This window comes from Schistosoma haematobium, chromosome 2, assembly GCF_000699445.3.
Source record: "Schistosoma haematobium chromosome 2, whole genome shotgun sequence".
Lineage (NCBI taxonomy): Eukaryota > Metazoa > Platyhelminthes > Trematoda > Strigeidida > Schistosomatidae > Schistosoma > Schistosoma haematobium.
In genome coordinates, this window is record NC_067197.1 from 29,047,539 (window position 1) to 29,191,717 (window position 144,179).

At 34.4% G+C, this 144,179-nt stretch overlaps 6 protein-coding genes across 12 annotated transcripts in view; 3 read left to right on the plus strand and 3 right to left on the minus strand.

Annotated features, from left to right (window-relative positions):
• Positions 1-359: 359 nt before the first annotated feature.
• Positions 360-29,992, plus strand: ACTN2 (actinin alpha 2; the record flags this gene model as incomplete). Of its 2 annotated transcripts, XM_035731984.2 has the most annotated exons (19): positions 444-542; positions 583-817; positions 850-936; positions 974-1,061; positions 1,097-1,175; positions 1,211-1,292; positions 1,328-1,413; positions 1,589-1,720; positions 2,371-2,613; positions 3,293-3,540; positions 6,107-6,215; positions 6,568-6,630; positions 7,283-7,360; positions 7,608-7,766; positions 8,914-9,198; positions 11,322-11,606; positions 12,834-12,875; positions 26,132-26,290; positions 27,342-29,992. In XM_035731984.2, the coding sequence occupies 19 exons, from the start codon at positions 444-446 to the stop codon at positions 27,501-27,503; spliced, it is 2,721 nt and encodes a 906-aa protein (XP_035589455.1). In that variant the 3' UTR covers positions 27,504-29,992. The 2 variants fall into 2 exon arrangements, with proteins under 2 accessions (XP_051068042.1, XP_035589455.1); XM_051214858.1 differs by having other exon boundaries at positions 360-542; positions 3,293-7,766; positions 8,914-29,992.
• Positions 29,993-30,552: 560 nt separating this feature from the next.
• On the plus strand, positions 30,553-78,405 carry MS3_00006658 (uncharacterized protein). Of its 4 annotated transcripts, none has more exons than XM_051214859.1 (9): positions 30,553-30,858; positions 31,246-31,419; positions 38,701-40,603; positions 41,386-41,653; positions 43,781-44,007; positions 53,980-60,538; positions 73,080-73,219; positions 76,285-76,462; positions 77,745-78,405. In XM_051214859.1, the coding sequence occupies exons 3-6, from the start codon at positions 38,705-38,707 to the stop codon at positions 54,037-54,039; spliced, it is 2,454 nt and encodes an 817-aa protein (XP_051068043.1). In that variant the 5' UTR covers positions 30,553-30,858; positions 31,246-31,419; positions 38,701-38,704; the 3' UTR covers positions 54,040-60,538; positions 73,080-73,219; positions 76,285-76,462; positions 77,745-78,405. The 4 variants fall into 4 exon arrangements, with proteins under 4 accessions (XP_051068043.1, XP_051068044.1, XP_035589456.1 ...); XM_051214860.1 differs by having other exon boundaries at positions 57,276-57,345; XM_035731985.2 differs by having other exon boundaries at positions 57,276-57,345; positions 76,292-76,462.
• A 1,504-nt stretch (positions 78,406-79,909) lies between these two features.
• ACTR2 (Actin- protein 2) lies at positions 79,910-95,089 on the minus strand. Its single transcript, XM_051219204.1, has 6 exons — positions 95,016-95,089; positions 94,578-94,977; positions 92,456-92,592; positions 91,379-91,528; positions 83,825-84,103; positions 79,910-80,629 (listed from the first exon to the last, which is right to left on the minus strand). Exons 1-6 carry the CDS (start codon positions 95,067-95,069, stop codon positions 80,459-80,461), a joined length of 1,191 nt encoding a protein of 396 aa, XP_051068046.1. The 5' UTR covers positions 95,070-95,089; the 3' UTR covers positions 79,910-80,458.
• A 7,877-nt stretch (positions 95,090-102,966) lies between these two features.
• On the plus strand, positions 102,967-106,402 carry ARL6IP5_1 (PRA1 protein 3). Of its 2 annotated transcripts, XM_012936547.3 has the most exons (4): positions 102,974-103,097; positions 105,578-105,767; positions 105,805-106,010; positions 106,051-106,402. In XM_012936547.3, exons 2-4 carry the CDS (start codon positions 105,607-105,609, stop codon positions 106,203-106,205), a joined length of 522 nt encoding a protein of 173 aa, XP_012792001.2. In that variant the 5' UTR covers positions 102,974-103,097; positions 105,578-105,606; the 3' UTR covers positions 106,206-106,402. The 2 variants fall into 2 exon arrangements, with proteins under 2 accessions (XP_051068047.1, XP_012792001.2); XM_051214866.1 differs by having other exon boundaries at positions 102,967-103,097; positions 105,578-106,010.
• A 3,126-nt stretch (positions 106,403-109,528) lies between these two features.
• MS3_00006662 (uncharacterized protein) lies at positions 109,529-111,553 on the minus strand (the record flags this gene model as incomplete). The annotated part of the gene is made up of 1 exon (XM_012936555.3): positions 109,529-111,553. The coding sequence occupies exon 1, from the start codon at positions 111,470-111,472 to the stop codon at positions 109,529-109,531; it is 1,944 nt and encodes a 647-aa protein (XP_012792009.2). The 5' UTR covers positions 111,473-111,553.
• An 11,755-nt stretch (positions 111,554-123,308) lies between these two features.
• MS3_00006663 (uncharacterized protein) overlaps positions 123,309-144,179 on the minus strand; it is a 57,608-nt gene continuing 36,737 nt past the window's right edge. The window contains exons 5-6 of one of the 2 annotated variants that reach the window (XM_051214868.1): positions 126,187-126,239; positions 123,309-124,344 (exon numbers count right to left, since the gene is read on the minus strand). In XM_051214868.1, coding sequence (XP_051068048.1) covers positions 124,282-124,344; positions 126,187-126,239 — 116 coding nt within the window. In that variant the 3' untranslated portion in view covers positions 123,309-124,281. The remainder of the gene's footprint in view (positions 124,345-126,186; positions 126,240-144,179) is intronic. The other variant, XM_051214867.1, reaches the window with a different exon arrangement.

Sequence of the window (144,179 nt, forward strand, 5' to 3'; positions counted from 1 at the left end):
GTTAGATATATGGTTCAAAAAAAGCTTTTGAAGTTCCGAGAAACAGCCACTGCTCATGTATCTGGGTCAAAGTCAGTTGATGGAGGTGCTAGCTATATCTGGTGTCATTTGATTGGAATATTGTACTTGATGTAGATTTGTTAACAATGACATTATGCTGAATGAACCGAAAGGACTTCCACTACATTATTCTGTGCAACGAGTCTTGCCATTACACGTTTTGCTTAAACTTACACTTCTCGAATTAATAGTAACTAATAAAATTGCTTTATGGAGTGATATACTTCCGGTTATGTGAAGGACGAAGTTCTCTTAACTGCTTTAACATAAAAGACTCACGTTGACTTTTTAAATGAGGTAAAATAACATTTTCAATATTCACACTACTCGGTTCTCTGGGTCACGCACGTTTTTGATTTGTGTCTCAGGACTCTCTGTTTAACATGGCTATATATGATTACGAGGGGCACGTAGATGATGATGATGTTGAATCGAATAAGGATGTCCCCATAGACACAGCATGGGAATTACAACAAAAGAAGGTACAGTAGCATTTTTATTTTGTGAAATATTTGACTGTAGACTTTTACCGCGTGGTGCAATGCTCACTTAAGAAATGTTAATAAACAAATTAACGTCATAGAAAATGATTTTCGCGATGGAGTAATGTTAATCAAATTACTTGAAGTTATCTCTGGTGAATCATTACCGGGTCCTGAGAGGGGAATGCTGAGGTTTCATAAAATTGCTAATGTAAACAAAGCTCTCGATTTTATCCAGAGCAAAGGCGTCAAGCTGGTGTCTATCGGCGCTGAGGGTAATATTTTAAAGCTGTCTATCACTTTCTAGAAATTGTCGACGGGAATCCAAAAATGACTCTTGGGATGATATGGACAATCATTCTTCGCTTTGCTATCCAGGATATCCAGATAGAAGGTATAACGTCCTAATCCCTCACCTTGTTCTGATTCAGATTCATCTGCTAAGGAGGGTTTGCTGCTTTGGTGTCAAAGACAGACTGCACCGTACAAAAATGTGTGCGTCGAGAATTTCCACACTAGGTTTGTTAATGTACATGAAACTAAAGATTTTCTAGTTTTAAGGATGGACTAGCGTTTTGTGCCATAATACATAGAAATCGGCCTCACCTAATCGATTACTCTCAACTCAAAAAGGTGTGCAATATTATTATCTCATACCACTCTTCTAGGGTGATCACATCAAAAATCTAAATCTTGCTTTTGAAATAGCGGAAAAACACCTTGACATTCCAAAAATGCTCGATCCAGAAGGTAAAGTAAATATGTCTAATGTTTATGACTCTTAGATATGGCAAGCCGCAAGAACTGTGATGAGCAATCTGTGATGGCTTACTTGTCTTCATATTATCATGTGTTCTCAGGATCTCACAAGGTAGCTTTCTTGGATTTATAAATGTAAATTTGATTTTCTCTTTGTTTGCAACTAGTCAGTTTTTGGGTTTCGGTTTTTTAGTTTATCATAATCATGTGCCTCTGCCTTTGATATTCTGTATTTCTCGTCTAGTTTATGCTACTTAGTTTGCCTGTTGCATTAATCATTTTTTCAGACTGATATCGCAGCTACTCGTATCGCTAATAATCTTCGGATGATTAGGGAAAATCAAAATCTGGAAGAATGCTACGAAACAATTTCGAGTAACCTTTCGGACTGGATAAAAATAAAGCTACGAGAATTCGGAGTAAGTTACGTTAAATTATTTTCTGACCCTGACTTTTGTTGTTCAGGCTACCATAGTTTTTCGTATTTGACAATATAGTCAAATATTTGCCATAAGGCTCTTCAATCACTAAGCAAACTGGGTTTCAACAGGTACTTTAACTGTTGGTGTTGAAGCAGTTTTGATAACTAGTACTCACCTATCCACGTAGATTGGTTCATGTAATTATTTTAAAATCATTCCACGGTCTTACCATCATTCCTCCTTTCCAACGAGTTGGATTTGGGTTGTATATAGTTTCAGTGTTCTTATTTTAGTGCATTCATTCCTTCCAACTGTCCAGTCGATATTTCTTTGCTTAACACATATTTCGCATTGTTATTTTACAGGGAAGTGCAAAATAATTTGCGTCCAATGGTGGTCTGTTAGTGTATGTGTGTAAGAAACCCCACTGACTAGCTATCTAAACGTTTGGAGGTCGTATTTTTCCAAAGTTTTTAAACAGTTTTGGATTTGTTTGTGTTATTCTAATCTGCACCGATCAGTCGTCATTTTATCTCCACAAGTTACAGTATTTATGATTCGTAGAGAACCCCCAGTTCGTAATTCGGTTGACTATACTTATTACAGTTTATGCTCTACTGTTCCTTCACTTGTTTATCCTATTTCAGCAACGTGATCCTCAAACATCTGTTTCCGCTGTTGAAGGACTACAGCAGAAGTTTAGATTGTATTACCGCCAAGAAAAGCCATCTAAGTTACAGGAAAAAGCTCGCTTGGAGACAACCTACAATACACTCCAGACTCGTCTGCGATTAAACAATAAGTCTCCTTATGTACCAGCCAACGGACGCTTGATAACGGATGTTGCTAAGAATTGGAGTTCTTTAGAACAGGCTGATAAAATCTATGAGGTTAGTGTTTGGGATTTCTGTGAAGTTTTTTATGTAGTCATTTGTCATTGGATAACATAACTCAATATACATCACAATATATTGATCACTGCCAATTCATGACTTATGAAATTGTTTTAGGCGTCTGGTGAATCGTTACACGTAGTGGTAATTAAGTAAGCGAACTGGGGTGTTGTTGCAAGACTTGGCCTAATATAATTAAAAAAAGTACGTTTCTTTGTATCTGTCCATAGTTATGATCACTAACGTATCTAGTTCTCTATCGCTGTTTAAATGGCACTGTGCTACGGGTATTCATGTATTCATAATGAGTCACTTGATAAATATAGTGCCTCATTTTCTTAAATTTTATTCCGAATGTTTTGGATGCCAGTCTTGGATATTTATCACCAAAACGACTTCGAGAATCAAGTCGTTCATATCCTAAAAAGAAATTTAAATGACAATTCTGTCTTATTTTTTCACCTACTCCAGCTTTTAAGTGGAGTAATATGCCCTACTGTTCATCTGGTCTTTTTAAATGATATTCTCCATGTCTAGTGTCCCAATGCTACTAATATATCCTTCAATCCCTTAAATTTCATCTCGTTAACTTCCTCTTTATATGTGCAAGCCGCATTTTTCATTCAATGTTGTTTGTTTCTCCTGTTCAAAACAACCTATATATTCTTACTTCTAGGAATGGCTATTAGAAGAACTACAAAGGCTAGAGCGTCTTGAATATCTGGCTAAGAAATTCGAGGTGAAATGCTCCACTCATGAGGCATGGACTAATGGGAAACCAGAAGCGTTGGCTTCAAATGACTTCCGCTCAGCTATGCTATCGGAAATGAGGGCATTTCAAAAGAAACATGAGGCTTTTCAGTCGGACATGACTGCTCATCATGCTCGCATAGAGCACATTCAGGCGCTTACCGAAGAACTTAAGTAAGCCTTTTCTTGCTCTTACTTGGACGAAAATACTGAATTCCTCATTCGAATTTATTTATGGCGTTTTAAAATTTCGCTTCCAGAAATGTATCGCACAAATAAAGTGGTATTGTGAGAAAGGAGTGTCATGCAAGCAATAAACAAGTGAACAAGAATAGCAGTTAGTAAAAAATAAAGTTCGTTAAAAAATATGGTCAGGATAGAGTTCTTCCAGTTAAGGGAGTTCGACCTGTCTTAAGCTTAACGTTCGGTAGATTTCTTTTTGAGTTCTACCCTAGTTAATAGTGAACCGTGGTTTTGTCTCACCTTACAATTCAGTTTTTATAATTCTCCACTTCGAGGCTGGTTTTAGGATATCCTAAATTTTTAGACCACTGGTTTTATCCGCTCTACCCGTTTTCAGTGTATTGTTTTTTCTTTTACGGTCGCAAACTTTTGCCAGGATCTATCTAACTCACATTTCTCCATGGTCATCAAGAATCCATGTAAGCGATCTGTATGTCGTTTTTCTGTCATCCAAGTTATGAATACAGTGATATTGATTATTGTTAGAGGTATGACGACAGTTATCACTCCCCGGCTGCCCACACCGTCGGAAGGTTCTTCTGGAGCTACCTGAGGTGGAAATTGTGTTATAGGTGGTTTTGTTGGCCTGAGAGTGTGACCGCAGTACTCAAGAGACAACTGCTTGAGGCCGGTCACACATGACTTCTCGTAAGTAATTTTCTTGTTAGCTCAGTACTTGTCGAAACCTTAGCGCCGGAGTCAGATATCCGTGGGATAAGACAACGTGGGTATTTTTAGGGTCGAGCTTTTCTAGCCCTACACTTCCTTGTGGGAAGGCAGCGTCGCTCTTATGCTGGTTGTTTAAAGGTAACACCTTACTGTTGTCCCACCTCTCTACAGTCAGCAGTACGACTTCACATCAGTCGTTGAAGTCACTAACTTCTGTTCTGAGCCATGTCGGTAGATGCAGACTACTTGGTTGCGGTCCGCGTGACTATCGTAACCAATGGTTGGAGACTATGGGTGACATGGAACATGATCGATCACAATGGCGTTTTTGTATTCACTCTCTGTCTGCACTTAAACCGTGAGATTAAAATTGCATTATACCTTTATTTCTACAAACTAATTCTTTCTTCCTGTACTATATGCTTATACACAATCTTTCTTTTATATATTACTGCTATTGAAGTGACTAGTTCTATGAATTTGGTGTCCATTTTGTTGTGCTAATGAGGTGTGTCGACTTGGACCGATGCACATATGTGCCTGGTCCTACATTGTAGCTGACTAACATCCTTGTTATGCAGTGTGACAAATGTTTAGGTTGGTTCCACGAAGTATGCACAGATCTTATAGTAATTGCTAACAACAAACTTATTAAGTCAGATCGCAGGTGGATATGTGGCACATACAACATGAAGGCTGAGGTTTTACTGAGTAACATCATCATTCTCTTGAAATGTCTGCGAAAAAATTGTAAGCAACCCTGAAAAAAGGCAATCCTGAATTGAATAAACAAAGACGCTCAGTAAAGTAAAGAAGAGGGTCTTCAACATTATTAGTATCTATGGAACACGCATCGACACGAGTGAGGATATCCTGAAATTCAGCACCATCATCATATCGGCTGTGCTAAACTCTATCAGCAAACTTGTGTCCTCCAGTACAGGCTTCCTAAATGCAACTGTGGTCCCAAAAATTTTTGTAGACAACTGGATCCCGTCAACACAGTTAAAAAAGATCGAGTGTCTCCGTCAAAATGTTGAACAGCTTAGGTCTTGCAGGAAAACCACCTCGTGAAGTGGCTGTGTAACCTACCTATATGATTGTCCAACTAGTCCGCAAAGAGCACGGGAATCCGAAACGCAACTCATCTATCAAGCAAAAACGTCCCCAACTCCAACGTACCCGAGAACCTGGGAAAACGATCACGGTTCAAGATAATTATCTCATCACTATGAACCTTAAAGACAGCTCTGACCTTCCTTTCAGTCTGCAGGACAAAAATAACAGGTTGCTCTGGTATGAGTTAAACAGGAAGCTCAAATTTCCCTGAATCGAGCCACTGACGGTTAAACGGCTTACTCCGAGGGCAGGATTCCAAGCACCAGAATCGTCCAAAACTCCTACGAGCAACGTTCACTCACAATGCTGACGGGGAGGATGTTCTGCTGGTCAGTCATTCGCTGAAATAGGAAGGGGACGTAAGAATACCGTCTAATACACAATATTCTGAGCGCAATGTCATCCGGAACATTCCTAAGGAATCTCGTGAGACGCTCTTTCCTGGAAGAAATATGATTGTGCAAGTCGTCCCAAAAAAGCACTGTTCCTGACCATGTAGGCTATTATATTCTAGAGTTAAAGTTCACGAAGCAGTCCTTGAAACTCAAAAACATATTTACTCAACAAGAGTAGCGGTTGCTTTATCTGTTCATATAGCTATAAAATTAACTATTAGTTGTAACCACTCATTTTTTACCAAGCTGGTAATCATTTTTATGTTGAAAAAAGTTTTTACGTTTTGTGCCAATACTATTATTTTACCTTTCAGTAAACTGAATCATTTTAACATAAATGCTTTCAATCAACGTTACAATACCATTATAACCACATGGGATGAAATGAGAAAGTTGTCCTCTCAAAGAGAACGAGAAATATCTGTGAGTTAGGTGTATATTGCTTTGATATTTTAAAGATATTATTTCAAATGATTCTTTCATATTTCTCGCTATTGAATATACCTGTCATTCTTGTAATGAGACAGTTTTTAAACTTGAATGTTTATTAGTTAGTTTACTGTGTAAGGGATCCAAATCAGATCAGATAACTTTCATTCAATGGAGAAAGTGCTTTTACTAATTGAACGTAAACTCATTTTGCGTATAAAACTCATAATCCAGATGGTCATTTACTAACTCCATATTCCATTTGTAAGCAATTGTATAAATCCACTATTTTTAGTTTTACACATTACTTCCGATTTTATTTGTGTTTGTCGTTTTTGGTTAACAGAAAGCTTTGACAGCTCTGGAAGAAATCGACCAGCTTCACCTCGATTTCGCGAAACGAGCTGCAGTAAGTAAAAATTCTTTGTTAGCCAAATGTTTTTTAAATGATTTTATGTTCGCGTAAACATAGTCTTAAAATGGTTTAATACTTAAGTACATTCTTCTTGTATGCCAATTATTGTACTATTTGTAGCAAAAAAAACACAAACGCTAATTTCTCACAAATAGTGAGTTGAATTGAAAAATGAGTTAGCTGGTATAATTCTAATATGGGATACCAATAGCAATAAGAGTAATAGGATTGATAGCTAAATTGATAATGAGGTAAATACAGGTTTTAAACTTCTAAACTGGGTCATTACACATCCGTAACTATGTATCACTTTTATGCTTAAAGGTGAAGTGCTTACTTTGTTAACTATTGATGTTCAAAATGATATATGTTTATCAACTAGCATTTTGGAAAGTAGGAATTTAGTTCGACAATTGGTCTACAGAATCATATAAATTTCTGTTTTAAACCTATGATCTCAATGTGTTTTTATAGTTAAGTTTTTCCATACACTACTCAAAGATTGCACAAACAATAATCTTTATTAATAGATTGATTGACTGAGTTTACTAAATTATTGCTTATATTTGTAAAATTTTATGGACAAATCCTCTACAATTCCTAAGATTTTTTATTAACTGCTACAATTGTTTGTCGTTTATTTTAGCCATTTAACAATTGGATGGAACAAACAGAAGAGGATTTACGAGATACATTCATTGTTCATACAATGCCTGAAGTTGAGGTAAAATTATTGTAACTTATTCACAAAGAGGAGTAAGAAAGAGAAAAGTTTTTCCATGTAACCATAATTATCAATGTTGTATGTAATATTGATTCAGTAAAGTTCTAATCCATTGGTTCGGGCATTCAAATTTCAACCAAATTCACTGGACTAGAATTGATTAATAGCATTTACTACAAGTTTTATCGTGTGCTTACTTGTTTTGTTGTTTTTAATACTTTTTCATGTTTTTTCTGAAATCCTGCAGAGATTAATTGCAGCCCATCAAACATTTGAAAATACCTTAGATGAAGCTGAGAACGAAAGTCGTCAACTCCAGTTGTGTGCACAAAAGGTTGAAGAAATAGCTAGTGAATATAAACTGGTGAATGCAACTCAAAATCCTTATACAAATATTGAACCTCATGTAAGTTTCTTAATTTGAAATTTGTCGTAATTTGCAAATAAATTTAAATTTTCGGATTAAACGATTGGAAAACACTGGATTTTTTCATCGGAATTTGAAACTTCCTTTTGAGATACAATGATTATGTTTTTAGTTACAGCTGAAAAATTGTTTTCTTTGCCTAATAATCCCATAGCTTGTACTACCAAAGTTTTTTTTATATGCTTATGATTCCTCTACAATTTGAAATCTGAACACAAGTGTCGAGTATCTTAATAACACAGTAAAAGGGAAATGATCAACGAGTTGGAATATCATTAAATCATGGCATAAAAATCCCTAAAATTACGATTATGTGGACCGAGATAAGAAGTGACTAAACCCTCCTGTTAGCTGCCACTGTGCTTTCAGTCCAGTTACAATATGAGTTCTGACTTTTGATTGAAAAAAATTGATTATTATCATAGCTGATACTAATGTACTGGTACTGATATTGAAGATCGTTATTCGATATTTCAGTGACTTACACTAGTTTAACGAAAATAATTCCAGTGGTTTACATACCGAGCATTACTTCCTTGTATACATTGCTTCACAATATTCATTTTTTGATTAGTGTATATCTTGATCAAGCATAACGCATTTTGTAGTTTTATCTAATACTGACAATTCGAAAATAGCTGTTGTTTTATTTCTGTAGTTTCATGACTTTAATTTCATTGACCGAATGTAAACACTAAATTAAATACTAAAGTTCACTGTTATTTTGTATAATCGACTAAACATTTCAACATCTCACTAACATGATAAGTCCTAGGATTTTGAAGTAAAATATTTATAGTTATTTTATGTTCTCTTATTCTCAGTTATGATGGGAACCAGTTAAAAACCTAAGTTTCGCTATAGCTGCCTAGTGTACTACTTAATACTCCTCTGTTTACTAAATCTTGGTAAATTGTTATTTAGTTGGACTTGCCAAATAATAATGTTAAAATAAGGCTCCTTAACTGATCTATTTCATAACGTCTACATTACATTTCGTTATCTGTACGAGAAATCAGTCTGATTTAGTGTAAGTCATCAACTATGTTTGCTATAAATTGTACTGAAAGATCTACTAGCTTTTAAAGAGGTTAATTTACTTTGCTTATTTTTTTCTAATTTGTAGGTGCTTCCACAGCGTTGGAATATGATTCGTGAATTAACACAGAAAAGAAGTGCATTATTACATAGGGAACGTGAACGTCAACTAGCAAATGAGAAATTACGACGCGAATTTGCACAGAAAGCCGAAGCATTCAATTCATCTATTGAAACTCATCGTACGGAAATTGTTAAAGTTAGCATGGAATCACATAGTTCACTAGAGGATCAACGAAATAATTTACAGAAATTGGAAGAAGAATTAAATAGGCATCAGGATAAGTTGAATGAATTAGAACACGTTAATCAGGTCAGTTGACCCAAACATTATTTCTCTCGTTTATCTATTAGTGTATTTATCTGCAAAGGAAACTAGATTAGTGATGATCTTGTAGGTTGTCTGGGTTATGGAGATCTCCACATCTCAGGGGAAGTACGGGATACAATGGATGCAACTAGACGAATTGGACTGCGCAGATAACCTGCGCTTCTATCTCATACACACAAACAAGTGCAGGTAAATACAACCAGTGTAGCAGCAACCTCTGCAGCAGTAGGCCTCCACAGACACAAGGGAAAAAGCAACATCCTAAACTATAATACAGAACGCCCATACAGTCACACTTGATGAAAAAACTCTAGAAGAGGTGGAAAATTCCAAGTACCTGGACAGCATCATCGCTGAGCGAAAACGTAAAGGTGAGAATTGGTAAAGCAAGAACAGCATTCCTACAATTGAAGAACAATGGAACGCAAAACAACTGTCAACCAATATCAAAATCAGAATCTCCAGTACGAACGTTAAAACAGTTCTACTGTATGAGGCTGAAACTTGGAGAACTACCACAACCATAATCAAAAATGTACAAGTATTTATAAACAATTGTCTACACAAGGTATTCAATTTCCGTTGTTCAAATACAATCAGCAACAGCCTGCTTCAGGATAAAACAAACTACCAACTGAAGAGTAAATTAGGAAAGGACGTTAGAATTGGATAGGATATACATCATGGAGATCAACAAACTACATCACGAGGCCGAGCGCTGACTTGGAATCCTAAAGGGAAATTGAAAAGTGGAAGACAAAGGAATACAATGCCACTGGAATTGGAGCAGACATCAAAAGAGTGAATAGCAACTGGAAAGGATTGTGCAGGACAGAGTTGGATGGAGAATGCTGGTGAGTGACTTATGCTCCTCTATGAGGGGTAACAGGCGTATGTAAGTTGGAAACTGAAAGACCTGAATATAGGCTTAAAAGGACAACTCTTTAAGGTTGGTCATAAACGGCCTTTTTGTAGAAATGTTTTGATGTATTAGCTGCACACTTCAAAAGGACCTACTTCTGCAGACACCAATCCATGGGGTAAGGCAATGTTTGATATTTTCAGGGTTGACTTTTTTTCAGCTACTCTTTCCATCGTGAGAAACCAGCATTGGTGTAGATGCTCGTTATCTGGGGAGAACGCCGTACTGCCGTTACAGTTCTAAACGGTCACCAGTTTAATACTACCGTCGGACCTTTAGTTGCTTACTTCCGTTTTACTGTTCTTCAGCCGACCTTTATGACATTGTAGGACATAAAGAATATGTCCCACCCAATATAGTTTGATTTAGTTATTAATATATGCCAGTTGTTATATTGGCTTTGTAGTTTTACCTTCGAGTTTCTGAGTTTTTTGAATTCGCCGTGAGATGAATGCATTGTAGTTATTAAGCTGAACGTTAAACTGTACTTTCTCTTAGTTATAGGGAAACCTTTAAAACTCAAGTTAAAATCTTATTCTGTTTCAGACTCTCATCAATTGATAATTCTAGTTGATTACGCGTCCTTCACTTGATGACGAGTTAAGTTCTAAATAATAAATTAATCTGCTAACTAGTAGTTTTTCTACTTATCTTTGACTAAATCTTGAATTAGTCAGTATTGAATATCAGGGTTGAGTTAGAAAAAAAAAGTGATATCTTGAACGTATATAATTTTTTGCAAAATCCTCTATGTGAATATGCCTGTTCTTTTTAGAGAATGTTTCTTTTGAAAACGTAAAGTGAATTCGCCTAATTTTTTTTTAGCTCTAATTAGAAGTTGATCTCCTGTTTTTGTCTGTGTATATAACGGGTTATGAATGACTAGTATTAATTTTAAGTACCTGATAGTAATTTCAGTGTAACAATATTTGCAGAGCGTATTTTCGAGTTTTTTGATGGCAAATATTACAATCCATCGAATATCAGTGTGAATATGAATACTGAGATTCAGGTTTTTAAACTCAACTGTTGTGAATCTCAAAAGAGGAAAAAAACATGCGTTCTCGATCTCCATCGCTAGCCACTAGCCAAACTCCAATGATGTGACAATAGTTAATATCGTCATTGATTTAAATAATACTTTGATTTCATTTGCTTTTTTCTTTTTTTTCTTATTACCTAGGCATTAGAAGATGCATATATATTTGAAAATCCATATACTGTTTACTCAATGCCAACACTGCGCGTTGCATGGGAACAATTGTTCACTTTATTACACTACTCTGTCAATGAAATAGACAATCAGATATTAACAAGAGATTCCAGAGGATTAACAGCTGAACAAATGAATGATCTGCGTACTTGTTTCAAACATTTTGATAAAAATAATACTGGACGTTTAGAGCCAAATGAATTTAAGGCTTGTCTTGTTTCATTAGGTTATAATTTTAGAGATGATATAAAAAATGTAAGTTATAGCAATTATTACCATTATTGCCATCATTCACTATTTTATTGAATAATGTTCATTATTGTCGTGTATGATAACTGCAGCTCAATAAATTAAAAATCAACTCCCGTATTGGACAAACATGGGAATTTTTGTTGAGTTCATCTAACTCAAATAAGTATTTTATAGCATAACCTTAAAAAAGCAAATATGCTGTGGCCATAATTTCCTATTCATTAAGTCTAATCAAATCAGTTGTAACAGTTACTCTAGGTACGCTGTAATGTTTTGAGAAATTTGGCTTCAGTATTGGGGTAAATGTTTTACTAACAAGTTACCACAAGTTAGAACTGTGGTTAGATAATCTAGACCTTCAAATTTAAAACCAGAATACCGTCAACCCCTTGGGGTCTACACAAAATTCGTTTCATAGTTGTGCACGCAAACTTGATATGGTTTCCTAGTTACTTCAAATGCTACAAGATTCAGATCCTCTTAATATCGTACTTTAATGTTCAACCAAATACTCGATCTACCATTTTATACACTTAACTAAGTTTGGATAACTGTAATGATTGATGTAGGGTTTAATGGCTATGGAGTAAAGTCACCGCTTTAATTTCTGAGTTACTCGTTGTACTGTACTCTCCAACTGTTACTTTTCCTATGAACTCTCAGTTTTGCCTTTAACTACTTAGGAACAACCACGCAGGAGTGTACATAACACAACATAACCGACCGAATTTTCTCCATGTTTTGATTACTCTTGATTTAGGTTCTAAAGATCTCTGGGTATTATTATTATTTTTAAACATTTAATAATCGATTTACGTGGAATATTGTATACATCATAAGGGTTGAATCCTCTTAGTATTATATGATGCAGACTAAATTATGATAAATCTAAAGAGTACGTGTGGATTGGAGGGCATTTTTAGATTTTTTTTGAAAATACTAATTAAATCATTCACTAGGTACTTGGGCATAAGCCACACTCTAAGTGTGAAGGCTAGTGGTGTTATCCGATTGTCCAGCCTAAATTGGAGCACGACTCGAATCTGTGCGATTCGAATGTCTTAACGATTAAGCCACCGCTCCGATTATTGGAGAGCTTTAACCTACTTAGGGATTAAGAAATGAATACATTAGATAGTTAAAGGTAATCGACAAAAAACTAGTCAATTTAGCATTTACAGTGTTACAGGGTATTGATTTGTTAAAAATTTTCTACTTGTTTCGCAACAGTCATTGCCAAATCTGGCATCTGGTTCTCGTGGCTCCGTATGCGTAAGTTCCGAAAATTTTACTTTTACGTCTGAAGTTAACGTTTTGTATTTGTAATATATATTAATATGTATAATAGTAATAATCATTAAATGATTATAGTTCTAAACCTTTAGGGAAGTCTACCTAATTCATGTTGTGTAAAATATTCTGGAATAGGTATTCTTCATGTTATTTATTATTTATTTATTTTAACACATTGATATTGGTACAAGAAGGCACCAAGTACATATGCGCCACACAAATCTTATTCGATATGTGTGAGGGCTGTGATACTGCCTGGGTGCCCAAACCGAAGCAGGTGGTTTTCTTAGGGGGCCACTCCCTGAGCCTTTGACCTAAAGGTCTGACCCACAAGGCAGTGAAGCATCGTAAGGAGATGCAGTCTCATGGAAGCCGGTGACCAACGAGTGGTTCATACGCCATTTGTTCCCGCAGGATACTGGAGCCCATGTGCACCATCAGTTTGGGATCCGGTTAAAGCGCCGGACATTCGCTTTTCGTCCTCTCATTTTTGTTAATAGCACCCCCGTCACGAGAAGGCATTGAGTAGGACTTCCCTGGCAGAGACTATATACGCGTGGCCGTGTGAGAGTATTTCGAGAGGGAGAGAGGACTCTCCCCACTCTCAGCCGTACCAGGGCATTTGGGGGCATTAATCTTAGTTCAGCGATTATATCACTTCTGATTGTTAGATTGCGTGTTCAAAGTTCACTCCATCTATCTTAGTAACGTTGATTATTATCACGAGACAATAATCACGAAGTATGTGGCTCATGTAATTGGTCTGGGTTGTCAAATGTCTCTTGTATTAAATATTTTTACTATTGTTGTAGTAATGTAACGAACTTCAACCTTAAATTCATCAGAAATTCTGGTGATCTCATCCATAACACTCGTTTATGCATGCATCCAGATAAAATATAGCTTATTATGAGTGCAAGATATGTAAAGGGGAAGCATAAATCACTTTTTTAATGCATAAAAGGTTTTTTTCAATAATATCGGTTCGTGAAGTTACTGTCTATTGGTATGAGAGTCGTTGTTAGGAGCAGATTACCTAATAGGAGTTCGCTCGATGATTGTGATCAATGGTCGAAGTTATTGTGTGGCATGACTCGAAATCAGTCGCACTAACAGACACTTGTTCTTTGTTGCCCTTAAATTCTTTCTCAAACTATATTCTATATTTCATATCCTGATTTTTCTATCACTGATTTTTTCATTAACTCAATTACCAGATACAGATTCGTGTACTTGACTTTGAGCCACACTCTAAGTGTTAGAGCTAGTGATACTATTGGGTTGCACATGCAAAAGTGAAGTAGGTTTTAAACTTCAGACCTAGTAGGTGAAAGTGCGACATCTTGACCACTTAGCCATCGCCTCACTGGTACTACTGATATTACTCTAATTCCTACTTGTAAATTCCATCTCACTGCTAATATGTAATACGACAACTTGGATTGATGCATATATATATCAGTTCTCATGTTACTTATCATCAACCGACTAATTGATGTCAGTCCGACTGAATAATATAGGGCTAATTCACGGCTTAACAGGAAGGTTTCGAGAAAATTAAAAAATGGTCAATCGAAGAGCAAAATCATATATATATTTGATCATGTCTATTCACAACCCATTTACTAGGCATATGCTCATAATATGTAAATAAATATTGTTTACGGGCATAAGAAAGTAAACTAAACAATGAATCATTAGGCTAAATTTAATTGATACTATTTCCTTCCTGTCATTCATTAGGACATAATTCTAATGAACTTACCATGACTTAGATCTATTTTGGAATAAAGTAAATCATTACCGCCAACACTTGTTTTCATTAGTTTTGTCTATATTTTCTATAAAGATGAATAATCTGTCGTCTTCGTTATTTTATACGTTGTGTTTACATTTAATTGAAGTTTGTCTCCTTTCTGATCTTTTAATGGGTACCTTGGTTTTAATTACTTTTGAGACTTTTTTTGTTTGTATTATTCTTAACTCTGTAATTGTTTTGTAACATAATTTGTTGTTAGCAAGATGGTCACAGTTGAAGTTGTACATCGTTTTTAATCAAATGTTCTAATGACAAAGCCTGACTTCATCTCTATCCTTATTTATTGTCAATGTGTTGTTTGTTGTTGGTATTGGGGGGAAGAGCATCAGTCCATGGTAACTGACATCTGTGATCTAAGTTGTGCAGATAAGGCGACTGGATTTTTTCTAGTTCGTGTCGATATCTATAGTTGAAGATTTTAGCTGATATTGTAGAGTAATATGTAGTAAGCGTTTTAAACGAGTTGGGATTTTAGACACTGTTGAGAAAATACCTTCTTCCGTGAAAAATCCGTTCACGCTTACCAAAAATTTAGTTTATTCAAATCATAAATTCAAATTACTTAAACCATATACGACAATTCATTTCTAACTTGATGCCAGTCATATTGTTAGATCGTCATATTTAGGGTCACGCAACAAAATATTACAAATACAGAATATGTTTATGGTCGATAATAATAATAATTGTTGAAGCCTTTCAGTGTTCATTTTTTGATTTATACTCTATTGGCGACGGGTGTTGGAGTATTAGACAAATCGTACTGGACGAGATCTAATTTTCAAGTTACCGTGACTGGTAAATACTTCAGTGGAATTTATGTTTCATTTGTTCTCATCTATTTTGTAATAAACTTCACTATTATAAAACTCTTCTTAGATTTCATAAAAGTTTTTAATTGATATACTATGAATAGTTTTATTAGCAATAAATCAGTGAGAATGAAACAGATTGAGTGGCATTTCACTTCAATATAGTGTGTTTCAACTTTATTGTAATGGAGGTGCTCATCTTTTAGAGCAATTGAGTTTTAACCGTTAGCTTACAGGTTTGGACCACACTGTCTTAATAACAGTGCAATTTAAATCTAAGCACGTAAAATTACGCTTAATAAATGAGTTATAGCTTCATTCAAGTTACGCGTTACATTCTGTATTTGTATTGTCAAAACTGAAGGCTACGAAATTTTCTCCTGTTGTTAACTGCTTTCATTGATAAATTTCTTAGAAGATTATTTCATGCACATGTTAGGGTAAATTCAAGGTGCTCTCCCGATTATGATTAGAGTATGAACATACAAATTTTTCTGAATGGTGATATGCCAAGTATTATAGATTTGCAGTTAGTGTCAAATAGTCACTATGTACTTAGTCTAACTCATTATCAATGTAGTCTGTTTGCTTGTCTTAAATATTGTTAACATGTTTACATATACTTAGTTATCCATTAAATTTTACATAACAAAGTGCCTTATCATTGGTAATTCCTTACTTCTGCTGTGTATATATTCGGTTTCTTTATTTTAATGCACTAGAGCCTTGATTGACATAGATGAGCCGTTAGTGAAAAAATTGGTCACCACATAATAACTGGTGTCACAATTTCAACCTAATATTACCGTATTTCAAAGAAGGTACATCTGTAGCGTTGCACGCTTACTTTTTTGATGACTTCGTGATAACCTACCTCTATTTAAATATGTATTAATTGGTCGACCATAGAGCACTTCTGATTACCATATTTCTAAACTTTTTAGATTTTAGGTTTTAGCTTGTTCTTGTCTTTAGTTGACTGATGTCAATGCATTTTTCTGTCACTGACTTTTTAAACACTTGCCCCTCTACCAATAGGTTTTAAACTGCAGGCTCATCTCATTTAATTTGGTTTAGACAACTAGACAGTGTCTCCCAATCTAATTGGAAGTGTAACTCAAAGCCGAGTACATGGACGTGTATTTGATTGAGTAGATTATATTGAATATTTTGTAGATTTATCCCACTAATGTGTATTTGGATCAAGTTTTTTTCTCAGTAGTATGGTTTCCCATAGTAATACTATCTCATTTTACAGACAATTATATACATATATATTAGCTTAGTATAAATATAATGTGTATTTGCCTGGTAATAATAACGTTCTTATCGATTTCATACAGAGTAGAAGTATGCACGATATAGAGTACTTATAATTAAAAGTCCACCCTGATTGTGTTTTAGAAAAAACTTAACTTTTACTCTATTATTTTTTTATTTGTTTGTTTCTTAATACGGATATTCACTACACAACACTTAGTTTATTTCGAATGCCCCAGTATAGATTGTTTGTATAGAGACGCGTTATTGGGGCATAACTTTTAAATTCTGTTTTTCATCAATATATAGCTACCACAAGTTGACATTAGTCACAAAGTCATAGGAAATTCAACAGTACTCGGCTGAATGGTCATACACTTCTGTTTCTTATTTGAGTTATTTAGACAAAACAAAATAGGCTCGGTTGTAGTAACTGTTTTTTTCTGAATCACAGTTTTGTTGTTGTGTATGTCTATGTAATATTGCCATCATGAAGTAATCGGCTACATAAGAAGGTTCGAAATTCCCCGATAATTTATAACATCTCTCCTATTTTTATTAATGATTGCATCATAGTAACAATCTGTTTTTAGAATTACTAAAAGCTATTCAGATTGAAAATCAATGCGAAATAAGATAATATTAAGAAAAACGTGACGGTTATTTTTGAGATTACAATTTGCTTCGTAATTGTATACTCTCGATTTATTTTGATTAAACATTTTGACATAGAATAATAATAATATCTAATAAGCATGAGTATTGATATTGTTTCTAATCCTATCCGATATTTATTTATGACAAATTGTGTTTTGATTATCCGACATATTTCAACAACTTTTTTCTGAATGAATTTCCAATTGTCAATCGACATCATACGGTTTACTATTAATAGCACAGTATCAGTAGTATATTTACCCCTCCGTTACTAATTTACAATACTGAACTTTCAGTAGTAAATTTTTATGTCTACTTGAGTACACAAAGTTATAGTACTGTTTACTGAAAAGTAAAGTATACTGTACAAGTTTATTGTACTCGCTTCTAGGTGCTATTTTAATTCATTCATCCAGCTACAACGTGGGACTCTCTTCTTTACTTTACTGAGCGTCTTTGTTTATTCAATTCAGGATTGCCTTTTTTCAGGGTTGCTTACAATTTTTTCGCAGACATTTCAAGAGAATGATGATGTTACTCAGTAAAACCTCAGCCTTCATGTTGTATGTGCCACATATCCACCTGCGATCTGACTTAATAAGTTTGTTGTTAGCAATTACTATAAGATCTGTGCATACTTCGTGGAACCAACCTAAACATTTGTCACACTGCATAACAAGGATGTTAGTCAGCTACAATGTAGGACCAGGCACATATGTGCATCGGTCCAAGTCGACACACCTCATTAGCACAACAAAATGGACACCAAATTCATAGAACTAGTCACTTCAATAGCAGTAATATATAAAAGAAAGATTGTGTATAAGCATATAGTACAGGAAGAAAGAATTAGTTTGTAGAAATAAAGGTATAATGCAATTTTAATCTCACGGTTTAAGTGCAGACAGAGAGTGAATACAAAAACGCCATTGTGATCGATCATGTTCCATGTCACCCATAGTCTCCAACCATTGGTTACGATAGTCACGCGGACCGCAACCAAGTAGTCTGCATCTACCGACATGGCTCAGAACAGAAGTTAGTGACTTCAACGACTGATGTCACGTTTTGGTTTGGCCGCCCTAATGTTCTTCCAACCATCTCCAACACTGGTCAGTATTGCGCGTCGTGGTAATCGGTGTTCAGGCGTACGTAACACGTGGCCCAACTATTTCAGTCGATGAAGATTTACAACTTCATCAACTGATTTACCATCATTCCATAATACCTTGTGTCTAACCTCACTATTACTTACCCGGTGATCCCAGTAGATGCGAGCAATATTTCTAAGGCATCTGTGGTCAAATACTTGTAGCTTACGAGTACCTTCTACTGTTAATGGTCACGTTTCGCAGCCGTAAAGTAGGACAGTACGAACTGCCGCACAGTATACTGTTCCGTTTATTGATAGGCGGATATCTAACATTCGCCATAGGTGATGTTGATAAGTCTTGCTAATTTGAACGCTTTATTCGGTTCCTAAGCTATGCTGGTAACCCGCAAGGTGGAACTAAACAGAGACCTGAACACGAGAGAAAAGGCGCAAATTCAGCGGAAGCAGTTTACTCTAAAGGTTCATTTTTGTCCAGAAAAACACGGGTATTTATAGATTATTAGCATTTGTCAAATCAACATTATATTTTTGCCAATCTGCTAAGAGACATTATGCTAATGAGGGTGTGTCTTGGGCCTCTGGATGCTCCGTTGCAGTTCTCGGAGTCCGACTCAACAGATGTAGGCTAGCAAAAGTCAAACGAGCTTAGATTTTGTCAGATACCAACCCATTAGGGTTGACCAGACTTTGAAGATAAGTGAAGTTGTCGACTCATTCGACTACTTCACTCCCTATCTTTACTTCGTGTTGACGCAGGCCAATCCTGAATCAACAATTTGCATTTAGAGGGGGATAAATGACTCCCAAACATTCTGGCATTGTCGCTCAGTGCTATCAAAAGACTGCATTTTATCAGCGTTTTCACCCAACAGGAGTATGTCATCTGCGTATTATAAGTCGAAAAGTGGGCCTCATGGTAGGAAATCAATGCCCGAGATTTCAATGGGCGAGAACTTTATGTTTAGTAGTAGATCTATGTTGAAATTGATTAAATATGAAGATAGGGGACAGGTTTGACGGGAACCATTATATTTCGCGAAATCTGATGACAGTTTGCCAGAAGTTGACTCGACTAGTGTTGTTCGGGTAGATGTCACTGCTTTTTCCTCAGCTGTTTGTATATCTTTCCAAGGAGCATCCGGGTCAGCCTCGTTTTGAGAACTACTTAAATCCTACTTCAGTCGTTCCTGGAATCTAGTTTTTTGTTTTCTCTTCACTGTGTTGAATTCCAATGGGTCTTCTTGGTGTCGTTTCACTGAGTTCAGTTAGGCGCAAGAAAACGCGTGCTCGTATTAGAGCGTAATCAAAGTCTAAGCATGTACTCCAGAACGAGCTACTGTCTGCTATCGCGCCTCCAAACGATAACTAATGGCAATATGGTCTATTCGAGTTTTTTGTTGGTTTGTTGTGGGGGGGGCTCGCCATGTTAGACTTTGTCTCCTTATGCCTAAAATTAGTGCTTGCTAAAAATAAACGATTGTCTGTGAATAGTTGCAACAAACGATCACCATTATCTGTTCTCTTCTCCGGAATTATGAATTCCCACCTAAACGTCTTTCTGTTTGGTTTAGTTACCTACTGGAGTTATAAAGTACTGAATGTGAATGTTTAGCTTTATGAAGAAGTTCAGAAAGCTTTCTGTAAAAGTAATCTTTCACCTCACCCGGGCTGCAGTCAGTGGTGACGTAGGCAGAAACGACGAATAGGCAACGATGTGTGTCCTTATCCTTCCGAGATCTTACGGAGCCGTTTAACCGAACAGAACATAGGCGACTGTTAACAGGGATCCATTCTAGTAGTGCTTGTTCTGCCCTCGTACTTAGTGCTATGCCTACACCTGCCAGTCCACAAGAACTTACCGTCTGGTTGCCAGATAAATGGAGGGTGTGTCTTGTCACCTCCCCGTTTTGGCGAGGTGAGGTCAAGTGAATGACCACACTAGGATCTTGTATGCGCGTTTTGAAGACAGCATAAACCAATGGTACGAGTTTCTATGGTTTCATCCAAGGTGCCCTGCTGGACAATTTGACATAAGGTGCGCACTTTGAAGGCTCCAATGTGTAGTTTGAAGTGAGGTTTCAGTAAACCTGGGACAATGTTTTTGGTGCACTAGTATCATTGATCATGGTAACACTTGGGGAAGAAGTCAAAAGAGGAATTTTAGAGTTGAAGTTCAACTTAGGAAGAATATTAGTAATTGAAGAGGGAGATTCGTTATGAATACTGTGATCATGATTCCTGTTAGAAGTATTAGGCCGGTAATCACTTCCCGATTGTCCACATCTTTGGTGGGTTCTTTTGGAGGTACCTGAAAAGGAAATCGGACTAGAGGTGGACTTAGTGACCTGAGAGCGTGATCGCATTGTCCATGGGACAACTGATTAAGGCCGGTCACACATGACCTTTTGCAAGTAGTTCTCGTGTTAGCTCTGCACTTGTTGGAACCTTACTTCCGGAGACAGATATCCGTGGGATAAGACAAGGTGTGCATTTTTAGGGCCGACCTATTCTAACCCCACCCTTACTTGTGGGAAGGCAGCGTCACTGTTATGCTTGTTGCTTGAAGGTAACACCTTACTGCTGTCACACCTCTGTACAGTCAGCAGTACGACTTCGCCCTCGGATCTTGGGTTTGTTGCTTTTAGTTTTACCGCTCTTCAACCTACCTGTCTGGCATGGTAAGACCTTGAGAAACAATTGTCCTGGTCAGTGGAGCTCGATTGGCCCAAACACCAAATCAAGGTAGCAGTAACGGTCGGGACTGTTCTAATTGAAATAGGTATAGTGAAATTCGAAACTGCAACCTAATATAACCTATGAGTTTTATGTGCTTGGTCTCTGGATGGATGTTATTTGGCATACACTTTTTCATCTTTATTCATATGAAATCCTAGGGACCATGCTACACAATAATTTCCTTGGTAAATTATCAATCATATTGATGCATCTGTTTTTGGCCTGTCCCTTTGAAAATATGTAAACTTGAATGTAGCATGATAGGATGGAGAACAAGCATTGAGTAAAGTTTTTTGAGTCTATTTTACGTATTACTCCCCACTTTCCAAATTAATGTTTAATTCTAGGTAGAATAGGAGAATGTAGGTAAAAAGTGTGACTATTGAATTACTTATTCCACAGTGCCCTCATATATTTCTTTACTGATACTTCTCTCTCTGTAGTTAGTTAAAGACTTGTTGCAAAACTTGAAGGCCATTAGTCCGATCAGTTCCTGGGGTCTATAGGTGCACACTGTTGAGGAATACTATAATGGAATAAAATAGCTGTTAATGTATCCCTCCCTCTTTCTAATGTGTTCCGACTGAGTTCAGCCTTTGACGAACACTACTTTTAAATTAAGGTAATCTCCACGACATCCCCTCATTAATACTTCGTATTTCTCTATTGCAATTGATCAATATCGAAACGTTTGCTTTAAAAACTTGCAACTTTTCATGTCATTTTTATGGTTTAACGACATGTTATTCACTGACTATAGGTCACTTTTAAAGTTGACGATAATAAATTTTCACTGAAATTCTTTCGCTTATAAAACGAAACAATTTAAATCGTCACATGTACGTGCAATTTACTATCTGTATGAGTAAACAGGTTGGCTTGTTAAATAAACCCACTCTATCAGATGGTTTTTGATAAAAATCCTATAAATATATGTATATTTGCACACAATTTTGTGCATAGGCGTATCCGTTTCATCTAAAGTAATTAACGCATTGATAAGCTGTAACACAATTGTAGAACTCAAATGTTAATTTTTCAACCATGTGACCTGGTTTCTAAAAAAAACTTTAGACCATCATATAACTTGCTAATATTTTGTTGCTTAAAGTTGGTATGTATGCTTGTTTAGCTCCGTGTAATTCAAGTATTATGGAAATGAAAATCAAATTATTCATATGCTACCTGGTGCTTCTATTTATTAATATCGATTCATTTGTTAACATTTTATCAGATCTATCAGCTACTTTTTTCATGTGAAGAAGATAGTTATGATTCTGGAGAATATATATGTATATATACCTTTTCATAAGCTAGCGCTAGTCAGTCGGTAGAATTTTACTACTGGTTTCCTCAACTTCATATCAGTGAAGTAGTGATCCTGGAGTCTAATTCACAGTGATTTTGGCAGTGTGTTTTGGTGATTAGCTTAGTTTTGATATGCAGTACTCACTTAGACGTTTTTGCATTGTTTTTCTCAATGTTACTAATTTTTGAAGAAAAGTAAAAGTGTGAGCCATTGACAACTGTATTTCATGCAGTTGTCCGATCTTTGTCTCAGATACCTTTATTCGAATAATAATTGAATTGACCATAAAAATTTCCAGTTTCGCTTTTCCGTCTTCATCCATCTTAGCGTATTACGCTGATGTGGTGGTGATGCGGTGGCTTAGTGGTTCATGCATTCGACTTTTAGCCACTAAGTCTCAGGTTTGAATACCGGTCCACTAACTTCACTTTTGGACAACCAGTTAGTATCATTAACCATCATACTGCTCATATACAAGTACCTAGTTAGTGAGTTAATTTGAATTTAAATTAATACACGAATAAACCAAAATATACCAATAAAATGAGTAGTTGAAAATCAATTCATTAAACGATACTATCTATCAACGATAAGCTTTTAAATATGTTTCAATTGGATAGAAATTATTATAACCGTCTTAAATTTTATGTTCAGCATTTTACAACACATATTTAATCAGTACAGAATTTTGTGGAGATTGTAAAATTATGATGGTTTAAAACACAAGTTGATCTTATATAGATCGGGATGCAACAGACTGCCTTTCATCCTGATACGGGGACTCTTCGTTAGTGCTCATCCATGACCCTGGATCCGAGAATCAGACCCATGGTTTCCGACCATGCACCCGAGCGCCCAACCTTTATCTCACTGAGTTGGTATCCACCGGTGTTGATGCTTAATTTCTGTCGATTCACGACATTAAAGTGCCCTCATTCACGGCTCGAGATGAATAACTATCTTGTACTTGACGTGGTCGAATTTCACTTTTCACGATTTCTCATTATGACTCCATTTAATGCTTTTAGTTTTCAGTGGTGGTCTTGACCTTAGTTAACAAGTCCTTTTTTTAAACTTACTTTCGTCCCATTAACGGGATTCAGCTTTCGTATGCAGGTTATCTCCTGTTTTTAAATATCCATCATTGGCTTTTGGATGTTCATGTTTGTATTCCTAATTTCATCGACATTCATCTAAAATGTAAATTGTAGGGTTCTTCATTGTGATTTATCTCTTTGTGTGTATGTATTTTCTATTGCAAACATGCATAGAAACAATCAGTTTTGATAAGAATATATCAGGTTTTATTCGATATATGTTAATTTTATTTTATTCTAATTAAGGTAGTAAATATTTCACTGATTTCTTATTGTGACGAATTACAGTTTGTAGATAGTTTTTGTCACAGACCGACAGCTATCGGGAGATTTACTTAGAACTAGTTGTCTCATCCTTTTTTAGGAATATTCAACTGTGCATAGCTATAATTCCATTGACTATCAAACTTAGAAGTTTATGAGCCCATTATACATTACCCAGTCAGAATACAATTAATGTACCGTACATCATGATATTTATGTATCTGAAGAAGCCTACGAACTGGGACGAAAACACTATCTAGTGTTTTACCTGATTTTCATTGGTTTCCCATCTAATGTTAGACTTGTTTGATGAAAACTACATTCAAATTGAATTATCCCACACAAAACCCAACCTTATCCTAATTTACAATTTCTTATACAATACATATCAGCAATCTATATGTATTTTCTATCCTGTTGTTGTCTTTTTAGTTATATTTACTTCTATAGGTCCCTTTTTAAAGAACCCAACTCTTATACGAGTCTAAATTATTTATGACGCACATCCTTTATACGTGTTTTAATCATGTTAGCCTGTAAGATTTACGACCTATTTTTTCCTGCCAGCAAACCGAAAACAACCGAAAAATAGACAATAAGTAATTTTAATCATCTTCCTACTACGTGTATTTTCTTCTTGCTCTGTTTAATTAGGTTTTGATTGAGAAAGGGAAGAAATTAGCTGATTAAGCACTGAATGGAATAAAGGGCGAACGACAGTTGTTTGATGATTATTGAAATCATCATAACAAACAGAAGTATTCAGTGTTTACAGTGACATAATGGAATATTAACAGTCAAATATTTTTGAAGTCAGTTAATTGAATGATTGAGTCAACTATTCATAAGAGCCTTTTCAAAATTTTTTCTTGACACATAATTTGTCTAAATTCTATTATCATCGTATATAATTAATTGTTAAATAAGGATTATTTTAGCTGTGTTTTTTCGATTCTATATATATCGGAAAAAAAAGTTTTACATAATTTGTCTATCGCAATGAAACAATAAAGATTCAGTACATTGTGAATGCCGACATTTTACTATTTATACTGATGCAGTAAATTATAGAAAAGGATCAATATTGTGTTGATCTCATATTTTATCAATAATGTGTGCTCTTCGAAGAAAGAATGATATTGCTACTCAGTTTTAGGTATTATTCAAGTTGATTTTTGGTTGATAGCGATACGTTAATTCATCATAGGAGAAATCAGGTATTTTTTCTTAATATTACAATGTCATTATATATATTCATCATTGAACTTAGCCATTTGAAATGTGGGCTTTTGAAAAACAAACTTGTTAACTTTACGGACTTATCAGTCTTGTACAATAAGTGTAGATATTTTTAATATCTCTGTTAAATAGTTATAATTCCATATAAAAGCTAATGAGGTTCTGGTACATTTCATGAGATTAGTCTTGTTTGTCTAAATTGGAATAAAAGTAAGACAACATGTAGAAGAGTTGTTTCATCATACAGTATCAGTTCTTCCTAGTTACCTACGATAATTGTAACTAATGGTTAATTGTTTTTTCTTCAATATTCATATGTACTTTTTCATGTTATTTAGAATAAAAGTGACTCGGTATATAGAACTTTACTTGATACACGAATCTCACTTAATCATTTCCTAATCCGTAGGTATTACGTGTACTTTGCATCTTTTAAATGCAAAGTAATTTAAAAAGACTGATAAAATCATTTGTATGCATTTACTTTTGACCGTAAACCACTAGGGTTGGTCGGAATATTTGTTTATCTTTGTATTCGTGTGTGTACTAGTGGTGGTGTGAATGATGAGACTAATATACGGATAGCGAAAGCCAGGAAGAAACTTATCCCGATGTGGTCTATTTTAGTCCCGTCGTTCGTTTGCTTTCTTTCATTTATTAATTTTAATTATACTCCCTTCTCTCTCTACAGATTCACAATATCACTTTCTTATTCACGTGGCGTATACTTATCTTGGTGCTCATTTCATATCAGTAATTGTGTTTTCAATAAATCTTTAAAAATTGTTTGTATTCTTTAACGACAGAAAGCCAGATGATTAAACGATCTATTTGTTTTTAGCTATAAAATACTAGTCTAGTCCTCCGTTTTTTTTGTTTCCTGCTCATTCTTCCGTTGTTTTTTTGTTTATTTATTTTAAATTGTCAGGCGGAAACGGATTTCTCACGTATTGTTAATGAAGTTGATCCCGGTCATACAGGTTACATATCATTTGATGCATTTTTGAACTTTATGACACGAGATAATGTTGACGAGGCAACTGAAGAACAACTTATTCAATCATTTAAAACACTTGGAGGTGATAAAGTAAGCTTAGTCTCCACAGAGTATATTACATAGTTCTGTTTTTATAGTCATTATTCTACTGTAAATGGCATAATTTACAATTCATTCAGAAGTATCTAGGATATCGTCATAAGATGCTTTTGTTTAGAAGATGTACAAGTAGTTATGTCTGCAGTTGTTTGCATAATTTTATCAAGAGTACAGAATTCAATGTACATCGGAACCCTTTCGATTTCAGTATACAGTAAGTTGTATGATCTTCGGCTAAAGCAGTGATTTAGATAGACTGAACAATTTAATAAAATTAGATTGGTGGTTAAATATAGAGACGTGAAGAATTGATTTTCTTTCATGCACATAGTTCCCCTCATCATTTTGAAAAGAGCAAGAACAACAATTCTAGGAGAATACCATGAATTCATTTTATTTCGTTGGTTCTCGTCAGCTGCTTACAACCTGTGATATCTGACATTAAATATCACAGGTTGTAAGCTATTCTGCTAGAATTTTTGCTTTTGCTCTTTTCAGAATTGATTTTCTGATATAATCAGCCTATGTTGGTCATCACTGTTTTATTAAAGACAATCCTGTACTTCTGGAAGACTTGCACTTTTGAACTCTGTATGGAAAACATGTTTTGTTACATACATAAAATTCAATCCTATGTTTTGCCCATATTCAACTTGTATAGTACTATTGTCTTTCGGCACCAAGTTTTTGTTGACAGTCATACGAAATTCTCTTTTTTCGCCGACGATATAAAATGTATAATGCATCCCATCCACAGCATAATGTGAGTAATTTATTTATTCTTCGAGTCATCCAAGCCATAGTTTGAATAATTCGGTTGGTAGCGTTGTCAGTAGTAAAGGATTTTAGCTTTTTAGCTTCTTACAGTCTAAAATGAATTGTTTTATGAATCAGTTTTCAAGAACCTAGTGAATACAGTAGATATTTATCCATCACGATATGGAGATCAATGTTCGATCACTTTATCAGTTGTTAGTTTGAATTGTATTCTTTTCGCCAAGAGTTAAATTGTTTTTAAAATCCCTCGTTTATATTGTTTTAGGGATATATCACTGCTCAGGATATCAAAGAACGTCTTTCTGCTAGTGATGCGGAATATTGTTTACAGAATATGCCTGTATTAAATGGACCAACGGGAGATTCTGGTGCATTAGACTTTGAATCTTTTGCCTACAGTATATGTGGTCGTAAACCAACATCATGATGATATTGATGATATAATTGTGTTTAAAAGTTTTGTGCTTCATTGTTTGTTAGTTTGTATAACATCATTCCATTTTGTATTCGTTTGTTTAATTATTAGTATTTTTATTTACATAATGTTAAGTTTTTACTTTGTATCATTCATACCGACGAAAATGGCAGTTTGCTATTTTTTTTTTCGTGTTTTTTTTTCTCTAGAAAAAAATAATTTTGTGGGACAACACAGTATTATTGTTCTTCGGTATTTTTTCCGTCCATCTTATTCCCCAATTTTTAATATAATTAAATTTCCCAAGATATCTATTCTTGTATTTATCAAATATATACGGATGTATGATTTTTCTTCATAAGCTGATAATGCTTGGTTAGTTTGAGATAAAAGAACATCATTTGAAATGGTCCCTATATCAACTGAACATTGTTATCGATAGTGGTTGATTTCGTTTCTTCCTGTCTCAGTGTAACACGTTTAGGTTCTGTTGCTTCATAATTGAAAAATTGTTTTTTTAACCACTCATCGTTTTTTTTACAACAGGTTGTTTACCATTTTGATTCATTTCAACCTATTACTCGATAATTCCACCATTTTAGTTGGTCATATACACACACGCACACATGTTAATGTGTTGTTTTTCTCCACAGCAATAACGTAGTAGTATGAGAAGGAATATTTAAATTCTAATCTATAAGAGAAGTTTGTATTAACTGACAGTATTATAATTAATTTATTATTTCTTTTTTGAGTTCCCCAAATTAAAACAAAATACCCTTATGTGTCTGTTATTTATACATTAAATTAAATTTCATTTTTTTCGATAAAATACAAACTTGAGTGTTTACATTTTTTGTTCACACATTACTTATCTGGATTTTTTTTCTACCAACATTTTAATTTTGTCAGTTTCCACTCTTTATTTTTTCCCTCTTTATATACCTCTTATTTAATACAGTTGGAAATGTATAATCTTCCAAGTAAATTTTTTTAAATGTTTAAACTCACGTTCTACGAACTAAGATATCCTTGTACACTCCTCTGATATCCAAGTCTTCGTTAGTCTTCTTGTTTGTGATTTATCTGTGTGTGTGGTTTTTTTTTTCAAATTTGGTTATTGTTGCATCAATTTTCGTAATAAAATGAAATAAATTTTAATAAATTCTTTTAACCAACAAATATTTTTTGTTTGTTTCATTTTTTTTATAACACGATTTTTGTTGGTATGACTAAGGAATGAATGTATAAGTATGATCGTTAGTTGTTGATGTGTGATATATGTGAATTAGTAGATTTATATGGATCTGCCTATATGTGATGTTCAACATACACACATATAATTGAAAGTTAATTTGTATAATAAAATCATGTGTATGCTAGTTTGTTTGATGTACGTTCTGCTTAACCATGAAAGTACAGAGTGTGATAAATTAATGGTTTAATTTCAATAAATACGTTTGCATAATGAACAGTGAAATAGGTTATAACATCTAGTCTTAAATTAGATGAATACTAATGATATTGAGAGAGCTTTTTACAGCTTTATATGCATATCAGATCATCGATTAATACACAATTTTGTCTTATGACTAACTGTGATATCTTTACTTCACACTTAGTCAATTTTCTGCAGCCTAGTTACAAGGTAACTGTTTAATTATAGTGTTCGATAAAGAAGCATACAAGTATTCTAAGTAAATCAAGTCACTACTAATCGATCTATTCAGACTTCAATTTTACTAGCCTGACTCTTCTAACTTTTGTTGCATAGACGTATGTTAAGTTGAAGTGCTCATATTTTTTTGTTTATTCATTCTGATACGTGTTACGTAAATAAAAAGTCATCTTTATTGGTTCTCATATGGTGGTACATCTAGCTTCCCAACTCCACCTTACTCAACTATTGAGTTCGTACCTATCTGTAGAATGTTAAGTGATCTAAATGTTTTTACATTAATACTTATTCTTACATGATTTTCAATCTTCTAAATTTCATCAGTCTACATTATATTGTAAGGCTTAGATGGTTAATTACTTGACACTTCGTACTGAGGTTTGCATCTATAGGTTTGTTTAATTAGTTTGTCGCTTAATATTATTATTGTAAGGGGTTGTAGATATTGTTAGATTACATTGAAATCACAAGCCAACCTAAGTTAGGCAACCATCAAAAACCTGGAATTACTGGATGAGCGTTTCGCCCCAGTACAGGACTCTTCGGGAGTGTGCATCCGCGACCTCGTAACCAAGAGTCAAATCCAAGACCCTTAGTTTTATATAAAATTTCCTGTTTTTTTATTCTCTATGATTAATATTAAACTAGTTGTGTGGTATCTATTAGTAAACTTTGTTCAACTTATAGGTCTCAAAAACAAGATGAATGCACTCATTGAATGGTGTGTAATCAATTTACTAAATTAAGCACCATAACTATCTTACAATTAGTTTTTTCTGTAGAGTTATTAAGTATCAGTCTTGCGTTTTGATTGGACTAATTGATCTTGAGCTATATACACGTATTACGAATTGTACTGATCGATTTTTTTCGGCTTATAATTTTAAAAAATTTCAATGGTTAAGATCATGAGTCAGTTGTAGCTAGACCACCATGGAAAACCTGTAAGCGCTGGACGGCCGTTTCGTCCCATTGTGGGACTCCTCAGCAGTGCGCACCCACGACCTCGCCCCCTGCGAGATTCGAACCCAGGACCTACTGGTTTCGCACGCGAGCACTTAACCGCTAGACCACTGAGTCGGCATTCAACGGTGTTAATGTCTAACTTCAGCTAATCCACGAATTTGAGCGACGCATCCACCGTTGTCTTCACTGAGTTACTGTCTCACAACAGACCTAGTTGAACTCCACTGGTCACTACTTCCCACTAGAACTTCAAGATATACCTCGTGAAGCCAGTCACTAGTGAGCATATGTTGATTAATATCAGATGGGTTTTGTGGACATTATAGTAATTTCAATGGTTAAGATCATGAGTCAGTTGAAGCTAGGTTTTCCAAGGTGGTCTAGCTTCAACTGACTCATAATGTCCACAAAACCCATCTGAGACCTAAAAAATTTGTTTGATAAATTATTTTTTGTTGTAACAAATATATATCGTTAATTAGCATTGTGATTGTATACCTCAATAACTGACCAGCTGATTGTTCTTCAATTATATCTTTTAGCTTCAATGCATGAGTTGTATTTTATTGAGTTTCATTCTTTTCCCTTGAATAAAAACTTCAGCTTTAATGGTTTTATATGACGGTTGCTAAGACAAAGCCACTAATCCGTATATTGACTTAACATGAAACATATGAAAACAGTACTTGGATCGTTTTTTTAAATTCCGATTTTGAACTTTAGGTAAGTTGTTATGCAACTTTCGAAAAGTCGAACTTTCATGCTGAGTTGTTATATTCATTTCTGGACATAGCACGTCAAATTGTATTTGATGTTGATTAAATGGTTGATAATTGACTAAACTATCTACTTACGGTGTCACGGAATAAATTAATAACTCCATTTTTTCGTTGATTTTCTGTTATCTGAAGAAATAATTATGTATAAACCATTCCAGTAATCGAGTGTAATTACTATAGTGAATCCTTGAAAAGCAACATTACCAATCGTTTATGTCCCATTTGTAAGTAACTAGTCTAAACTCTCGATCTGATTATTTAAAATCGTACACATATTCCAGTAAGTCAATTCAGTGAGTTGAACACACTACTTTCATTTGATTATTTGTAGTTAGTCAGAAATACAAGTGTTACACTGTTTGGTGAGTTGATTTTGACAACAGATTGAAGTTGTTCGAGTTCAAGGTCATCCCAACATTTAATTCAACTCACTTCTATACGAAGTTCGATATTTCTTTCAGCCCAACCGCCCATGTTTATGTGATAAAACAATCAACCAATCGAAGTAAATGTTTTTTTTATGTTTCTATTTATCAAGTTTCATTTTAACTATTGTTTCGATTTGTAGTTTTGGTGTGCGGTAAATGTTATGTAATACGTTAGTTAAGGGATCAGATAAAATTGATCAAAAATTCATTTAAGCAGATCTCAAAACGTTTTCATTTTTATCTGTCTATGTATAGAACAAAAGATGCAAATGCTCTAGATATATCAAAAAAATGTTTAGTTAATTTCATTTTAAAAAGGAAATCTTTGAGCATGTGCCTAATATTCTTACCAACAATTGATGCTTGTATATGTATAGACAAAGCGAATTAAACTAGTCATGATCACTCATCAGTCCATCAATTTTATGGATACGATCATTGAGTTAGATTTTTATATTTTAAATGATCTTATAGGGGTGATCAACTTCGAACTAGTAATTTTTAACATGTTAGTCAAGTTTTCTGTACATTAAGTTGCAAGATGCATTTGTTGATCATATCTGCCTTCCTTAGTAAATACCATGTGTTGTTCAGTGGTTACATTGTGGTTTCTGAAACTGATGCTTTTTTGTCAGCGTTTTTCTCATTATGAACCTTTTAGACAGTCCACTTAATAATCAAACATTTTCTTTAGCGAATATTGAATTATTTGAATCGAAATTGAAATTTCCGTCCAGTTAGATTGTCATATCATTAAACATTTCCAAAGTAATCTCCGCCTAAATCATGTGATATTTGGGTGTGACACTAAAAAATTTGAAACCTAATTTATCGTCAGTACGTTTAATCCAATTTCCAAAAAGCTATATATTCTCATCCGATTACATAGTAATTTTTAGTTCAATATCACTAATCAATTCTGTATATACACCCTAGCAGCTATCCAGCCAAGTTTATCTTAAGAAGTTTAACTAATAACTGTTATTGTATGTAGGGCGGTAATGTTGAGAGTACATGCACTTTAAAACATTTTTAAATTTTTTAAGATCGGTTAGAAATACTCTTCTTTATAACAAAAGTGCTAATATGTAGAAAATATTTTTAATAAGAACCATTCAGAAGTTTCTATTTTTAAAATGTACTTTCATCTTTAAGTCAATATTTACATTACCGCTCTGTTGAAAGATTCTTTGTAGAGATAAAGATGTTTTAGTAATTTTTATTACGGATGTATGTACTTATTGTTTGCGTTTTGACATGACATATGCTACTGACTGACACAAGTTGTAAACTATTTATTTACATCGGTAGATTAGCAAAATGTTTATACTCATACCAAAGAGAATAAACACTCCATGATGTTTTTCATTTAATATTTGGTAGTCTGAAGTTGTCAGTAGGTGACCAAAGTCTTAGATTTCGTACTAGTTTGCACCCATCAGTGGTGGGTAGCGAAAGCAAGAGAGATGGAAAAGGCAGCGGCAATAGGTAGTAGTAGACAACTGTTCAGACTTGTTAAGGAAACCGGTATTAGGAACCCGACTATTAGCGAAACACTCTCAGAGAAAGATGAACATATTATACATTCTCAATTCAGGAGATTGAATTGATGGGCAGAACACTTTAGGGATCAGTTCAATTGGCCTTCAACCACACTTCGGTTTCCCACGATCTCCAGTTGACCTGAATGGCAAGTTAGTGTAGGTCCTCAGAGTCTTTACGAAGTTGTAAAAGCCATAGGAAATCTGAAGCGTGGGAGAGCAGCAGGCCATGACAGGTTTACTCCCGAGATTTTTAAGGAGGGAGGTCCAGTATTAGCAGTGAGATTGACTGAGGTCTTAGGTAGAATCTGTGGACTGGACGTAACCCCATCTGACTGGTCTCAATCTCACTGATTGTGCCAGTCTATAAGAGAAGACAAAATTACTCTTTTGACAATCACAGAGGAATCAGTTTGACTAATATAGTGTCTAAAATATTAGCTTCAATGATACTGCGACGCCTAACTAAAGCTCGTGAAGAGCAGATTAGAGAAAACCAGGCCGGTTTTCGACCGGGACGTGGTTGTATAGATCAGATATTCACACTACGCCAGGTTCTAGAACACAGACACACATTCAGACGCTCCACAATGGTAGTATTTCTCTACCTTAAAGGAGGCATTCGACTCTGTTGATCGTGAGGTTGTATGGCAGTGTTTGTCACTGAAAGGAGTACCAATGAAGTACATTAACCTTATAAAAGCTCTCTACTCGAACACAACTGGTCGAGTGAGAGCTTATGGCGAATTGTCATCAGAATTGATTACCTGAAGTGGTGTTCGTCAGGGCTGTCCACTCTCTCCATTCTTGTTTAACTTTGTCGTTGACGTGCTTTTAGAGATGACACTTTCCTCATCTGAATTTCCAAGAGTTGAACTTTTACCGGGGAGGTTCACTTGTTGACTTAGAATTTGCCGATGACATAGTCCTATTTAATGAAGATGTTGACAAAATGCAGAGTCTTCTGAACACTGTAAGCAACAATGCAAGCATGTTCGGGATGCGATTCTCCTCCTCGAAATGCAAAATGTTGCTTGAGGATTGGGTTGCATCGACACCTGAACTAATGATAGGGAGTGAAGTAGTTGAGCATGTCGATCGCTTCACTTATCTTGGGAGTCTCATCAGCCCTTGTGGTCTGTTGTGTGACGAAATCTCAGCACGGATACAGAAGGCTCGACTAGCTTTTGCCAACTTGCGTCATTTATGGCGTAGGCGAGATATCCGTCTATCGACCAAATGACGTGTTTACTGTGCAGCAGTTCGTTCCGTCCTACTTCATGGCAGTGAAACATGGCCGGTAAGAGTAGAGGATATCCGTAGGTTAGTAGTATTTCATCATAGATGTCTTGGAAATATTGCTCGTATATCCTGGTACCATCGAGTAAGTAATGCAGTTGTTAGGAACCGGGTACTAGGTAAGGATGGCAAATCAATTGATGAAGTAGTGAAACTTCATCAGTTGAGATGGCTGGGACATGTGTTACGTATGCCCAATGACCGACTGCCTCGATGTGCAATGTTTTGTTGTATAGGAGTAGATTGGAAGAAAGCTAGGGGTAGCCAGACCAAGACATGGCACAAATCCGTGAAGTCACTGACAAGTGAACTGAGCCATGTTGTTAGGTGTAGACTACCTGGTTGGGATCTGCGAGACGGTGGTGACCGATGGTTAGAGACCTTGAATGACATGGCTCAAAATCGTTTGCAATGGTGCAGGTGCATCCACTCTTTGTGTTCTTCCAAATTCCAATCTCCTGAATCCTCGTCTTTTTTTTCTTTCCAAATTTATTTCACTGTATTATACTCCTTGAATAACATCATCAAACCCTAATCTTTCCGATTACTGCTTATACTCTTACCGCCTCTACCACTATGAGATTTGAATCGATAACTGCATCTCTGTGCTAATGTGGTATGGCAACTCGAGTTGATTTACGTACGTACGAAGTTCCACGTTGTTACTGACTGACAGACTGACCATCAGTAGGGACGGTACCTACAGTTGTTCCCTTGTGAATTTCGAATCCGGGTCAACCGGTCTCACAGTCAAACGTTACCACTGAGTTTTCCTGCCGTGATCGATCTCATATAGGACTCGGATATTCATCCTGTAATTGGCCCCCTGGGTAGTGACATGTTTGGAACTAGCTACCAGTCATTGATTGTTCAACGTTTTCCTCATATTCATCACAGAACTTAGTGATATTTCGTTAGATTCTGAATCAGTGGTGCTTGAATCTAAACAGCTTATGACGAAATATCTAAACAGACTAAGCAAGTTCTTAGTGTTTAATGCTATCAGTAAATCTTTGCATATTTTATTGACATATCTCATTACTGAATAGTGTGTAAGTTGTTCATATACTTATTTTATTCAGTATTATTATTGGTGATACAATGTTTTTCTTTCAAATCACCAGTTCTGAGACGTGGTGAATTAGTAGATAAGTCTCAACTTTCAGTTACCAAGTCCTAGGCTCGAACCCGCGGCTCCATCTATTTCTGTTTGGGTAACTGGTTAGTATCATTAGCTCCCACAACCAAGGTGTAGCTCATGCCTGTGTATCTGCTTAATGATTTATTCTCAGTAAAAAATTGCGCATTAACAGAAGTAAAATATGATTACATGCAGATACTGCATAATAATATTTGACCTCATCAGTGTGAAATGAAGCATCAGTATTATATCAGGCTAACTATTTTTTTCATCCACCTTAATTGTGCATTCATTGATCATTGTTATTATCCTCTCTTCTTGAGACTTCGATCAATTATGACCACTTATGTTCATAAGGTTTTTATGTGTGGTATGAACATTTAAATTTTAAAAATAAATTTCTCCATTCTTCAGCTTAATATAACGAGTGAGAATTGAACCGAGTAGTCTAAACTTGATTCACTTGATAATGAGCGACCTACAAAATTGATATTTAAAAAGTTTATAATTTTTAATTGTTATTTTTCTGTTAAGTTTTGTATAATCCTGTTATTAATTTAATAAGAAAATACCTTTTATTCTTGTTTGTGGTCTTGTCTTTGACTGCTACGGTCTGGGGATCCGGGTAGTATCACAATCTGCACCCAAATCAAGTGACCTATGTGGCGCATATGTATTCGGTCCCCGTTTTTACCAGCATTTATGCGTTCAAATAAATAAGTAAAAATAACTGTAAGCTATTCCAGATCTTAAGTCACTTTTTCGATCTCATGAGCGGCCTTAGCTTAGCCTCTTTTATTTTAACGATAGAAATTGTATTATCAAACAACAAAACCACTACTCCATCGCGCAACTCCATATGATTTCAATGACTACTTTTCTGCTGATAAATATAAATCGGTCGCTTTTCAAAAGTTTTCTTTAGATTTTTTTGGTGTACCCGTCTGTGCTTTGCTTTCGACTGATTTCCTTGTAAATATAATTCCTTTTTTTGTATGTCATGTTTTGATCAATATTTACTTTTATGCTAACGAAAATACAGTTGATGTTCGGAAAATTCAACTGCACTGCTTACTTTATTTCATATGATAACAGTACCTAATTTGTGTACTAGAAACATTAGTCGAGGTGTTTTGCCTTTTGATTAGATCGAGAAACTTGTAATTTGTCTTGACTGCAAATAATGATTTCCAAAATTTCATGCGATGTAAAAACAATGTTAATTCCTAAATGAGCTTTTACGTTTAATAGGAAATTATAGATTTTGTTTAGTGACTGAATTTCATACAATCTACGAATCGTGCAGTTTATAATGTATCTGAAAGTGGCTTCATTAGTTATAGGCTAGTAGAAGCTTCAGTGTGTATGCTACTTCGATTGACTACAGGACAGTTTCCTTCCTAAAAAAAACCGGAGTATTCAGTTTGTCAATAAATTTTTAAGTGGTTTAAGACAATTAAACGCAAATTTTGTTCTTAGGTTTCGTGTTGATTAGAACTCTTTAGCCAGACATATCATTATTCTTCTGGAACATGGTGCTCCTGGTGCTATTCAAACCATTTATACAATATCGGAGTCAAATTTTGACTAAACGTTTCAGTACGCTACTGACTTGTGAAAATTTGATATTTACACTAACTTACCAAAACTCTTAGGGGATCATCAGTTTCTTCAAGTTGATAATAAGCTTAATTAATGATCGCCAACTACTACAAATCTACCAATTTCCTCTGGAAACTCAAAGTCGGAATATTTGAACCTGTGTTCTTGATGATATTCTCTTCTATGTGTCCGGTCGTCGTCATCTTCGAAGAATTGCTAACATTCAGTGGTGACACTATGTTAGTATCGCGGAGGTTTTATAACGTGTATTTGAGTACAGTGACTATAATTCAGTCGCCGTTATCATCTTGAAATACCGACTTCGGTGGCTTGGACACGTCTTACGAACTTCGTCCCAGCAGATTCCACATCGTGCATTATTTTTTGCTCTGAGACTTGTTCGAAAAAGCAGAGAGGTGGTCAGTGTATAGCATAATACCGTAATATGAAAGAAAACAGCACAGGACTCATCTGCCGGTCCTTCATAACTTCCTGTTCCGTGTTCCTAGGTATAATGCAGCACAGTGATTCGAAACGTTTCCAGACATAGCTGAGAACTAAAGCCAGTGACGGTCCTGCTGTAATTTCCTCTTATTTACTTCATTTAAGTAAGAGCGGATTCTCTTATTGGAAGGATGCTTTCTGGTTGTATTTTTCTAACTGAACTTCTCCCCTTACTATTGTTATCATTATTATTATATTATCATGCACTAATTTCTTTTCGGCTTTGTTTTTCTTTTTTACATTCGCCTTCGTTTCTTATTGTGTGGTACACAAATTTTGGTGTCTCTGTGCTAATATTTATTTGTTTAAATAAATAAAAACTTCTTTGAATTGATTCCATTGAATCGTTTTCTGATTACGCAACTACAACAAACTAATCCTTCTGAGATAAAAATCTGTTCCACCACCTCGAGATTAGTGTTCACTATAGATAGACAGAACTGTATTAGGATCAAGTAATTATTATGGTATAACATTTACTCACGACCCATTGGTGGAATAGTTTACTGATAAATTTCTCATAAATCTTCAGTTCTAACCTTCGTGTTGATGACTGCTTAGATTAAGAGGGATTGTTTTGCTAACTGTTCAGATCTGATGGCAATCTCTTTTTGTAGCATTGCGTATACTGGGTCGCTTGAATCCTGTTGATGTTTTAAAATCTTATTTAATTTACGCATATACTGGTACAGCTGGGAATTAAGATAATTTATGACAAATCCTCAATTTCATGAATTATTTGCCTACGCTGAGACTTGGTGGGAAAAGCGGAGAATCATGATCGGTTCATGAAATGGCGCCGTGGCACGTAAGGAAGCCGTATGAGACTTGAATCCATTAGTCCATCACGACTCCCCTGTCGGAATCCGAGAGATTGCGCAAAGCAGTGCCTTGTCATATAGTCATCATCAACTTAGAGCCTGGTTCAAACCTACGTTGCTCAAGTTGTTGTACCATATGAACACGACGGAATAAAATTAAGAAAACATGTAGCGCAACAGATCAGAATAGCCTGGTGACAATGAAAATTAGAAAGAATAACGTTTGGGAATAGGGCTCAGAAAGACAAAGGAAAGGGATTTTTGAAGGAATACTAGTATTCAAGTTTGACAAGCGAACAAAGAGTGAATGTTCCGAACCATTATGAGTAATGTCACCTAGTTTGCAGCTGAAAATGAGTGGTTTGAGACGTTGAACTATACAAACACTAACAAAATTACGCTCTAACTCCATAATGTAAGTTCTATTGTTTGTTTCTTCTATCTTCATAGATATATGCTTATGATGGATGATGATTTTTATAATGATTCAATTGGAGATCAAATTCTTTTGGAATTAAATATCACTAACTTTACACCAACGTTAACTGACAAAAACAAACAAACTACGACATCAACTAAAGATGAAATTAATGGTTTAAATGATAACCCACATTCATTAATAACCATACCAGATCAATTTTTTGATTTCCCCTATCCGAAACCATATTCACAACAACTTGAATTGATGCAAACAGTCTATAAGACATTAGAATCTAACTGTTGTGGTATATTTGAAAGTCCAACTGGTACTGGCAAATCATTGAGTCTATTAACAGCAACATTACGTTGGCTTTTAGATTATAACGAAAAACAGGTTTTATTATTAAATAGTCTTCAATCTCAGTTAAAATTAACGAATCATGAAAATAAAGAGAATAATTCTAAGGAATACGATTGGATAGTAGAATATGATAAAAATCGTTTATTAAAAAAACAAATTGAACCACAAATCGAAGATCTTTTGATCTATCAATCTAATTTACAATTAATTGAGAAAATGAAATCATCTTCCTCATCATTACTGTTTAAACATCAAACTGACTTTTTAAATGTTGATGATATGACCATAACTGAAGCGAATATTGAAAGTATTGATATTGAGCAATTGAAAAATATAATAGACAATACCAATGATCAGTATGACTGCGATGATGAATTATTTTTATGTAAACCTGATGAAAACTTATTCGATAAAAATAAAATTATCGAATTAGATGAAATTGAACTGGAACAACAGTTTGAAAGTCAAGAACAACAAAAATCTGATAATGGATTATTACATGTAATTTATTGTAGTCGTACTCATTCACAACTCGGACAAATAGCCAAAGAATTTGCAAAATGTAAAACATTATTTAATAAAGTCACAATAATTCAATTATCATCAAGAAATTTGTTATGCACTAATGAAACCATTTATCAGTTAAAACACCCAGATTTAATTAATATTGCTTGTCTTGAATTGAATCGACCGCGTAATCGTGAGCAAGGTCAATCGAAAGGTTTCAGATGTCCAATGCGTAACTCAACAGCTGTTAATAATTTATCCAAGCACCTATTAATTGGTAATTCAGCTTTAAATATAACCAGTAGTATTAGAGATAGAAAGTCAAGTAAGTCATCTAAATCGATCAATGTTTTGAGTAATTCCTTGAAAAAATACCAAAAAGACGAGATGACAGTAAACGATATCCAATTGTCGTCTCATATTGGGTGTCCGTACTACGCTAATCGTAAGGGATTACCATTAGCTCAATTAGTTTTAGTACCATATTCATCATTGTTACAACCATCAAATCGTTTGACATCTGGTTTAAAACTAAAAAATTCAATTGTTATAATTGATGAAGCGCATAATTTGTTAGAAGCAACAGCGTCATCAATGTCAGTCAGTTTGTCGTTGGTGAATGATTTATACAAATTAGAAGAGTTATTTTCTGGTTATTTACAGTATTATCGTTCACGTTTATCTTCATTTCTTACATTAAGACTACGTCAAATGAGACATTTTATACAACAATTAAAACTTTATTTAAATACTACACTTAAAAATATTCAATTATCATTATCTTCCATATCGGCTAATGTTATCATTAAAACAGTGAATAAGTTATTTTCGGAATCGAACTTGGACAACATGAATTTAAGTGAGTTTATCGATTGTTTAGAATATCAACACTTTATCATGAAATTAATTAGTTTCTCTAAATGGTCTAATAATATACAAGAAACGCCGAAACATTTAGAAAATGTTGCAATTAGCCAAACAGCTTGTTCACAAATGACAAATTTATTAAACACTATGAAAAGAAAATATTCTGATGAGAATAACCAATATGGAGATACAAGTCAGGTAAGTTAAAACATGGTTGCTTAATTCGAGTAGTTAAAGTTACAATCTTTCTCATAGTTTAATAGGTTTCTATGTTTACAAGAGAAAACTCATTTGTAAAATCTGTTCTAGATCTTCACGAGTTAACTCAATATTTTTCACCTGAATAGTTCATTTTTGCTAACTAGCTATAATATTAGGAAATCGTCTATTGGAATGTCTCCACTCAAAGTTTCTGTTATGAGTTTTAATCAAAACCTCCTTCCTATAGGCATAATTAGTGTTGGAATTAGCAACCTTCTTCATTTTGGACGGACAAATGCTATCTGAATGCTTCATTTCGAGTTTAAATCGGAGCCAAGCACATGAATCTGTACCTCAGTAATTGATTCATGTTGTTATTTGATAAATTGTGTCAGTAATATTGGTTGGTTACTGATTAGTGAGCAATATCATGTTTGCCTAATGCGTTAAAACTAACCGGATTCCATCAATCAAGTCGCGTTATGACCGCTGGTCTGAGTACCTGTATATTTCGTGGGATATTTTGAGAAGGCTTCAATTCTCTTGATATATGCCGACTTGTGTGAAACGTAGGTCCAGAGTACCCTACTGACTAACTCCAGCTACCGAAGATTGGATCACCGGTAATATCTGATATAATGAAACATGAGATTCATCTAGGATGTAAGGATATGTGGATAAACAGAATTTTTACCATGTATTGAGACTATCAGAAAGATACAAGATGCTTTTGAAGGTATTTCTTGAATTTCACTTTCAAGTTTTCGATCCAATTTCAGGTTTGTATTTCGAATAAAAAATCTAAAATAGATATTGAAAAGTCTGAAGGAATTGGCTCCAGTTTATTTAAATTTCATAGCTTTCTTAAAGCTTTAGAATTTTGTGAAGAAGATGCACGTATAATTATTGAACCTGTTAAGAACTCAACAAAATTAAATCTATCAATCTCCTCATCTGATATGTTGTCTTCGTCAAGTAATCTTACAGATGATACTCAAGATTTGTGTTTACGTGTGGTATTTTTAAATCCTGGAAGGTATTTAAAAGGTTAGAAACTTTATTGAATTTTATTCTATGTGTTAACATGAATCTTTGTTTGTCTTAAATGCAATCAATATGTTGGGGGTTGCATTAGTTCTCAAAAATTTCACTAGAATCAGCCAAAATATGGATTTTTCAATAAGCGCTATTTTGAATCTTCAGTTGTGGTTTTTAATGTTCAGCTAAGTTTACAATACATCTGGTTGATCACCGTCCGTAAGAAATAGACTAAACGATTGTTAATCTGTTACAGCACATAGCAATTTAGGTACTCTCATCATTGTATATCTTAATCATGTGACAAATTTTCATCCTATAGAGAATAGAGAGAGTAAAATTAAAAATTTATACTCAATTAACTATCAGAAAATGATAAAGGATAATCTTAAATTTAAATTTTGGTACTGTTGTTGGAATCAGTAGTCCCAACAGAAACATGGTTCTCAAGAAAACTGAAGATTATATTGTGTAACTAGAAGTTATCAGAGAATAATCTTACATCATTTCATGGGGGGAGTCGATACGATATGGTAAAAATTCAGACTAGCGGTCAGGTCCTAATCCCAATGAAACTTGAGTGGTCTACATAATCTTTATCTTTGAACTGCCTATATTTAAAACGATTTCTAATCATGTTTATTTTTGTTTGGTATTTTATATGTTAGTTATTTTATTAGATAAAAATTCTACACTTCTGGTCAGCTCTCTTGTTTTCTAATATCAGTTGATTGGAAGCTTGCACCAATAATATAGTCTCGTGAACAGTCGTCACTCGGCTATACCATATTACTGGGTACCATTTATCAATCGGGATTCGGTTTATACATCTCAACTATTACAAATCATATTCATTTTTCAAATTTGTAATTGATAACACAATGGTGTAGTAGTTTCATTCAGTTTATTTTAAAAGGACAGTCACCATCTATGTAAAACAAATTATTTAAGGTTTGAAAAGTGATCTAAAGGTCTTTGATTCGATCACTGATCGTGTGTGTTTGCTGCTTAGGAGAGTCATACTAGGACAAAACACCTGTTCAGTGATCTATAGTTTTCAATAATTTCTTAATTGATACCAGTTTGTGACAAGTGGCAATTAAAATTTTTGCTAGCCCCTAGTAATCCTGCAATCATATATATATATATATATATATATATATATATATATATATATATATATATATATATATATATATATATATATATACGTCCCTCGGATATCTGAATCAAATCTCAACCAATAAGACTCGTCTGTCAACATCTCATCTACCATTTATCCTTTAACTAACACGTGCCCATAGGTGTGTTATTTGAGAATATCGACCTAGCCTGTCAGATAGATCAGATATTTGTCAACCTGCTTATTGATTGCCAACTTATTTAAGTCCCATGCTTCTAAAAATTTCATGACGTTCTTAGAGTTTTTCGACCATATGAATGAGTTTGACTGGAGAAACGATGAGATTTTAGAGAAGCATTGAAACATAGAAAACTTTAGAAATGTGAACCATTAGATACTGAATCATTGGTCTAAAAGTGAGAAATTCACAGAAAGAATGAAAGTCCTTGATTCTTCTATGAGTTGTGTGCACATTGTTTCAGCGTTTTGAAACTAGGTCAAAATCGCTATTCATTTCCCCGTATTTTTCCAGTGGTTGTTTAAAAATAGTCAGTTCGTAATGTAAACTGTTTTCAGTTTGAGCAATCAACACAAGTTTTCCATCATAACGCAATTGTTTACATATCACTGCTCACAGACTAGAATTTATGAAGCGTATTGGTGTTGGTGGTGGTTCGGCTGTTGTATTTTAATTAAATCATACGATGTAACATAAAAATGAATATTGTTGAATTATAACTAATACATAACTGAATACTAGATAGATTTGTGACTAAATGTAATTTACTTCTGAGAAACGATTCTTTACTTGTAATAAGTTTAGTTGAACTAAAATTAAAATATTTTTCTCTTAAAAATGACCTCACATCTACAAAACTGAACTTTGATTTGCAGTACACCCACTATTAATATTAAGCGACAGTCTTCGTCTATTACAGGGTAATATTCATTGTTTTCTTTTTAAATTCAATAAATATTATTTTTATCATCAATGTATCAAAATTTTTAATTAGATCTAGTACAAGAAGCTAGAAGTGTCCTTTTAGTCGGTGGTACAATGCAACCATTCAACGAAGCCATTGAACAAATATTTATACCATCTGGTAAATTATCCAATCAAATCGTCACGTTTACATGTGATCATGTGATTAATGCGAAAAAACAATTAGCTGTTTATCCTTTAGGTGTACATAGCCATCAATCGAATGGGGAAGTATTTTCATTAGATTTCACATACCAGGTTAGTGGAATAATTTGTGAAATCTTTTACTGTTTAGTGTTGGAAGTTTGAATAAGATATTGTATATACGATTCGTCTTCATTTACCATTAACAATTATCGTTATTCGTCATCAAATAATATGACCTTACGATATCGAGTATTGCTTGAAGTTAGAATGTGTATATGTGTGTGGGGATCGTCAGACTTGAGACTCAAACGATGAATTGAAATGCTGCATTTATTTCATGGAATTCTTTTGCGTAATTCATCTGTTGTTTTCAAATCTAAAACAGGATAATTGTTTGACTGATAGGTACATGATAGCTTTATGAAAATCTTTTTTTTCGAAGGATACTGTTAGAATCTACTGACACTTGCTAACGTTTTTCTGAAGGTTGCCAACAAATATTACTTTTATTTTTACAGAAAAGTAAGAAAATCATGAGTAATACATGCTCCACTATGTACCTAGCTAGTTCTTTCTTTCACATATCTTTGACGTTCATATGACCGACTTGAACTCATTTAATGGTTCTTGTTACTTCTTCGCACTCCGTCAAGCACAGGTGTATACACATAATTCCACTAAACCGTGGTTGAAGTCCGTATGTGTGTTCCAAAAGAAGTAGTAGTCTTCTCCAACGAATACACATCGTGATATGTGTTGTTTGTCTTCACCACTGGTTTGATATTGGATGCCATCAAGTCACAGAAAGTTTATTTGTATGACTAAAATTGAAGCTTGCCGAAATATGTAGTTGAAACATCACAGCTGATATAGAAAGTCATTGTCATATCTTTGGTCGACTGAAAGACACTAGATATTATTTAAGTACCTTTCTTCTTGAATAGGTCTACTATTCTACGATTTATTGTCACTCTCGACAATAAGTACGTCCGACAACTTAATCTGTAGCAGACGACTAAAATTCTTTCAATTGAACGGATCTTTCATCTAACCTAACCCGGATTTAGTGGACCAAGAAATTAATTAATTGGAAGTTATTTCTCATCTGTATTACCGTTAACAACCCTACTACTTATACTGAAAATAACAATTCAGCTTACTAATCATGGGTCTGCTTGTTTATCAAACTTCATGACTCGCCACTTAGTTTCTTAAATCTAGTGTTTGTGGTAAAAATAATATGTTTATGACAATAAATTATTGTCTCCTTATTTAACGCTAATCGTGGTAATACAGGTTGGTACTTTCTAGAATAGAAATCTTTACTGATCACCTGTGTATATGTGCGTGTGTACTTTTTGCAGATACGTTGAGACATATCAGAAAATTATCGTAGAAAAATCCTAACAACTTATTTATAAATTTATATCTCAGTATTGTATGTGTTTTGGCAACTATACATTACTTTTCACCATAATATTCTAATTTCCAATGAGTGTAATTATAAGTTTCTTTGATGTGGTGTCGCAATTGACCTTACTCATTCGTTTCTCTCTTTATTACTTGGGCTCTCTGTTTACTGTGTGGTATTTATTTCGATACTGATTTTATAAAATTAAAGTCTAACGAGTACGGTAAGCTTACTCAGTGATCTAAACCAAGGTCTTAAGTTAATCTTTCGATAGGCAAGAGCACGGATGTTATGGAGTAATTCTTTACATAGCTTAAATAGTTCGTATCCTATCCTGTACATGTCATCTAGTTATGGCTTATATGATGTACGATTCAATCTGAATTAGAAATATGCAAAACAACATCAAAATAATGGAAAAGAAATATTTCATTATCTCACTGGGTCTCCAGCCTAATTAAACTAATACCGAAACTCATTGTATGAATAATCAATCGACTCAAAGTAAGGAGAATAGATAATTGTACTTTAAAAATCATTTCAGTTAAGCTAGAGTTGGTGAAGTAGTTAAACAATTAAGAAAAGAGTTTAACCTGTTTGAGTAAAAATCTCAAATTACTAAGACACTAGCAATTTTATTGCTTAATGGACTGTCCTGTGAAATCCTATTCAGAATTGTAAGGAAGTATCAATAATAGTAATAATTGGAAAACAACTGATCGAAAATTCAAAGCTACTGCGATTCACAAAGATTTTGCATAGAAAATGTGCAACAAAACATTAAATTTAAAGAATGATGTTTGAATTTGTCAACCTATTCAGAGCGAAAGATTAGTTAACTAAGGTCAGGATTATCTGTGAATTAGGAAGTAGCCGATCAGGTTCTCACAAAGCAATAATGATATAAGTATACTAACTGAATATCCAGGACAAGTAGAGCATAATATAGTACGTAGTTTGAAAGGATGCTCAAATATTTCAATATATGTATACCGTGTAAATACGTATAATTGGACGATAACACAACCTTTAAGACAACTATGTAGGAAATTAAAAGAACAGATTGGTAATTGTGTTAGCATGAAATACATACTTTAGACATGCTGTGGTCTCTGAGCTGGATGGTTTGGCTAGAAATGTTTGATCGTTTTTCTGAACAACAGTCGGATGTACTTCTCTTTTTAACTATGGTTGAATTATTATTTATTAAAATTTTCACATTATCGTCTCTGTTGAAATAAAGCCTTTTATTAAGCTCGTAATATCACAAGTCATAAGCTGTTAATAGTTACTATTTTTGAGAAATTATATTTATGGCATCTTGAAACGGTAAAATTACATTGGTTCATACGAAATAGAACATTTATTTCATCTGTCAGAATGTGTTAGCAAAAGGCGGTTATGACATTGGTTAATACATTTGATTAGATTTTAGCCAATAAGTCTATGGTCCGAACTCTGTTTCGGTTTCGGCAAGCGGGTACTATATAAACTGATAGCTACTTACATTATGAGTGGTTCAACTTTCAGTACATGAGTCTTTGTAGTTAATGGTTCGGTAAGTTATATTAAGCATGGTTTTCCTGTTGAACAAAAATTTACAGACGAGTTCAATCAGATTTAAGTTTGTACACCTTAGATTTTTGCGCGAAATTTATTCATCCGCGTGGTTCTGGAGCTAATATCAGTACCTAACTACCTAACCTTGGCTGCGAATTCTTAACCGTATTTTAAATATAATAGATGGTTGAAATTTCGAAGGCCACTTTTAGAATCCCTTTTTGTCGTCTGTAAAGTTTAATTCTTCCAACTTTTCTTTACAAATTTCGTTAACTCGCATCATTTCAAGGAGGGAGTTCAATGGCAATGAAAAATCTCGGCGATTCGAAGAAATCAATCGTTTCATTTGTGTGGTTTAATCAGTTGAAATTTGAACAAACAAACACGTTTTGTTTTTGTTAAGATCGTGAATCGATCAATGTTAAACCACCAGTGAAAAGCTAGAGGCGCTGGACGGCCCGTTCGCCCTAGTACGAGACTCCTCATCAGTGCGCATCCACGATCCCATACCCGGGATTCGAACCCAGGAATCTAATACTAGGATTAAACGGCCGTCCAGTGCTTTCAAGCTTTCAATGGTGGTCTAACATTGATCCATTCATTATCTCAATTAAAAAAACTCAACAATCTCCGCAACCCTATGCAGAAAACAAACACGCTATTATTGACAATCACTTTAAAAATAAGTTTTTTCATATGGTATACTGAAGTTGTACTTGATCTAGAAAAAGAAGCGTAAGATAAATCCAATTTCCAACTACGTAGGTTAACTTATCAGACAATGAATGATATTCATATTAAAGTAACTGAGTACTGATTGTCGATAGTTTATGTTCTCAATTCTCAAAGGAACGGGGTCACATGCTCATTTATACATTTACATCTTCTGATCCATTGAAATACGTTTTGTCGTCATTATCACATATTTCGATTACAGTTTATGTTCATACTCCACACACTCAGGGCGTTGTTCTGTTGCTGTCCAAAGAAACACAGAATGCTTTTATAGGATGGAAATCTCATGGATCCAGGATCATCAAAGCATCCTTCAAAACAAAGAAAGAGGGAATTACAATGAATGTTACCCAATGTCGTGCGCCTATCAATGTTAGCAATGGCGTCGATAAAGATCAGTTCTACGACAGGCTGCAACCGATCATAACGAAGTGCCCAGGAAAGTACCTGACTATCCTGATGAGAGATCTAAATGCCAAAGTCGGAATGGACAACAACGGTTATGAAGATATTATGGTACGACTTGAACTAGGAGAAAGGATCGAGAGTGGCGAGAGATTTGCAAGTCTATGTGCATCCAACAAATTGATTATACCTTCTTGCTTACACCTGTTACCCCTTAGGGAGGAGCATAGGCCGCTCACCAGCATTCTCCATCCAACTCCATATTAGAAATCCTTTCCGGTTGCTATTCATCTTTTTCATGTCTGCTCCCAATTCTCGGTGCAGTGTGTTCTTTGACCTCCCTCTTTTTCGTTTCCCTTCAGGATTCCAAGTCAGCTCTTGTTTCATGATGCAGTTTGATGATTTCTTCAATTTGCGTCCAATCCACTTCCAGCGTCTTTTCATAATCTTTTCTTCAGTTGGAATTTGGGTTGTTCTCTCCCACAGTAGCCTGTTGCTGATGGTATTTAGCCAAAAGATATTGCGTATCTTGAGTAGACAACTGTTTATAAATACCTGATCTGTTTTGATGACGGTTGTGGTAGTTTACTAAGTCTTAGCTCCACACAGTAGAACTATCCTGACGTTCGTATTGAAGGTTTTGACTTTGATATCGGTTGACAGTTGTTTCAAGTTCCATATATTCTTCAACTGTAGGAATTCTGTTCTTGCTTTGCCAATCCTCGTCTTTACGTCTGTATCAGATCCTCCACGTTCATCGATGTTGTTAACCTGATACGTGCCTGTCTCCACCTCTTCTAGAGTTTCTCCATCAAGTTTGATTTGGTTGGTGTTCTGTGTGTTGAATTTGAGGATCTTGCTTTTTCCCTTGTTTATATTTTATCTTCCTTTTGATTATAATAAACTCTATTATTAATTTATTTTGTTTGATGCATTTGTCTGTTACCTTCATATCACTACTTTGTTGTTGTGTAAGTTATGAAAACATTAGTGGCTGATGGATATTTGTTACAAACCGTATGCTGTTGTTTGTAACTAACGCATTGGGAAAAGTTTACTTTCAAAGGTTATATATACTGTATACTAGCGACTTAAAACTAGCTGTTATATGAATCATGACAACAGTTATTTATTTCATCCCAACATATAGAAACTCAATTTAAATTTTATCCTTTTACATTGTTTCACACGTCCAACTTATTATGAAACATAATGTGGGTTAAAGTTATATCTCTCCATGATTTACCATATTATTTTCATTATCCAGCTTGAATGCTTTACTGAAATTACAATTCTTACTCATCATTATCATATTGTATGCTTTATGTCATAATTTTTGTTACTACTATTTTTATAGATCACTTCAATATGTTTCATATAACTGACATTGGAAATCTAACAAAAAATTTGTTTAGTCACTGAAATGAACCATCTGTTAATATCAACCAGAATATATCACCAGTTATCTTACAGATGATTGGGTGGATGAGTCGCTTACATACTGAATCGTTTGCTTTTTTTCTTCAATCTATAAAGTGTTCATCTGGTGTCGCACTGAGCGCTAGAGCTGAGGCAGCACTAATCAATTGGATCCTCATTAACAGTCGGTTATGCGCTGTTAGATTAGAGAGTTCTATCAAAGTGAGAAGAAATCGGCGTGAGAAACGATGTCTTTTCGTCATCTCCGCCTATGCCCCGACAGATTGCAGCCCGGATGCAATCAAGGATGAGTTTTACCACCAGTTATCTGTTCTTCTCCAGAAAGTGCGTTCGACAGATATTGTAGTAACAGCCGGAGAATTGAATGCTCAGGTCGGGCGTCTAGGCACAGAAGAGAATCGTTTAGGTGGCCGATGGGGACTCGTTGGTCGCAGGTCAGATAACGAGGACCGTCTACTGCGACTGTGTACAGACCACAACCTGTTTCTGGCTAGCACTAACTTTCGGCACAGTCATCGCCGATGTGCCACCTGGCGTCCTCCTTCTGCATCTCAAGCCTGGACTCAGATTGATCACATCGCGATCAGCTACTGCTGGCGTGGTTGTGTACAAGACTGCCGCTCCTTTTGGAGCACCTATCTGGACTCTGACCATGCTTTGGTCTGCGCCAATCTTACCTTACTTTTCAGTGGACAACGAAGTGACCGCCTCCAACGGATTGGTGTTAGCTAGGTGGTTGCAACTTCTGTTGCAAGTGAGTATCGAACCGAGCTAGTTTCTAGACTAGCTACCATTCCACCAAAAAATATAGATGAGCATTGGTCGCAATTGCATGACGCCATGAAAATGGCGGGTACAGTCAGTTGTGGGTTCGCGAAACGTCTCGCTTATAAGCACTGGGTTTCTTCTGGTTCCTTACAACTCATTGAAGCCCGTCGGTCTACTCCGGGTGACCGTGAGTTTGAGCACAAACGAAGGATGTTACGTAAAGAAATTGGGCAAAGCTTGCGTAAGAACCGAGAAGCCTGGTGGTCGAAGCGTGCTAATGAGTTGGAAGCAGCAGCTGCATCTGGTAACTACCAGAAGCTCTTCCAACTCATCCGAGCCACTGGCAGCAAGAAGTCTGGTGTGAACGAAACAGTCTACGAGGATGACGGAACGCCAATCACCAACATTCATCGACGTTTTGCACGATGGGCAGAATTTTTCGAAGGGCAGTTCAACTGGCCTGTTGCTCTGGCAACATCAGTCAGACTGTCCTGTCTTCCATGGCCGGTGACGACTGATCCACCAAATGAGGCAGAAGTCCGCAAGGAACTCCAACTTTTTAAGCGCTACAAATCACCTGGTTCAGATGACTTACCTCCGGCTCTTTTTAAAAATGGTGGTGACTTTTTGACTAAGGAATTGACGACGTTGTTTACAAAGGTTTAGGAACTAGAAAGTGTACCAACGTCATGGAATGAGTCGATAGTTGTCCCTATCTTTAAAAAGGGTTCACGTCGTTCCTGTAACAACTATCGGGGGATAAGTCTACTTCCGATTGCATCCAAGATATTGGCTTCCGTCATACTTCGTAGGTTGTTCAAAACTCGAGAAAGTTTGACTCGCGAGGAGCAGGCTGGTTTTCGTTCTGGTCGAGGATGTATTGATCATATATTCACCCTTCGACAAATGTTAGAACACCGCCATACTTATCACAAGCCAACAATCGTAATGTTTCTTGACATCAGGGCTGCCTTCGATTTGTTGAACAGCACTGTTCTCTGGGATTGTCTATTGAAGAAGGGTGTGCCTCTGAAGTTTATTAACATCCTAAAAGCCCTATATACAAACACCTCAGGCAGAGTGAGGGCATACAACCACCTCTCTCCATTGTTCCATTCGAGCAGTGGGGTTAGATATGGTTGCCTAATCTCACCATTCCTCTTCAACTTTGCCATTGATGACATTCTGGAAACAGCTCTGATGAATGAAAGTAATAGTGGTGTGGATCTGTTGCCTGGAGAAAGACTTCTCGGCCTTGAGTATGCGGATGATATTGTCTTACTGTGCGATGATAATGCCCAAACCATGCAATCCGTACTTATTCAGTTGGCAATCAGTGTCCGTAGGTACGGTACGCGCTTTGCACCTTCGAAGTGCAAAGTACTTCTACAAGACTGGCAGGATTCCAATCCTGTACTCACCCTGGACGGTGAGCAGATAGAAATAGTCGAGAAGTTCGTGTATCAGGGTAGCTGCATAAGTGCTGGTGGTGGCGTGAGTGATGAGATTAATGCACATATAGTGAAAGCCAGAGAGGATTATGCCAATCTGGGCCACCTTTGGCGCCTTTGTGATGTTAATCTGACTGTAAAAGGTCGGATCTACAATAAGTCGGTGAGGGCAGTTTTTCTCTATGCTTGTGAAACCTGGCCTCTCCGAGTTGAGGACGTTAGACGACTCTCTGTGTTCGATCATCGTTGTCTCCGAAGGATTGCTGACATGCAGTTGCAACACTTGTTAGTAATGCAGAGGTTCGGCACCGTGTTTTTGGGCGCAGAGACGATAATGCAATTGGTGTCACCATCTTGAAACACCGACTTCGGTGGCTTGGACATGTTCTACGAATGTCGTCCCAGAGAATTCCACGTCGCGCATTATTTACCGACGCTGAGACTGGTTGGAAGAAGCGGAGAGGTGGTCAGTGTATGACATGGTGTCGTGGTATGAAAGAAAGCTGCAAAGGACTGGCTTGTGTTGGTCCTCCATGACTCCCTTGCTGGGGTCTGAGAGATAGTGCGACACAGTGGCTAGAGACGTTATCAGATATGGCTCAGAATAGAAGCCAGTGGCGATCCTGCTGTAACCTTCTTTTACTTTTTTCATTTAAAAAAATGCTTGTATCTTCCTTAACTGAAAGATTTCTTCTGATTGTACCTTTCCGTTCCCCTATTATTACCACTATTATTATTACACTACCTTACACCAAGCTTTTCGTTATTGTTTTTTTTTTTTTACCCTCCTTACCATTTTTTATTTTTCCTTCTCTTCAAATTTTCATTGTTTTGTGTGGCGCATATATATACTTGGCGCACTCTTGTACCAATATTTATGTGTTCAAATAAATAAATAATAAATAAATAAAACGCGTTTATTCCTCTCTCTCTTCTTTTCAACTTACTCCAAGCAATGATTTTAGTTTTTATAGTTTATAAAAAAATAGGATTTATTTCATACGTTTAGTGAAATAAAATTAGATCGATGTGGAACATCTTAAATAGTTTATTCCATTGGTGAAATTAGCAGCTAAACAATGTGTTATGCTCTGAATTTATGACTTTTATTTATCCTTCATTTCTATCAATTTTGATAATTTAATATATATGATCAATGAATATGAGTATTTGAAGAGCAAAAAAATTAGAAAAATTTACCTGTAGAATAAATTAACGGACTAATTTGTATTTACACTACCATAGGTCATTTTCTGTTTACTGGTCTAAAATGTCCTTCAAGGTCAGTTAATTATGCAAATTAGGAAGTAAAATATGATAATGGAATAAAAATTAAAACAAAATACAAAGTGTATATTATCATATCTATGTTAGTAGTAAGTAGTATATGATAAATTACTATAATTTTCTTATATCAATCAAATGTTTAGATGTTCTTCATTTGTTTGTTTGTCGTTTACCTGCTCAACTACTCCCATAAATATTCCTTGTCATATTTTTATTTACTCAGCTTTTGAAATAATTTTCATATATTTGTTTCATCTGTTGGATAAGGGAATTAAAAACCACCATCCTTAATCCTTTATCTTGACTTAAAAGAACCAATGATAACACAGTGTAGAAACGTCTTTAGTTCATGTATGGTTAAATTAGTTGTTTGTTAGCCAATAGGTTATTAATTCGAACCCAATTCTATTTGACTTAATTTAAGTACATGAACACGTGAGTGCTAAACGAGTTATATTTGTAATAAATTACTAGTGTTTTCGTTCAAATCAGTCGTCTACAATTTTTATATACTCATAAATAATTAATCTTTACGATGTTCGTTTACTATGGTTGGTGTAAGGATTTCAGTGTTTGGATAGTGCTGAATGTAATTAACAAGATATTACATTGCCATTTATTTCTAGTTGATCACTAGTTCAATGAATCATCAGTAAGTTTTTTTGTTTCTAATTCAGTTGATATCTAATAATAAGTATTTCACTTATGATTGGTTTTCTACTTTAAGAGGACTGAGTTACAACTGGATTTACAATCAATCTTGTTTTCCTTTGAAAATAACGGTCGCTGTAATAACTATGCATTTGTTACATCTTTAATCTGTCTAACCATTAGTCCGTGCGTAATATGCAGGGAGTGGGAAAGTTGTTTCAATTTAGTTTTCGCCCTTGACGCTTATTTAGTACAACTTTGAGACTTGTATCTTTTGAGTTCGATTAGTGATTGAACGTTCATAAAGGCAGAGCGAAAGAAAACTGTCATATTACTGACCTAAAGCTTAATACATGCGTTTCATACTGTTTGTAGCTCATCATTTGGGTTTACTTACACTCCAGTAACTCAACAAATAAAGTATTGAGCGTTTGAAGTGAAGGTTACTGGGTTCGAGTCCCTGTATGAATGTCAATACCAGGATACAAGTACATCCAGTTGACGAGTCCGAGATAGGACTAAATATATGTTCTGAATCACACTTCTAACCACTTTCCGTGTATTTTTTATGTTTAGATTTTCATTACAGTTGAAATTAACTTTACATTCGCTGCCAGTCTGGTTAATTGTTTCTCTCTCTTTCATTATGTTAGTGCGATGTATATGACATCTCGGAACAATACATATTCGTACCAGTTCTCTTTAATGGTAATTGACTGATAAACAGACTATTGCAAAGATTGTCTATCTCTTTGTAGCTATTTTCTTACCTTAATTTACTGTTGGCATTAAATGATAAACAAATACAAAAATGTGGTTTCTTTACGAAAGAAACGGAATATTTCGGATTCTCTTGATCTTCGTCAAATTATTCTTGTTATAGTTTCATTCCAACTGACTTCATAGTTCCGGATTTCGTTGTACAAGTCATTTTCGTTTTTTAGCTATCCAAAAGTATTTAATCCATATTTAATAATAATATGACTTTTTGTCTCTTGTGTCATTGATTATTTATTTTCTTTCCAAGTAAACATGACCTTCAGACATCCTGTCCTTCATCGAAAATAAATGTAGATTTATATAAAAGAAAAGACCATTATTGTCTAGCCATGAAGATGAATGTCTGTAAAAAATTGACGGTTATTAAATAAATGCTTAGTTTATAAGATGTTATACAGAATTATCTTAGGAAACGACGATATTAGGCTCCTTCAAATGAATGTAGAATCTAAGACGCAAGTTTCATTTTATTTGTAACTCATCAGGAGATCCTATCAGTGTTCATAATGAGACTCGAATCTAGCAGTGATTTCTTTAGACATCAACGTGTTTTCCATTGAGATACTGAGTCCAGATAGTTACTTACTTGTAAAACCAGTATTAAGGTATTCTTTGTTTTTGTATTCAGGACTGCAATTAATCAGTTACAACCCAATAATCCTAAAACTTGTGGCAAAAGGGCTATATTAGAGGCATTCTTGTCAGGATGCACATGTGGCAATACAAACTGATCAAAATCCAGTCCCGATCATCAATCATGAGAAATTATAAACCCTTTAAGTTTAAAAACATTCATCTCTTTTATATCGGTAGCATTTTTAGATAAGCGTAAGGCATGATCCCTTGAAATTGTATGAATCAAACTTAAGAATCTTTGTATTCAAAATGCAATTAAAAAACCATGTTTTAGAACATCTACCTTTATTGAAATAACTGAACGGTATCACTATACTGTATATGGTGTATGTAGTTTATTTTTGTAAATGAATTTGTTTACGTTTACTTAAATTTATTCATTCATAAGTCTTAGAAATTATCTGTACCTACTACCTTATTTATGTATAACATAACACTGAGTATTACCAATGTATAAGCCGTAAAAAGTAAAGTGGCAATATTTCTGAATAAGCGTGAAACAAAATCATAGGAAAACAGAACAGGGATGAAATTCAAGTAAACACTGTGACTAAGTTAGATTTCATCCGATTAAAAGGTAGATCTTACTGTTCATAAGGGAAACAGGCGGATAATATTGAGCGATCATCACTGAAAGTACCTACTCTGAACTATTACTGGTATTAATCTCAAGCTGGTGAGTTATGCGATCTCATACAGCGAGCAGTAGCGAACTTTCATTCCACTGAACTATTATATCGTAAACTATTCATTTTATTCTTCACTCAGTCTCATCACCAACAAATAATGTTGAATACAAAAGTACGTACTTCATTTCACTTCTGACCAGTATCCTAAATTACAATGTACGTTAACTCATTAACAGAACAAGTAGTATTATTTAGTTATTCACATACGGTGGATATGTGTAGCCATACGATTTCACATCAATATTTTGTCTGTAAGTTGTGCTTTTAGATATCGATTTCATCATATTTTGTTGCAAAATTTAATATCCTTTGAGAAGTTCCTAGAATATTGGAGTTATCTACAAACCTATCAATAATTTTGTCGTTTATATATGAGCCGATCTTAAAAGCAAAGATTCTGTCCATAATTTATGCTTTTTCTCTGCTGTTCCGGGTTCAAGTGTATGAGAATTCTGAAGATTTAAGAAACAGCTAGGAACTTATTATCAGGAGTTTAAGTATATGGTGTATCAGCTTATGTATATCTAAAAAATGTATAATCATTCTCTTCTTGTTCTTTCGAAATTGATATAAAAGTGTACATTGGAATATTTACTAAGAACATCAACCGTATTTACCATTATACTATTCATGTACTCTGGAATTCGTTTCATACTAAAAGTTAATTAGATTCTGAACAATGGCTAGCAGTAAAACGCAGGATGCGTGTGTTTGCCTTGTCAGGATACATTTTGTAACGAACGAGAACTTAGGTGTATTTGATGTGTGGGAGAGGGAAATAATGATTCGTTGTTTGTTTATTCAGACTAGTAGGATGGTCTGACAGGCATTAAATGAGTCATGTATTTTCCTACCCTTATTACTATTGTTGTCCGTTTTTGATGTCGGACTAGTTACGTGTTCTTGGTCTGAGTTGTGTCGAAGTCCTGAAGAATAAACACTGGAAGGGTATCTAGTGTAGATATTCGTCCAAGGTAAATTAACATCTCATTCATGTAGACAGAAAAATAGCATTTTAACATTAGCAGTTTATACAAAATTGCAGAGTGCCTTCATAAAATATGAAAACCATACATTAAATAAATTATTTACACATCTTCCTTCAGTTTTCCTGTACATGCTTCATAATTCTTCCAATCTTGTTAATACAATTACTCTTCATTTTGCTTGTTGTTCTCTTCAGTTCAGTCTTCAGCTGGCATTCATACTACTTACATCTGTCAGCACAAGTAGCATACGCTACATTACTAGCTGAATATACTCATATCTCAGTGTTAAAGTTTACATCGAAGCTCGGATCTATTTTCTACCAATTCGAATTCCCATATGTGTTTACTCCTACAGTATTAATCATCGAATATAACTGCACTAATATCATTGTATTGCATTGCGATTCAAATCTAAGTACTAAGACTGAAGCCAAGCATACAGTTATTTTATTGTTTATTGCCTGTTAACTAGTCATATTCTTATCAATTATGTTCTTAACTTCCTATATCTATAGTAAATGTTTTTCTTTGTACGTAAAAACTGAATTCAGTTTTATATTTACTACATATCTTTTAGAACCGTTCTAATCCACATATGATAGATGCATGCGGTGAAATAATTTTACAAATATGTCAACAACTGCCTGGTATGTTAAACTGTTTTTTCGGTAACGAAAAACTTAACTGTATTTCACATGATGATTCGACAGTAACCATTATAAACTAAGAGGGTATAAATGGATTGCTATTCGTTCTCATTTTAAAACTCTACAACATATAAGTTTGAATCCTTGATCTTAGAATCTCGGACATCGGATGGAAGCAATCTTTCAAAAACAACTATAATCGAAGTATGGAGTCTGCGAAACTTTCTCAGCTGCCCCCAAATGCTCTGGTACGGCCGAGAGTGGGGAGAGTCAGCTCTCAGATGGTCACGAGTATACTGCCACTTTCAGGGATGTTATACTCATTGCCTTCTCGCGGCGGGAGTATTGTTTACGAAATTGAGACGACGAAAAAGGAGTGTCTGGCGCTTTAACCGGGTTTGTGGATACGAATGATCCACCTAAGGGAGTTGTAAAATTCAAATTCAAAACCAATGGTACACATTGGCTGCAGAATACTGAGGAAACAAATGGTGTATGAGCCTATTGTTAGTCACTGGCTACCATGGGACTGCATCTCCTGACGTTGCTCCACTATCTTGTGGATTAAACCTGTAGGTGAATGGTTCGGGGAGTGGCTACCTAAGAAAACCATTTGCTCCCGTACTTATGGATTTACTTCGACTGTTACACTGTCATCAGCACTCGAAACTATCTTCACGCGCAAGCTTCTCAACTGATTCCAATGTCCAAACACAAAGGATAAGTTTGAGCATAAATTCCTATTATAAGTACTTGGTAGTTAGTTTGGTATTAATTTGATAAAATCCCCAGAGAAGTCAAACTAAGATAAGAAAATTATCCCTAAATTTATTATGTGGTAAGCTAAATTGCGTAAAAGTTGGTGTCTACTAGATAACTGTGAGTGAACTTGCTCTGTTTTCCCATCACCTGTAAACCTTCATATAGGCTCAATCATTTGGTTTATGTACATAAATATATAAAGTAGTTTTAATGAGCTAAAAGGTGTCTGCAGAAATCTTTTTCTAATGAGTACTGTTATACCACAAGCGCTAGTAACATACTTCTCGATAATTGTTTTCGATTTGATTGGATTATATGGTAGTGGCTGAATGTCAAACCGTTAACGGTCAATTTTGTACAATTGGATTGTTTAAGCTGCTCAATCTAAGGCTAATAAATGGAGTGACTGAATTTGAAATTGGAATAGTGTGTATGAACTAATAAGGCTACCCTATTCTTATCATTATCATCTAAGCTAAACATGTTTATTGTTATTATTTTTGGGCATTGTGAAGGTTGCTGAGTCACATGTTCTATCAGTGATGACGTCTTGGGTGTGTACTACTGATAAGTCATATACTAAGGGAAACAGTCGTCTAGTGCGTTTTTAGTGTTTGTTTTGTTCGTTGTTACCATGTATTTCTGTTATATATATACATTGACGAGAAAGGCTTTTAGTGATTTTATTGTAAGGTTACTCCTTGAAATAGACAGTAATGAGCTTTACCAAGTGGAAAAAGTAAGACTATAAACATATAGTTTACTAGCTTGATTACTCGCCATTCTTATCTCATAGTTCAGTTCTGTCATCTAGGATACGGCTTTGCATTCTTTAACGCTGTGTGTGAATATTTAATACCTAGATTATTTAAGTTGGGAATCCACAAAACTCACTGTATACCTACGGTTTTCCACAATGTAGAAAATGTCATAAGCTGTATTACATGACAGATGGGAATTCCTATCATTTTCAATACTTTGTATTGCGTAAAGATTTGCCAAGTTTTCTAAAAATAACTACACATTGGTAAGCAATCCAGTAGATACACAACCGCTTATCGCATATCGAATGTTTAGAAGACAAATAAAGGCGTTGCCAAATAAATCCGTATGGTAAGAGGGGTACAGTCGTGAATAATAAATTACATTAATATCACACAATGAGGTTAGTAACATAACGCATCAATAACTTAGATACTAGACACATATTTCTGAGACTACAAGTTGTGAGTCTGCCAATAGCATTAGTCTTCCAAGGTCAAGACCATCTCTCAGACCGTTTATGTCCTAGCAAGTTTATCTCCGTGTTGTTCTGTCATACATCACGTGACCAGTTTATTGCAGCTGAGTTACAAAATTTATGACTCATGCTAGTTTGTTTAATCCAACACATGATAGCTATATGGTCAGAATTGTTGCGTGGGTGGTCCTCCTGTGTTTGTACATTTAAATAAATATTGTAGTTTGATAAGCTAGCTATCTATGAGCAATGCCTTTGATAAATATCGTCGTACACTTTAAAAACCTCTCTATTTTTGAAATGTAATTAGACAAAGATGGAAGCAACTTTCTTAAAGTTCTTTCAGATTAAACATTCTGCATCTAGCGCTTCTTCGTTCGAAGGTTTTTAATAGTCATCATTTTAACACTTGAAATGAAATAAACAGTGTTTTTATATCAAAATAATTTTCTATGATGAGCTTAGATTTTTAAAGAAAAGAAAAGAAAACCCTTTTTCCAATACGAATGATTACAGAAATGGTCTTTTTTTCTTAAGTACTTATTGTACTTGACATTGTTATGAGTGAATGGATGTTAATAAAAATTTAGATTATTGAGTCGTATATGTACATATACAGCGTTAATTATCATTCGCTTTTACTATAAATTAAATAGATGTAGGTAAAGAAATCCCTGTATTATTAATTATGATTTAAAAGTCATTTTTATTTATTTATTTAAACACAAACATTAGTACAAGGAGGCACCAAATAGATATTCGCCACATAAATCATTTGATTGCGTGAGGGCTAGAATACTGACCAGGCACCATGACAAAATCAGATAGATTTCTTAGGGAGCCACACCTCAAGCCATTCACCTACAGGTTTAATCCACAAGATAGTGGAGCAACGTCAGGAGATGCAGTCCCATGGTAGCCAGTGACTAACAATAGGTTCATACACTATTTGTTTCCTCAGTATTCTGCAGCTAATGTGTACCATTGGTTTGGAATCTGAATTTTCCAACTATCTTAGGTGGATTCTTAATATCGATCAACCCGGTTAAAGCACCGGGCATTGGCTTTTCATCCTCAACAACACTCCTGCTGAGAGAAGATAATGAGTAGGACACTCGTGGCAGTGGTTGTATGCACGTGGCCATTTGGGGACAATGAACTCGGTGAATTACAGCATTGTTTTTAAACAGTGTAAGTTATTAAGATATTTTTTGTTCAGTTCATGTCGATGTTTAGGAGATAATAGCCAACATGCTCTGTTTTCATCAAATAATGAAATATTTGAAGCTTCACATCTTTAGTCCTATTTTACAACTTAAAAGCGCACATATACTGTCGAATAAGATTTTTGTGAATTCTCACAATATAATACCAATCAGTTATTAAATCAGAATCTTATCATCCAAATTTCCGTAATACATTCTGTTTTGCAATATAATTTTATCATTATTCATTGTCGTGATAAGTATCCATTTCAATAATTGAGTATTTTTTTATTTCTCAGCAAGACATTCGAAATTGAAATAAAAGATAGTAACTACCCCTAATGACATCAACTCTAGCATAGTGAAATAACTAAATGGGTGTGTCCGAATATATAGTGATATGCTTTAATCATACAACATTAAACACATCCATTTACAGTTTGGCTTGACATTATATTTTGCCCAAACTTCTAATCGATTGAAAATGACCCTAGAACAATGAAGCAAAAGATTAACCCATAAATCTTACTTACATTTTACTATAGTCTTTATATTCGAGATCGTTTAATTTGTGGGAACGTGTATCAGTACTAAGTAATAGTTAATTTTTTGTATTTCTGAAAGTTGAATAGTTTATAATTATATTTATTGCTTTTCTTTATAACTTCATTATCTCGTTTCCGTCATATAAGATAATTGTTAAGAATTAGAATTGATATACTGTTTGTGTAAAATTATATTTGAAATAATCTCAACGATTGAAATCGAATCAATTCCAACGTTTCGTCCAGCAAACCTTTCTAGTCCTCTTCAGGGTATTAATCAAAATCAGAATTATCAAAAAATTGATAATAGAAGTTTAATGGTTGAAATCATGAGTCAATTGAAGTTAGACCACCATGGAACACCTGGAAGCACTGGACGGCCGTTTCGTCCTAGTATGGGACTCCTCAGCAGTGCACATCCGTCGGATGCGGGTCCAGTGGTCTAATGGTTAAGCGCTCGCGCCTGAGACGAATAACCCCTAGGTTCGAATCTCGCAGGGGGCGGGATAGTGGGTGCGCACTGCTGAAGACTCCCGTGCTAGGACGAAACGGTCGTCCAGTGCTTCCAGGTTTTCTATGGTGGTCTAGCTTCAATTGACTCATGATTTCAATTATTGAAATTTTTAAAAATCTCCACAAAACTTCTTCTGATAATAGAATTGATATAATTTTTTTTTTGAGGTTCAATATTGTTTTATTTAGTTTATTTAAAGTACGCTTATACCATACATGATTGGTTAGTTACTTTGCTCTAAGGTGTGTAATATATATATTCACTCCAATAAACAAATCCATAATATTTCTATCAGTGTTGTGGAGTGAATTATATTTGTGGTAGGTAGAAATAAATTAACTCCATATTTCAATTGAGATCGAATGATAATAAACACTATATTGGCCAAATGTAATTAATTACTTCTTTTTAAATTAAGAAAGCAGTTGTTTTTGTTTTCAAATTAATGTAAATCTTATTTTCAATTTCGCAATTACATTTCAACTAAGGTAAATTATAAATATATGGACAGACTTGTACATGTATGGGCAACGTATATTTATATTTATTTATCATTACTATTACTTGAGTAGTTGAATTAATCATGAAATGTTAAATAATTGTGTAAACCAAACTTTCATGGTGTGGTGTGCTACTGATGGCGACAGATATAAGTAGTATGTATCACCAGTCGAAAGTGGAATGCCGAGCGGCGGAAAGTTGAGAAGATCAAAGAGAAGAGAACTAGATCAGAGATTGATTAGTATGGAAATGAAGACACAATAAATTCTGAGACAAGTGATGAATATTTTGCAAATGAATTATTTACATTATGGTTCTCAGATTTTACTAAGAGATTCTTTAATATTGTATCCGTATATGTTTGGTTGTCCACGCCTGTGTTCTCGTTCACCACAATCGTTCTTGGATTGAGGCATGTTATTGTATATAAAATTATGTTTATTTCTATTCACATATAAGTTAACTATTCGTTCAGTAAAATGAGTATAACCCAATTTATTTATCTTGGTAAGATTAGTTATACTGCGAAGCACCAATGTTAGTCAAACACTTTTTCAACGTAAGAGAATGTTAATACTTTTGGCTAGTTAGAACAAGCTGTAAATAGGTCATTTTTTTAAATTTTCATTTATTGAATATAAAAAAATATAATTTATTCCTCATTTTTATTTAGTTATCAGATTGAATTTAGTGTCTATAATTATGTAATTTATCACAAGTTCCTATTGATACATTGATATTCGAGTTAGATTTTATTGAATCGAGGTTATAAATTATACAATCGGATAGCTGAAAATTTATTTACGTAATTCAAATATTAAATTTAATTATAAAAAGTTTCACTATTTAAACTTTATGATAAATCACAGATGATTTAAGAGTTAATCTGAAATTTAACTGTTAATTGTTCATTACAAAACCAATCATGAATTGCATTAGTTAGTGTTTTTTTAGCGAGTTAGTTTTCTACGGGATGGGGTCGTTAACCACATACCCAACCCTCCTCTTTTATCCGGGTTTGGGACTGGCAGTAGCCCCAGAGGGGCTCCAGGCGGATTGATAGTTATTGTGAAAAAAAAGAATTAAAATAACCTCAATCAGTTCCTGATACTGTGGAGATATTCTTTTTTTGATATCCCTTGAAATTAAATAATGAACGTGTGTAACTCAAATGGATGGTTGAACTTTGTTGAAACTTCATCACCCACTAAAATCAAAAATGACTTCTTAAAAGTTAGTTATTTGTAGAACTCAATTGCCCCCAAATGCCCTGGCACGGCTGAGAGTGGGGAGAGTCCTCTCTCCCTCTCGAAATGCTCTCACACGGCCACGCGTATATAGCATCTGCCAGGGAAGTCCTACTCACTGCCTTCTCGTGGCGGGGATGTTGTTTACGAAAATGAGAGGACGAAAAGCGAATGTCCGGCGCTTTAACCGGATTCCAAACCAATAGTGCACATGGCTCCAGTATCCTGCGGGAACAAATGGCGTATGAACCACTCGTTGGTCACCGGCTTCCATGAGACTGCATCTCCTGACGTTGCTCCACTGCCTTGTGGATCAGACCTTCAGGTCGAAGGCTCAGGGAGTGGCCCCCTGAGAAAACCACCTGCTTCGGTTTGGGCACCCAGGCAGTATCACAGCCCTCACACATATCGAATGAGATTTGTGTGGCGCATATGTATTTGGTGCCTCTTTGTACCATTATCTATGTGTTGAAATAAATAAATAAATAATAGAACTCAATCACATAGTACATGAGTGTCCTTGCAACTGATTATTGTTTGCTATGTTATCTGAAATTTCTAACTACTGATTGCAGTTATCTTATTGACTAGTCAAGAAGTCTGGATTCCCTTGATAAAGCTCAACTCAACAGTCAGTGACTCTAATTATTAATATCATACTCTGGTCTGAACATCTCCAGCTTATTTTTGTAGTCTATTACTATGTCATCTAACATTAAACATTATATTAAGAGAGCAGTGGGATATATGGTATCGGTATTTAGAAATAATAATTTGCTTGAAACATCCACAGTATCTCAAGTTTAATGATTAGTTCCGAATTCTGATGAAAGTTATACTAATGTTTTTACATAAACTGATTTATATGACTTATCAAAATAGTATAATTAAACCTGTTCTCATTGTTATTTTCTCTTATATTATGGTCTAATTATGTTGGATAGTTTCAGCTAATAGGTGGCTTTTTCTATACTCTGATTGGAACTATTATTTCACCCAGATTCTACCAAAAGGTTATCTTGGGATTATACTAGACCTAAGCTGCTACCTTGACGCGGTGGTGGGGCTTGCCTATCGTGATGACCCAACCGAGCTATATTGGCTGGAACATATGTTCCTGTAGGTTCTACCATGCCAGGCAGGTCGATTGGAGAACGGTAAGACTAAAAGCAGCAACTCAAGGTCTGAGGAGGAAGTCGTACTGCTGACTGTAAGGGAGTGGTAGCAGTAAATCGTTTCCCTCAGACAACCAGCATCTGCAGCTATGCTGCCTTCCCACAAGGAGAGGTGGGGTTAGAAGAGGTCGACCCTAAAATGTCAAACCTAACCTTACCTCATGGATTTCCGTCTCTGGCGGTAAGGCCCTTTGAAGAACGGAGCTAACACATTAAAAACCTTCCACGAAAAAACAGTGAGCGACCGGCCTCAAGCAGTTGTCCCTTGGGATCTGCGGTCACGCTCCCAGGTCGTTAAGACCAACACTAATCCAATTTCCTTTTCAGGTTCCTCAAGAAATACCCTTCCACGGTGTGGGAAGCCGGGAAGTGATATCAGCCCTCATACCCTTAACAGCACACGAGACCAAGTTGGTCACATTCAAATCCTTCCTACACCTCTTAATACCTCTCTTATCTTCATGACTAACCCTCCTCACGTCTCTTTATCATCTCGCACCGCTAGTGCAAACGATTCGAGTACGCGGAACGTTATTCCTGGTCTCCTGGAACCACGCTCTAAACTACATGTAGGAGCTTTTAACGTACGAACACTGTGCCAAACAGGACAACAGGCTTCCTTAGCTAGGACTTTGGAATCCCGCGCCATCGGTGTGTGCTGCGTCTCCGAAACGCGCATACAGGATCCGAGTAGTGTCATCCATTTGACCTCACCATGCCAAAATTAAGAACCGACTCGATTCACACTTCGTGTATCTGGAAGCCCGGATTCTGCTCCCCGTGGCCTCGCCGGCGTAGGTATAGCATTGAATCCTAGGGCAGATCTAGCTCTCTTAGAGTGGATCCCAGTAGACAGCCGTTTGTGCGCTGTCCGACTGAACGGAACAGTAAGGATCCGAAAAGATAGGGCCACTCGTCATTGCCTCTTTGTCGTCTCTGCCTATTCTCCCACTGACTGCAGCGCAGATGATGTAAAAGATGAGTTTTACAGAAAGCTCTCCGACCTTCTCCGAAAAGCTATGCGCTCGGATGTAGTAATAGTGGCCGGTGACTTTAATGCTCAAGTAGGTAAACTAAGCGATAGGGAAAGATAGCTGGGTGGATCTTATGGCATCCTGGCTCAAAGAACAGATAATGGCGACCGTCTGTTGTAGCTATGCTCAGATAACCACCTGTTCCTTGCAAATACTAACTTTAAGCATAAGGAAAAACATCTTTTAACATGGTGACCCCCTAATTCGTCCCAACGTTGGACTCAAATAGATCACATCGCTATCAGCCACCGATGGAGGGGCTCGATAGAAGACTGTTGCTAACTCTGGAGCACATGCTTAGATTCAGATCATGCTCTAGTACGAGCGCGTATTTGCCTGCGTCTTACTGGACGTAGGAGAGACGCTGCTAGGAAACCTCTTAGGGTCCTACTTAATGATAGTCAAGCTAAGAGTATATTTCAGGAACAACTAGGAAAACAGTTAGGCAGCCATGTATGTGATGCCCACCCCGAGGCAGCATGGAATGATATACGAAAAGCTGTGGAAACAGCAGTGATATCTGTTAGTAAGGTAAACCAGAAGGTTAGGGAGCAACACTGGATCTCAGCAGCATCTATCGCACTGATAGATGCTCGGAAACTCATTCCGCCTGGCTCTGAACATAATGAGGAGCGGAGTCAGCTTAAGCGCAGGCTCACAAGAAGTCTACGCAATGATCGTGAACAGTGGTGGGTAGCGAAAGCAAGAGAGATGGAAAAGGCAGCGGCAATAGGTAGTAGTAGACAACTGTTCAGACTTGTTAAGGAAACCGGTATTAGGAACCCGACTATTAGCGAAACACTCTCAGAGAAAGATGAACATATTATACATTCTCAATTCAGGAGATTGAATTGATGGGCAGAACACTTTAGGGATCAGTTCAATTGGCCTTCAACCACACTTCGGTTTCCCACGATCTCCAGTTGACCTGAATGGCAAGTTAGTGTAGGTCCTCAGAGTCTTTACGAAGTTGTAAAAGCCATAGGAAATCTGAAGCGTGGGAGAGCAGCAGGCCATGACAGGTTTACTCCCGAGATTTTTAAGGAGGGAGGTCCAGTATTAGGAGTGAGATTGACTGAGGTCTTAGGTAGAATCTGTGGACTGGACGTAACCCCATCTGACTGGTCTCAATCTCACTGATTGTGCCAGTCTATAAGAGAAGACAAAATTACTCTTTTGACAATCACAGAGGAATCAGTTTGACTAATATAGTGTCTAAAATATTAGCTTCAATGATACTGCGACGCCTAACTAAAGCTCGTGAAGAGCAGATTAGAGAAAACCAGGCCGGTTTTCGACCGGGACGTGGTTGTATAGATCAGATATTCACACTACGCCAGGTTCTAGAACACAGACACACATTCAGACGCTCCACAATGGTAGTATTTCTCTACCTTAAAGGAGGCATTCGACTCTGTTGATCGTGAGGTTGTATGGCAGTGTTTGTCACTGAAAGGAGTACCAATGAAGTACATTAACCTTATAAAAGCTCTCTACTCGAACACAACTGGTCGAGTGAGAGCTTATGGCGAATTGTCATCAGAATTGATTACCTGAAGTGGTGTTCGTCAGGGCTGTCCACTCTCTCCATTCTTGTTTAACTTTGTCGTTGACGTGCTTTTAGAGATAACACTCTCTTCATCTAAATTTCCAGGGGTTGAACTTCTACCGGGGAGGTTCACTTGTTGACTTGGAATTTGCCGATGACATGGTTTTATTTGGTGAAGACGCTGACAAAATGCAGAGTCTTCTGACCACTGTAAGCAACAATGCAAGCATGTTCGGGATGCGATTCTCCTCCTCGAAATGCAAAATGTTGCTTGAGGATTGGGTTGCATCGACACCCGAACTAATGATAGGGAGTGAAGTAGTTGAGCGTGTCGACCGCTTCACTTATCTTGGGAGTCTCATTTAGCCCTTGTGGTCTGTTGTGTGACGAAATCTCAACACGGATACAGAAGGCTCGACTAGCTTTTGCCAACTTGCGTCATTTATGGCGTAGGCGAGATATCCGTCTATCGACCAAATGACGTGTTTACTGTGCAGCAGTTCGTTCCGTCCTACTTCATGGCAGTGAAACATGGCCGGTAAGAGTAGAGGATATCCGTAGGTTAGTAGTATTTCATCATAGGTGTCTTGGAAATATTGCTCGTATATCCTGGTACCATCGAGTAAGTAATGCAGTTGTTAGGAACCGGGTACTAGGTAAGGATGGCAAATCAATTGATGACGTAGTGAAACTTCATCAGTTGAGATGGCTGGGACATGTGTTACGTATGCCCAATGACCGACTGCCTCGATGTGCAATGTTTTGTTGTATAGGAGTAGATTGGAAGAAAGCTAGGGGTAGCCAGACCAAGACATGGCACAAATCCATGAAGTCACTGACAAGTGAACTGAGCCATGTTGTTAGGTGTAGACTACCTGGTTGGGGACCGCGAGATGATAGCAACAGATGGTTAGAGACCCTGAATGAAATGGCTCAAAATCGTTTGTAATGGCGCAGTTGCATCCACTCTTTGTGTTCTCCCAAATTTTAATCTTCTGAATTCTTCATTTCCCTTTATTTTTTCTCCTTCCAAATTTATTTCACTGGATTATACTACTTGAATAACATCTTCAAACCCTAATTTTTCTGATTACAGCTTATAATTTTACTACATCTAGCACTACGGGTTTTGAATCGACCATTGCATCTCTGTGCTAATGTGGTGTGGCAACTCGAACTGATGTACGTACGTACTAAGTTCTACGTTGTTACTGACTGACTGACTTGGGATTAAAGTGATTAACTTTCATCTTCAGCCGAGGTGGTTTGAATATGTTTTCGGTATATCCAACCACTACGTACCTCGTCATACAATGTTTAGTGGCATAGGAGCAGGATGTAAGAGATTAAGAACGAGAAAACAAAGACGTATCATTAGTCCATGAAGTCATTGACTGTTTGACTGTCCCGTGTGTGTAGGTACGAAGTACCTGGTTTAGGATTACGACATCATTGTAACGATTGGTTGGAGATATTGGGTGTCATGACTTGAAGTCATTCGCAAAGGCGAAGATACTGTCATCTTAACATTTTAATTGATAGAATGAACTGATCAATGCTAGGCTACCACTGGGTAGCCGTTTCGTCCTGGTACGGGACTGCTCAGCAATGAGCATCCACGACCTCGCACGCGGGACTTGATTCCAGGAACTTTTGTCTTGCGCGAACACACTTGGGATCCAGCGGTGTCAACATCTAACTTCAACTAATCCACAATATTGTTCGACTAACTTCCATTGTCTTCAGTGGGTAACTGCCCCCAAATGCCCTGGTACGGCCGAGAGTGAGGAAAATCAACTCTCCCTCTCGAAATGCCCTCACATGGCCACGTGCATACAACCACTGCCACGAGTGTCCTACTCACTATCTTCTCAAGGCGGGAGTATTGTTTACGAAATTGAGACGACGAAAAAGGAGTGTCTGACGCTTTAACCGGGTTGATCGATATGAAGAATCCACCTAAGATAGTTGGAAAATTCAGATTCCAAACCAATGGTACACATTAGCTGCAGAATACTGAGGAAACAAATAGTGTATTAACCTATTGTTAGTCACTGGCTACCATGGGACTGCATCTCCTGACGTTGCTCCACTGTCTTGTGGATTAAACCTGTAGGTGAATGGCTTGAGGTGTGGCTCCCTAAGAAACCTATCTGGTTTTGTTTTGGTGCCTGGTCAGTATTCTATCCCTCACACAATCAAATGATTTATGTGGCGAATATCTATTTGGTGCCTCCTTGTACCAATGTTTATATGTTTGAATAAATGAACTTCAGTTGTCATTGATTCTCACTAGAACTCCAAAAGTTACCTCTCGAATCTATTCATTAGTACTAGGATTAATCTGCCGTACCGTGCTTCCAGGTTTTCTGTAGTGGTCTAACATTGATTGGTTCGTGATCTCAATTCATATTCAACAGTGTTCACGACCCTATACTGATAAATTTAACATTTATCTGAAAATTTTCATGTTATCGTGTTAGTTTTATATGACAAATTGAATCGACGCTCATATATTTCAGGTTCTATGTTACTTATGACAGACTGAATGACCTTGTATATTGAGTGACTATATGTCAAATACACTTATTTAGTACTACTAAAGCTGTTAGCCTATGAAACCTGTTACATATTTTAACGTGACGATATAAAACTCCTCAAATTATTACATTATTGTTAAATCCTCTGTATTCGTTTTATATGTCTTTACATTAATGCAAGATATATTGATTATTTCTTTTGGCTTACCTGTATCGTGTGAACGAAATTTCATTATATATATATATATTGTTCATATGTGTTTCATGTACAATAAAAGTAGTCTTTCATTTACTTTAACTCAGACCTAGAGAGACATAAATTGAACTTATGTAAATTATCGTTTACGACTGAAGTAGAGTGTGCTGAACATTTCTGTTTTATTTTCATTTTTGGTTGTGAAAATTAAAACAATCATTTGTAAGATGAATAAATTGTTTGGTTTATATGCCACAATTGAGGTTACCACTTTCAATTATTGCGTGATAATAAGAGATGTAAATTATAGTTGATAATCAAAGCAAACTTTACGAAATTTTTATCAGTCCGATAAAAATGAAGCACAATCGTTTAATGGTTAAAACAATTGATTTATAACCAAATAATTCGTAAGTTATCTCAATGTGACTTATAGCTGCGTACTGAAACTTGTAATTGGTGAGTTACATTCGCTTGATAAAAGAGAAGTATTTCATCTATATTCTGTATCAAAAAAGAAACGGATAATAATAATAATAATAAACAAAAAATAATGTTAGCATTATTGAATTTATACAATAACATGATCATCTGATCTTTAATAAGAAAAATAAAATTTAGTTTAGTTTAAAAAAGATCATCATAATTATTGGATTGTTTAACTTTTCTTTTTGACCAATTCTTATTTACTGGTCACGTTTGAATCAATTCTAAGTATTGTTCTTTCTCAAATGTGGATCATATGAAAATGAAACTGATTATGACGTAATGTATATTCAAATTTATACCAATAACTTTCTCATGATCGAATTGTTTAAAGTTATTTAAGAGTAGTTTCAATGGGTATTTAACTATTTTTTTCTCAATAATTGTGTATAAGAAGAATATCAAGTATTTGTTATATTTTTTATTATTATCTGAACACATAAATACTGGTACAAGGGGGCACCAGATACATATGCGCCACACAAATTTCATTTGAATTGTGTGAGGGCTGTGATACTGCCTGGGTGCCCAAATCGAAGCAGGTGGTTTTCTTAGGAGGCCACACCCGGAGCCTTCGACCTAAAGGTCTGATCCACAAGGCAGTGGAGCATCGTAAGGAGGTTCAGTCCCATTGTAGCCGGTGAATAACGATTGTTTCATACGCCATTTGTTCTTTAAGGGTACTGGAGCCCATGTGCACCATCGGTTTGGAATCAGGGTTTTCCGACTCCCCTAGGTGGACTCTTCGTGTCCACCAACCCGATTAAAGCGCTGAACATTCGCTTTTCATCCTCTCAATTCCGTAAACAACACCCCCGCCACGAGAAGGCAGGGAGTAGGACTTCCCTGGCAGAGGCTATATACACGTGGCCATGTGAGAGCATTTGAGAGGGAGAGCGGACTCTTCAATCTCTACCGTACTATGGCATTTGAATCAAATATCCAGTATACTAATTTATATATCAATTCTGAGTTGGGTTATTCGAAACCTGTTAAGGTTTTGTAAATCTTTTTAACGTTAACAACATGTTTTGGGATATTTGCATTATTTTATTTTGAATATATTATGTAATAACCTCGAAATTGCAAATTTCCTGACGAGCCTCTGTTATTGTTTAGATGTTTTTAATAACATTTTTGGATTTGTTAAAAAAGACATATAGAATCTCTTTGGATTGTATGTTTATTAAAAGAACAAGTTAGATGGAGATCTGTTTTTTAGAGTTGAGGGAAATAAGAGAAGATCCAATATTTCTCTGTATAACATAAATTTTAGCTCAGGTTTTCGCTAATTTAAACTACCATCTGAACTATGTAATCTTGATACAACTTTCATTGCTATCTACTAATCTTAGCAAGTATTAGGAATTTACTTTTGGGTATAAAATAAGCTTAATGTGCAAAATTCCAGATTCTGATTAAAATCGACGAATAACCTGAGTTGAAACCGAATTTAAAATCAATGAACCTTTGAATTACTAAATCAGTTGACTTCACAGAATTTCAGTATTGTATAGGTTTTCGTTCTATATTCTATTTTGAATATTGTGTCAGTTTGAAATGTTCCTTTGTTAATATTTCATTAGATACACTCATTCATTTATTTCTTCATATCCTGATTCTAGTCGACCAGCTTTGCTCTCTCTCTCCATCATACACGTACCTTCTTTGTATAATTATTATGGGTTACTTTGAACCAAGAAAACCAATCCTAACTAAAATAGCTAATGTAATTAATATATAAACTTTTGCTTTCATTAATTAGTGATGTTGTCTTCTACATAATGTAAATCAACTATTGTTGGCTAACAACTTTACAATCAAATTCCTAAGCTAAACAAATCAATATTGCAGTGTCTGACTCAAGATTTCATTGAGTTCATTATCAACAATAGTGAAAACATGTTTCAAAAATAATCATTTGAAATTAATCAACTTTCCACATTAAAGGATTTTTCATATTTTCTGAGCTTTTGTTAGATAAACCAATGAATATGAGATATTTTGTTCATAGCTGAATATTAACCTCTATAGTTTTCAAAAATTAAATGTATACCTTTTAATCTATCCGATTAAATCAGTTAGACAAATTAAGCGTATTCACTGTTATGTCTTATTTTCATTGATCTCATCCTCATGACCTGTTGTAGAGCATGGATTCCCCTGTTGGTTTCTGCTGCTAATCATCATGAGTCTTCAGTTCAGGGATATCCATTAATTATATTTAGCCAAATAAATAACCTGCTAGTGCTTCTCAGCATAAGAAAATTCTTGTAAACTAGCTAGTTGGTTAAACACAATTGATATGTGACTGGTAGTAAAGTTCAGAACGCGTGTTTCGTCTTATTCGTGACTCTTCACCTGGATGTACCTAGGTCTCAGTTTTGGCATTCTCATTGACATTTGAATCCAGTACCGTTGGCTCCAAATGCCCAAAACATTATCCACTAAGCTGCTAAGTCCAAATAGCTACTAATTTATTTATATAAATATGTTTATACAGGTATATTTTGAGGGAACCGATTAAAATGCACATATAGCAGTCTTGATTATAACCAACTAGATATCACGAAACCTTACTAATAGTTGATTGATTGATAGTTTATCTCACCGTGTCTAGGTAGTATTTATGAAACTTGGTCGATTTACTTAGTTCTAGCTGTGATCCTCCTGTATGTTATTTTATCTAATTATTACCCACCTCTAACTTTATGTATGATTTTTCTTGTTCTCATTGTAGCTGGAATTGTTGTGTTTACTCCATCTTATGAATATCAGTCAATTTTACATAATCATTGGGAGGCGACAGGTTTACTGAATAAAATAGCAAAGTATAAAAGTTTCTTTCACGAACCAAAATCAACAACACAATTAGATCAAGTGAATAGTTTTTATTGGTTTATATCATAATTTGATAATTAATATTTCATTCGTTTGTTCAACTGTTCTTCGTTAATTAACTAATAGAGTAAAAATGATAGAGAGGTTAAGAGCTTTAACCAATTTTTTTTTCAACTAAAACCCGATATATTGATGCTTCGAAAAATACACTCATACCTTAAAATATCAACGAATTAGTGGTTCATAGTATTTTCTATTTCTTTAGGTTTCAAAAACAATATTCTTGTTTCGCTGTGTATTTGTACAAAAAGAGATAAATCAGTAAGATTATCATTGTAAACAGAATACTGTTTTTCTCGAGTTAACTAGTAATCCGCTATTTGCAAATCATATTTTCTTATGAGGTGACATCAATTGAAAAATTGATCTGAAGTTATCTAAAACATTCTAAATCTTTAATGATTGCAGCATACCCAGAATCATATAGAGTAAGTGATGCAGATCAGTGTGTAGTTTTCATTTCAATAGACGAGTTATCCACGACTGTCTACTATGAATAATATTCAATATATCGAATACCGATATACCTCACATAAAAAGCACACGTATAGTAAAATATGGGACCTGATGTGAAATCACTAATGAAAATTACACTCCAGTATCCAGTAATTATTTAATATATGAACGGAAAAGTCACTAAAAATTTTGATTGCGATACGCATAATAAATATTTAAAACATTTCCGATAATGTCAGCTGAAAGGAATTTATTTAAAATAATGCAAACTGGATAGTTGTCTCAAATTATTTTGAAACTCTCAGAAGAATATGTTCTCATGATCACATCAAGTTACGAACTTGGAATTTATCATGAGTACATTTTTAGCTTGATCATTGAAACTAACTTTTAAATTTCACTACACTGTTTCGTCCTAGTATGGGACTCGTCAGTAGTGCGCATCCACGTTTTTCAAGGTGGTTTAGCTTTAATCGACTCATGAATTAAACTAATATCCACAAAACCCTTTTCAGATACAAATTTATTTTATATATTAGTACATTTTCACTACGAATAATAAGTCGTCATTAAGTCTGTGATCTTTACATTTTCAGTCATCTGAAATTGTCTAACACACTCTGTATCTGTAAGGAATCTGACACTAACAAACATCACTTTGATAGAACATCACCTAGCTGTTTGAAATGAATGTACGTGATAACATGATTAGGATTATTATAATAATAGTTTGTTGAGATTTAGATGGTGGTTGGAGGTAATCAACAGGAAACCCTGGACCCGGGTTTCCTGTTGATTACCTCCAACCACCATCTAAATCTCAATACATAGTGCCCGCAGTGTCGAGTCACCTAGACTGGTGGCAACATTGCAACATGATCGATAGCATTCGATCTACACTAATAAGGACTAGACAAGCATGACATTGATCACCACCCAGTGATCAATCACTTGTGAATAATAGTTTGTTTTTACCAAATTTGAAAAATTACAATGTTTGTTGAAAGTAAATTCTTCATCACGTTCATTAAAATTTTTTTACAATGATAAACACTAAAATATTGAAAAAAAAAAACGTTTTGCGATGATTACCATCTAATATACTAAATATATATTCACTTCTTTTGATTATTTGAAAATTGATAATGAAATGTTTAACAGAATTGAAGTAGTAGTAAAACAATTACACATTTAGGTATCATTACTAAGGTTTGATTTGATAATTTGTTCCGTTGTACTATTTAAACGTCGATTGTTTTTAATTTGGTTATCTATCCTCTGAAGAAGTGGCTTATACTAAGTCACGAAACGCCAGAAAATCTAATTTTTCTACTCATTGGGATATTACAAGTATATTATTTATTTAATTACACATTTAGTATAGTTTGCCATACGAATGTAAAACGATATAGTCCAATTGAATGGATGTATTTATTTAGATAGATTTTCTGAAATAATAATAATGATATATATTCAGTTCCTAAATGAAATATATATCTCTGTACAACCTTACACTATGTTAAGTTTCTAAAGCGTCAATAAAATGCGTATTTATCATCAAGGTTTATCTGAATATTTTCATAAATACCTTTTATTATCGTGTAATAAAGTCACAATTAATATACCACAATATTATTTAGGTTGTAATTTTCGTAATAACAATAATGAAAATTAAATACCCTGGTTTTTCGTTGACAATATCATCAATTATCTGATATTTCAAGTAATTGGTTTAGCGTGTATTTCTGTATACAGTTTGGTTTTTGAATGATCAATCTCAGTTAAGCAATATATGCACAGAAAATGTGCCTTATACAACTTACCTAGACACCAAATGCGTATCAAATGATGACGATATATTTCATGAAGTCTTTCACACAAAGTAAAATCCTATTTCCTAAGAAATTCTCCAATTGTGTAAGCTATGGTTTGGAATATACTGTATGTATCATTATATTACTTATCGTGCAAAAGTAGTATGGTTTTTCATAGAAAGTTTTATAGATATTCATAACTTGTTACATTCTCAGTCTTGTGTTATGTTGATATGAATCAAATCATCTGATATAAATTTCTCGCGAAAATTTAAGCCATCTAGTTTATTTATCTATGCAGTTTCTTCTAGATTCATCAAACTGTATGACTAAAAACTTGAGATCATCTGGCAATGGTTTTATTCTAATTTTAGGATTCCTCAGAATTGTATACTTACATCTATGAACGGAACTAAATTAATAAATTTCACTTCTGATGGCGAAAATTGTCCACTTTTTGTTTGTTAATGTTTACAACTCCAACCAATTTACATTATAGCTTCGCCATCACTAATCCCCACATGATCATTGACACCTTAAGTCTTACTAGAATTCACTAGTGAATATATCGCAATAAATCTCCCATAAGTGTTTATAAAAGACTATTCATTGAGATATTCTGATGACTCAAACACTATTACCCAGAGACACTTCAAACATGTTTAAAATCCACTCTGTAGATTAAATAAACCAGTAGTTTGTCTAAATTATGTGAAATTTACTTGATCCTAAGATGGTTAATTGATGTTTTGATTTTCAAACCTCTGTTTTGAGATTTTAGATAATGCAAGCTTATGGAGTAGCAGCTACTCAAAAATTGCAGCATAAACATGGAGCCCTTTTGCTATGTGTGATTGGTGGAAAACTCAGTGAAGGAATAAATTTCACAGATGATTTAGCTCGAGTTGTGATCATTATCGGCATGCCATATGCAAATCCACAGTCCCCAATTGTAAGTATATAGCTCTGATTCAATTACATATATATATATATATATATATTTAAGTAGACGACGGTATATCATACTTACTTTCTTAGTCCTTTAATTTTCTGAAATTGGGACTTGAGTGTTTATCTTCTCTTCAGTCGGAAAAAAGTGGTCGATTGTGTTAAGTTGCTCGATACAAAAGTCCATGAGGTTCAAAAACTTGTTACTATCCTTATTTTATGTGATCTTTCATGAAAACTCTGTTAGATAGCAGTGGCTTTCAACATTTACCAGTCCCTGCTTATTTTGGTTCTTACAGACAAAAATCCTGATATAAGGTATAGTTTGTAGAGTATATTATTTGTGAAAACTAAATCTGTCAATTTCACTTCTTCCTTAAAAATCGCATTTCTTCTTTAATATTATGTAGAGTGATAATATTGTTTAGAAAATAGAGTATAATCATGAGGCCACAACATTTTTACTAACTTTGCCTCACCCTCATTGTTTGCAATTAATGTTAGCACTGTAGGTTTAATGATACCTCATTGAAGTGTATACATTATTTGCATTGCTGAATTGTTAAATGGAATCATAAAAGTAATTTGATTGATGCATTTGACTTTAACCATTCAGTCTAGATAAGATACCACCATGCGAAGCATCCATTTCAGCCACAAATCTTCTCCATTGTTTTACAAGTAATTATTATAAAGTTTTAAAACGTTTCTGATACATTGTCTAAGAACAACTCATAATTTCCCTTTTCTACTCAAACCAGGATGAAACAGCCAGACAGTGTTGTCTGGCTTAGAACAGTGTTCCCCAGTTGGTAGCTATGCGTTATGAATATTACTTACGTATTCAATTGATAACTGACCTAAATTCTAAAGACAATATAGAAACGCTGGACTGATGTCATGCGGTACCGAACTGCTAATGTACACTTGTAGGGCCACGTGATAAGTAAAAGTTGAGGCGGCCTGATGTAAGTGAGTTGTTCGTTTGACCAAGGTTATCGCATATATATCCTTGTCTAGATCAGACAAGACGCATAAGTACTAAATATTTTTATGGTACATTAATATAAAATTTCCATAGTCTTGGTTTACTCTCTCCACATATTCGATTTGTCACTGATTTGAGAAGTGCATATTAGTAACCGGATCGAATTTTAGAGCACAATAATGGTTGGGCGATTGCGTTAATTCATATAACAATCCCTCTAAAAATATTTAACCATTGATTTATGTTTTATTCATTGTCTTATGACATTCACTGATGAACTTCCTTTCCATTTTCCTAGTTAAGAGAAAAAATGAATTATTTGGATAAGCATTTCATTCGTGAATCCCAATCTACACAAAATCCAGGTAGGCAATATTATGAGACAATGTGTATGCGTTTAATAAATCAAGCTATTGGTCGATCTATACGACATGCAAAGGATTATGCTGTTGTCTTCTTATTGGATAATCGGTACTATCGTTCAACGATTCAATCACAATTACCTAAATGGGTTCAACAAAGTATTATTCATCAACAATCAAATGATAAACAATCGATTTTACTGTCATCGTCAAATCATCACAGAAAATTCTTAAATTTATCAGAAGCTTTGGAGCATGCTAAGAGATTTTTCTTAAGTAACAAGGAGTGTTTAGAATAGAAAAAATGATTCCTTTTTGGAAAAAAAACGAGGGAAATTGACTTGGTGTGTAATCTTTGTTTTTAGTCTTACATTTTTTCATTCTCACGATACTTTTTATGTATTCAGGTACTTTTTCTAAAAATTGCAATTCATAATGTGAGGCAAGGAAAATGTTTGGGTGTAATGGTGATCAGATTTCAATTAGAAGAATGAAAGTCGATTTCAATGCATTTAATTAATAGATTATTTTTTTATTATCTCTGTTTATCAATTAATGCAATTCCTGATTGAATAAATTTTCTCATTACTTATTATACTTGTTAGCAAATCCTGATCTGATCTACTACCTAGTTTAGCCACTATCAATGAGCACACTCCTAATGCTTTATCAACCCTTTAGTAAGCTTTAATACCAGAAAAGCATATACGTACAACAGACAGACTTCATAATTGGCTTCAGGATATTGGATTAGGTTAGATGAATAATTCATCTATTCTTGAACTGATGAATGCTTATATCCTACTTGAGATATTTTGCATCTTGTCTAGTTCGCTCAGTTTTTTGATGTTTCGACGGTCCTTTACTCAACTTTATTTTATTATGTTGCTGTAGATGGGGTTGAATGAGTGTAACATCACCATGTTTATTGTGACAAAGCCTTTTTGTTTACCGTCCTGTAGGATCAAGGAAAAAACTTCATAAAGATTCCTACGTTTCTTGAGAATGAAAGGTGGTGTCATCCCTAATTTGAAAGTGTAAAGAAAACTAGTTATATAACCCTAGTTCACATGAGGTATTCCATACAGGAGTTTTAATAAAATTCAGTCGCATGTAATTTCTGTTTGTATGAACAGTTTTTTTATGATGAAATAACTTCCATATAATGCAAGTGTTAACAGACATATAGTTTTAAATAAAATAGAAACATCTCACAGACAATTAACCGAGAAATTCACAGTAATATACAGAGCATTTACCAGTAGTTCAGATGCATCCATATCCAGTCTTGAAACCAGCCTTGTTTCCAACAGCTCGCTCTTTACGAGCCCTAAATTAGCATTAAAGGATCATCAGTGTTAACAATTTAAACACTATACTGATCAAACTCTCTTATTACAGACTGGGACGATCAGCGATCGAGACAGGTCATAGGAGATTACGTTCAGTTCCCAGATTCTATCTATGATCTCATTCAATCTAACTGCTAAAACTGCACCACCATCTTTAAAAATCTTCGGGGTTAATCAATCAGGTCATGGTGCTCTCCCTCGCCTTACATTGCCCACAGCCTTTTCAACCTCACTATGAGTTGAAGGACTTTCATCAAATCGTCATTTAAATTACTTAGAAGTGGTGGATAACTGAAATCCAGTAGAACTGTCTCCTAAAGTATTCTGCTCACCAGTCCAATCTCCTACATTAGGTGAATGACAGTCCCAGTCCTTCCTGATATAGTCTCACTAACAACCAAAATTTCAATACCTGGTTTTTGATAAGTGTGAATACTTTTTAACTGTTACTTATTGCCGGTGTCATTTTTTTTTTGCGTTCGCTACCCACCACTTTTCACAATCATTTGGTAGGGTTTTCTTGCCCACTAACTCTAACCACCTAACATTCGAACAATAAATAATCAACAGTTGTAAATCTACTGACGGCTGGAAGTTAGGATCGGTCTATGTTGTGAAATGTTTAGTTATTCAAATGGAGTGATGATTAATGAATTATTTTTACACAGCTATGTGCACAACCTAAAGATAACAATAAACAAATAATGTTACAGAATATATACGAGTTATTATAAAAAAGAAATGAAGAAACAATACATGATTACAATTTCAGAGAAATTATAACATTTCTGTGTAACATAAAGATTTCCTATTTTCCGAAATCATTTTTTTCAAAAAAAAGTTATTAAAATAATGAAAGCACCACAAACAATTATGCAGTATTTATTTCAGCTCAATTATAAATCACTTTCTTACTTTTGTACTACACTTTCAGTGTATCAACAATAAAAATAATCTCTTTGATTTATATATCTTCTCTATACACAAAGTGTTGGAGGTTTATATATATATATATATATATATATATATATATATATATATATATATATATATAAATCATGAATACAATGTGTAGTGGATTTTTTTCAAATCAACATCCGACGGTAAATTATTTGGATTTCTTTCCCAGAAATAAACGGATACAAACCAGGTAGAAAAAAATGTGCTGAGTAAAGAAGAGAAAAACAAACATACAAGTCACTATTAATTCGTGAGCGAAAGCAAGTTAGCCTAAATTGGCAAGGCTAATCAGTATGTATATATTCCATTGTAATCAACACGGGGTGGTCATGGTAGTGTTATTTATAGTAGTTTAGTCTTTCTAATATTTTTAAGCCTTTTTCTTCGTATTCAGCACGAGTTAACCATGTAGTACGTCGGTCATTTTTCATAATATTTGCCAACACTGATCCACCTATAAATACCATATGTTTCCTTTGAGGTGGGGCTTCAATGCACATCTTGAATTTCTGAGAGAGAAAAAATGAATTAACAAAGTTGAACAAACTGAAAATAATTATCTTTAGCATGAAAACTCAATGATTTATTATTGAAATGAACTCCTAAATTAAATAAGGGCACCAAAAATGAATTATCTTTACTATGCAATATAGAGTCGAGATAAACATCAGGTATGAACGGCGCAAAATATATTGTTTTATCCTATTATTAAAAAATAATAAAATTATTGTGCATTTGAAATCATCCTTACACTAAATGAATTTTGTAAGTTTTCTTCTGTGTGATTAAAGATTGACTGATCGCATCCATTATGGAGACAAGACCAAACAATTCGTTAATAAATCTAGTCAAGTCATTAGTAGAAAGAAATATCAATTTATCAGAATGGGTTTTGTGTAGATTTTTAAAAATTTCACTGGTTGAAATCATGAGTCAATTGAAGCTAGACCACCATGGAAAACCTGGAAGTACTGGACGGCCGTTTCGTTGGATGCCGGCTCAGCGGTCTAGTGGTTAAGTCCTCGCGCGCGAAACCAGTAGGTCCTGGGTTCGAATCCCGCGGAGTGCGGGATCGTGGGTGCGCACTGCTGAGGAGTCCCATACCAGGATGAAGCAGCCGTCCAGTGCTTCCAGGTTTTCCATGGTGGTCTAGCTTCAATTGACTCATGATTTCAACCAGTGAAATATCAATTTATTTAAATGTAACTACAGAAATCAGTACTAAAGATTCTGTTGATAGGACAATGACTTAAAAATTAATTTCAATGATATACGTACATTTATTTCGAAATTCTTTTCTACTTAGTATCCAATTCATTTGGAGTAGAAATTCTTTTTAAACTAGTCAAATAGCATCAAAAATATTCTTTTTCTAAATAGATGATTGATCGGTTGATTTCCAGTCAGAAATTGATAAATTATTTAGAGAAACACTGAATACCAGGGACCAAAAAAAATTGATATCTTGTCCTACTATCTATCCGAGGTCATAAAAACTCAAAAGCAGTGTTACGCATTGAAAAATAAACCAATAGATGAAGATCCACTGGTCTGAAGGTTAAGATTTAGCCACTAAATTTGAACGTCCTGAATTCGGTCCCCGGTGGGATCGTGATAGACGAGAACTGCCGAGGAGTTTTATACTGAGATGAAACAATTTTCCAGTACTCCGTGATTTTTTGGGGTTAATATGTGATGCAAACGAGAATAAATCCCTCTACAAAACCCTACAGTAAGTAATAACCTCAAACAGACAAGAAAATACATTAAAAGATATTCGCGTGATAGTAGTGTAATGAATGAGAACACAGGTGGGGACGACCAGTGTATTTGAATACAAAATTACAAAATGTCTTGGTAAAATATGAGAACCGTACATCGAATACTTCATTTGCAAGTTTTCATTAACTGTTCCAAACTTTATTGTTCCTTCACTGCCATAACAATCACTCTTTGTTCCCGTTCTCTTCAATTCGATCATCCCAACCTTCTGTTGCCAGGTTTTCTACTTCTGATTGACGATACACACTACTTATATCGACAGACATAAGTAACATACATCACAGTAGTCGCTGCTGTTATTACTGAGTAAGTGAATTGACCAACCTTCAATTCAATGCCTACGTCTGCCTACATTGTTTTTAGAAATTAATGATTGTGTGACTTGATTTTGTATTTTGACTTCACTACAACTTCGACAAAGCTTCCTCTAGAGTAAATATATAATACTTCAAGTTGGTCAGTGATCATGTGCAATATGTGTTTTAAGGTATTTTATTCAATGGCGATTCATGACTAAAATTCAACTAACAAACTACATTGAAGACTAAGTTTGAATTTTAAACTTTTAACCATTGTCTCTATTTTATGTAACTGCGATACTTAAAAGGTAGTATTCACAATTGAATGCATTTAGTCTTCTTGTCTTTGGTGCCTATACCTCACAGATATACAAGCCACTGTGTATATTGATTTTTCTTGCTTGATGAGAACCTATTCACTTATCATAAATATTGTTAAATATGTGATGATTAAACATTATTAGCAGAACATAGACAAAAACATACGAAATTATAATATTTCATCCATGAACTACTTTTAAAAAAATATGATCTTTAAAAATATTGAGAAAGTGACGAATCGATAACTATGATATAATAAGCACAGGATCAATGAACAACCAATCTCATATTGTATCCTTCTCATTACGCTCAAATAATCAGATGTTATCAGATAAATCTAAATTCAGTTTACTGATTCTACTGAATTAAAACATTTGAGAGACTTGAGTTGAGGCAACCAAAAATAATAAGTGTATTGGAAATATATATTGGGAATAATAGACAAACAGAAAATTTATAACTAAAGCGAATACAATAAAGTGGTATTCTTGGATATTCAATATTTCATTTTATGATTTTTTAAATTTAGTAGTTGAATTCATGAGTCAATTAAAGCTAGACCACTATGGAAAACCTGGAAGCACTGGACGACCGTTTCGTTCTAGTACGGGACTCCTCAGCAGTAGGCACCCACGATCCCGCTCGCGGGATTCGAACCCAGGACCTATCGGTCTCGCGCACGGACGCCTAACCTCTAGGCCACTGAGCCAGCATCCAACGGTGTTAGTGTCTAACTTGAACCAATCCACGAAAATGCACCACCGTCCACTGTTGTCTTCAGTGAATTACTATCTCACAACAGTCCCAGTTGAACTCCACTGGTCACGGCCCGTTTCGTCCTGTTTGGGACTCGTCATCTGGATGTACATGCATACCAGAGTTTAAATAACCAATACAAAAATGAATCAAAACTTCACCGCAATTGCACAAGCTAGTGGCTCTCTGAACTCAGTAGCTAAGTGGGTAACGCGATGGCATTTGAAGCGAACGGTACTGGATTCGAGTCTCGGAGTGAACATCAACTCTGAGACCCAGGTGTATCCGGTTAACGAATCCTAAATAGGACGAAATGTGATTCCTGGGTTCCACTGCTAGCCACCATCCATCTCTGCTTACTAATAATATTGTTACTAGTACTAGTAATTACTAATAATAACTCTATCACTATGGAATTCGCCCTAACAATTTCTCCTCGCTCTACTAATAGAGGCGTGGCAACTTGAACAGATGTGAAAATGTGCCAGATTCTACTTTGCGTATAACTCACTAAATGACTTAATCAAAAAAAATTAGAATACTTACTGCAAATCTTTCTGTATCACCTTTCAGTACATTTTGTAAATATAACTGTTTAATTTCACGTTCAAGACGACTTGGCAAACCAGGATACATTGTACTCCCACCACTTAATACTATATGCTTGTAGAATGCTGGTCTTGTATCAATATCAGCAGCTTGGATTGTATTAAATAATAATTCTGATATACCGACACCTTCACGATCGATTAGATGAGGCTGAAAGAGAGCTTCTGGTGCACCGAATAGCTCACCACCTACTTTGATAACACGTCCATCAGGTAACTGTAGTTGTTCGCAATTAAGTTTGGAAAAAAAGTAAAAACAAATAATAGATTTATTAAGATATGCTCGGCTTCGAATCAGATATTTTCCATAAAATCAAGCTCATATGAACTATTGAGGTTGTGCCATCTGTGGCACATAGATCGAAGGTTAGCTATTTGATTCAGTTTAAATTCTGTAATATATGTAGAGAGACGAAAGAAGTAGAAGTGGAGTGTAAATATTAATCTCCTATATGCTTAAAAATTATATAATAACAACTGCTACTATTGATGTTTCAACCTAAAAAAGTGACGGGAATATATAGTGTAAGTTAACAAAGAAGAAATCATTTACACACATAGACATCGGTACACGGGGGCACTAAATATATATGCACCACACAATAAAAATGAGGTTGTGGAAAATGGAGGGTGGAAGAGCAACGATGAACAGAAATTAGCGTATGAGTGTCAAATAATAATAATAACCAGAGAAGCAGTTCAGTTAGAAAATATACAATCAGGGAGAATCCTTTCAGTTAAAGAAATTACGCTTACTTTTATAAAGTAAAAGTAAGTTGCAACACGATCGCCACTGAATTCTATTCTGAGCTATGTCTGATAACGTTTCTGGCTGCTGTGTTGCATCACCTCTAGAACCCCAACGAGGAAGTTGCGAAAGGCCAACGGAAGCCAGTCCTGTACAGCTATATTACATACCACGACACTGCGTCATACACTGATCACCTCTCCACCTTTTTTAACCGGTCCCATTTTCAGCATCCGTAGGACATGCCCAAACCACTGATAGTGACACCAATTGGATTAATGTCGCTGTGCCTGACCACACGTTGCCGAACCTTTGCATTACTAATATAGTGGTACCACCGGACGTCAACAATCCCTCGGAGACAACAATGAACAAGCATAGAGAGTCATCTAAAATCCTCAACTCGGAAAGTTCAGGTTTCACAAGCATACAACGAAACCGCTCTCAGCGACGCGTCGTAGATCCAACCTCTCACAATCAGACTAACATCACAAAGGTGCCAAAAATGACCCAGATTGGCGTAGGTCTCTCTGGCTTTCAATATACGTGAATCGATCTCATCACTCACTCACACATCTACTCAGATACACGGACATCTCTACTACTTCTATCTGCTCACTACCCAGGATGAGTGCAGGATCAAGGTCCTGCCAATCTTGTAAAAGTACTTTGCACTTCGAAGGTGCAAATCACATACCATGCCTACGGATACTGATTGTCAACTGATTAAGTGCGAATAGCATGACTTGGGTATCATCGTGCAAACACCATACGCACACTGAAGGTCGAAAAGCCTTTCTACAGGCAACAGATCCACACCACTACTGCCTACATCCATCACAGCTATTTCGTGAACGTCATCAGTGACAAAGTTGAGGAGGAATTGTGAGATTGGGCAACCCTGTCTAACCCCAATGCTCGAATGGAACAATGGAGAAAGGTGGTTATATGCCCTCACTCTGCCTGAGGTGCTTGTATATAAAACTTTTAAGATGTTAATAAACTTCTCAGGTACACCCTTCTTCAATAGACAATCCCAGAGAACAGTACTGTCCAACGAATCGAAGGCGGTCCTAGTGTCAAGAAACACTAAGATTGTTGGCTTGTGATACATTTTCGACCACAACGAAAACCAGCCTGCTCCTCGCGAGTCAATCTTTCTCGTGTTTTGAACAACCTACAAAGTATGACGGAAGCCAATATCTTGGACACAATCGGAAGTAGACTTATCCCCCGATAGTTGTTACAGGAACGACGTGAACCCTTTTTAAAGATGAGGACAAGTATCGACTCATTCCATGACGTTGGTACGCTTTCTAGTTCACAGACCTTTGTAAACAACGTCGTCAGTTCCTTAGTCAGGAAATCACCACCATTTTTAAAAAGAGCCGGAGGTAAGTCATCTGGGCCCGGTGATTTGTAGCGCTTCAAGAGTTGGAGTTCCTTGTGGACTTCCGCCTCACTAGGTAAATCAGTCGCCGCCGGCCACGAAGGGTAAGACAGTCTGATTGATGTCACAGGGGCAGTCAACCAGTAGAACTGTTACTCGAAGAACCATGCCTGTCGGCCAAGACGTCGGTAGAAGCTATTCATTGGCATCCCGTCAGCGTCACAGATTTTTTCACTCACACCAGACTTCTTGCTGTCAGTGACTCAGATGAATTGGAAGAGCTTCCAGCACTCACCAGAAGCAGTTGCTGCTTCCAGCTCATTAGCAAGCTCCAACTACCATACTTCTTGGTTCCTACCCAAGTTTTCCACAATTCCACTACGTAACAATCTTCGGTTGTGGTCAAACTTGTGGTCGTCCGGAGTAGTTCAACGTGCTTCAACGAGTTGTAAGGAGGCTGTATAAACCCAGTGCTAACAAGCGGGACGTTCCATGAAGCCGCAAGCGACGTTATTCACCATTTTCGTGGCGTCATGCAATTGAAGAGATCTAAGAATGCTGATAGATTGATATGGTAAGATCATACAATTTTGTAATCAAAAGGTTTTTTTAAAAGTGCTGGATCCTTCGTCCGAAAATTATAGAAGATAATGTGAAAAATTGGCTGCTACCAGCCGAGATATTCTGACTGATTAGCTAGTTAGATTACTAAACTGTATAGACCTAATCCATTTTGTATATGTTAGTGAAGTTTAAATTATTTATACATTGTTCTTAATTAGTCAGTTGGAAAAAGTGGATAGTGATCATGTGATTCGTACCAAATTGTAACACAAACATATCTTTATGAATCTCATTACCAAAGCTTGGCTTGATAGCTTCGAATAAATTGAGCATTGGGTCGATCGTTAATGATAGAAATAATCATGAAACGTCAGATGTTTGACTTCTCACTCATTAGGACTTTACAAATATGTTATTTGTATTGTGTATTTACGGAGACATATTTCACTGGTCTTTTTTAAACTAATGAGTCTGAAAGTTATTTGTGGAATTGTTATCAATTATTTCCACTTCATATGTGTGTCAGCAACTGTTAGTGCACATAACCTCACAAGTAACAGAGGGGTGGAGTTGTGACTAAGGGATTTTGTTTTCGACCACTAGATTAGATGTTCGAATTCGTTTCATCTTTAAGTATTACCGACTCTTACACAAATAATATGACTTAAAGCCAAGTAAATAAACCTGTATCACAGTTACCAATGAAGCCAGACATTAACAGTAAGCAATTGCTAAAAGTATCCAGTTATGATTTGGTTAATTATTCATATGACCCTCACAATTACACTCATAATATGATGTGTCATATATTGACATTTGATAAAATAGGACAGGTAACTCATGTTTTTACCATAAATAAACTAATGAAAACCATATAAATTCGTTATTCAATTAATTTTTAAGTGATATTTTAAAATTAATCACGAAAACATTGTTGTTTAGGCGATTAGTGTCTTTCGACTGGAAAATTGTCATTATGTTGAATACATATGGAGCAGACTATTTGACTTATGGTTTTTTTATACACAACTATCAATCTCATGTTCAGTAGTCAATTTAAATGTTATTATTAACGTTATACATAGAAACAACTAATTGAGATTAAACCGACCTTATATCAATCAGAGATACAAAATAATAATGTATAATCAGTTCCTAAAAGTTATCGATTTACAGGTTTACAATACTTGTCTGTATAGTTTGGAAACTTTCACTTTACAGTATGAAATCATACTTATACCTATTTTTAAATTAACAATGTCAAAATAAAAATCTACTTCATTGAGAACAAATTTTCTATTTTTGTGTCTTCAATGACAACGTTTCCTACACTTGGTTTCGTAATAACCGTACATAACTAACAAGCAAGCCTCTAGAATTCCCAACTTATTCTCGAACATGAAATAATTTGAGTCAAAGTCACATAAGAGCAAAACAGTCATTGCACCTCTTCCCTAGTTTTCATTGCTGTTTTAACTGACATCAATTTGTAACTTAAAATATCTTTGTTATTTAAAACTAATACGTTTCATAGCAATCAAGAAATAAACTATACATAAAATTAGTTCTTTTGAAAAGAACTCAAGTTCAAACAAATCAGTACCATAATGATAATCAATACATTCTAAGAACACTGAAATAATTCATCTTCTAATTAGCACCATATATATTGATTTCAACAAAATTTATTAGAATGTTACCTGTGCAATTTAATCAAGAGAATAGAATAGCGGTGACAAGTGACCTTGAGATCAAGGTCAAGAAGAGCAAAAAAACACAATCGACAAGGCAGGTTAGTAGTAAATCAATAAACAGAGAAGCGTAGTGACTATTCAAGTAATAATAATAATAATAATTCATACGATACATGTAAGAATGGATGCTTGTGATGTCTTATTGAAACAAAAGTAGGAGCCGATGATATCGTATAGGAAGGCTATAAAAACTTTACAGCTAATCCAATCTACTTAGAAAATGCAACACCACCAAAAGCATTCAACTTGAACAGATATGAATCTCTTCAATTATTTCACAGATGAACGTATATACAAAGTTCTGAAAATAAGTCAGTTAATTTATATAAAAGGCAAAGTTATGAAGAAGAAGAAGAAGAAGAAGAAGAAGAAGAAGAAGAAGATATGATTCATATATATAGGTGGTTTTGGTGAAATGGTTAGTTTTTAATAAATCTGACTGATGATTATGGTTGAGAAACCGTTGAAAAGCGTAGCGTTACAAAACAATTACTTTATTATAAGTTAGAAGATTTAAGCAACATCTATCAATTTTTTTAAAATTAAATCTTGATGAGCTTGTTACTGTCCATCTGTTGATTAAAAGCATAATAAATTAAGTTTATCAGATTCTGGATAATAGGAAGATAGTATGGAAATTATCCATTGATATGAGCCAATCAGTTTATATGCCCCTGAGAAGTGAAGACTTTACTAGTTGGCAATATAGAATGTCTATTTTCCAAACTATTACAATCATCGAGAAATCATTGGGGAGAAAAAGTTTATAAAAAGTTTACTTTGAAGTATATCAAACCATTAGTAATATATAGCTAATAAACTAGCATATGGTACAAGTAATATAGCTTCTTTAATATGTTATTGGGGAGAAAGTATATAGTGCCTTACTATTGTATATTATCTTTAGGGATATTTCTTTTTAGACTAAAGCAATAACTTCCATGTTTTTCATGGTGGTCTAGTTTCAACTGACTCATGATCTCAACCATTTAAAGTAATAACTGTTCACTCAGATTTTACAAATAGTATTTTTGCTAGTCGTTAACTAATATAATGCTTTTCATTTCCTCAGCGTGATTTCCAGTAAAGATTACTGGTCTAAAGTCGTCCACCGCAGTTAATAAACGTAACTTGCCAAGTGCAGGTCTATGTATTTGGATTATTTAAGCTGCGTTGTCTATTTGAGGGCTATTGGCATGCTATTCAGCTGATCAAACTGAAGCAGTTAGAGATGATATTAAGCCTGTAACCTATTGGTTGGAAGCTGAGTGCTTCTTAACCACTAAGCCATTAATTTCAAATGGTCAGTAAATACACCATCTTGATACTAAAATTTAACATGACAGATATTGGTATTAATATATGAAGATAAATGATAAAACCTTTCTTTTTTAAGAAGTTTAGTGACTAAAGAGCTGCTATGAAAAAAAACAAGAATAACAAGTGTTAACTCGATCCATTTAGGACAGAATAGTTGGGCTTTTCAATTTCGCATATTAAGAAGATTAAAAAATAAGCAGATTCATGTAAAGTTAACTGTAAATAGATTATCTTTAATTACTATGACAAATATTCTCCATTTTAACACTAACACGACTAGTATTTTTATCATTGAAAAATCTCAGCAACGACAACATCAAGATTTACCTTCAGATTATAAGATGACCAGATTATCTCTTCATTCTCAACCATAAAATATCAAGATTTCAATATTTTGAATATATATATATATATATATATATATATACACCATCAGTATACAAAATATTGCATATGTACACAATATGCATGATGGTAAATGTTTATAAATCGAAATTAAAATCTTGATTACATTGAAAGTGAAAACATCCGATTGGTTATACAAAACCTTTACCTGTTATTATTTTTCAGTGTTAATTTACTCAATAGAATTTGATTATCATCCATGTTAAAATGTAGGTTTCGCACGTGTTAATAACATTTTACTACTACTATTTACTACTGTACTATAGTGTAAACACATTACCTTTGGAATATCGATATTTACTGATCTCTCACAAATTTAGCCAGCATACTAGATTTTATTATAACTTAATATAAACCACCTGTTAATTTTTGGTGAATAATTTACGAGGCAACCAAATAGTTTAATTGCAACACTAGATGGTGTTAACAATTTCACTTTTTAAAGTGAATCTATTTGAAGACAAGATTAAATAGTGAATTCTAAATGAGTCAAACGACTGTCTATTAATAACTAATTTAATCTGTTTACTAAGTATATGAGGTTATGTGATCAATTTCGGATTATACTTTAGTTGTGTGAGGGCTAATGATACCAACCTGTTAGCCAAATTGAAGCAGGAATTGGTAGCTTAGTGATTAAAGAATCAAGCACCTAACCACACTAGATAGCAGATTTCAAATCCACCTCCATCTAATTGCACTTGAACAGAGAGTAGTATCACTAGCCTTCATTCCTTAAAAGTAAACACAAGGACTTGCACTTAGTGTGATAAATTGAGAGTTTGTTACATTATATCAAGGTACGAACGACTGAAAGACTCTTCTAATACGAAACGGTATCTATGCAAATTAGACACCCCAACTACGTCGGTTTGTGTAACCTGGTAGTACCATCAGCCCTCACACTTAGAGGATGGCTCAATACCAAACACTTGGTGAAAGTTAACTTTAAAAAATATGCAGTAATGCTTCAGAGTTATTAATCCATTCAAGCATAAGAGGGACAAGAGAAGAAACTTTCAAGAGACCTTTAATATTCCCAAAAGAATTCAGAAATGTAATGCAACCATTCTACTTTCTATGTTAAAAACAATTGTAAAACTTGTAGTTTCAAACAAAGTTCAAATAAATTGAAAAATATTACAAATGTCGCCAGGTTACAGAGTTTGAACTGAGCTCCTACTTTGGTTTGAACGATCAGTTACTACCGTTAGCTTCAACATAAAAAAAATACAATTTAGAGCTGAGTACATAAATCTAGTCTTCGTGAGAAATTTGTTTATGTTAACTAATAACTGTCATTTAACTGACCGTGTATTTTTTCACCAAAACTGTTGTATCTAGAGCTAGATTTTGCTCCTGCTCCACGTCGTACGCCACATAACATAACTTCTCTTTCATTTGGCGGATTGTTTCAAAATCTGCTGTTTGATTGAATGCATAACCACGCAGTAACAAGAGCTGGTACGAAAAAAATGAAAAAACATAGGAAACTAAATTTAAAATGGATCACTAAACCAGGTAATAATAAATATATTTTAATGGTATCCCAATGAATGGAAAGTTGTATTTCTAGCGTGTCATGGCTTAATGTAAGTTACTTCTTCAGAGTAAATGAATGACCGAAATAAAACTAACACAAGTTCATATAGTACAAAGGATATTTTTAGTACAGCCAAAATCATAATAGGTCTGAACACGTCGTGCTACACTAAACTAGGTGTAATGCTGACCTATGATAGAGAAAATAAACCACGTTTCCAATCTTAATAGTTTAATGATGAAATGATATATTTGAGTGATAACACTTCGAGCTACTTGATAGATCATCTGTCATTACATCGAAGTGCAACAAAGGTCGAATCGAATAAACATAAAAGGAAGACTAAAAATGTTTATAAGCAATACATTTTATAAAATTAAACTTACAGTAAAGGAAAGAACGGAAAATATGTTACGACGCAGACACTAACATAGGTTTAAGACACCACATCACAAACAGATGGAGAGGTGATGGGATAAGTATCTTAGTAGTTTCAAAAAGAGTTGGATTCCGAAGCTCCTTTAAGAACAATCTAAAACAATCATCTTCCTCTGCCAAAACATATAATGAATAGATGTGAAAACAGCTTTCAAATTCTTATAGGTCAACTGTTAGGAATTCAGCCTCAAGTTTATGAAAACTTCAATTAGTGATATAAAAAGCCCAAGCAGAATTTAGAAACTCTGAATCTGTGGGAAGACAAAGAATGGATGCACCTGCGCTGCTGCAAACGATTTTGAACCACGCTATTCAAAGTCTCTAACCATTGGTTACAAAAGTCACGTGAACCTCAACCATGTGGAAATTCGTAAAAATATATAAATATTTAACTTAAATACACTTGCCTTAATAAGGTAGCGTGTTATGTCGCGACCGGCGACGTTCAAACGTCTTGTTAAATGCGGCAAAGAGAGTCCATCGTAAACTGGGCATATGTGAGTAACGCCATCACCCGAATCAACGACAACCCCAGTCATGAGACCTTGTGAAGAAAATCGGGGATAAGAAAAATATAGAACAAACTTTGCCAATTAATCAGTAAGCATAAAAAAGACGAGTAACACTACCGTTTAAGAGTATTTAAAAACATTTTGACAAATGCCGACAATCTTGTAAATAATACTATAAAGTTAGGATGACGTTTAGACAAATAGTTGGTTGCTAAGAGACTACATAAATTCTACACCATTTTTGTCCGAAAGTACATTAATTTATTCCGGATCAAAATACATTTCCGGATAAATGTTCTTAGAAAAAATCAGAAGGCAGTTTCTAAAGATTTTCGTACAAAATTAAATAAAAACGTCATTTTTTGAACATTAGTACAGTACTGACAAGAGATATATGCATGTCGACGGAAAAACCTCTCACGGAAATACATCGATTCAGATTGTCACACTTCCTCTAAAATAAGTAGTCTAACAAAACAGAAAGACATAAAAATTACCAAGGACATGGATCGATAAGAAAGAAAAAGAGGTTATAATTATCTTAAATCCAAACGAATGGCAAGTCATATGTACCGCAGTGACCTGAAAACCCTAACATTTTCAGCATTTTAGTCAATATGTTTCGGTCAGTCAGTGAGTCAGCTACAACGTAGGACCAGGCACATATCTGCATCGGTCCAAGTCGACACACCTCATTAGCACAACAAAATGGACACCAAATTCATAGAACTAGTCACTTCAATAGCAGTAATATATAAAAGAAAGATTGTGTATAAGCATATAGTACAGGAAGAAAGAATTAGTTTGTAGAAATACAGGTATAATGCAATTTTAATCTCACAGTTTAAGTGCAGACAGAGAGTGAATACAAAAACGCCATTGTGATCGATTATGTGCCATGTCACCCACAGTCTCCAACGATAGTCACGCGGACCGCAACCAAGTGGTCTGCATCTACCGACATGGACCAGAACAGAAGTTAGTGACTTCAACGACTGATGTCACGTTTTGGTTTGGCCGCCCTAATGTTCTTCCAACCATCTCCAACACTGGTCAGCATTGAGCGTCGTGGTAATCGGTGTTCAGGCGTACGTAACACGTGGCCCAACCATTTCAGTCGATGAAGATTTACAACTTCATCAACTGATTTACCATCGTTCCATAATACCCTGTGTCTAACCTCACTATTACTTACCCGGTGATCCCAGTAGATGCGAGCAATATTTCTAGGATTTCCGTGTTCAAACACTAGTGGCTTACGAGTATCTACTGTTAATGACCACGTTTCGCAGCCGTAAAGTAGAACAGCACGAACTGCCGCACAGTTTACTCGTCTTTATTGATAGACGGATATCTCACCTTCGCCATAGGTGATGTAGGTTAGCAAAAGCCAAACGCACTTTCTGAACCCGTGCAGACTTCGTCAGACACCAACCCATTAGGGCTGACCAGACCTTGGAGTAAAGTTGTCGACGCGCTCGACTACTTCACTCTCTATCCTTAGTTGGTGTTGACGCAGGCGTCTAATTGTTCATTAATACGACTAAAATTTAAATTATAAGGGCATTATTTAACTAGCTAGGAATATGGTGCTTGATATTTTCGACAAAAAAAGCCGTTGTGATTATGAGGACGTATATGAAGTTCCAACAAGTTACTGTGGACTCGGAAACTTTTACAGATGGATGTTTTACTAACGAAACAAAGCTTGATAAAGTTCACTCCAATGAAAAACAATATTATGGACCGAGAAAAAAAAACACATGATCAAAGCCTCCAAAAGTATGGTAATTTGAGTCGTTATTGGCAAATAACACTGAACTGTCTTACAGCCATTACCTGTGGGATTGATTAAATTCTTTACTAAACTCGAGAGAAAATATTGTTGAGTGATGATAACTAGCTAGCTTATTTCCGCAGAATACTTGAAACACTTTTAAAGCATGATCTTTCAGATCACAGTGTAACAGGCACACAGCTTACAACACTTTTACAGAAGTTATAAATGGTAGCATACCTTGGGCGTAAAGAGTCAATGTCGCTTGGATGGCAATGAATAGTGCATTAAAGCCATATTTTTCAAACATAACTTCAACCATTTTCTCTCTGTTACGCAATGGATTGAGAGGAGGCTCTGTTAACAAAATCTTTGCATGTTTGGGATCAATGTTCATCTTTTTTGGACCGAATATGTAATCATATAAATGGATCATATCGTCCCAATTTCTAACAATGCCGTTCTCCAGTGGATAACTTAATTCCAACATTTGTCTTAATTCACTTGCTTCATCACCTATCATAAGATCCTGAACTTCCAAATTGCCCACGCGAGAAGTTGCGCGCAATATTGGTCTCCCTATGAGTGATGGGAAAATAAATTCGGGGAAGGTGGCTCCAGCGTATCCACATTTTACAAACTGAAGATTTCCAGTAAAAGACAAGATAGTAAACTCACTCCTGTACCATTGTCACAAACAACTATCTTATTCCCCTCAGCATCAACAGTCATTGTGTAACGTATAGCTTACAGTAGAGCGCCTTTGAGGCAAACTGTTATTTCAAATCTCAAGCATTAGTCGGAAAAATAACCAACTATTTACTCCTTAGAGACATTAACTAGGTTCTTGGTTATAAAGGAGTCAAGTTCTTAATATAGTCCCCCAACAGCAGAAAAAGGTTATGAACCTGTAGACGTAGCCTACATTGAATTCAGCAAAGCTTTTGACAAAGTTCCGCACAACCGGCTGTTATATAAGCTAAGAAATGTCGGGATTGAATGCTATCTATTGATGTGGATAAAAGACTTCCTAGTTGGGCGTTAACAAAGAGTAAGGGTGAACTCAAAGTTATCTAACTGGGTAACTGTGCTTAGTGAAGCGCCCCAGGGTATGGTTTTGGGGCCAGTGCTATTCCTCCTGTATGTAAATGATCTTCCTCGTCTCCTATCATCATTGGTCTTGCTATATGCTGACGATATTAAGATATGGAGAACGATACGATGTAAGGGTGATAGCTTAGAACTTCTAAATTACCTGAAAAATCATCTGAATGGTCTCAAACCTGGCAGTTGCCGATAAATACTTCCAAGTGTGTTGCGATGCATATCGGTCATCAAGGTACAGATACATACACGATAAATAACACCGAACTACCTATTGTCCAGACACATAGTGACTTATGAGTCATCGTTAGCCAAGACTTGAAGACTACTGCGCACTACTGTGCAATGGCCGACAAGGGTTTTAGAACCTTATGTTCAATACGTAGGGCTTTTAGTCATGTCGATGCTAAAACGTTTTTGACTTTGTATACAGTGTTCGTACGTCCTAAACTCAAGTACTGCATACAAGCGGCTATCCCTTGCTTAAAAAAAGACAGTGAACTTATGGAAAAGGTTCAGAGAACGGCAACTAAGCTGATTCCCGGAATAGCGAAGCTTCTGTATGATGCCTGACTGGCCAAGCCAAACCTATTGCCGTTGTCTTATCGTAGAACTAGAGGTGACTTGATTACAGTTTTCAAGTTGCTTAGTGATAAATTTGCACTTGATATGCCCTCATTTTTCTTGTCTTCCAAAACAGAGAATTTACGAGGACACTTCAAAAAAGTTCACAAGCCCAGGACAAATTACTTGTCAGTTAACTATGGAATTTCTCATCGAATCATCAACGAGTGGAATTCATCACCTCAGCACGTGATTGAGGCTCCATCCGTCGACTCTTTCAAAATAAAGTTGAATCAACTGAGAGACCAACATTTCCAGGACTAACACAGGTCTTCAAGCCTCCTGTCCTTTCCAAACTAAAACTGAAAACCGAAACTGAACATATAGTACTGAATAAATCTCCGAAATAAATAGTTCTTTAAGTCTTCTACATTTGATGCTGACCATAATATTTTTACTGCGCTCACCCAGCTCAATATGCTTGGCCACGCAAACACACCAGACCACGAATGAGTACGCCGTGCTACCCATCTCTTACGACTGTTAACCTACTTAGATCAAACGTTTCTCAAGATATCTGTGGCCTTTCAAATATATCTTAGGACTTCTTCATTGCTGACTTCTGAGTTGACTGAGTGAGCATACTTTGATCATAAAGGTGTCATGTGTAAAAGCATCGTCAAACTCCGAATACTTGTGGCACCTTTAAACACTATTTAATATTAGAGGTAGATTGGAAGTCGTTGAACTAAGCAGCTATAGTTGTATTTCTTTTGCGCTCACTCCCAACCATATCGGCCCTATTGACTACAATTTTGGAAGCGTTCTTTGCGCGAACGCAAACAGTCATCTACAGGATTCCGCTTTTGAACTTCAGGTTGCAAACGGTGAACTGATTGTTACACGTAGTTACACATACGTGCACATGAAGGGTGGCTTACGTAACCCTATCCACCGGGGTTCTGTTGTCGCAGACGCCCCATTGCCAACATTGGCTGCGACCTAATAGGACGCCATAACCTTTTATCCCACCCTAGCAGATGGAGCTTAACGAATGATGACTCAAAACTCCCTGCTTGTGTCAATTTTATTAGCTGATCACAATTCACGTCACATTCGAATCTCACGCATCAAGTATCGATTGAAAATATGGCTCGATTATAAGTACATACAACAGCAAAAACTCTGATCAAGAAACTTCTGCGTGCAAACACTATCGTTCCATACAACATCATGACCACAGGACAACCCATATTCTACAAGACACGTTTGTCAACCTCTGCACATCGTAGATTGGGAAAGAATAGATTATAACACGTGGTTGACTTCGGATTACACTAGTCAGTAAATTGTTAGTAGGTATCTACGTTAAGTACAGCTCTCATGAACGATGGTAATGATTAATATAACACAGACAAATGTTGACCACCGAATACGAAAATCAGTCTGGTCTAATCTTCCCTGACCCACATTGACGACTTAACTCAACCTGTAGCTCTTCCAGAGTTACTAAAAGTGGAAAAACTATGGTAACGACTTGATCAATGACATTGTAGTGTCGGTTATTATGTTAAGCCTATATACCTTATTCTAGCTTTTGGACAGCTCATTCTATTCATTCTACTTGAGTCGCATTCTGACCTTGTTATTTATTCGCTTATCAATCTTGACTGTTTTTGTATGAGCATGTAGGTGTGTGTACGCTTCTTGTCTCATTACTCATCACATGTCTGTAACTTGTTTTTGTGCGCCTATAAATGTTGATTACCGCTTGACTAAAGGGAGTTGACTTACCCGCCATCTCCACTGAGCGTCGTTTCTCTTCTATCTATTCCATTCGCTTTATATTCAAAATATATGTATTCACAAGTCCATTCTCGTTAGTTGACTTATTTAATTTCGTTATTGACTAACACGATTTAAGTCGATGATTATATACGAGGATAGGTGATAACAAACATTCATACGATCTCCTTGGAGTCGGATCGCGAGCCACTAAAGTGAAGAGCCCCCTCGACAACATCGTTTGATCTAAATGACGATTAAATAACGGGCCTCCACAGCATATTTAATCTCCAACTAAAGTTATTTACAAATAAAGCCCGGAGGGAAGAATGTATCTACGCTTTATTAAACGTTAGTTATTTGCGTAACTCCGCTTGTAGCACTTCTAGAGTTACTGCCGGTTCCAATTCCGGACAAGGGTTGGGCACGGGGTCAGCAACGTCACCCCGTAGAACACGACATTGCTAAAACGCCCTAACCAGAATAAACAATTTGAACCAATTAAACTTTATCGTAGGAGTTCATGGAAATTCATTTAGGATCATTATAACCTATGGTGAAAGTCGGGATTCTTTGGATGTCACGAGGTTGTTCCTTATTCTGACAACCAGAGCAACAACTAATTTAGGTGTACAGAATGTCCAGACAATGTGGCAGACCAGGATAACCAGTCATATAGCTGTGAAAATGAAGAGAGCTATTGGACAGAAAATATTAGATTCAGGAGAGGTGCTGTTGTACTGTGGTCATGAAGAATAAAATGCTCCGCTTACGCAGAGAGTTGCTTTGATGCTACCCAATAAAGCATGAAAAGCACTTATAGGATGAGAATCTCATAGATTCAGGATCATCAAATCACTCTTTGAAACAAAGAAGGAGGGGATTATAATGAATGATATCCAGTGCTAGGAGCTCACCAATGACGGTAATGGAGACGATTAGGATCAGTTTTATTAGAGGCTGTAGTCGACCTTAGAGGCGCCCAAGAAAAAGAACTGACCATGCTGAATGGGGACCTAAACCGCAAGGGGATTGCGATGATATTGGTTTTAAACCACACGATCTTTGAGGCTGAACATAAAGAAACTGAGAAAATTCACTCTCAAAATGTGACACGAAGAGAAGGTCAAAGATGATGATTGCACAAAATATTGATTTGTATGGCATGGCTCAGTCATGTTATCCAAGTTAAGTAATATTGCGACTGAAGACTTCCTAATTGGGCGCCAACAAGAAGTGAGGGTGAACTTGCAGTTGTTTGTGCTTAGCAGAGTGCCTCATGGTACACTTTGGGGGCCAGTGTTTTCCCCCTCTATATGACCTTCCAAGTCTCGTATCATCCTCGATTTCATTAAATGCTGAAGACGTTAAAATATAAAGAGCGATAATAAATGAAGTAAATACTTTGGAAATTCGAAATGACCTGAAGAAATTATTTGAATTGTCTAGAACTAGGCAATTTCCAATAGATGCTTCCAAGTGCTTTGTAATACATGTTGGTCACCGAGGTACAGACACATACACGGTGAATAATAGTGAGCTACCTATTTTCCAGTCATGCCGTGACCTAGGAGTCACCGTTAGCCAAGACTTAAAAGCTACTCCACACTACTGTGCGATAGTCGCCAAGGGTTTCAGAGCTCTATTGTCATTATTTAGAGCCTTTAGCCATGTTGACGCTGAAACCATTTTGACTTTGTTTACGGTGTTCGTTTGTCCTTGAGTTGAGTATTGCAGTACGCGAACGCTCTTAGAAAGTTCACAAGCCCAGAACAACCGACTATCGACTTTCCCATCGAATCACTAACGAATGAAATGCATTACCTTATCACATTGAACGTGAGCTCTGACTTGGTGTACCGGAAACTGCAGCAACTAAGAAAAGACAATTCTCCTGGCCCGGATATGGTTCATTCTGCTATACTTAGGGAAGCAGCTTCAATCCTGGCAGCATCGGTTAGCGTGATGTTCCCACGCTCGCTAAGCCGAGGTAAACTACAGGAAATTTGGAAGCCGGCTTACATCACACCTATTTTCAAAGGAAGTCAACGCGGCGAAACTTCAAGCTACCGACCTTTGGCCCTTCTCTCTATACCTTCAAAAATTATGGAATTCCTGATTTGCGGCGGTATACACGACTATCCTTAAACTTCTTTTCACCCCGACAGTATGATTTCAGGAAAGATCATTCTTGTATAACCAACCTGCTGATTGAGGTGGGCAGATGGACAACCACCCTTGATCGCAACGGGGAAGGTTGACGTCATTTACTTTGACTTTTCAAAAGCACTTGACAAAGTCAACTACTTTATATCTTATCACTAAGCTCAAACGATTGGGTATCAAACCACTCCTAATTGACTGGCTCACTTCATATCTGAAAAATCGACATTTTAAGGTCAGGGTTGATTTCACTTTCACCCAGGCTATGGAACGTCCTAGTGGGGTTGCTCAGGGTTCAGTACTAGGACTTCTTGTTTTCTTGATTTATATAAACGATCTTCCACAATAGGTATCGTCAGACTTAATACTTTTTGCTGATGATGTGAAACTTTGGAGAGAGATATGCACCGAAGAGGATATGTAGTGGCATTGGACCATAACCACAATCATGCATGCAAATAATCAGTATAAGCAGTCGAGCAAATCTCCTGCAAACTGAAAACATCAATGTCGAATTTACCCCAACACTGACTAAGGTTCAAGCCATTATCATAGACATGAGTTGGGAGTGTACTCCCCCTGGTTACAACTTATGTTCTCCCTGTCAATCACATGAGCTTCACTCACTATTGATCATCTTGTGAAAACTTATTTAGCTAAATACATCTTGCAGCACCACATCACTTCGTAATATGACCCATAGGCTTAACTGATTTTAATAACTTATAACCACTATATCTCAATTAAATCGATTTCGCCTTATAATAAACTGCATACTTGCATCTAACTTGTATGCCCAATCAGCCGGCAAGTATAAATATAAATAAATAGTCTGCCACAGATCAAAACATTGAGTCTAGAGCATGTCTCTTACGAATACACTCATGTTTAACGATTTGTTCCTAGCTATCTGTCCAAAATTCATATAATTATCACTCATGTATTTAAATTTTATTTTGATAACCATTCATGTGTATTAGTAGTATTACTAAATTCTATCACGGTCAAGTAAAAATGAGGTTGAGAAAATCTCCCCGTAACTAAATAAACCGTATCAAACTAACTGGAACACTAGTTGGAATTTTTCTCCACGGTATACTTTTGTTCCTTCAGTTAGCCTACTAATACAGATGCAATTGGAATTCAACTCATGGACAACTTACCGGCATAATCGTTATTTGATTTCATAATTTAAACCAAAACTAATACCAATATTAACATTTCTACAATATTCATTATTTTAATATTTCTAAACACAAAATAATTACTACCTATAAGTTAAGTTATTAACACGCATCGTTTTATTATTATTATTGTAATCCCATTTTTTATAGTTCAAATAATCTTCACCCAAATTTTCATTTTAAGCGTGTTAATCATGAAAGCAGATATTTTAAAACTATTACATGTATTTCCCGACCAGATGCTGCCGCCTTCTTTTTGATTTATCTTTCAGCTTATCAATACCCGGAGGATTCTTATTATCCTTGGTAACCCCCGGCGCGTGACGATCCCATCCAATTTGGTATCGAACCAACATCACGTTGATTCTGGTGGGAGAGTAGTGTAGTGGCATTGGACCATAACCACACAATCTTCAAAGCTGAACACAACACTATTCGGAAAATAGATATTCAATATTTAACACGGAGAAATACCTAACAATGGAGAAGGCGCGAACAATGAATGGAATGAACTGGAGTTGGTCGAGTGGCATGGCTCGGCCATGCAGGCGTGGTCTCTGCTGAATGTTACCTTATATCTTCTATTCATATTAAATATATTGTTCTTTCTCTAGCCTAACCTTGTTCTACATCATGTATCGGTAATTGATACGATACAGTGAGTTGGTGTAGTCGATGGTGTGACTTCCACGTAAGATCTTATAGATTAGGCAGTTATATCATGACAAATCTAAAATTTTAGGATTAGATCTATTATTAGAGCAGTACTAATATCATAGTAGACCATAGTTCTACAGATATACTGGCACTTCAGGAAGATCTGACTCGACTTCGAAGTTGTGCAGACGACAACGGACTTACCTTTAACACTCAAAGTGCAAAGTAGTCCATCTGAGACATGTTGCAGACTACAGTCACAACGTAGAAAACTCCTCTCTAGAAGTATCCCAAGTTGATAAAGATTTAGGGGTTCTGGCATCCTACGACTTGAAGTCTTACGTAAACTGTGACAAAAATGCCTTTCGAGCGAACCCTGCACTGGTAACATTGAAGCGCATTTTTGGCCAGTTTGACGGTAGAATTTTCCATATGATCATCAACAGTTTTATACATCCCCATTTAGAATATGGAAACATAGTATTTCTCCCCTCACTCCAAAAGGATAAGGACACTCTGGATCGTATCCAACGGCGATCCAAGAAATCAGTTCGGGGAATCAAAGTCAAGCCTTACGAAGAGCGCCTCCAATCACTGAACCATTACACACTAGTATATAGACGTCTTAGAGGTGACCTAATGGCTTACAGCACCCTTAACACTTCTGGACATCCCCTTAAACACCTACTTAAGTTTAGCTCCAACATATACCTAAGAAGAAACACTCAGAAACTAGAGACACAACACAGCAAAACGGACTGTGGGCGCAACTTCTCCTTAAGTGTTGTCAAATGCTGGAATTCTCTGTCGACTGAGCTACTCCATGCGACTTCTCAGGAGTCCTTTAAGAGGAATCTTGACATATTCTTAAGGACTAAGGATAATATCTTACCGTGATTTTCCAATTTCTTTTTCTTTTATTATCGTTGATATACGTAGGTTCCTGCCTGGAGGTATTGGTGATCCCCTGCTACTAGACACGGATGCCCGTTAAGTGAAAGCTTCTTCTATTCCGTCCACAACCAGTTGAACATAATTGATGTCCCATCTGTCAACACTTTCGAAAAACAGTTAGATCAACCGAGAGACCACTATTACCAGGACTAACACAAGTAATCCAGCCTCTTGTCTTTTCCAATCTGAAACTGATTGGACAGTACATCCCGCTGCGTATAATTAGTGCGTAACATTGTGAACTAACGGGTGCTGTGTGGATGCATCTGTTTGACTACAAATTTTTTAAACATTTGACGTCAGTTTGGCCATCCAACTTACTGTCTAAAATTTTTGTTTATTTTTACGGGTGCGTTAACATGAAACAGTTATGCGAATGAATTACGACTAGCTAGTCGTAATTGACTAGTTTAATTAAGATACTGACACATTTAGGTGTTATTAAATGTCATGAGGACGTTTTGATAAGCACCGTTGAAATACATAGCCAACAATTGAGCTGTTCTAAGCTCATAAAAATCCGTGGGGCCGAAATTCATTGGCATTTAAATGCACTTACTGCGGTTATGACTCTTAATAATAATAATAATCTATATTTTTATTGCAGATTCAGTCCGTCCATTATTGTCTTAAAGTCAGTCGGAGCTTTTTAAAAGAAGTGCAGTTAACATAAAGTTATTTATTCTGAAACGGCGGTGAAAATGCGCTGTAGGTCAACGAATATTTCCACCCTTGAAGAAGTCTTGCATGTGATTCATCACCAATTAGTTAATACTTTTATACGTTCTATATAAAATCCGACAACCTGGTGTCTGTCAAAGCCTGTTATTGTGTTTTACTCGACTGTTCCTTTGGTAGCGAATTGCTCCTCATAACTATAGCCTTAAATGTTCAGCGTTTAATAATGGGTGGTCATGGTATTCATTGCCACGCTAACTTAAGAAAGGACTTCATTTGTTATCCCGAGGGGTGGGTTATAGTCTATATTTCTGGCCAAGTGTATTGTCACTTCATATATAATGGCTTTTTAATATTTAAAAGCCTTAATCTACAGTTGTGAACTATTTTAAAAAAGTGTATAAAGTCCTCTCTTAGAGTGACTTTTTTGTAAGTATATGTGGTAGCTAGAAATGGTCAAGTAACTTTGAAGAATTTGCAGACTTTAGAAGTTCGGCCCACATTTTCTAAACGTTCACCAAATTTCCATAGTTCAGACGCAATCCGAAACTACAGACGCGTTTATTTATTTTTTGATGATTTACTTATATTGCAAGGTCATCATCTACAACAATTAAAGTCATATATTGTTTTTCACAGTGTTAATTCAACGGTTTTTAACAACTGTGCGTAGTATTTATCCTTTATTTCTTCCAAAATGTGAAGATTTCCGAGGGACTGTAGATGTACCAACAGGTATTGTAAATTATGAATATAGTCTTCGTACAGCTACGTTTAATAAGATGAGTTATTTAATTTCGAAGCTTTTACTGTCTTTCTGGACGAAATCAACATAAACTTTATATAGAAGTGAGGTACTGGAGTATCTTCGCAAGTGATTAAGGATAAAAATATGTACCAACCAGTAAACGTAAATCAAATTTAAAAAATGCGATAATCAGACCATTAGTACTTTAAAAATATTAATCGAAGTATAACAGATACCAAAACAAGAGCAGTAACAAGTGAAAAACAATGGACTTCCATAGTAGGTTGAAACTGCGCAAGACAAAGAACTTCAATACAGCCAATTATCTTACTTCTTAGGACCCAGGCACTAAATCTGTCACTAAGAAATTAACATCGCAACCTGTGGTACATTCATGCGATCAGTCTTCTAAACCTCCCATATAATCTGCGGATATGGTTAAAGACATTCAAATCAAGTGAAAGAAGTTGATGTTAACCTTTGGCGACACAGTCTTATTTGCTTCAGTTAAAGCAGGGGAAGTAAGAGACATCGTATTCTTGCTCCTCATCAGCAATACAGATCTTTATAAATACAAAAGGTTAAGAATCATGGTTCCGTTAAACTCACCAATTTATGCCTAGCAGTATATTTCAAATTTAACATTAAGATAAATAAAGGCACAGAACTGTAACTGGTCAATTTGGTTTGAAATTCAATTGAGGAACATAAGATCACAACCTCATATTTTTCACGAACTATCATAGACAAATAGATTTATGGTAAAGTATCCAAATGGCTCTTGTGATTATTGATTAGCAAACAGTGGAAAAAGCAGTTTCATAAAGTATACATTTACGGAAGAACTAGCATATAAAATAAACATTGAGGGTTCAGAAAACAAAGAAAGTCGTTCAGAGTCAGAAAATATGTAGCAAACATTTTATATATGTTAATATTTATGAGGACCTATTAATAATATAAAAATGTCTTTTAATTAAGAAAAATAAGTGTATTTTATTGTCTAGATAAGGCAGCGGTAGAACAAACTTCATGGAAACTAAAAGGTGTATTAAGATAGTACATTTTTAGCAATCTGACCGCACATATGCTTGTTAGAGGACTTATGTGTGAAGATCAAAGGTTGGTCAGATAATTGTAGGATAAGTTAGACGGATGTGTAATGTAATCCACATTGTTGTCCTTATTATCTTTGATTCCCTCCCAGTTGACCTTCATTTTTTCATATATAAATTTCGTAACAAATGAATATGTGGTCAGACTTCAAAATGTATTGTGCTAATATATTACATAGTTTTGACAAAGTGATTTTATTACATCATCTAAATTTATCAGGACTAGTTTTTTTTAACTTCAATGTTTGGTTATTTCCATAACGTCTCTGTGTTACATTTCTTTTTCAGACTTTAATACTTTTGCGAACATAACCTAGATGCGTTCAGTACCTTTACGATCTTTCAATGACTTTTTAGGCTTTGGCGCTCGATACAGTATACCCAAAGAATGTAAATGGAATGGACGAATGGTTTCAAATCTAATTTATTATCAGTCGAATTACTTTTTGTTAAGCTTAGTTATAATAATGTTACTGAGGTAATACATAATTAAGTTTCTAAAATGTTTTTTATAGCGCGCTTAATCCCATTCCCGTTATAACAGGACTTCTTGTGATATGCTTACCCTTGATGATCCTCCTATTTTTAGATACACAAACCCTTAACACTATTAACCAACCAAAGATACTTGTACCTGTATGTATTGTCATCGCCATGTTACTGATTCGTTTCATATCTGGAATCATCTTTTTCTTTTGTGTTCTACTTGTTCCAGTACTAAGTAAGTTTCAATGTGAAATAACTATAGTGATTAAAATCAGCAGTATGCCTTCATGCCCTCTGTAGACAACGTAATTTAAAGAACAGAGTTTGTAAACTTGTGGAATCAGTTCGCTCTGGAGAACAAAAGACACTAATGGGATATATGCTGGAAGTATTTGGTGTAGATGTACGACTGCTTACTATTGATAATTAATTGAAAATCATCTTAATTAAAGAAGATGCATCTTTTCATTGAACAACTCATTTCGTATTGTTTCGTTCTTATTACTGTTGCTTTGCTCATAAATGAAATACTTGTGTTGTTCCTGTGAACTTTAGACTTATTTATTGCATGCATACTTCACCAAACAAGTTTTAACTCGTCTCAGAAATATGCATATATTGATTTTAACCGTTATTTCTTCCGCGTATATACAGGCTGGAACTCAGTAAGTCGTATTTTAGTCTAAGAGCACTGTATCCAGTTGCGTGATTCCAAGTCATCATTCACTTGTGCAAATGATATTTACTCGATAAAAGGTTGTATGTGTTAGAAAGGCTGAAAACATTGCAATATTGTACGGCAGCTTAGTTCCAAGCGAAAAAGACCATTATACATAATAGTATTACCAATGTATTTTCGTAATTTATTGCAGCTACATAGGGGCGAAGAGAATAAACGTAAACAGAAGTGGTTGGTAACCTAACCCTAATCAAGGATGCTACAGAGATGGGACTGTTCTGCCTCTCTGACATCCTACTTTGATCTTTTTATGACCGCTCTGCACCAATCAATAATTCTGGGTTAAACAAATCAAGGAGAGCAGAGAGGTGATTACTCGTAGTTTATTTATGACAAAGTTGAATAAAAACAGGAAGGGTGGACAACTTCGAACAATGCTAACTGAAGTAAAAAACCCAGATATTAATTTACCGCAAGACAATCTGACCATGAGTATTCGTATAAGAAGCTTCCGTTTACGGCCCTTTGAACACTTTATTATTACAGGGGGTCTCAATTAGTAACTTCCCGTATCGCCTTCAGATCAAGAAACAGCTAGAATCTACAGTCCTAAAGTACTCTAATGGTCCATACTTTGCTCAGTGCTAGCAGATACGACGAAATTACCTCATATTTCTGAGCTTCGGTTAAGTATTATGCTAATACGTTGTCTAGAATTTTAGATGCTTAACATATTGCAATGAGACTATGATTCCTTCTTGTCGACCGGAACTAATAACAACTGGCTGACTAGATGAGCTTGCTGTGAATGCACAAAAGAAGTCAGTTTTATTAACAACTTCAAACTATCTTTTTTTCAAAATCCTTTGGAGTTAGCCCGTTAAGTTCTGCTACTCTACCTCTCCTTAAGATCCCAGTCTTGAGTTTTAAGAGGAGTTTTCAACAACCTAGCCGAGCCCGCTGGCACAACAGCTACCTGAAACACTCGGCTTACATAAATTAATTACCAGACCACAAAGCATACTTTAGACAGAGTTATGTTATAAGTGACAGAAAGCGGAGCAGACAGTGTATGATTAATTAGCAGTAACTGAGGGACAGTGAAAGGCATAATAATTGATAGGTTGACTGGGAGTTTACAATAAAGAGATTATGGCAAAGTTACCTACTAATTACACAACAAAAATATGAATAATCCGGATTGTTCCAACTTTTCCCACACTTCATTTATCGTAACAAAGACCTCTAGAAACGTTTTACATTGCTAAAACTGGAGCCTTGTTATGACGGTCGGTTTTCCACGTCTTGAGACGTTCATCTGCCTCAGACGAATATCTACACTTCAACACAACTCAGATAAAAAAAACACGTGATTAGCCTGACTGGAACTTAAATATATTTCCACACCAAGAACCGACACAATCCAATAATAACAGGAGAATATATAACTCATCTGTCTACAAGTCTGAGTAAGCAAACAACTAGTCGATCTCGCCCACGCATCAAAACTTTAGGCGAGTAATTTATCCAAGTTGTTGGTAGGCAAAAGAGAACAAAGGGCCCTTTGTTGTTGCGGTGTTACACCCATCATTTCAGTATATAAGTCTGGTATAACCACATTTTTTTTCTCCGGAGTAGCCTCATATCTTTATAATTTGAAACTTCGTATCGTTTGTCTTCATCTACTACATCCATTAAACATATTGGGGATACACCTATCAATAGCACTGACAGCCGTTCCAACAGCATTTTGTGGATTGCGACCAGTATTTACCATTGTTTCGAAACAGAGTGGAGACTAGACTTTCCCTCCACACTAGTATTTCCTGTTTGACTTAATCCTGATGCATTTCACTTGTTCGTCTGTCCTTATGTAAATCTGGAAGCTGCTGACAGAAACTTCCCTTTATTTTTTTCAAACTATGTCCAACAAAAGTATAGAAAGATTCTAAACAACAGGTGATACATAATATATCGAGCTTTTCAGTTCATGAAGTGGCAATCAGTTTGGAAATGCACATGTAACTTTTAAGAGACAGTTCACAGATGAATAGTTTGTTTTCAAGCTTAATTCCATATCTACTTATGTCGGTATTGAATATTCAGATAACCAAGGAGTTAATCGTTTGGGGTCACCACGATATAGAGGTGAGGTTAAGTGGATAACCATAGCTTAGTTCTGTTTGTGTGTCAAAAACACAACATACTTTTCTGATTTTGAATTTCACGTCCGAACAGCTTGAATTACTAAAATGTCTTACACATTTGAAGAACGGTGGTGAGTGTAGATTAATGTTAATTCAGTTTGTATGGTCTGTCAGTATAATATCCCTCACCCTTAGCATGTGGGTTGTTTCTAAGTACCTGGTGGGTTGATGTAGTATAGACTAACGATGAGAATGATGTAAGGAACGAAGTGGGGAAGTAATGAGGTATGGAACGGGACTGTGACTTGATCACTTAGAAGTAAAAACTTGATATAAAGGATCAGGGTTGGGGTTCCACAAACCTGTGATCATGGTCGCAAAACCCAACAGAAGTTTTTGACGTTTGATTATTAAATCGACACAACAAATGCAATAACTTTAACATAGGCGATTAGCACTTTACTATTATGGTTGTTTATTCTGTGACTTATACTTTGTGCCATTCTTTGTTAGGAACAATCAAACAATACATATAATTAATACATAGCTCTCTTAAACATTATCTGAACTCGTTATCGTTTACACACAATAGTAACGTTTGTTGAACTTAAGTTTTTAAATCAAATGCGGTATTATAATTATGTAACGAGGTGGAACCGAAATGTCAGTTAAGTAATCTGGTTGTTGTGCAATATGCTTATTTGGCAGGAAACATACATACGTTTTTCATGACTTAAACAAAAGCCACAGAAAAGGCAGTTAGTAAGACGGAGAACTTGCAAGCGACTTCTCAAGTTAGATGTGACGATTTACGCATTGCCATAGCTGAGAGGATAAACATATTGAATTATTCTTAATATTCTTTTAACCAAACAATAACAGCGTTTTATTTACAGAGGTATGGATGGAAGTAAAAGTATCAAAGAATCACATAAAAGTCGGATCAAAAGTGGTCAGAAAACTGTCTATATCCTCTGATGCAAGAACGTTTCGCTCACCAGATAACGGCAAATTCTCTTGTTGAATTCTAGGTGGGACGTCAGCTTCTAAAGCACCACAGCTAGCACTTGAACATATCTCAGTAGCTTGTGCAACTGTATGTGACTCCGTAATTCGAAGGCGCTTGACGGGAGGTCCCTCCTGTTCGGGATTTGTAATTTTAATTGAAGAACATACTTCCGAAGTATATTCGACGACATTATATTTCTCATCGGGTAAGACAAGCTTCGTTTGAGGAGTAAGTTGATTACTTGACAGAGTGTTTCTACATATCTCTGAATCTTCGTGACTGACGGAACTGCTGATATTTACACCACATAATTGATGGTAATTACCTAGTGCGATTAAACTTACCACACTGTCTGAATGTTTCGTGAGGTTGGCGAAGAATCTTCGAACAGTGACATGAAACGTTTGACTACGAGTAGACATGGCACATGCAAAAGAAGCTTTTGCTAAAGCAATTAACAGGGGTGGACTGACTAAATTCATGGTACTGATCTTTTTCTGCCGCTGAGTATGAGACACTCCATAACTAAGAACAACGTTTATATGTGAGAGTAAGCTGGTTATACAGATTAGAAGACTGTTCACTTCGTTATGAACAGGTGTATGACTTGAGGGATTTTCTTTACCAGTCGTGCAACTGGAATCTATTGCTTTGGAGAGTTCGATATAGCGCAGAACTCCTGGGTCTTTAAAAATATATTCTACCAGGAGCAGGATCGCCAACAGCATACGCTTTTCAAACAGTCCAAGTGAAGTTACTTGAGGTTTCGGATGGTCATTATTGAAAACAGCATTGGTGGATGTGATTGGATACGTACATTGACAAGTAGAAAGAAATCCTCGTAAATCATACACCAACTGAGAAAATATTCGTGGTATCATTTCCATAAAATATGCGTACGAAAACTTTAAACTCGCAGTGGTGAGATGGAGTAAACAAGAAAAAGCTGCCAAACGCAGGCGCACAAAATACTCCATATTTTTACTTTCAACTCGCCAGCTCGCAGTCCATTCTAAGTTGTATGTGACAAGAGTTAACAAGCAAGGAACAGCGGGCATGATTACTGTACCAACAGCTTGACACATTGTATCTAAACATAACATGAGACGACTAGAACTTTTTAGCAGACTACTTGGCATATTAGCCACGTCCGTCAATCTTACTTCGAAAAAACCATTAAATATGGAAACAAACATAGGCAAGCAAAAATTGATGTGCATTGGAGAATCACGCGTGAAGATATAACGTAAGCAATAAGTGAGAAAATCAACACGCATAATCAGCAACTTGGAGAAGTCGTCAGGTAGCTTTTTGATTTTGTCTACCGAAATAATACATGAAAAATCGTCTACCTTCGAATTTAGATACGCTTGAACGGTCGATAAAGTTACGTGAGGCAAACCATGAATTCCGAAGAGGCAGGACAATGAGTCACAAAGGCATTTGGATAGACGTAACTGGAACTCCTGAAGACGCTGAGGGGAGAATTTTAAAAATGGGATTAAGGAGAAACATGCGGCAGAAAGCTGGAGCCTTTCATCGTATTCCACATTTTTGCAGGCAAAGTCGAAATGCACAGAGTTTCTGCTTGAACAACTACATTCCACAGGATTAATTAGTTTGGTCAATAATACTTCCAGACGACTTATGTGGTGGCTGAGATGCACTGGATTAGCTTGAGCATAGTTATAAATTTTCCTTAAGTCATCTGCACTGAGATCAGACTTATGGAGTAAGCATAGTACCTCTGGGGGCAATTGTTTTGACTCAGCAGCTGACCTTGGAGTCATGATGCGCCGTAACGCAGTTTTCGTATAAGTGCTAATGAAAGCGAATTCTGAAACCGATTGAGCGAAAATCATCAGGCTATTTCAACCTCCAGTAATAAGGATAAGAGGTCTACTGACATACATTAGTCCTTTCTAATTGTAGCAATGTGAAGGTCCAATCTCATTTCGAAAATATCAACAGAAGGTGCTGATATTACGAGTTCTGGTAGAGAATTCCAGTGATTCACTACTTGATGCGAGAAACGAAACTCCAGACGTAGACAATTCGATCCCGACTACTGAGCTAGCCAGACTAGATCAGACAATTCCGATATATTGGCAATCGTCAAATACAACTGATCTCGTCGATTCTGTCTTTTGATTTCTTTTGGTGGGTACAAGTTATATTAGAAGGTGTTATTGGTAAAAGCGGTGTCGAACACTGAACACCTGTGCCATCTTCAGGACGTACTATCAAGTGATCAGCCGTAGACGGAAGGAAAAGGTAAGACATTGAAACCAAGGTCATCGATATGCGCTAAGCCAATATTTAACGTTTTCCGTAATCTGTGATAAGATAATCGAAATAAGTTTAGGTGTCTCAGTCTGTCTTCATAAGATAGGCTAGGGAGGCCTTTCATCATGTGAGTCCCTCGTCGTCGGTTTCGTTCCAGTATATCAGCCTCATACTTGAAATAATGACTCGCTATTTGAATCCCATATTCCAAATGCGGTATAACACTAAAAATTTCTTCGTCTGAGCACTAAAAAGACCAACCAATAGCCCATAATGCCCTAGAACCTCTGGTAGCGGCGATTGCCTGTAGTTTTTAGGTTGCTACTTATCATGACACATAAATTTTTATAGTTCATTACTTTGGGTAACACAACTCCACGAATTGTGTAGTGATACGAATCATCATAGCTATTTAATTGCACTACCACAATCTTGTCAGAACATTCTTCTGATGACCATTCGTCCATTCATGCCCCCGATGAATTGATATCATTCTGTAATACTACTCTATCTGATTTATTGTTTATGGGTCTCCAAATCTTTATGTCCTAGGCGAAGAGTAGGACAGATTTTTGGGGCCCGTGACCTGACTCCAGTTATATTGTATGAACGGCTGTCGTCAAAATACACATCTTGGCTATTCTCGTACATAACTATAGACTCAAATCGCATTGGTGAGTAGCGGAATTAAATAAGTCAAATACGAGAATGAAGTTTTGAATATGTATATTTTGTACACTCATTGATCTGGACAGACAATTAGAGGGACTAAGCAAAGCGAAGCGAAAGGAAGCGCGGTGGAAAAGGCTTGTGAGCCAACTCGATTTACTCAAGCGTTAATCACTATTTATAGTCACCCAAAAATAAACTATAGATATGTAATTAGTAGGATAATATGTGTACACACGCTCATATAAAAACATTCAGGGTTGATATGTGAATAATTAACAAGGTCAAAACGTGACTCAAGAAGGACGTATAAATTGGCCTGTCCAGAGGCCAGAGTAAGTTATGTGGGCTTAACATAGTAACCGACACTACAGAATGACTTTGCTACAGCTGGTAATTCATTCACATAAAAAAACACTACCAAAATAGCTTGATTAACCTGCAACTTTTTCGGCATCATCCCTTGCCAATATTAACGGATTTTCTCGTACCAAAAGTGATGGGATTCCATCACTTCTCGGGGTTTACCTTTTTATGCACGACAATAACCGTTTCTGACTATTTTTACAATCCCTAACCAATTACTTTTCATATGACTGGCGAGCATTACTTACCAACGCTTTACAAGCATTCTCAGTCTTACAATATCTGAATCTGTGATGTTCTAAGCCAAAAAAGATGAATACGTTCGATACTTTTTCCTACGTCTAAGAACTTTTTTGACTTGTATAGTTGTACAAGATGGACAGTCATTCGGTGTACGTGGTAGTAGGCATGGTGTAAACGAGGACTTAACCGGACTAAGCCTGCCCTTAAATATAAACCATGCGTCTTCAGCTGATGAGCTGGTATCTAGTGTCTAATCCATCTTTTCAGTGTACTCCTGAATGGCTGGTATGTTTATCTTCCATGCATTTGAGCGAGACTTAACCTGATCGTATAAAATGACGCGAGCTCTAAACATGAATGGCAAAACGGCGTGATCGCTATTCGCTAACGGTGGAAAAATATTTAGATTGGCAATATCCCCAGTCGCATGAGTGATCACCAAGTCTAACAAAGAAGAACATGGGTTTGGACAAAAATCGTGTGGGATTGGGATCCATGCTATACTAGTGCATGTGTAAAATTATGGTCTGGTCCGTTATTAGTACTGCTATAATAGTAGACCTAATCCTAAAATTGTAGATTTGTCATGATTTGAAAACCTCACCCATAAAGCCTTACATTTAAGTCACAGCATTGTCTTTTCTAACTTGTCGTATCGTGATAATCAGCGATATAATGTTTGCCATTCCCAAAGACCACATTTGGGCTGTAGATAGAACAGTATATTTAATGTGAATAAAAGAGATAAGTTACACAAGGATGATCACACCTGCAAGCCTGAGACATTTCATTTTATCAACTGTTGAATGTTCTTGCGTTCACCATTGTTGACTTTCTCTTCGTGTTAATTGTTAAATATTAATCTTTTCAGTAAATATATGCTCGGCTTCAAAGGTCGTGTGGTTAGGAACCAATGCTCTACTCTCCCACTAAAATCAACGTGACGTTGGTTCGGCATCAACTTGAATTGGATTTTGCGCACCGGAGGTTACCCAAAGATTAATAAGAATATTTCGGTTATGTATTGTCAACCATTGTAATCAGATCGAGAAGGATTAGAAGACATAATGATCACAATATGAACGCAGGTGTCAGAATCAAGGGAAAAGAAAGTACCATAAGATAAAGATAAGCGAAATTTCAAACTTCAACCGGAATACTTCAACTTAGAGTAGAACAAGAATGCTTTTTGATTCAACAAGTACAATAAAGCAGGGTTAATAAAAAAATTACTAAATCCCTACCCTATATGTCAGTGCCTGGAGTGTTGAAGATGTGGACGCTCATCCCTTACAACTTACGGTCAGCTTAAATCAAATGCTTCTCAAAATATCGATAACTTTCCAAATATATTTACGAATTCATTCATCCTTGACTTCTGATTTGACTGGGTTGGTGTATTTTGGTTATAACGGTTTTAAAGACAAATGCACTGTCAAACTGTGGTACTGTAGAACTATGGTCTACTATGATATTAGTACTACGCTAAAAATAGACCTAATCCTAAAATTGTAGACTTGTCATGGTATAACTGCCTAATCTACAAGATCTTACGTAGAAGTCATACCATCTTCTACACCAGCTCATTGTATCGTAACAATCACCAATACATGATGTAGAACAAGCTTGGGCTAGAGATAGAACAATATATTTAATATGAATACAAGATATAAGGTAATATTCCACAGGGACCACGCCTGTATGGCCGAGCCATGCCAATCGACCAACTCCGATTAGTTTAACTCATTCTTCCCGCATTCTCCATCGTTAGGTATTTCTCCGTGTTAAATAATGAATATCTATTTCCCGAGTTGTCTTGTGTTCAGCTTTGAGGATTGTGTGGTTATGGTCCAATGCTACTACAGTACTTGTACTAACTGGTGATTCCTTTGTATTTGATTGTGGTCTTATTACGAGTTACTTACTTACTTTTTACTTACGCCTGTTGCTCCTTATGGAGCAGCATCGGCCACTCAACGCCGTTTTCCATCCAACTCTCTCCTAAGCAGTCCTGTCCAGTTCTTTCATCTACTACTGATCGTTTTTATGCCTGCTTCCAATTCTCGACGCAGTGTGTTCTTTGGCCTTCCCCGTTTAGTTTACCTTCGGGATTCCAAGTTAGCGTTTGTCTCGTGATGGAGTTTGCTGATTTCTGTCATATATGTCCCATCCACCTTCATAATTTTCTCTTCATCTGAAAGCTGGTTTGTTCTCTCACACAGTAGGGTGTTGCTGACGGTATTCGAACAACGGACATTAAATACCTTGCGTAGACAGTTGTATATAAATCCTTGTACATTTTTGATGATGGTTGTGGTAGTTCTCAAATTTTAAGTTCAGTACAGTAGAACTAATTGTCTTGACGTTCGTATCCTGTGTATGTTGAGGCCTACTTCTGAAGAGGCTGCTGCACTAGTTGTATTGAACTGAATTTGTTAGTATGTATGGGATAGAACAGCTAGGTCATCTGTGAAGTACAAACCGTCTAGTTACATGCAAGATGCTCATTGTATTCCGGAGAATGTTCCACAGGGTTCTCCTATCCACACTATCAAATGCTTTCTAATAGTCGATGTATAGAGGTGAGTTCCACTCAACTGATTGTTCAATGATGATCCATAATGTCACGACTTGAAAGTTTCTCCTAGTACCGATAGTAGTGTGATACCTCTAGTCTTCACATTTGCTCGGATCTCATTTCATTGATATCTTGATGAGGTTTCCTTCTTTCCATTCTGCCGGTTCCACTTGTTCTTCCTCCTAAATCTTCCTTAATAGAACGTGGAGGATGTTTGCAGTTACCTCTATATCTAAACATAGTGCTTTGGCTGGTATGCTGTCAGATGCTGCTGCTTTCCCATTCTTGAGTTTTCTGATGGCCATCCTGATTTCTTCGGTCGTTGATGGAGTGACATCTATAGGAAGGGCAATAAGTGCTGCTTCGATATGCAATGGATTCAATGGAGCTGGTCTACTCAACAGTTCCTCTAAGTATTCCACCCATCTATTCCCCTGTCATCGAATCTCAGTGATTGACTTGCCTTCTTTGTCCTTGCCCGATCTCTCTGGTTTACTATATTTCCTTTCATATAGTTGTCTGATATTTCTCTCTCTTGCAGCTTTTTCCGTTGTCGGTGCCAGCTTTCCAACATATTTCTGCTTGTCAGCTCTAATGATCTTCTTGTTTGCTTCTGTGTACTCAGCTTGTGCCCTGACTTTTTCTGCTCTTGTTCGTCTGTTATTAACTGCTATCTTATTGCTTTCCCTTTCTCGAATCTTGTCCAGGGTTTCGATGGAGACCCATTCTTCATGATGATGCTTCTTGTAGCATAGAACTTCCTGACAAGTCAAAGTTAATGCTTTTATCACCCCTTTCAATTTGTCTTTCATGGTGGTTTCCTCTATTCTCGGTAGATTCTTTAAGGATTGGAACCTTTTGTTGAGAGCTATCTTGAATTCGTTGAGTTTTTCAATAAGTCAAAGGAAGGCTGTATTGAACCGTTTCAGTGCTGTTTGGTCATTTGTCCAGTGCTTCTTTAGCTTCATTTTAATCTTGGCCACAAACAGGTGGTGATCTAAAGCTATGTCAGCTCCTCTCCTGGCTCTCACGTCTTCGCTGGTTCGGCTGAATTTTCTATTGATACAAATACAATCTATCTGGTTCTCTATGGTGTGGTCCGGCAAGATCAATGTAACTTTGTGCATGTATTTGTGTAGGAATATTGTGCCGCCTATAAGCAATTTGTTGAATGCGCATAGATTTACAAATCTCTCGACATTCTCGTTTTTTCCTCCTAATCCATGTCGTCTCATGATGCCTCCATGAGCGATATTGTCTATTCCGATTTTGGCGTTTAGGTCTTCCATCAGGATTGTCAAGCTCTTTCCTGGGCACTTCGTTATGATCGATTGCAGCCTATCGTAGAACTGATCTTTATCGACGCCATTGCTATCATTGGTGAGTGCATAACATTGGATAACATTCATTGTAATTCCCTCTTTCTTTGTTTTGAAGGATACTTTGATGATCCTGGATCCATGAGATTTCCATCCTATAAAAGCATTCTGTGTTTCTTTGGACAGCAACAGAACAACGCCCTGAGTGTGTGGAGCATTTAACTCTTTGTGGCCGGAGTACAGCAGCAGTTCTCTCATACCTAACCTTTGCTTTCTAGCTTGGGTCCAATGGGTTTCACTAATCTAGAGAACCGCCAAGTTATATCTCCTCATTGCAATTTGACTGGCCCACCCGGTCTCACAAATTGTCCGGAAGTTCCGTGCACCCATAAAAATTGTTGCTCTGGTTGTCAGAAGGGGCATCGGTCTCATGAATTCTGAAGAATCTCGGCTGTCATCACGAGGCGTCATAGTTCTTCCTTCAACTCCCAGTGCAGAGTTTAAATGGTTTGGTTAGTTTATTCTGGATAGTGTTTTTAGTAAGGCTGTTGTCTATGGGATGGGGCTGCCGATCTCACTCCCAACCCTCTTTCTTTACCCGGTATTGGGATCGGCAGTAGCCTTAAAGAGCTGTAGGTGGAGTTATTACAAGTTGCACCTGTCTTAAATTGCACTATATCGGGAATTGTTAGTGAATAATCTGAAGACTTTTATTTAACATATAGACCCTGAAAACCTGTGATATCTTAAGTTATATTTAAGTCAAGAGTATCACTGCTGTACAGTTGAAAACTCTTCCTGCTGTCAAATGTATGACACTGAGATCGATTGAACTGTCGTATATATATATATATATATATATATATATATATATATACATATATATTACTACCATCGTCACCAGTATTTCACAATTGTCTATTCTTGATAGGTTTTTATCGTGACCTATTGTTTTTGTAGTCAAAATCAGATATTTAAAACAGGTAGTGTTTTTATTGCCAGTTGTTTATATCTAGTTTTTTTAACTGTTAGACATATCTCAAAAGGTTTAGGTTATCCAGTTGTTGATATTTTTGACTTAGGTTTGATCAGTTTTGGTTGGTGTATGGGTATCCTATGAGGATTACCTCAACATAGACTTTTTGGCACAATTTGATATAAAATAGATGGAATGTGGTTAGCAATGGAAGCCAGGACGCTCGTTTCGTTCTATTTGGGACTTTTCAGTTTAGTCCTCCGGCATCTCAGAGTAGATGTTCACTCCAGGACTTGAGCCCAGTAGCATTAATTTTAAATGGCATCGCGTTATTCACTTAGCTACTGAGTCCAGAAAGCCACTTAGTTGTACAACAGATTGTGATTTAATTCAATTTGAAATGGTTTAGATTATCCCGTCATTAATATTTCTGAGTGGAGTTTGAATAAACATCTACTCTGAAATGCATTTAAATTCGGCTGACAAGTCCCAAATAGGATTAAACTAGAATAATGGGTTTCACAGCTATCTACATTTCATCTATTCTATATAGTGAAAGGTTTATAATGACTGAAGTTTGGGTGATCATTACGAGAACCTAATTACGGAGATAATATATCTTGATTAGCAGTGGTAACTTATTATTCATTATTATGTGAACGATAATTACGACTGTATCAATCCTATATGCTATAAGCTAGCTAACCATGCCTTAATGCTTTGGCTACATTGGAATAGTGCTAAGCAAGATGAAATATGATTTTTTTCATCCAGCTCACTAACTTATTCAGATAATAAATAAAATTCAATGAATAACTCGGTTTCCATTGAATTAAAACCAATTATTTTTGAATAATTATCTCAGTACTCTACCAGCTGAATCATCAGAGCTCAACTTAGTCACCTTAGTGTTTGTTGGGAAAACCAGATCTATGTTCTAATAAACACTTCAGTGGGATTATTTCGTCTGTGGGGTATGTTGCTCTTCATTTTATGCTATATAAATGAATTTTATATAAATATAATATCTTGAAGTGTATATCATACTAATTGTACGTCAACATCATTTAGTAAATTGATTTGAGAGTGAACAAGAATGGAATAGAAAATATTTTGGCTAAATTATTTTGGAATTCACTTCTTAAAAAATAATGTTACAAGTTAAAGTGTTTTGAAAAAAACTTCTGTATAACAATTTATATATTCATTACAAAATGTAAAGGTCCCAAGCTTGTAATTTAAAAAAATCATGAATTTATACCATTGAAAAACTAAAATTTACTGAAATGCAAGTACTTTGTTATCTGACACTTAGTATTTTATAAAATTCATTGAAATTTCATTAACCGGAAGGTAAACTAGTGGTAAACGATCAGGTACATTATATAGTTTAGATACATTCGTTTAATTTAGAATTTACTGATCAGTTATGTCAAAAAAGAAAACTATATATCTCCCTGTTGTAACTTAGAAAAAATACTGGTATTGATGATTGGTATGGCTACATGTTATAATTGTGGAGAAACTGATATTTGTTACTTGTCACAGCAGAATAGGGCTAACTCAATGTAAGAAAGATGAGGAGATTGCAAACGTGAATTTATCTGAACCATGTATAAATGTATAACAGATACAATCATTGATGTGATCATTGATTCAAAAACCATCTTAAAATTACATTGAATTATGTACTCCTAATAAAGAAAATCCTTTTTTTATACCTACATTTCATTATTTACTTTTAATTTGTATCAATAATTACTGAACGTCTAAAACCTTTCTATTTCATAAATAAGTCATCATTGGGAATACTATGTAGTGTAATTTTAATATCTAATTATTATATCACATTGTATATTCCATATTGAGCTAAATGAACTCTAGTTACTAATACTCTTCTTTATCCTTCTACAATGTCTCAAGTTTAATAATAATCAATCATAAATATTGATATTCAACTAGAAATGGGCTTTCATTTCAACAAATAGGAGAAATATAAAATCAAGAAATGAATAACATTTCTTTTATACTTATTAAACTTATTATTTGATTCATAAAACACAGGGAATTAATATTTTATATCATCATTATAATCATCATTATAATGATTGTTTGAAGCGATTGGTCTATTTCATGGAAGTAAGCTGTTTATTTTTATGTTAAATATTTGTAAATAATTAATTAAAAAGAATAAATTGAGACTATATTATACAAAATCATTTATATTGTACTTTAGTACAATAAGGACAATCATGTATATCCAAAAAAGTGAAAATACTTTCATTAGATAGAACTAGAGAAGGAAGCTTCATGTTACATTTAATCGACTAATGATCATTTAAAATAACATTGAACAGCTATTTTAGAATTATGTTTATACAGTTTATTCATGAAGGTGAACAAGTTTTGAAGTGAGAATAAAATTGAATGAATAACATCTTATAATTATGGATGAATTAAGCTTTATTATGATAATTATTAGTACTGTCATTAGTTCATGCATACATATAACTGTACAAATATTAACTGAAAAGAAAACTTTTCACTATTTATAAAGTAATCAAATAACATATACATAAATTTGACTAATCTTAAAGGTATTGTGAACAAATACAGAAAAAAAAGCAAAAACAAATAAACATAATCTTAGTTCAAAATGTGATTTCTAGGGTAATTTGATTGAGTTTACTTTTGAGCACTACAATTTAAGTGAGCTATAATAGCAATAAAAAAACAACTATAAGGAAAGGTAATCTTATAAACCTCAAAAGTACTATATATGGATTGTGAAAAGAAGTAAAACTTACGTGAAAGAGAGCAAAGAGAACTTTTAAATAAATTGTATGATGATCATGCTTGATATTATTTAATAAAGATTAAAAAAAACGAACTCATGAAACCTATTATCATGTTCACTAATATCAGTATATTGAAGAAACAGAATTCAGGAATATGTCTTTAATTTATGAATACACTTAAGTACACTAGAAAGCATGTAATTATACACAAATACAAATAATAGCAATAGTAATAATTGATATCGTTGATAATGGAAATTATTGAAAAGTTTTCGTGAATGACAAATTGTTAGGTAGATGATGTAGACCAGCTTGTAGATCAATAGGTGAATAGGAAGACGGACATAAAAATTTATAAAAAAAACTCGCTTTGGAAAAGACAGTCAATCTCAGTTAATTATTTGTTCATTTGTCTTTTTTTTTAAAGGACAGAACTAATTAAACAAATAGGAAATTAACAATTAAATAGAATTATAAAGTAACGATGGGAAATGACGTCTATATTGATGTCCAGTAGTACTAGGAAGATATATTTTCATAACAACTTTTTCAATCAAGCAAGTGACTATTCATTTTTAAATTTGCGAAGAAAATATAACTAAAAAAAATGATGACTGACAAAAAGAGACTTGTTTTTGTTTTTTGTATTTAAATGTGGTGAATCTTCCAGGAAGTGATAAAACAAGAGACTAAAAAGATTAATAAATGTAAAAAGAATAAAAGAGGACATTACAGAACTAAAATATGAATGTCACCAACTGATAACCCACTTCTTTCTAAGCTTTCACTTTATAATTTCCATTTTATTGTATTATACTGCTAATTGGAAACACTAGTAGTTATTAAGATCACAACTGAATTCAATTGGAGAATAAACCAGCAACCAACTGGGAAGGAAAAAGTAAGAATAAATATTGCTATATATATATATATATATAACAATGAAACTAATTCTACTCGTTAGTGAAGATTATAAATGAAATGGTTATTGGTGATAACAAATCAACTCTAAAGGAGGGTAATAATTATCACTATTATTTCTAAAAATGCACCTACTGGGTATGGACTAATAAATAACTAAGTAGATAAATAACTGTATGTATTACTAGGAATAAATAAACAAGATGAACAAGAGATATAAAATGCGAACTATGATTCTATTTTCTCATTGACTGTTCTCATTAACCACTTAGCTAACAGTAATAATGATGCATGATTGATTACATGTTAACTTACAAATAGTTCCATAAGAAATAAACAAAATGTAGTGTAAATATAAATGTGTGTGCGTGTGTGTTTGTGAAAGAACAATACAGTACAAGTAAAACGAAAGCAAAACGATTATTCTTGTAAAGGAAAAATCGAGGAAAGAACAAAAGACAAAATGGTAGTAGTTATTGTGAACGTTAAAAAACGAAGTGTGTAACCAAAGAAATTTGTATAAATATATTTTTATTTGGGAAAAAACAGGTCAATTTTCTTACAGCTAGCTAAAGGAAAGGCAAGAGAAAAAGGAAAAAGAGAGCAGAAAAGTAGATAACTAAACAATATAGTTATGTTGACAGAATTCTACAAACAGAAAGAAAAATCAACTAGTATGAATGTTCTTGATGAATAGCATTTTTGGGTTGTGTTTTTATAAAGAAGATGAAATAAAGGCGAAATCTGTTTAAATAGTAAAATATTAGACAACTTTTAGTCATACCATAAAAAGAGATTTGGTATCATTCGTTAATCCTTTGTTCTTTGAATAACTTGGAAGAAAAAAGAAATGATATTAAAACAATTAGAAAAAGCGTCACAATCAGGTATGATTTAAACAAAAGGGGTAATAGTAAAAGAATGATTTGTTAGATAACAAAAAATTAAAAGTCAAATGAAATTAAAAAAACTTTCTTTAACTGTATAGATGTAAATATGACTTTTAAGTGTATACACGTATGTAAAAAAAGACCTGAGATGAAAGAAACTAAAGTAGTTTAATTAGGTATTTACGTTAAGCGTTAAGTTTTCCAGTACAGTGAATCAAAACAAAAGAAAGAAAGCTGAATAATATATTTGAAAGACATTTGTTCATTGATTCATTTTTGTACAAGTGTGATCTCTCTTAGTACTCAATGTCTCTTAGCATGTCATCGATACACTTTTGTCACAAGTTATTCCCTATGTCCAATGATCTATGCTCTTACTAAAAATTCTTAACATCATCATTATTACTACTAGCAATATTATTAGTATTGTCATCATTGTTATTATTATGTGTTACTAACACTCAAATCTCTTCTTAGACTGACTACTGTCAAAAGGAACATTCTATTTTTTTCCGTGTTCTTCAACAAACATTTTTCATGAAACAATTAATTACGGTAAATTACTAATATATTGACCATTTTGTTTATCTATTATCTGACTTGCACTCGTTCTTCTGTAAAAATATTTCTGTCAAACATCAATATGAAATTACCAAATGTATTATTTCAATTAATGAGGGTGTGGGTTTTATTTATTAAAACAGAATAGCAGTCAACCATTTGGTCAATTAACCAGACATATGTATAACGGAGATGCCTGTTACAACAAAATGCTATATATATATATATATATATATATATATATATATATATATATATATATATATATATATATATATATATATATATATATATATATATATATAAGGAAAATAGGGAAAAGAAATATTTGTGTGTGTGCACATATGTAAATGTGTAAGTGTTGAAAATCTCTTATTGATAAATTTGGGAAGCAAGATATATGGTGGAAAAAAACAGTTTAAGAGGGTGGTAAGGTTGTACTATTAAATATTTAATATTATCACTATTAGTATTACCAACAGTAATAGTTTTTTCCCTGAACGTTATACAACAAATATCGAAAAATTCATAAAACATAATAATAAGGCAAATCAAGATAAAAGAGAGAAAAAGGAGCTGAGAAGGCACTCAATCTGTTTTGGCGGTAATACAAATGGTGTGTAAACGTGTATATATCCAACAAACAATATAATTTAATAATATGAGGTTTTAGTAATATTAATAGTGATAATAGTGAACTATGGTAAAGAATAGGAATAAAGTTATTTTTATAAGTAATGCTACATTATTTCTCCATTTTTTCACGATACATTGAACAGTTAAATCCAGTTATATCAGTGAAAAGTATTCTCTCGTTTTTTGCACAAAAGAAATTATACTACTCATTTTGTAAAAAGTAAGTTAGTTGTTGTTTACAATAACATAGGCATATATATTTATATTAAGCGAAGTGAAAGTAAAGTGTCTCAAATTACGAAAGTCATATCCTGTTAAGAAATCGAAATGCCATGTTTGACTGATTGATCATTTGACAATACTTGTCAGTTAGTTGATCATTTGATGATTGAACATTTGAAGGAACCAGAAAAAATCTAACTAGTACACTAAGTACTCATATCTGAAATATCAATATTGTCGAAATCGTTAAATCCTGTACAAATGAGTTCCTGTCAAGTCAAAAAAGAGAATAAAAATTTCAAAATAATGATAGCTTAAGAGTCGAAATCTTTAAAAGTTGAAAAGTGTATCAAACCGTGTTATGCAATAAGTTTTTCAAACTTTAAGGAATAAAACTTCAAAACACAACAATTTTAGGACTGATTATATCGAAAAACAGCAACAGTTGTGGAAGTATTTAGATTAAGGGAATGTTTTAGTTCTATTTGAAAAAGTTTTTCTTTGAAGGCAATCCGCTTGGAGTCTAAGCAAGAATCTGGACGTCGTGGTAGATTATACAAAAATAATGCCGAATATTAAACCCACTACAGCTAACGACAGTGCGAACATCATAATTGAATACTTTAGTAATATTTGACTTATCAGAAAGACTACATTTTACATCACTGTAAAAAACACAATGTCAGAATGAGTAAAAGTAAACACAAAATAAAGAACTGCAAACAGAAATAAACAATTATTCATCAGAATTTCACTTCCACATTTGTGACGGGTCTCACGAGCATCAGATACAAATCACACAAACAACCACATCGAGAAATCATTCATTTAACAACGCCTATCTATGTGAGTCGGAAAATCTAAATAGTCTTCACATATTTTATTGTATTCACAAACTGATTGTTAACAGACGTCATTCCATAGACTGTATGTCACAACTGAACGCTAACAGTTGATATCGATGTCCATATAAAAATTCAAACAGTTTATTGATTAGGAGTAACATAGATGAGTTTTTATATAGAACACTTTCCCTTTATGGAACAAAGTAACTCATCAGAAGCATTGATGGAGTTTTCTAAGTATGTTAAAAGTGTACACGTTTTGTATTTTTAAGTCATTTTTATTAAGAACTCATCATTCATTTCCCCTGTTTTGTAATAGGTTGATTATAAGAAAAGACTAAAAGTTATCCTTATGGTACAGGTTTACTCATAAATCCCCTTTTATTTGAACTCTGAACTTTCACGTTTCACGGCCAGCAAGATATCTCTAATTTGAAATGAAACGGTTTTAATTTTTGACTGCAAATGAATGGCGATGTAGTGTGATCTTTATCCAAAATCATCTATGAGGTACTATTTCACCGCCAATGTAGATGTTTCCACTTAACAAAGCTTACTGTTGGAATGCCATGAACTCCTTAATACGGATAGTTACTAGCAAATAAGCTGCTATTATTAACACTTTTTAAGTTGAACTAATATCCGAAGACCACCTAATTTAGTGTAAAGTGCATTGAGTAAAATCCGTGCGTGGCAGTTTGATTTCATCTACTTTCTTGACACCATTTGACAAACATCAGTTGATTAAATAACCAAAAGGCTAATTGTCTTGTTGATAATGCAAGACATTTAAAATTTTGATGGAGTAGCTATTTTGGAAAATGATGAATTTTCCCCACCCATTTTGTAAAGTTATTTCTTAGAAATTTAATTAATAAATTCAGTTACCTCGTTTGGTAGATTAGCTTTTTTGAAGCCTGTTAAATCATGAAAGAATGCAGTTATTGAGGTGTGCTTACTAAGAGGAATAAAAGATATTTCGTTTAATACAGCGACAGATACTCAATGTAAATTTCGAAAACGGTTGGATCCTTATTTTCAGTTTGTACGACTCATCTCCTAGTAATCAGTAGCCTATTGATTTCCGGTAGTAATTTATTTTTTATTTAGAGCTGATAGATACTGTATTCCATCATATTGATTAAAAACTGAATGTTAATTAGTGAATTAGATAACTTATTAGTAAATATTAAAATTAAACTAGTTAAATTAATGGATTGTGTTTTTAAAAAAATCAGTGAACTTCATTAGACAATTGAAACATACTTCATTCGGATAAGCGATTCCTTCCATATGTTCTGCACCACAAGCACCAATGCCTAAATGAAAATTAAAAATGGAAACATAATTATTTGCTGATTAAAAATATATGAATATATACATAAAAAGTATCAACCCTTCGAATGCTTAGTTTCTCTAATTTAATACGCAAGTATTTAGCAATGAATGGAGTGGAGCCAATGTTAACATGTCTTTTTTGCTTTATCATCAGTAATTTGTGTTTTTGGTGCCTGAAAGACTGGAGCATTTAGAGTTAAATGTTACTAACAACCTGGTGAACTGAAACTAACTTGTCCTGATGGTGAACTTTGACTTTACGGTTTTCGGGGGGGGGTCATACTAGGACAAAACAGCTGTTCAGTAATTCATGGTTTTCAGTCATATCTCAAATGAGATCAATCTATAACGAATACTGTCTGAAGATTAGTCTCCACTAAACTGCTTCATCTAAAATATATGTTGAATTATTATAATGTTTATGAATAATTCCTTATCACCAGTGTTTGTACTTTCTTTTCTAAACCTACTTAAATAAAATTATATATATATATATATATATATATATATATAATTTATCGCTGAAAAATTCCCATTATATTAAAACACAATTGTATTGTTCTTTCATATAACTTTGTTTTAAAAATTTATTTGCAGTAATAATTTCCTCCATACATTGAGCTAGATTAGTCCTGTTCCATTGTAGCAAGTAGCAGTTTCTTCGCAGTTGCAGTAAATAGTTAGACCAGTAGCAGGATAACAGTTTATTTTTTATTAAAACATCAGGTCCTTCCAGAATCATACTATTAGTATTATTAGTATTTTGTGAAGATATAACATTACCCAGTCATTTAGTTGGAATTCTTCGAACTGTTTTTACGAATGACCATATCTGTTCGTGATGAAAACTATAGTGGAATTTGATTAAATATTTTCGGAAAAAACCATACATCTAATCCTAAAAAAGTATATTATTACACGTTTGTATTTCTTTTGATCATGTATGCCTTTGGGTGGATAGATATCTCAAATTATTTAACTTGAAATGTACAATATAGAGGTTTATTCATTCATTCGACAATCAACAAATTCTCTAATAACACATATTATTTCATTAAATCAGTAGGTACTAGTTGAAATATACATAGGTATTTTAACGACTTATTAAGAAAAGAGGCAACTTTGATTCATAATGAGATCTTGCTTGTTCATCCTTGATAAGCTCATAAACTAAGGTAAAATAGCTATCCAATAGTCTCTAGCTTACTATGATTCCCAGGCTGATATCGATTCGTGATATAAAACAACTTAAAAATACTATTTAAATGTATATAAAATCTTCTGTATGCTGTTTTATATATAAAGTGTGAATTAAGGAAATCTGAGGTTAAATTCAAATTAATTCAACATGATAATATTTCAGATGACATTATCAATATAGTTATCATACTGGGACTATTGACAACTTTCTAAGTTTGGTCGGATAAAATTCTATTTTCTTGATAATCATAATTTTGTTATTTTTAGACAAGACTATATTGAGAAGATGACGATTAAGAGTAGTGGGATCAGTAATATCAAAGACATTCCTTATTAAAGTATTATCGTAGTATTTGGGACTGTTCATCATTGCTAGTATTTATTTGCTTCTGTACCACAACATTTGGTATTGCATCAAAGTGAGTGATCTGCAATTTTGATTATTAAAACTGTTACGCTTACCGAAGCTATTCTTCGCATAGAGTATCAAGTGTTCGGAGCTTCTATATACCTTATCCAGTCACATTAATTGAGCACTAATCTAACACATATTAGCTATCAGTATAGGGGTTGTGGAGATTGTTAAGTTTTGATTGAGATCATGAACCGATTAGTGTTAGAACAACATTGAAAACCTGGAAGCACTGGACGGCCGTTTTGTCGTATTCTTGGACTCCTTAGCAGTGCACACCCACGACCCCGCTCGCGGGATTCGAACCCAGGGCCTTCAGTCTCGCGCGCGAACGCTTAATCTACTGGACCACTGAGGTGGCATCCAATGGTTTTAATGTCTAACCTCAACCAATCCACGAAGCTGCATAATAACTACTCTGATGGCTTTTTGTACAAAGTGTTTCATTTCAGTTTCATTTTAGAATTCAGGAAAGGTGCGTTAATGATTCTGAGTGTAATATTATCAACAAAATATATTATTTAACCGAGTTTTTATTTTTCTATCTCCTGGTAATGCATAATGGCGATGAAATCTAGCTTTTAATTATCAGACGTTTTCACGACCATCACATGAGAAAGCCATTAGCATGGGTTTGTAATTTCCGTTTGTTGATATGTAGAACTTCAACTGATCAGTTTCTGCTGCTAATCGAGCATTCGGTGTAGATTGTCTCAATATAGAGTTGAGTGGAATCCTAGATAGGGTTTTCATCATATTTTAAGGTTGTCAGCCGGATGTCCTCATATTTTGTGTGACAAAGAACTTGTACTTTATTGATTCTAATGCTTCTAAATATCCTTGGAAGATTTCAAAAGTTAGAATCGATGTCGTACTTGTTTAGCTGCAATATATCACCAATGTTGAGTATCCCCAGATAATCGGAGTCTTCAGTACAGCTTTCTCAGTCGGTGCTGCAGTCTTTCCTTCTGAGCTTTTGGTCAAGGCTAACAATTTTCATGGACTGTTTTCTCAGTCCGAACTGTTCTGAAGGAGTACTGTGCAAAGACTATACTTCGTTAATATTCCTCTGAAAAGGAAACTAGATACGTGAAGGCGCAAAAGACTACATACATTCAGTCTTCTATATCAATACAGGAGGTCAATAATCATTCATAACCAACAATTCCAGCAGTTTAGACTGCTTGCTGATTAAAACTTTAGGCAGTTGCTACAAGAAGCTATGTTTTTGAAAGCTACAAAACATCTAAGTACAAATTATCTATGAGAGAGGATAATCTTAGTAAACACTGGATATAAGCAGCACATTATCATCTTAATTACTTTCAGTACATTTTGTTTATCTATTTAAATTGTAATAAAACGATAGAAATGACCTAATTGATTGTAAGTTAAACTAAATCCTGTATGTTATGTACGTATGGCTCATTTGATTGAGTGACAGAGTACTGTTATTGTATGGATAACAGTATTACCGCACACACGTACATACACACACAGCCATCCACATATAAATACAGATAAACACTTTAACATTAGCACACATCTATTGAGTAGTGTTATTTATTTCGTATGACCTTTGTGAATTTAGTACATTTTATGTGTCAGAATGTTTTTTAACTTTTATTTTTATAATTTACTGATTTTTTTTTGTTATTTGCTAGTTTCATAATTCATGGAGATCATATTAAGGTGTATAGACCATTGTACGTATATGAGTATATATACACACATGTAGATAGATCTGTTTATGTGTGCAAAAGACTAAATGTACTCATATCTATTTAAAGTGACGATAAATTAAAGTATTGGTTGTATTGGTTTTCTCTACTGTAAAATCATACTAAATGAAAAAAAAGTAGCTGAATCTATATTTAAATACGTCAATTTTCAGTTCAGTTAGTAGAATCTTTACTTTCCTTCATATTAGTTTAAAACAAAGTTAAATGTGAATATTAAGTAGCTATTTCTTCCTACTATGCAGCTCTCCAGCCATGTACACCCACTATACTACAAAAGATTTATTCCCATGACTTCTAGATTTCTCGGAGAGCAACTTAATAGATACATCATTAGGTTGATATCTAATCATTCTGATTTCCGATTTCAATAAACTTATAATATAAACTTGAAGGTTCTGGTTTAGATTTCTTGTCTAGTGGTGGATACACACACTAGTAAGTAGTCTTATACTATAAAGAAACAACTGAATAGTACTCTCAGATTTTTTTTTGTTGACAGAAATTCAACAGAAGTTAGTCCATGAGAATTATCACTTGTACATTTAGAAAATCTGAATAAAAATGAAAGGTGAATAGTTAAAAAAAGAAGTTACATTAAACCTATTCTCTCTTATTTAGTTCAATTGAATTACATAGAAACTAATTTCTCTGATTAATTTCTAAATAAATGAATAAACTTTAAAACAAAATTTGTAAAAATTAACGTATAATTATTAATATTATTTTTATATTATTCATTAAAAGTCAATTTAATAATTACTAGCTCATTTGTTTCATAACAAAGTTTAAATTATATTGAGTTTTTGTAATGTATTCATCTTTTTTTTTAAAAAAAAAGTTTTCACCGTCAAACATTCATAAAGTTCATTATTAGTCTAGACATAGTTGATAATAGATTGAATCCAAAATAATAAAACAAAAATTATTGCAGTAATAAGAGTTGACTCGTTTTTCATGACGAATTCTGTTAGATGTTTTTTTCTAAACTTGTATTAATACATTTCAGTTTATGAATAGGTTTAAATGCTTTAATATATATATATATATATATCTTGAAAGTTTAATCACTTTCTACAGGAGTGATACTGTGGTGTGGGTTACTTATATGCACATAAGTAGTATATAACGGTGGTCAGGTATAGAATGTATTTCAGTAGAAGATTGGGAAGGAAAGAGCAGGAACGGAACAAAATTGGTATGAAAATGCATGAACAATCAAGTAAATGATATTTGCAAAGGAACGGACAAATTTGAGACGATGGATTGATATTTTACAAATTAACTATTCACTATATGGTTCTCAGATTTTATTGAGATGCTCTGTAATTTTGTGCTCAAAAGCATTCGATTGTCCCCATTCATGTTCTTATTCACTACATTTGGTGTCGTTGCTGCTCATTACAATACTTATTTGGAACAGTGATTTAATCATAAGTTCCTGATTTTCTTGAAATGATCTTAATCGAGAATGAATGTTGTGTTTAGATAAGTGTGTTAAAATGATCGATGACTTGTATTGTTTTTGACCTGCTTATTTGATTTTTTTGAATATATGGGTGAAATAGTTATCCGCTTTATCGTTGTTTGTTTTAGGTTCATATATTAACTATCTTTGAGAATCATATTATTCTATTGCTAGTTTTTTGATAAATCATGTATAATGTACTTTAGAAATTGATATTTTTAAACTGCTCATTATTGCACATTATTCCATATAGAATTTTGGTTTAATAAATAACTGTGTTTTATATAATAACAAAGGGCATAAAGATTAAAGGGATTCACTCATTCACCTTTATGTTATAAGACAATTATAGTATATACATGTACACACAATATTTCAGTACAATAAAGTCTTCATTTTCTATTTATAATCCACAACTTTACAGAGAGTTGTATGATCTAAGTAGATTTTTATCATTGTATTTGCTTGCAGAAGCTAATCTTTTTTTAAAAATTAATTTAATCACTTATCTGTATGTTTCTGTAATTGCTCTACATGAAGATTTTAGTACTAAAACTTACAATCTGCAAATACAAATAAACTTTTTCACTTAGTTGCTGTAAGTTTTTTTCTTAGTGTCTATTGAATGCATATTAAATGACAATTAAAGTATATTGCCTAGACAAAACATAGGAATATATATTTAATCCAATATTCATGATTGAAAGTGTCATCAAGTTAATAGATAATAAGTTCCGTTTACAGCCTTACACCATGATTGTTATGATGATTATTTCAACAGGATTGGACAATAAAATGTTTGTAAAGAAAATACAGCAAGGAAATTTATGTCCATTAAATCATTAACAAAATGAATAAATATCATCCAAATTACTTCCACGTTACTCACATCCAGTCATCAATTATTCAGTGTCTGTAAGAATACAGACCTCCTAAATGCATCATCTGATATTGTTTGTATTTACATAAGTTGATTCTTTTTCAGATAAAACAATGTACATATGATGGATTACATCAATGAACGAAAACTCATTTATAATGCTATCGCTTCAATTTAAGATAATAGTTGTAATTATTATTATGAAAATCGAATAATTTGTTGTAACAAAAAGCTTGTTAAAAATTAGACAATAAACGTTCAAATTATCAAATTCATTTTAAATATCAGAAAATATTTCACAAGTTTTTTTAATCTGATCATGGTTATTTAAAGAACTAGATGACTACTTTAATGGTCTAACAGTTAATACTTTAATTGTGTGCCTAGAATGATCTAGTACATCCAACTACCTTCTATTTATTTTATCTTATGGATAGGTTTCTCATAAATAGAATTAAACAAATGCTTATCAGTGTGGTGTAGAAAAAGTAAAACAATTCATCGGTACTCCGTTTTATGGGACAAAGAGTGACTTGTAAAAACAATGTCTTATTATAATTAACGAGGTTTATTTTTGCTTTGTTTACATCATCAATTGATTGTGTTTGGACAACTATTGAAAACCAAGGAGAAACTGTTTCGTCCCAGAACGGTAGTTCTTTGAAGTGATCACCTATGAGCTAGCCGGAGATTGAACTTAGAACATTTTTTGCAAAATATCTTGTATGTAAGTGTGTAATTTTCATTAAAAAAACTTTCTGCTCATACAACGTGTTCTATTACTTGACATCTGTTACTTGAAGAGGGTGAGCGGATGGTAGTAGTTTGTTCTTTTTGAGAGAAATTATCACTTAGACATGTGACTGACATCGTTTCAGATTATCGATTTCACGTTCACAAAAGACATGCAAATGTTTTCTTCGTCATAAAATCTATAACAAATAATTACAGGGATTATTACTTAAGTTGCCCTAATTTACTACAGAGTAAATCTCCTTCAGATCAAAATGAGCTATTGAATATAACAAAAAAAGACTCTACCCATATTCACCTCATCATACTGTGATACACTGCTTATAAATAATCGATGCACTATCGAACTGAAGGTTATCCAGGTTAAAAGAGTAAAGAATATTTATCGCTAAACTCTTTTTCTGTGTCGATGAATCAATGTGGAACAAATGTCAGGAGAGATGAATTCTGCGACAGTGAATTTTATTCTCATATTTATTACTCATTACTTATGTTCATCTATTTAAAATGTAGTAAATCACTGTTATTGTTTTAATAGTTAATATCCACAAAAAATAATAGATCATCATTTTATACTTTGTGAAATAGTGGCAGAAAAGTAAACTAATAACAAATAAAATAAGATCTTCCCTATAAAACAAAAGTAGAAGGAACGTTCATAAGATGAAAAACAAAATTGTGTATGTGTATTTACAGGGAGGGATGAGGCTGGTGGATGAATAAGTCAGAAAATGTGTGTATATGTGTAATAAAACAGAAATAATATCACATTAATTCTAAATGTATGCGGTTCCATTTATAATGATATTAATACCCAAAACTTATTACTTACGGACTTATACATTAAATATCAGCAGAAAAGAACAGTAGAAAGAAATATAAAAAAAAGTCCAGGTGAAGGTCATCACCGTTAATAACAATAAAAACAAACCGTTATTTTTCTAAAAATAAAGCAAACAAGCAAACAAATATAAATGTATTACATGAATCAAGAAAAAAGCACGAACAAGGCAAATATAAGCCGAAAATAACAACTACAATATTTATACTTATTGTAGTAGGTAAAAAATTACAAATGATGGTGTTGTTGGCACAAATAACCACTGACTTTTATTAGAATAAACATTTATTTATGATGTATATATTGCATAAAATACAACATTTAGATTTAGTACACGTACATAGAAATCATATATGATCAATAAAAAAGGAAGTATATTATTTTAACTATTAATTTAAGTTGGTATTTTAGAAAATAATTTACAGTTTGTTTTTACATAATATCATAATTTAGTTTGTTGATTATTCCTTTGGTTAGAGCAAGGGGTAAAGAACTAGAAAACACAAGATATTTAGATCTATCGAATTCTGAAATATTTATTGATAGAGAAATCAAGGTTTTATTTATCTTCTCGGACTCAGTGAGGTGGGGGGTATTTTAACGTAACTGTGTTCACCTCCTATTAGTTATAGTGACAGATGTCGAACAGTAGCTTTATGTAACCAGTTAATGACAATTTATCTATAATATGCTATGTGTGACACAGATAAGCGAGTTTTTATATGGTAACCAAGTGATTGTCATCTCGGTAAAATTATATTATATGCAAAAATTTAAAATGACCTTGAGATAGCTTTGCTTCAGCCTGTCACAAAATAGGTTAGGCAAACGAATAGTCTACAATGGAAAGTCAGTGAACGTACGAAGTATGTGCACTTTCAACATACTTAGAAAACTCCATCAATGCTTCTGATGAGTTACTTTGTTCCATAAAGGGAAAGTGTTCTGCATAAAAACTCATCTATGTTACTCCTAATCAATAAACTGTTTGAATTTTTATATGGACATCGATATCAACTGTTAGCGTTCAGTTGTGACATACAGTCTATGGAATGACGTCTGTTAACAATCAGTTTGTGAATACAATAAAATATGTGAAGACTATTCAGATTTTCTGACTTACATAGATAGGCGTTGTTAAATGAATAGTTTTCTTATTAATAGATAAAAGAACGGAAGATCTCCAGTTGATAATTTTTCGATGTGGTTGTTTGCGTGATTTGTATCTGATGCTCGTGAGACCCATCACAGATGTGGAAGTGAAATTCTGATGAATAATTGTTTATTTCTGTTTGCATTTGTTTGTTTTTGTGTTTACTTTTACTCATTCTGACATTGTGTTTTTTACAGTGATGTAAAATGTAGTCTTTCGGATAAGTCATATACTCTTAAATTACTCAGTTATAAGGTCTTTATTGTCATCAGCTAGAACTTGATCGATACTTGAGACTGCAATCAAAATTACGGTAGTTTTCTTTCCAGATCATATAGTTATCATTGTCTTTATTACCACCATTCCATCTGTTAATGTTTATATTTCCATCTCTCGATCTCTTAGATGGCAACTAACCATATCGCTTTCGTAATTGAAAAAATAAAGTCAATCTTATTGGTAATTTGTTAGTATAATTGATGTTTTAATACGTTAATTTGGAATTTTGTGGCATTAAGGATTTATAAAGAACAAAAGCATCTACTGATTGCAGATGTCTAAGCATATTTCGTCGAGTGTACGAAGCTATTCTACCAATAATTAAACTACAAGGATTAAACAGAGGTCGAAACACTGTTTCATTCTATTATGACGCTATTTGGCTATGTATCTGACTGAATAATGGTTTTATGTCTTAATTGTTTTGAAAAGCGTGAGGATCTTTGCAAACGCTATTATTTCCTGATTTGTGAATATTTCTGAAAACATTATAATTTCAGTAAGATTTTCGATGTTTACATCTCAATCCTCTTGGTATAGGTAATAGCTCAATCAACTATGAAATGTAGGTTAATAAACAAATATATGTATATTATTATTGTTGGTAGTAAATGTCATTTTAAGAACATTACTTTAAATAGTTAAGCTGACATCTGCATCGTTATATAGAAGTTAGTTCTTCAATTGTCATTACTCTCAATATCATGTGTAGTCAGATTCCATTGTTATTAATAATTATTAGTATAGAGTTATGGAGATAGTTAAGTATCATTGAAATCACTAATGGATCAAAGTTAAAGTGATTAAACATAGAACTGTACACGATTGCATTACGATTCACTGAAGTAGAGGTAAAGCGTTTGCGCGTGAAACCAAAAGTCACCTGTTCGATTGCTGACTTGTGGAGTCATGGATGTGTACTTCTGAAGAGTCTCATATTAAGTCGAAACAACCATCTAGTAATTCCAAGTTTCATTGTTTGTCTAACTTTGATAAGTTTGTACTTTCACTGACATTATTGGTTATTTAAATTACTGAATAAGAAGATATTTCAAAATATCTGCATAGGTAATGGTTATATAAAAGTATAAGGCAAAGAAGTACACAGTACAAAAATCACTTATCTGGATTTGTACTCCCTTAATTTATTTTACATCCTGAATATCAAGGTGAAACATTCCAATGCTGAGTATATACGTCTTCAAAAAGTAGGATTTTTCACAAATACATGAATAATAACTAATGGAAACTTGGACATTTTAATTGAATATTTATGGGATAACCTTAATCAATAGTTGTGGTAATAAAAAAGAAGTAATATCATCATCATCATCATCATCGTATAGACTAATAATATTGAAGTTCATAGCAAAACAAATACCATGATTGTTTTTCCACGGCTTTTTTACTAATAGCTTCTTGTGTCGTTTTGCACTAACAATATCAATGATTTAAATCATAGTACATTGTTTAATTAATATTTTCGAAATAAACTGCTCATTAAGCAATTTCTAAAAATAACAATAAAATACATTAATAGGTTAACTGTTATTAATTATTACATAAAGAAATGATATTTATAACTAAACCTATCTTTTTAAAACTACTAATTATTTATACTATTAGTGTATTTTGTGTGTATAAGTCAATGTGATTAAGACTGATTGCATAACATTTACTCGTCATACAATACTTTCTTTTTAAAAAAGATAAAACCCATCGCATTAGTAATTACAAAATCATTTATAACAATATGAACAAATTTCTGTATAATAAACTATCTTTTAATAATAAATTATTTTGTTTTTTGTTTTAATATTTATTTCTTCAATTGTTCAAAAAAAGAGATAATTTAGACAGAATAAATATTTTATACATTAACATATCTAATTTAATTTACTTGTAATGGTATTAATAGAGTTTGTGAAGATTTACAATAATGATTCAGTGGCTCAGTGGTCTAATGGCTAAGCATTCGCACGCGAGGCTGATAGGTCCTGGGTTCGAATCTCGCGGGAAGCGGGATCGTGGATGCGCACTGCTAAGGAGTCCCATACTAGGACGAAACGACTGTCCAGTGCTTCCAAGTTTTCCATGGTGGTCTAGCTTTAATTGACTCATGATTTCAACTATTGAAATTTCTGAAAAAAATCTCCACAAAACCGCTTCTAATAATAATGACATATGTATACAATCATAATTAGTCTTTTTTAAAAAATTTAGTGCTGATCCTATGTAAGTATTTATCATGTTAAAATATAAACAAATAAAAAAAATAAAAAAAAAGGGAAACAAATATTTTCTTCTTATTAATCTTTCATTAATGTTTATACATATTCAGTTGATGATTTAAAAGAATGAATAAGTTTATGGCATATTTATTAAAAGATTATTTTATAGAAATAAAATAATTCATATTAGAAATGATTAGTGTGTACAGTGTTAACATTGAATAAGTTTATACACTAATCAATATTATTCATTGAAATAGGTAAATATAATAGGATATGAATAGAATAATCAAATATGATCACTATACCAAATCTTATCCATACTTAATGTTATCACAATATCAACTTATTTTCAGTGAGGGATTTTTTTATGAAGATTATAGTAATTTAATAATTGAATTCATGAGTCAATTGAAGCGAGATTTATTTATAAACTTATTTTAAATAACAATATATTCTAGTCATTTGTAAATATTAACAGTTTTATTTTATTCTACAACATACTTACTTACTTACGCCTATTACTCCTTGTGAAGGAGCATAGGCCGCCTCAAACATATTTATCCATTTCAATGTATATTGACTATAGGAGTTAATGAGAATTTTTATTTCATTGATTATATTATAAGTTTTCTTTCCACTATATTCAAATTTTAAATGAGCTACAATAAAATACACTAATCAATATTTACCTATGATCAATAACATAGAACATGTATATGGTGTAAAGAAAACAATATGTACCATGTGTATACATCTAGTCTTTATGATTGAATAATAATGATAATAATAATAATTATTATTATTACTATTATTATCGCAAATAATATTTTGACTGACAGCTTTGATTAAATACAATAAAATTAAAGAACTATTATTATCATTATTGTTGTTGTTGTTGTATATAATGTTCTTTTGTTTTATTTTGTCTCTTAGTTTAAAATATAGAAATAAATTGTAATTAAACGAGTACACAAACTCATAGATTGATACTAAATATATATATGCATGAACTGTTACCTTGTTACACTATTCTGTTGTTTATTTTAAATATTATTGAGAAAACAAACAAATAAATAAATAATAATAATAATCTTTCATTTCTTTTTTAAGAAAAAAAAGAATTAATTATTTGCAGTTGTTTTTTAGTTTTATTAAATGTATGTTTTGCATGATTTGAAATGATAATAGTCTAATGATTATGTAATATATTAAAAGAAATGAATAGAAAAATAGGAATAATAAATGCTTTTTTCTTTGTTACATAGAGTTGGATTTAAGGTTACAAACAACTTTACATGATATACACTTGTTATTCGGTAATATTATCAGTTAGTGAGAGAGATTGAGGGTTTGTTGTGAGTTATGGGTTTGATCACCTGTATGGTCATCAACAGACATTCATAGTGAACTACAACTAAGATTAATCAGTAGTGCAAACTATGAAATATATTAAATGATTTAAGAGGAATAATAGTAACAATTCCTCTAGACATTAGATAGATTCAAAGATAACTCTTAGAGCTTTATCAAATTTCATTCAGTGTGTTCTATGATTTAAAATTCAATACTTTATATACAATGCACGCAGTGGAATTTTTCAAATATGTACTTAACATATGAGTTTAGAAATTATTTGCACGGGCTTCATCTTTGTTATGTGTATGTTTCATGATATATTATAAATAATCTATCCATCCAAACCGTCATATGCTTCTCAAATTGCACGCCTATCTTCATGGATATTATTAACATTTAATTTTCTTGCCTGATAGCGTTTGCTTTATGTAGGAGATATGATCGAAACCCCTTGGAAAATGACGAAGGTATATAGTTGATAACACGATTTTTATCTACATTGTGACCACTGTTAACCAAGTGCGATAAACTAGATCTGTGTGTTGTTTTTGTCTGACCCTAACTCACACAGGGATGCATATATTTATTTATTAATTAAGTTGTCTGGAAGTATGCTCAATGTAATTCTCTAATTACTTGAACCCTTTTCTTATTATGTAATTTTACTAATTTTTAATGATTGTTATTCCAAAGTCTACTTCTTTCCAAGTTTTAACCTACTTTCTACGCTGAAGCGTTAATTCAAACTTCCGTTATTCTCACTTCTACTAGTACGCCATTCATCTTACTATCGATTAGAATTTTATACATAGTATATTTAGTTATGCAATCTATTTTATCGTTATCAGTAACCAATATTATTCAATAAAATCAACAAAATCACTTTTAAACCATTCAGAAGGTAACCACAAAATACTACTATCTTAATATTCTAAAATACATATCATACAGAAATACAGAAATTTATAGTTTACGATAAACTTATAGATAATGAAATATACCCTTTTACCGGCGAAAATTAGGATGTGTGAATTAGGTAAAATAGGCTTTCTAATAATGAAGAATATCGATTATTGTATTCCATCTCAAAATGCACTATATATATCTTACATTATATTTAATGCCCAGAATTAAATGAATATTTCAATGCGTTACCTGTAACACAATCCAAGATTTGGTCAGAGTGTAAGTTGATTTAAAGCTAGCTATATTACGTAGTGGTTGAGAAATCAAATCAACCATTTATACAGCATACGATTCTGTTTAATATTAGTCTCTTTTAATTTCAAAAAGAATCAACACAGATGTATTTCTGAAACTGCAATAAATCCAGAATATTTGAGAGGAGATAAAGAGTTGATACATCAGTTTTAAGCCTCATTGTTCAGCATCTCCAACCAATGATTACGCTTATCGAGCGGATCCTACCTTGGTAATATGATTCATCACATCTCGCTCACTACAATAGTTAACGAATTGACTGACTGACATTATATCATGTCTAGCCATCCTTAGTTTTTTTTTTAACACATTTCGACGTCTGTCTGGATAGTCAAGTAAGTTGAATTTTAATTTTACATTCTTAAATGACCGATATTTACACATTTTGATAACTGGCATACTGTTTAATCGTTCCCATCTTAACTAATGCGAACTTTTTCCTGTCAAAGAAATCCCACAAAATATAGTTATTATGTCAAAGAGTTTCTTATACACCGAATGAAAGGTATATGGTGAATTTTACCAACTAAGTATGTGTTATCGACGACTCATCAATTTTCATTATTAAATACCAATCTTTCGATTATATCAGTAGTATGAAATAAGCTTTTTAAATTTCACAGAACAATTGATTAGGAACTACACATACAAAATAAAAAATAAAATATTTTCACAAATCCATTGTCGAATCAGGTTACACCTACTAAGTTTCAAGAAAAAAGTCAATTAACTATCTTATTTCAAAGTAAATGTCATGATGAGTCATTTGTTTAAATGATTTATTTTTTGGTTGTTTATCCCACTTTCCTGGTCTGAATCCCCGAGAATAAGGCAAGAGAATTAAAAAAAATAAAATAGTGGTCTAACTGAAATGTGAGTTACCCCAATGTTCTCATGAAAACATTTCTTCAGAACAAACAAAAGTCATCGATTATGGTGGTAATTCTGCTTGCTACATATAAATTTTTATATCATATTGATTGATTACCAGTTCTTTGGATTTATACGTTCGTAGCAAAAATTCACTAAATATACTTACAAGTTTAAGATTATGCAATCAGTGTAAGGCCTACTCCTAGAATTTTTCATTTTTTAACCTTCTTTATTACATCACCACCATCAAGATCATCATCATCGTTGTTTTATTTGTTATGTACTATTCAAATACACCAAATGAACCACTTCGAACCAATTAACAGTTAATAATTATCAAGTAAAAAGTGATTATTTTATCGGATTAAGTAATTTGTCTGTTAACTGATTCAGTTTTATATAAGATTGTCTTTAAAGAAAATTAAGTCTAAAAGTAGATTGTAGCTTTTAACTCATAAACTAACTTAATTAATACATAATGTATGTGGATTTATTCTTATGTATACACATAGTTAAACAAATCTCAATTAATAAATAATGTTTTTTTATTATTATTTAAAGGATATATAAATTTATTTTATGAGTAAAGAAATTCATGAGAACGTTTCAACTGTTTTTATTTATGGAAAAATGTCATTGATACTAATGAGATTAATAAAACTAATAAATAATTCACTGCTTAAAGGTCGAATTGTAGGACTACATGTAGATCGATAAAACCGGTTCATATAGTTGTAAACAAAATTTCTAATTGAAGTCCATCAAGTAACTGTATGTTTGGAAGTCTGGAATGATAAAGCACTCTTTGTTCAATATTCTAATAAATTTTCAGTTATAGTGTGATTTCATCCTTCATTCTTTAAAATTATTTGATCCTTTTTAATTATATAATCATAAGTTAATTTCCTATTGTAAATCATACTAATAACTATTTTCACTTTTCATTTCTCTTCCAAGTGAAATAAGTGCAGAATGACAATGAATACTTCATACTTAAATGATCTAACTAAAGAGATACAAAACTATCGAAACATCCATTAAGGCTATAAATCTTCTTCCTCTATTTCAAAATATTTACAATCGATTTCTGTTCATAATTATAATACATCCTTTGAGTGTAAGATACGATAACTTAAATTGATATATATATATATATATATATATATACACTTATAACAAATCTTACGTAAGACTAATTAAATTCTCATTGTTTCTCTGTCTGTAAGGATATGATTGTATATAATGAATAATAAAATAAACTTGCTTTCACTTTTATTTACTATTAAGATTAATAATGATAATTTGATCAATATTATTAATAAAACATTAACATATGAGATGATTTATCATGTGGTGGTCTCCAGTAATAGTATAAAACCAATTAAAAACTTACTATTTTTATTAGTTTTAATTCATTGTTATTACTATTATTTATAAATTGTTTATATTTATATAAAATAAAGTAGCAAATTTGAAGATGCGATTAATCAAGTGTTTCTCTACAAGATATTATTATTGTTATTATTTTATTAAAAGAAAATACCTAACAATTTAACTGATTATAACATTCATATATTATTCTACATTGAATATACACTGATGATAGTCAATAATAAATAGATTAAATGAGATATGTGTTTTTTTTCTATTAAAAAAAGTATACTGATTAATCAACCTACTGATAATTGACAAAATGTTTTATTATTTTACAATTATATATGAATGCACGAATACAGTACAAAATAGTATTAGCTGTTATGATATTTATATTAAAATAAATTTAATGATTATTGACATTCCAGTTCTACTTGTTGAGTTGTGTGCAAACATATTGTTTTTATTAGTTAAGTTGATGGATTGACTTTAGACATTTATCTAAATCAGGAAGTATTTCATAATTGTTTTGTGATAATAAAACACTCCTCAGTATTATTATTATTATTATTATTATTAGTAGTAGTAGTAGTAGTAGTAGTAAGCATCTTTGACCTCATTGTGGATTGAAATTAAGACTTTTATGTTTCAAGATCAACACTTTACCTTTCGAACACTGAGTGGACTTGACTTTAGTTGACTCACAACATTGATCAACCAACTTCTAGTTAGAAGGTAAATATCACACATTTGATATGATTAAACTTCACTGGTCAAGACTTATCACTTCAACCAAGGTTATTATCTCATGAAATTAGTCATAAGGAAGCATATAATTATTAGTAGCACAAAAGATTTTACCAGTCTGTGATGTCAGCTAGAAAGTAAAACAATCTTCCATACTTTGTCATTAGTTTCACTGTTGCTCTTGGACTTATGGTTCAACACTATCATAAATTGGCTGAGGAGAATCATCACGAAAACTTTAAACTAGATTTTGTACTTGTAGGTGTACATATGGACTAAGAAAAATGATACTACATCATAGAAAGAAAGTTATGTCAGTCAAACACTTATTGACTTAGAATACCGTAGGTTTGTGAAAAACACATCTTGGTGTGGCAATACAGTGTCATTGAATTGTGCTTCTAATGAAAGAAATGAACGAACTTTTGTGTTAGAAATCGTTTGGTTGACTGTTTCTTGATTAGCAGTCTGAGCTATTATCCTCGATTACATATCCTTATTTTTTAGTTTAAAGCTATCCGTCAACTCTACTGCTTATAACCACACTATGAACTGTATGTTAAAGTGGTATGTGACTGTAGATGAAATATATACTGTCAGATAAGTATTTAGAAAACATTTTTCTTGCAAGGTATCGGAATAAAGAGAACAGCTAATTTATTTGAAGGTATACCAGCTCTTCAAAATCTACATTCAAATCTACAGACTGTTGGTAGTCGTGCTCAATTCTCACTCATTTTATTGATTAGTGTACTTTTTCGTCACAGGCAACTATATCGAAATGTTGTATATATGTGTTAAAATGTTTTTAAGCATCATAACAATTAACGTCAAATACGTAAGTATGAAACTACTTGAAATTGAAAAGATCAGCTATTATTACTTATATAATGTTAAGCAAGTAAATATCATGGGACATTAATCCATTAATATATTGTTAATCCGATTTTTATATGAGTAAGCGTTTATAATAGCACTTACTATTACACAGATTACAAATGAATGTATGTATTACTAACGAGTTGTAAACATAAGTTTATACATCAGTTATTTGTTAAAAAGCCAACCACATGAGAAATAAATCATTTCTGTGGACAAACTGTTTTGTAACTGGATAGTCTATATTGTTAGAAGTTGGATTACACACATGACATGGAGGGCTAGTCAGTCGTAGAATAATAATTTTAAGAAAAATATCAACTCAGCTCATAATTCTATTTTACATATAGTACTACCTAAGCTAAATCAATATGTTATCAAATAAACCAATAATCGTGTTTATTTTAATAAGCGTCTGACAACTGTCGCGAAACGACTCAAATAATTTTGTTTACTTGTCAGGATATTCATTTTAACGATAGGCATACGTTACATGGAAGTTGATGACCTAT

What these genes read in the sequence shown, in the direction of transcription:
- MS3_00006658 (XM_035731985.2), top strand. Translation starts at nt 38,705, where the DNA reads ATGCTTATGATGGATGATGATTTTTATAATGATTCAATTGGAGATCAA. An exon ending in AATATGGAGATACAAGTCAG is followed by an intron (nt 40,604 to 41,385) that starts GTAAGTTAAAAC and finishes ATCCAATTTCAG; the next exon opens with GTTTGTATTTCGAATAAAAA. An exon ending in CATTAGATTTCACATACCAG is followed by an intron (nt 44,008 to 57,275) that starts GTTAGTGGAATA and finishes CATATCTTTTAG; the next exon opens with AACCGTTCTAATCCACATAT.
- ACTR2 (XM_051219204.1), bottom strand. Translation starts at nt 95,069, where the DNA reads ATGACTGTTGATGCTGAGGGGAATAAGATAGTTGTTTGTGACAATGGT. An exon ending in TTTGTGACAATGGTACAGGA is followed by an intron (nt 94,978 to 95,015) that starts GTGAGTTTACTA and finishes GGAAATCTTCAG; the next exon opens with TTTGTAAAATGTGGATACGC. An exon ending in ATTGACTCTTTACGCCCAAG is followed by an intron (nt 92,593 to 94,577) that starts GTATGCTACCAT and finishes TTTCTTCACAAG; the next exon opens with GTCTCATGACTGGGGTTGTC.
- ARL6IP5_1 (XM_012936547.3), top strand. Translation starts at nt 105,607, where the DNA reads ATGCGTTCAGTACCTTTACGATCTTTCAATGACTTTTTAGGCTTTGGC. An exon ending in GTTATAATAATGTTACTGAG is followed by an intron (nt 105,768 to 105,804) that starts GTAATACATAAT and finishes TGTTTTTTATAG; the next exon opens with CGCGCTTAATCCCATTCCCG. An exon ending in TCTACTTGTTCCAGTACTAA is followed by an intron (nt 106,011 to 106,050) that starts GTAAGTTTCAAT and finishes GATTAAAATCAG; the next exon opens with CAGTATGCCTTCATGCCCTC.